The sequence below is a fragment of the Salmo trutta genome, chromosome 39, assembly GCF_901001165.1.
Source record: "Salmo trutta chromosome 39, fSalTru1.1, whole genome shotgun sequence".
Taxonomy (NCBI): domain Eukaryota; kingdom Metazoa; phylum Chordata; class Actinopteri; order Salmoniformes; family Salmonidae; genus Salmo; species Salmo trutta.
The window spans coordinates 7,371,942-7,493,645 of record NC_042995.1 but is presented as its reverse complement, the minus strand read 5'-3'; the positions used below and the strand labels follow the sequence as shown (position 1 = coordinate 7,493,645).

General features: G+C 44.0%; 1 protein-coding gene and 1 long non-coding RNA gene across 3 annotated transcripts; both read left to right on the top strand.

The window, feature by feature from the left end:
- Nucleotides 1-1,768: 1,768 nt before the first annotated feature.
- Nucleotides 1,769-31,178, top strand: LOC115179423 (rho guanine nucleotide exchange factor 7). 2 transcript variants are annotated; one of them, XM_029740935.1, is made up of 21 exons: nt 1,769-2,286; nt 4,688-4,771; nt 9,553-9,637; nt 10,499-10,632; nt 10,869-11,070; nt 12,685-12,773; nt 14,198-14,292; nt 14,450-14,545; nt 14,926-15,048; nt 18,102-18,240; nt 20,071-20,130; nt 21,869-22,015; nt 22,078-22,164; nt 23,306-23,384; nt 23,613-23,767; nt 25,072-25,293; nt 25,447-25,630; nt 26,403-26,588; nt 29,222-29,321; nt 29,475-29,529; nt 29,756-31,178. In XM_029740935.1, the coding sequence occupies exons 1-21, from the start codon at nt 2,122-2,124 to the stop codon at nt 29,876-29,878; spliced, it is 2,610 nt and encodes an 869-aa protein (XP_029596795.1). In that variant the 5' UTR covers nt 1,769-2,121; the 3' UTR covers nt 29,879-31,178. The 2 variants fall into 2 exon arrangements, with proteins under 2 accessions (XP_029596795.1, XP_029596793.1); XM_029740933.1 differs by lacking the exon at nt 26,403-26,588 and having other exon boundaries at nt 2,122-2,286.
- Nucleotides 31,179-40,097: 8,919 nt separating this feature from the next.
- LOC115179425 (uncharacterized) lies at nt 40,098-120,473 on the top strand. The gene is made up of 2 exons (XR_003872893.1): nt 40,098-40,428; nt 120,187-120,473. It is a non-coding gene; the product is annotated as an uncharacterized LOC115179425 (long non-coding RNA).
- Nucleotides 120,474-121,704: the final 1,231 nt, after the last annotated feature.

Sequence of the window (121,704 nt, the reverse complement as noted above, 5' to 3'; positions counted from 1 at the left end):
TCCCCTGGTTTCATATGCTGTTATTAGTGAGGTCGAGTTCCCCTGGTTTCATATCCTGTTATTAGTGAGGTCGAGTTCCCCTGGTTTCATATCCTGTTATTAGTGAGGTCGAGTTCCCCTGGTTTCATATGCTGTTATTAGTGAGGTCGAGTTCCCCTGGTTTCATATGCTGTTATTAGTGAGGTCGAGTTCCCCTGGTTTCACATGCTGTTATTAGTGAGGTCGAGTTCCCCTGGTTTCACATGCTGTTATTAGTGAGGTCGAGTTCCCCTGGTTTCACATGCTGTTATTAGTGAGGTCGAGTTCCCCTGGTTTCACATGCTGTTATTAGTGAGGTCGAGTTCCCCTGGTTTCACATGCTGTTATTAGTGAGGTCGAGTTCCCCTGGTTTCACATGCTGTTATTAGTGAGGTCGAGTTCCCCTGGTTTCACATGCTGTTATTAGTGAGGTCGAGTTCCCCTGGTTTCATATGCTGTTATTAGTGAGGTCGAGTTCCCCTGGTTTCACATGCTGTTATTAGTGAGGTCGAGTTCCCCTGGTTTCACATGCTGTTATTAGTGAGGTCGAGTTCCCCTGGTTTCACATGCTGTTATTAGTGAGGTCGAGTTCCCCTGGTTTCACGTGCTGTTATTAGTGAGGTCGAGTTCCCCTGGTTTCACATGCTGTTATTAGTGAGGTCGAGTTCCCCTGGTTTCACATGCTGTTATTAGTGAGGTCGAGTTCCCCTGGTTTCACATGCTGTTATTAGTGAGGTCGAGTTCCCCTGGTTTCACATGCTGTTATTAGTGAGGTCGAGTTCCCCTGGTTTCACATGCTGTTATTAGTGAGGTCGAGTTCCCCTGGTTTCACATGCTGTTATTAGTGAGGTCGAGTTCCCCTGGTTTCACATGCTGTTATTAGTGAGGTCGAGTTCCCCTGGTTTCACATGCTGTTATTAGTGAGCTCGAGTTCCCCTGGTTTCACATGCTGTTATTAGTGAGGTCGAGTTCCCCTGGTTTCACGTGCTGTTATTAGTGAGCTCGAGTTCCCCTGGTTTCACGTGCTGTTATTAGTGAGGTCGAGTTCCCCTGGTTTCACGTGCTGTTATTAGTGAGCTCGAGTTCCCCTGGTTTCACGTGCTGTTATTAGTGAGGTCGAGTTCCCCTGGTTTCACGTGCTGTTATTAGTGAGGTCGAGTTCCCCTGGTTTCACATGCTGTTATTAGTGAGCTCGAGTTCCCCTGTTCCCTGATTTATTTTTTCAATAATTGTTAAATCATGAAATTTCATGAATTTCTACAGAATGGGTGGATGGCTGTATTTTGTTACCCTGTTAAGTTGTTTTTCTTTAATGTGACTCTATACAGTTATAGTGCACAGCAAATGTAGGTTGTGTTGTACAAATGGCAATAATTGCTATTTGAATAGAAAGAATTAATTGAATCACCCTCAAGGTCGTGGGAGATTTTATATTTCTGCCGGCAGGGGGCGCTACAGTTCATTCTGACGTGGGATTCGGGAGTCCTATAAATTAAATATTCTAGTCCTTGTAATAAACGGTGTATTATGCAAAGCTTTATATTTCTACACATTAACACACAGTTTAATACCGATTGAATAAGTAAATAAAATCATTTGAGCGTTAAAATGCAGTAGCCCACTCTGAAATCTAATATCCTGGATTGTATTATAAGGAGCTTTTATTACAGTAACCTGTAATAGTTGATGTAGGCCCAGCTACCTCATTCAAACGTATGCAAATAATGAAGAGTAAAATATTAAACCGCCAACAGGGGGACAGTCTCTAAAAGCAGTTATAGTTTTACATCTTTGTGATGTCATTCTCTGTTGGAGCGTTTCGCGGCAGCAGCAGGCGACACAGGTTGGGGGAATAACGAGAGAGAGAGGGGGGCAGTGACAGTTTACCAGGCGTACAAGACTGGGAAACGAAGCCAATAGACTAGCTACAACTTAAAGGACGAAAGCAGCTGTCCGTCAACCTCTCCAAAACGCAGTCATGTTATCTTTATCCGTTAGGATATGTTTTTATTCTGAATAGGCTATTTATTCTCCAATCACATCGTTCTCTTCTCCCAAAACATCCCAGGGCAGGATAGAGTGGATGTTATTGTAATAATAGCCATGAATTCGGCGGAACAGACGGTAACGTGGCTGATAACGTTGGGGGTCTTGGAGTCACCGAAAAAGACAATTTCTGACCCTGAAGGATTCCTGCAGTCTTCTCTCAAAGATGGGGTTGTCCTGTGCAAGCTGGTGGAGCGATTGCGCCCTGGTTCTGTTGAGAAAGTAAGGTCATCTCTTATTGCCTGGATGTCCCACGTCTGCCTCAGACAACTAGTATGTGGAACTTGAAGAATTAAACGTTGTATTAGTATGTCTGTTGTAGATCTCAAACCGATCCTAGTATAGATCATTAACAGAGGGGTTATTGTACGGAGTAGAGTGGAATTTCCGGACAGATGTCCGTGTGTCTCACTTCAGCACTAGTTTGTATTGACAATGAGATACCTATTCCCTTTATTCCCAATATAACCTATTCTTAAGTGAGTAATAACGCAATTGTATCCACATTGGCTACACATGGCATTAAAGTCCCATGATTTTTTTCTAGATTGAAAACAGACGCTTTTAAAAAAAGAACATGTTTGGTTTTCGGAGTAAGTATGCACATTTGGCCACTTTATTTTTATTCCACCCAAAAATGTTGCTATAATAAACGGGTGTTTTTGGTTTGGATCAACTGCTATAATGGAGTACACTACAAATAGGTTCACATGAGTGGTCCGCCATTGACTTCAATTTCACTCAGAGGAAGCCCCCCCCCCCTCTCTCTGTCTCTCTCTCTGTCTCTCTCTGTCTCTCTCTCTCTGTCTCTCTCTCTCTGTCTCTCGCTCTCTGTCGCTCGCTCTCTGTCTCTCTCTCTCGCTCGCTCTCTCTGTCTCTCTCTCTCTCTGTCTCTCTCTCTCTCTCTGTCTCTCTCTCTCTCTCTTTTAAAGGAACAGTGTTGTTTTAACATTATTTAGCCATCAGAGTAGACCTTTTATATAGGCTTACATTGTAACATTGGGGAAAGCATTAGCCTACTGATGGGACTCCCAATTATTCAGTGAAACACTCATTTAAGGGTTATGGAAACACCATTGTATTAGGGATAGTTTAAAAAAAAAAAGTTTTTTTAATTTAACTAGTCAAGTCAGTTAAGAACAAATTCTTATTTACAATGACGGCCTACCCCGGCCAAACCCTAATCCGGACGACGCTGGGCCAATTGTGCACCGCCCTGTGGGACTCCCAATCACGGCCGGATGTGATACAGCCTGGGTCTGTTGTGATGCCTCTAGCACTGAGATGCAGTGCATTAGTCTCGGGAGACCCTATGAGCTTTACTTTTATGCATTTTTGTTGTTGTAAAGCATTTCAAAATATACAATATAGAACAACAGAGTATATAACGGAGTATACAAACATTACAAACAACAGTCGGGGATACAGACAATACATTATATAAAGACAGTGGTGGGAAATGTACCAAATTTTCATACTTGAGTAAAAGTAAAGTTACATTAATAGAAAATTACTCAATTAAAAGTGAAAGTCACCCAGTAAAATACAACTTGAGTAAAAGTAAAAAAGTATGGTTTTAAATATACTTAATTATCCAAAGTAAATGTAATTGCTAAAATATACATAAGTATCAAAAGTAAAAGTATAAATGATTTCAAATTCCTTATATTAAGCAAACAAGACAGCACGATTTTTTATTTTTTAAAGATATCCAGGGTCACACTCCAACACTCATAGATCATTTACAAATGAAGCATTTGTGTTTAGTGAGTCCGCCAGATCAGATGCAGTAGGGATGACCAGGGATTTTCTCTTGATAAATTTGTGAATTTGACCAGTTTCCTGTCCTGCTAAGCATTCAAAATGTAACGAGTACTTTTGGGTGTCAGGGAAAATGAATGGAGTAAAAAGTACATTCTTTTCTTTAGGAATATAGAGGGGTAAAAGTAAAAGTTGTCCAAAATATAAATAGTAAAGTGCAGATACCCCCCAAAATGACTTGAGAACTATACACCACTGTATAAAGACTAATTAATTACAAACATTAAACGTTTTGATAGCTCTTTTGTTATAAGAATAAATCGTGTTTATTTGTTGCCTTGACATTTTTAACTGGGGGGGGGGGGGGGAACGTCATTTCTGTCACACACCCACAGAGCAAGAATGAACCTGCCCTTGTGCACTTGCAATTTATGCACAGTTGGGAAAAGTTAACAGCATAACAACAACAACAACAGGGTCGGGGACTTCTAAATAATTGCCAATTGACAATAGGCCTAATAAGGAGAGAAATGGTTAGGTTATTAAAGGCCACTACTGATAAAGTCGAGGAGGGTTCTGTTTGCACAGGTAGGCACCAAAAGGTGTAGCCGCTGGGTTCTGCTTTTCACCGTGGAATATACATACCACGTCATTTCCTCTCCTACTAATCCAATTTCCCGATGGGAGATTGAGAGGTCTTTCAGAAACCCCGATTGGAGATTTTAGTTTCACACTGAAATCGTGGATCTGTACGGTCTTTAGCAAAACCGAGAACGAAACAGGTTACCGACGGACGGCCGTGTGCGTGCACGTACGGCTCGGGGATTTACTTCATAAAACGTTTAACTCCCTTTTCACACAGATCTTCCAAGAACCAAGGAACGATAGTGAGTTCCAGAGCAATATAAAGGAGTTTCTGAAAGGCTGCGGGTCCTTCCGAGTGGAGGTGAGTCATTTAACCTGTCTGCTGCTCTGTAACTTTGTTGTAAATATCGACAATACAACGCGCTCTAAACATGACTGAAAACACTGGATCAACATTTCATATGATCAACACATGAGCCTGCCCCATGGGGCGTTAGCACAGCCCAGTTTTACTAGCCTACCAACAGAAATACTACAGTTGCAGCCCGTCGCCATTTGGACACTAGTCTGGGCTTTCATTTGTATTTCTAAGATAGTGTAACAATATTCCAAACGAATACTACTCCACTCAATGTGTAGGGTTAGGGTAGAATGATTTGGTCACCATGATTTGGCCGTTTAACTGAGAAGTTCACCATTTTACAACTTGTTAGATGGTTCCTCATCCTGAAAATAATCTATGGTCCGGGAGAAACTGCAATCCATGGTTCAGTTCTTTACACAGCCATTACAAACTTCAGCTGACATTAGTCACTGTTACCTAAAAAGCGATGGGGGCAAACCAACTCCATATTTGGTTTGATGTTACTTAAAGGCGATTTGGCCATAACAATCTAATAAAAACATGCTCACAAATTATCACAAGTTTGTAATGGCTGTGTAAAGAACTGAACCATGGATTCTAGTTTCTCCTGGCCCATAGACTATTTTCAGGGTGAGGAACCATCTAACATCAAGTTGTAAATTAGTGATCTTGTCCTTTAATTCGACAACAAATTGTTATTCTGCATATTGAGCTGTCCTGGTCAATATGCAGAACAAGGGAATTTAACTGTGGGCACATCTACTGTCATGAGTAACCAAGGCCGAGAGCCATATTTCACTCAGTCAATACCATGAAGCCTATTTCAACATTACTAAACACTTTCAAATGAATCATTATTATATTTCTACTGTGTGAAACCTGAGTTGTTGGAAATCTGTTTTAAAACACAAATGTCATCTCTTGGAATACTGTGCATCTGTCACACAATTTTCTATTTGTCATGGAAACAAGATTTGCCTCAAACTTCTCAGAGATTGTGCGATATGGCAGGTGCATGTAAACAAAGGTAAACATGTAAACAAAGGTGTGAAATGAACAGCCTCCTGATTTCAAATCCGTCTGGGAAATTAGACAGTCCACTACTCCCGAAAATATAAATGTGTACACCTTGTAGTGAACTACTTGCCTTACCATGGCCTAGTTCTTGTGAATGTCTCGTCTTGACAGTGTGACTGACTGCTTGAAGACCAGGCCTTATGGAAAGACTGTGACGGCTCTGTTCCAGTGTTCACACGATACCACTGAGAATGAAGCAGTGTATTGGCATGCATCCAAGTGTTATGCTAGTGTGGATATTGGCCTGTGACTCATACCTACCAGGAGTGAGAGCTGCTGGACAGTTCTATCTCATGGCTGCTCACTGCAGTATAGAGGCTGGCTGCAGCAATAGTAACTAGCATGGCCTTTAGCACCTAACTCAGGTCTTGTCTGTCCCGTCCTGTCCTGTCCTGTCCTGTCATCAGTCATGCCTAACTGAATCAATACAGTTTATGCAAGAGGTGGTGCTGGGGGGAGGTTCATGAGAATGTCAACCCAACCAATGGATTTTCCAACGAGGTCGATTAGGTCGCAAGGTTAAATTCCAAAATGACCAGACATGGATATACACTGTAGTGTGAAGGAGCAGTAAACTGTCATGATGGCCATGGTAGATTATTGTCCCAAAACAACCCCTACCTTCTAGACATTCATTCCTAATAGATCTCTTCACTCTAGACACCACATTGAGTCCATCCACCATATTGCTTAATACGTCCATGTAGTTCTGTGTCAGATCAAGAAGATGTCATGCAGAAGTGTGTAGGATTAGGGAGTAAGGGGCGGTTGGGGCGTGTGTGTGTGTGTGTGTGTGTGTGTGTGTGTGTGTGTGTGTGTGTGTGTTAGAGAACATGATGAGGCAGAGATTAGAGAGACGGCTCAGACTGCTGCTAATCCCCCAGACTGGCCCTGGGTGGTTAAAGGGTAGGAGTGAGGGTGTGTGTGTGTGTCCAGACTAAGAGGCTAGGGGTGGTTAAAGGGTAGGGGTGAGGGTGTGTGTGTCCAGACTAAGAGGCTAGGGGTGGTTAAAGGGTAGGGGGGAGGGTGTGTGTGTGTCCAGACTAAGGGGCTAGGGGTGGTTAAAGGGTAGGGGTGAGGGTGTGTGTGTGTCCAGACTAAGGGGCTAGGGGTGGTTAAAGGGTAGGGGTGAGGGTGTGTGTGTGTCCAGACTAAGAGGCTAGGGGTGGTTAAAGGGTAGGGGTGAGGGTGTGTGTGTCCAGACTAAGAGGCTAGGGGTGGTTAAAGGGTAGGGGGGAGGGTGTGTGTGTCCAGACTAAGGGGCTAGGGGTGGTTAAAGGGTAGGGGTGAGGGTGTGTGTGTCCAGACTAAGAGGCTAGGGGTGGTTAAAGGGTAGGGGTGAGGGTGTGTGTGTCCAGACTAAGGGGCTAGGGGTGGTTAAAGGGTAGGGGTGAGGGTGTGTGTGTCCAGACTAAGGGGCTAGGGGTGGTTAAAGGGTAGGGGTGAGGGTGTGTGTGTCCAGACTAAGGGGCTAGGGGTGGTTAAAGGGTAGGGGTGAGGGTGTGTGTGTGTCCAGACTAAGGGGCTAGGGGTGGTTAAAGGGTAGGGGTGAGGGTGTGTGTGTGTCCAGACTAAGAGGCTAGGGGTGGTTAAAGGGTAGGGGTGAGGGTGTGTGTGTGTCCAGACTAAGGGGCTAGGGGTGGTTAAAGGGTAGGGGTGAGGGTGTGTGTGTGTCCAGACTAAGAGGCTAGGGGTGGTTAAAGGGTAGGGGTGAGGGTGTGTGTGTGTCCAGACTAAGAGGCTAGGGGTGGTTAAAGGGTAGGGGTGAGGGTGTGTGTGTGTCCAGACTAAGGGGCTAGGGGTGGTTAAAGGGTAGGGGTGAGGGTGTGTGTGTGTCCAGACTAAGAGGCTAGGGGTGGTTAAAGGGTAGGGGTGAGGGTGTGTGTGTGTCCAGACTAAGAGGCTAGGGGTGGTTAAAGGGTAGGGGTGAGGGTGTGTGTGTGTCCAGACTAAGAGGCTAGGGGTGGTTAAAGGGTAGGGGTGAGGGTGTGTGTGTGTGTCCAGACTAAGGGGCTAGGGGTGGTTAAAGGGTAGGGGTGAGGGTGTGTGTGTGTGTCCAGACTAAGAGGCTAGGGGTGGTTAAAGGGTAGGGGTGAGGGTGTGTGTGTGTGTGTCCAGACTAAGAGGCTAGGGGTGGTTAAAGGGTAGGGGTGAGGGTGTGTGTGTGTGTCTAGACTAAGAGGCTAGGGGTGGTTAAAGGGTAGGGGTGAGGGTGTGTGTGTGTCCAGACTAAGAGGCTAGGGGTGGTTAAAGGGTAGGGGTGAGGGTGTGTGTGTGTCCAGACTAAGAGGCTAGGGGTGGTTAAAGGGTAGGGGTGAGGGTGTGTGTGTGTGTCCAGACTAAGAGGCTAGGGGTGGTTAAAGGGTAGGGGTGAGGGTGTGTGTGTGTGTGTCCAGACTAAGAGGCTAGGGGTGGTTAAAGGGTAGGGGTGAGGGTGTGTGTGTGTGTCCAGACTAAGAGGCTAGGGGTGGTTAAAGGGTAGGGGTGAGGGTGTGTGTGTCTAGACTAAGAGGCTAGGGGTGGGTAGAGGAGAGGGTGGGACTGTGTGGGTGCTTAGCCATAAGTGTGCCACAGTGAGAGCTGGACCAGACTGGGTGAAAACTGCCCTCGGAGCAGAAGCAGCATGTAGGACTGAGGAAACCAATGACACGACTGAATTACCACTCAGCTATGAAAATGACCTAATACTCTGACAGGGAAGTAGACCTCGTAGAGCTACTACACTTACTGCCATGCCAAGTGATGCTGAGTACAATAGAACAGCAGTAAGTAAACTGGGGTGTTGGCCTGGCTGTGCAACAGAGTTAATGCATCTCCCGCTGTAGCCCAGTCACCTTAGGAAGCCTGATGAAATCCTGTATTTGTACTACAGAATTAGGTAGTTATCTGATAAATCCAGTCACACCATATCCTGCCAGGCCAGGGCTCTCATAGTGTTTCATGTTGGCTGTGTGTCTAATAGTCGTTTAATGAACTCTGACAACATACCGTTTAAAGAGACACCCAGGCCAAATGAGACGTAAGACTTGAAGGAGGAATACAGTGCAGGAGGAATACAGTGCAGGAGGAATACAGTGCAGGAGGAATACAGTGAATCGGGTCAGATGTGTGCTGCCAGACTTAGGTGTTGGCCCTCCTGTCCTAAAGTTCCATTACTAAACAGCCAACATCTCAGGTAGCAATTATTTAGAGAATAATACAGCAAGAAGTGGTTGATCCACAGCTAGACAGAGGGTGGATCTCAACATGACAGTCACATTCCTGACCCGTCTGGACTGAGAACAGAGAGGGAGAGTAGGATGTCCCTAGCCCCGGGGCTTCCTTCCTGTGGGTGTCTGTGGTATGATGCACTGTGCTGTCTAAATCCCAGCGTCTGTACAACGTCTCCGTAATGCTTGGGTAGATTATGGCTGAGTTCTGCTGCCTGTGTCAATCAGTAGTTGTTGTAACTCTGATATTCTCCAGGCCTCAAACCTAGTCCTCCTTACTGTGAGAAATACCTTTACAGACATTACACATCACTGTACTATGGGAATGTCTGGAAGTTCCTGTCGGGTTTTCATCACCAGAACCAGAGGAAATATGACAAGACCTTTACGCCGTTGCAATGTTATGAAACAGTTTTGTTTGTCTTCAGTCACTTATCTACATGTTTTATTTTAAACAAGTATTGAAAAGCTAAAGGATATCTCTCCTCTCAGCCATTTGAGGTCAATGACCTTCTCCAGGGACTGAACTTCACCAAGGTGCTCAACTCGCTGGTGGCACTGGCCAAAGCCACCGAGGGTAAGTGGACTGACAGAAGTGTTTCTGGGGTGATTCATGGAAGGTTTCCTGTTTTCTATTCAAATCCATACCTGTGAAGTCCCACATGTAACCTGTAGTGTAGATATCAGAGTGGGCGTTGTGTGTTGTTAGGCCTGTGTGTGTCAGTGTAGAATGATGGCTGCATGTTGCAGCATGTTGACTTGTTCTTCACTCACATTAATGTGTGTTGAACCTAAAGTAGCAGGAGTAAAATAAACTCCTGAAACTGGATCCCCACATTCTGTTACGGGGAGGGTCTCTTCTGCGCTCTTCAACCAATCCAGTAAATGTGGGGGAGGAGTTAAGATGGAGTGATGCCTTGTTAACGTCCGAAAGCGAAAGTCACGTCACAGGCTCTCTTCCATTTCCCCTGAAAACCGGATCATCGGTTGTTGACGGCCCCGCCGAGGCTGTCCCCCCCCCATCCCTCTCTCTCTCATCCACAGACATAGGAGTGGGCAGTGACTCGGTGTGTGTCCTCATCCCTCTCTCTCTCCTCCACAGACATAGGAGTGGGCAGTGACTCTGTGTCCTCATCCCTCTCTCTCTCCTCCACAGACATAGGAGTGGGCAGTGACTCTGTGTGTGTCCTCATCCCTCTCTCTCTCCTCCACAGACATAGGAGTGGGCAGTGACTCTGTGTGTGTCCTCATCCCTCTCTCTCTCCTCCACAGACATAGGAGTGGGCAGTGACTCTGTGTGTGTGTCCTCATCCCCCTCTCTCTCCTCCACAGACATAGGAGTGGGCAGTGACTCTGTGTCCTCATCCCTCTCTCTCATCCACAGACATAGGAGTGGGCAGTGACTCTGTGTCCTCATCCCTCTCTCTCTCCTCCACAGACATAGGAGTGGGCAGTGACTCTGTGTGTGCGCATCACTCGTCCTCGTTACGGATCAAGTCGTTTGACTCTCTGAACACTCAGTCTCCCCGCGGACGCTCCTCCAAACTCCTCCACAACCAGTACCGCAGCCTGGTGAGTCACAGAACCCAACAGAACCACAGAAACCAACAGAACTAGAAGGAACCATTTGAGGTGGTTCTCACCTGCAACGTGGGGTTGTTTTCGCTCTCTATTGTTTTATCTTCCTCCATACTTTCTCAATGTCTTCTTTTTTCTTTCCCTCTTCATTTCTCTCCTTCTCTCCTGTTCCTCTGTTCTTTCCCTTCCTCCATCGCTCCCTCCATCGCTCCCTCTTTCCTCCCCACTAGGACATGTCGGAGAGCGGTGGGCAGCGGGTACTGGTGAAGGCCAAGTTCACCTTCCAGCAGACCAATGAAGACGAGCTGTCCTTCAACAAGGGGGACATGATCAGCGTGTCGCGCCAGGAAGACGGCGGCTGGTGGGAGGGCTCGTTCAACGGCAACAAGGGCTGGTTCCCTAGCAACTATGTCAAGGAGGTCAAAGGCAGCGGTGGGTGTCAGTGATTGGGCGGCTTGGATTGAATATTAAGTAGGGATCATAGTTTGTATTGGCGAGTATCAACATTAGGCTTATGCATCTCTATAACAACTTTATAATCATCTATAGCTGCTCTATTACAACTGTATAACACTCAGAGAAGTATCTCCTGTGTTGACGATATCTGATAGTGGTCCCCCTATAGCTGACTGTACCTCTGAATCATGCAGCTAAAGCAGGCTGTTGATAGCTGGTGTGATTTACACACTGTATTTAATGTGGGTCTCTAGGGAATATCCTCTGCTGTTTTTAATGGAGATACATCAAATACTCGTTTCATGCAGTCAGCATTTCCCCCGGCTGCTAGAGCTGTAATAACGTGATTTATTTATTTTACCAGGTGAGTTGACTGAGAACACATTCATATTCACAGCAATACAGGGCGGTATGCTGCTGTCCAAAGAGAATGATTTAAAGCTGCAATATGTAACCTTTTGGGTGTCCAAACCAAATTCACATAGAAATGTTATTTATAGATCAGTCATTCTCACTGAAATCAAGTCTAAGTGGTAGATATGTTCTATGTGCGCTATTTCTATGCTTCTTGTTCTTAAGTTTAGTTTTTGCGTCTTCTACTTTCGTTTTTGTACACCAGCTTCAAAGAGCCGGAAATACAGTATTGATTCTCTACACTATACGTGCTTGTTTTGTCGCATAAACTGAAATTAGAACTATTAGAATTTGAGAAACCAGGAAATAGCAGAACAATTCATTCGTAGTGCATCTTTTAAAAGAGGAATTACAGAGTGAAGGAGCGTGTTGCCAATACTACACCAAGACATGGCTCTACTCCAGCTTATTCAATGGACTGCAATGTGCAAAGCAATACAGATAGAAATGTAATGCGGAGTAGAGCTCTGAGTTTGTTCTATACACGATATTTCTATCTGCAACACTAAGTGTTCTATCAGATCATATACAGAAATGTGTAGTAGATGTATAAACTGTCTTTGCACAGCTGTTGTGCACAGTGATTGTGCACTATTAATGTAGCTATTGTGCATTATAACGGAGTGGAAGGAAACTGCATGCTTAAACAAAGACAGGACATTCCTTAGCTTAGCCTGTGGGTGGGACTTCCCCCAAACACACCAAACAGCTCCCAGTGCTTCCCTCTGTTGGCCTACTACCTACCTACACATGATGAACTAAGTGGCGTTTCTCTATAAGCTCACAGTGGTAACCCACCCCCTTTCTGTATCCAATCAGTCACACATGAACATGCCCTCTGTCTCTGGCTGCAGAGAGCGAGCTACAGTTCTTCTTTCTTTGCTATGTGTCATGTTGTTCTCTCTCCATTCTGTATGCTATCTCTGCCCCAAGGGTTAGCTACTAAAACACAGCAACATGAATACGTCCCCATTTCTCTGTAGTGCATAGAAAGCCTCTGGTCTGGTCGTTAGCTAAATGAAGCCAGCGTCTTTCCCCGGCGGATAACGTTGCTTTAAACTCTATTATAAAATGAATGACTTCATGTTTCTGTCCTACTCTCTGTCCTACTTCTCCTCTCTCTCTTCTCCTCTCTCTTCTCCTCTCTCTCTTCTCCTCTCTCTCTCTACCACACAGACAAACCAGTGTCTCCTAAGTCTGGCCCCCTCAAAAACCCTGTGAAAGGCTTTGACACACCAGCTGTCAGCAAGACCTACTATAACCTGGTAAGAACCTACACCACCTACTGCACTGAGATCTGAAATACCACGAGGGTTTTAGAATTAAGGCTTTTTCCTGCCGTGTGTTCGTGTGCAGTAATGTAGGTTGTTTCTTCCGTCTGACTGGCTGCTGGGCCAGCTGTGCCTCAAGGCCCTGTGACTGGCTGCTCTGTTTCTATCTAGTGGTAGCACACTGTCACTATGGTGTGTGTGTGTGTGTGTGTGTGTGTGTGTGTGTCTGGGTCAGTGATAGTTCACAGGGACTGTGTCCTGCTGCCGTGACGGTGATATGAGCACATTGCAAAGCATCCTGGAGGCCCTCTGTTTATTTTGGTGCTGAGAGAAGAGAAGCAGAGGGAGGGAGAGATCAACTATTCAAGACACAGAAACTGTCAGGAGAGGAGAGTATAGCTGAGGAGTGGAGAGTATAGCTGAGGAGTGGAGAGTATAGCTGAGGAGTGGAGAGTATAGCTGAGGAGTGGCGAGTATAGCTGAGGAGTGGCGAGTATAGCTGAGGAGTGGCGAGTATAGCTGAGGAGTGGCGAGTATAGCTGAGGAGTGGCGAGTATAGCTGAGGAGTGGAGAGTATAGCTGAGGAGTGGCGAGTATAGCTGAGGAGTGGCGAGTATAGCTGAGGAGTGGCGAGTATAGCTGAGGAGTGGCGAGTATAGCTGAGGAGTGGCGAGTATAGCTGAGGAGAGTATAGCTGAGGAGAGGAGAGTATAGAGGAGAGGAGAGTATAGCTGAGGAGAGTATCTGTATTGTCCCAATGGACAAGAATACATTAAGATCCACATGGAGCAATCTGACACACATCAATACATTATGATATGGGGAAAGAAGTGAATAGTCCAGTACCAGTCTTTATGAAGACTTGAAGGTAACCTCATCACAGTGTTAAGTTGTCCTGTGTTACAAGATCCAAATGAGTTTGAGAGTTGAAATATGAGCCCTACAACATCGGTAGTTAAAAGCTACCTGGCTGTCCGCCATTAGTGGACGTTAGATGGGTTAAAGCCAACTTAAACCCTCCACCTTCATCCATCCATCCATCCATCCTTCCTAAAGCCTGCTCTGAACCTAGCCAGTAATGACATGCACTGAAGAGGTCAGTATTTGATGAGAAAAGGATAGCAGTTTATTTCTGTCCTCTGGTTTCTCCGTATAATGGGCGCCTCATATGAAACTTAAAGACAAAAGAAAATAAAGTACTTCAAAAAATGACGTGAAGAGGACAGGCTTCAGGAAGCAGAATGGACGGTCTCCCTGGCCCCATTCTGTCAACGAGGGGGAGGTTAGGAGGAGAGAGGGTGGGTCTCTTCAGTGGGGGTGTCTGAGTTCAGTGTCTGTCTGTCCGCCTGCCTGCCTGTCTGTCCATCCGTCAACATCCTCTCCTAACCCCCCTGTTCCGTCTCTCTCTCTCCATCCAGGTGCTCCAGAACATTCTAGAGACCGAGACCGAGTATTCCAAGGAGCTCCAAAACCTACTGACCTCATACCTGCACTCACTGCAACCCACAGACATGTGAGTGTGTTTGTGTTCACATGGCTGTGTGTGTATTTGTCAGGGGTGTTGTGTGTCTGATTTGAGCAGACTATGAACCTTACTGTACCCCCCCCCCCTGTCTTTTAGTAAACCATATCGCTCCAGCTTTCCCCACACTGTCTCCCTCTGTCTCCAGGTTGAGCAGTGCAGACGTCAGTCACATCCTGGGGAATCTGGAGGACATCTCTACCTTCCAGCTGATGTTGGTTCAGTCCTACGAGGAATGTACCAAGTGAGTCCCCGAACCCACCCACCCACAAACACACACACACACACACCATATGATCAGTCCAGCATTGACCAAATGTATCTTATCAATACATGGATCTACCAAATGAGTGCCGGTAATCTTCATGCAAGCTTAAAGTATGAATCAACTCTGAAATAGACCACGTCCTGTCTGCCAATAGGATCTAAAGCCACACCTTAAAACCTGTTGTGTGGGAGGGAGCACTATTCCTGTCATATATATATATATATTAGTACATCAACATGCTGTTTATACAGGTCACACTGACACCTACTGGTAGACTCTGGTAGTGCTGTGGTGGTGAGCGTGTGTGTGTGTGTGTGTGTGTGTGTGTGTGTGTGTGTGTGTGTGTGTGTGTGTAGGCTTCCAGAGAGCCAGCAGAGAGTAGGGGGCTTCTTCCTCAACCTGCTGCCCCAGATGAAGGCTCTCTACATGGCCTACTGCTCCAACCACCCCTCGGCTGTCAACGTCCTCACAGAACACAGGTAAGTGTGTGTGCACGTCAGGTAAATGTGTGTGTAACCAAATCCATCGTGTGATTTAAAAAAAATTAAAAATTTGCATTGTAATTTAAAATAAAAAAATATGACACCTTGTTGACTGTCAAAATGATAGCGGACTATTTTCAGTTACAAAATCTGAAGTATTCTGTGTGTTTCAGTGAGGAACTGGGGGAGATTAGTATGTTCCTGTGTGTTTCAGTGAGGAACTGGGGGAGATTAGTATGTTGCTGTGTGTTTCAGTGAGGAACTGGGGGAGATTAGTATGTTGCTGTGTGTTTCAGTGAGGAGCTGGGGGTGATTAGTATGTTGCTGTGTGTTTCAGTGAGGAGCTGGGGGTGATTAGTATGTTGCTGTGTGTTTCAGTGAGGAACTGGGGGAGATTAGTATGTCGCTGTGTGTTTCAGTGAGGAACTGGGGGAGATTAGTATGTTACTGTGTGTTTCAGTGAGGAACTGGGGGTGATTAAGTATGTTACTGTGTGTTTCAGTGAGGAACTGGGGGTGATTAGTATGTTACTGTGTGTTTCAGTGAGGAACTGGGGGAGATTAGTATGTTACTGTTAGAGGTCGACCGATTTATGATTTTTCAACGCCGATACCGATTTATTGGAGGACCCAAAAAAAACGCTACCTATTAATCGGCCGATTTTTTTATATATTTTTTTTACATTATTTATTTATAATAATGCTAATTACAACAATACTGAATGAACACTTATTTTAACTTAATATAATACATCAATAAAATCAATTTAGCCTCAAATAAATAATGAAACATGTTCAATTTGGTTTAAATAATGCAAAACAAAGTGTTGGAGAAGAAAGTAAAAGTGCATTATGTGCCATGTAAAAAAGCTAATGTTTAAGTTCCTTGCTCAGAACATGAGAACATATGAAAGCTGGTGGTTCCTTTTAACATGAGTCTTCAATATTCCCAGGTAAGTTTTAGGTTGTCGTTATTATAGGAATTATAGGACTATTACTCTCTATACAATTTGTATTTCATATACCTTTGACTATTGGATGTTCTTATAGGCACTTTAGTGTTGCCAGTGTAACAGTATAGCTTCCATCCCTCTCCTCGCTCGTACCTCGGCTCGAACCAGGAACACATCGACAACAGCCACCCTCGAAGCAGCGTTACCCATGCAGAGCAAGGGGAACAACCACTCCCAAGTCTCAGAGCGAGTGACGTTTGAAATGCTATTAGCCCGCACCCCGCTAACTAGCTAGCCATTTCACATCGGTTACACCAGCCTAATCTGGGGAGTTGATAGGCTTGAAGGGGTGGGTATAATTTGTGGAACGTTCCAACAGGAATCTGTTCCAAAAAACGTAAAGTAAAAGGTTGCCAACCAACAACGCATACAAAGTAGCAACGCATACAAACCTAGCTAACTAGCTGCCGAATAGGCATCAACTCACCACGTAGCTTATTCTTAATGTTTCTCTATAGGCAACCAGAGTGAGGACAGACATTTTTCGGAATAAACGTGATGAGTGAAAAACGCAATGAAATAGACCACTCCCTACCCGGTATCTTATTCTGCCACTATACAACTTTGTATGCGTTGTTTTTTGGCATCCTTGTTATTTACGAAGTTTTTGGAATAGATTCCTGTTGGAACGTTCCACAAATTATACCCACCCGGTTTGAAGTCATAAACAGCGCAATGCTTGAAGCACAGTGAAGAGCTGCTGGCAAAATGCACGAAAGTGCTGTCTGAATGAATGCTTACGAGTTATGTCAATGTTATGTCATAATTACGTACAATTCTGGCAAATTAGTTCGCAACGAGCCAGGCGGCCCAAACTGTTGCATATACCCTGACTCTGCATGCAATGAACGCTACAGATGTGACACAATTTCATGTTAGCAGGCAATATTAACTAAATATGCAGGTTTAAAAATATATACTTGTTTATTGATTTTAAAGAAAGGCATTGATGTTTATGGTTAGGTACATTGGTGCAACGACAGTGCTTTTTTCGCAAATGCGCTTGTTAAATCAACACCCGTTTGGCGAAATAGGCTATGATTCAATGATAAATTAACAGGCACCGCATCGATTATATGCAATGCAGGACACGTTAGATAAACTAGTAATATCATCAACCATGTGTAGTTAACTAGTGATTATGTTAAGATTGATAGTTTTTTTATAAGATAAGTTTAATGCTAGCTAGCAGCTTACCTTGGCTTCTTGCTGCCCTCGCGTAATAGGTAGTCAGCCTGCCATGCAGGCTCCTTGTGCGTTGGATTGGATTAGTAACCGGAAGGTTGCAAAAACGAATCCCCCCTGAACAAGGCAGTTAACACCGTTCCTAGGCCGTCATTGAAAATAAGAATGTGTTCTTACTCTGACTTGCCTAATTAAATAAAGGTAAAAAATAATAATCGGCAAATCAGTGGCCAAAAATACCGATTACCGATTGTATGAAAACTTGAAATCGGCCCTAATTAATCGGCCATTCCGATTAATCGGTCGACCTCTAGTTACTGTGTGTTTCAGTGAGGAACTGGGGGAGATTAGTATGTTGCTGTGTGTTTCAGTGAGGAGCTGGGGGAGATTAGTATGTCGCTGTGTGTTTCAGTGAGGAGCTGGGGGAGATTAGTATGTCGCTGTGTGTTTCAGTGAGGAGCTGGGGGAGATTAGTATGTTGCTGTGTGTTTCAGTGAGGAACTGGGGGAGTTTAGTATGTTACTGTGTGTTTCACTGAGGAGCTGGGGGAGTTTAGTATGTTACTGTGTGTTTCAGTGAGGAGCTGGGGGAGATTAGTATGTTACTGTGTGTTTCAGTGAGGAACTGGGGGAGATTAGTATGTTGCTGTGTGTTTCAGTGAGGAGCTGGGGGAGATTAGTATGTCGCTGTGTGTTTCAGTGAGGAGCTGGGGGAGATTAGTATGTTACTGTGTGTTTCAGTGAGGAACTGGGGGAGTTTAGTATGTTTCAGTGAGGAACTGGGGGAGATTAGTATGTTGCTGTGTGTTTCAGTGAGGAGCTGGGGGAGATTAGTATGTCGCTGTGTGTTTCAGTGAGGAGCTGGGGGAGTTTATGGAGGGGAAGGGAGCCAGTAGTCCAGGTATCCTGACCCTCACCACTGGCCTCAGTAAACCCTTCATGAGAATGGACAAATACCCTACACTGCTGAAGGAACTGGAGAGACACATGGAGGTGAGAGGGAGACAGTCTGTTTATTTTGTATTTATTTTTTTAGGTGGTAGAGCAGCTTTAGTGTTACAGACAGATTGTAGCTTCCGTCAATGGAATTGTCTGCAGCATTTCCAATCTCCCATATATATTTTTTGTAAATGTACAGTACCAGTCAAATTTGGACACACTCATTCAAGGGTTTTTCTTTTTTTTTTAACCATTTTCTACAATGTAGAATAAACTATTAAATATCCCATATGGAATCATGTAGTAACCAAAAAAGTGTTAAACAAATGTAAATGTATTTTATATTTGAGGTTCTTCAAAGGAGCCACCCTTTGCCTTAATGACAGCTTTGCACACTGTTGGCGTTCTTTCAACCAGCTTCGAGAGAGTCACCTGGAATGCTTTTCCCACGACTTGAAAAAGTTCCCACATATGCTGAGCATTTGTTGGCTGCTTTTCCTTTACTCAGCGGTCGTACTCATCCCAAACAATCTCAATTGTGTTGAGGTCAGGAGTTATGGAGGCCAGGTAATCTGATGCAGCACTCCATCACTCTCCGTCTTGGTCAAATAGCCCTTACACGGCCTGGAGGTGTGTTGGGTCATTGTTGAAACACACATGAGAGTCCCACTAAGCACGGACCAGATGGGATGGCGTATCGCTGCAGAATCCTGTGGTAGCCATGCTGGTTAAGTGTGCCTTGAATTCTAAATAAATCACAGACAGTGTCACCAGCAAAGCACCATCACACCACCTCCATGCTTCACGGTGGGAACCACACGTGCGTAGATCATCAGTTCACCTACTCTGCATCTCACAAAGACACGGCGGTTGCAACCAGAATTTGGACTCATCAGACCAAAGCACAGATTTCCACCAAACTAATGTCCATTGCTCGTGTTTCTTGTCTCAAGCAAGTCTCCTTTTTATTGGTGTCCTGTAGTAGTGGTTTCTTTGCAGCAATTCGACCATGGCCTGATTAACGCAGTCTCTGAACAGTTGATGTTGAGATGTGTCTGTTACTTGAACTCTGAAGCATTTATTTGGTCTGCAATTTTGGAGGCTGGTAACTCTAATTAACATCCTCTGCAGCAGAGGTAAGTCAGGGTCTTCCTTTCCTGTGGCGGTCCTCATGAGAGCCAGTTCCATCATAGCGCTTGATGGTTTTTGCGACTGCACTTGAAGAAACTTTCAAAGTTCTTGAAATGTTCCGTATTGACTGACCTTCATGTCTGCAAGTAATGATGGACTGTCATTTCTCTTTGCTTATTTGAGCTGTTCTTGCCATAATATGGACTTGCCATAATATGGACTCAAACGCATTAAGGAGGAAATAAATTACACAAATTAACTTTTAAGAAGACACACCTGTTAATTGAAATGCATTCCAGGTGACTACCTCATGAAGGTGGTTGAAAGAATACCAAGAGTGTGCAAAGCTGTCATCAAGGGAAAGGGTGTCTACTTTGAAGAATCTCAAATATGCCCCTTAACACTTTTTTTGCTAAATACAGGATTCCATATGTGTTATTTCATACTTTTGAGGTCTTCATTATTATTCTACATTGTAGAAAATAGTAAAAATAAAGAAACCCTGGAATAAGTTGGTGTGTCCAAACGTTTGACTGGTACTGCCACCCCTCCCCTAATTGGGGTAAACTAATGAACAACACCACTTAGGCTTCTACTTCCAACTTATACATACATTTCAGGAACAGTATGTTTTAGGTTAGTTATCTGTGTGTGTCTCTATGTAGTATGGATAAAGGTCATTTGCCTGTGAATGGTTGCTTTTTGTTGTGTGATCTTCTGATGAATCAAACGTCCCCCTCTTCTTCATATCAGGAGCATCATCCTGATCGACCAGACATCCAGAAGTGTTTGACCTCCTTCAAAAGCCTCTCTGTGAGTCGGACATATACCGTCCCTGTCTCCGTTTAATGACTTGTGCAGTGTTGAAGGGTTACATTTACATGCCTCTTGTTGATGATGTACACTACCGTTCAAAAGTTTGGGGTCACTTAGAAATGGCCTTGTTTTGAAGGAAATAACGTCAAATTGATCAGAAATACAGTGTAGACATTGTTAATGTTGTAAATGACTATTGTACCTGGAAACAGTAGATTTTTTTTACATTTATTTTTATCAATACATACATTTTAATGGAATATCTACATAGGCGTACAGAGGCCCATTATCAGCAACCATCACTCCTGTGTTCCAATGACATGTTGTGTTAGCTAATCCTCGTTTATTATTTTAAAAGGCTAATTGATCATTAGAAAACCCTTTTGCAATTATGTTAGCACAGCTGAGAACTGTTGTTCTGATTATTATATTATTTTTTTTTAAAGCAATAAAACTGTCCTTTAGACTATTTGAGTATCTGGAGCATCAGCATTTGTGGGTTCAATTACAGGCTCAAAATGGCTTGAAACAAAGAACTTTCTTCTGAAACTCGTCAGTCTATTCTTGTTCTGTGAAATGAAGGCTATTCCATGCGAGAAATTGCCAAGAAACTGAAGATCTCGTGCAACGCTGTGTACTCCCTTCACAGAACAGCGCAAACTGGCTCTAGCCAGAATAGAAAGAGTGGGAGGCCCCGGTGCACAACTGAGCAAGAGGACAAGTACATTAGAGTATCTAGTTTGAGAAACCGATGCCTCACAAGTCCTCAACTGGCAGCTTCATTAAATAGTACCTGCAAAACACCAGTCTCAACGTCAACAGTGAAGAGGCGACTCAGGGATGCTGGCCTTCTAGGCAGAGTTCCTCAGTCCAGTGTCTGTTCTTTTGCCCATCTTTTGCTTTTATTAGCCAGTCTGAAATATGGCTTTTTCTTTGCAACTCTGCCTAGAAGGCCAGCATCCCGGAGTCACCTCTTCACTGTTGACATTGAGAATGGTGTTTTGCGGGTACTATTTAATGAAGCTGCCAGGATAGACTGACAAGTTTCAGAAGAAAGTTATTTGTTTTTGGCCATTTTGAGCCTGTAATCGAACCCACAAATGCTGATGCTCCAGATACTCAACTAGTCTAAAGAAGACCAGTTTTATTGCTTCTTTAATCAGGACAACAGTTTTCAGCTGTGCTAACATAATTGCAAAAGGGTTTTCTAATGATCAATTAGCCTTTTTAAAAGTATAAACTTGGATTAGCTAACACAACGTGCCATTGGAACACTGGAGTGATGGTTGCTGATAATGGGCCTCTGTATTAATTTTGTTATTTTAATGGACAAAAAATGTGCTTTTCTTTCAAAAACAAGGGCATTTCTAAGTGACCCCAAACTTTTGAGCACTAGTGTATATGGAATCCAGTGTTATTCAGGGTGAAATTGACATGTTAAATAGTCTCTGTCTTGTTGATGTGTGCAGGCAGTGCAGTGTTGCTAATCCTGAGCTGAGGGAAAAGCTTTAGCCTGGCTCTGAGCTCCACGGTTTGGCTCTGCTGTTCTGCGGCTTGGTGCCCTGGCTTGGGCTTCTATGCAGCCTGGATCTTCCGTGTGTGTGTGTGTGTGTGCGCATGCATACATTTGTCTGTTTCTCTCTCTGTGTCTCGCTGTCTCTCACATTGACTGGGATTCAATTCTTCAAAACAGCTTCCTTTTTATTTGTGTGTGTTTGTGTCTCCATGGCTTCAGGCTCAGTGTCAGGAGGTGAGGAAACGTAAGGAGCTGGAGCTGCAGATTCTAACTGAGACGATCAGGCGCTGGGAGGGAGATGACATCAGAACCCTGGGCCCTGTCCTGTACATGTCACACACACACTGCCACACACACGGATCAGAGGTAAGACGCGCATCTAAAATCTACACCCAGGAACGTCTTAACAGTGTGTTTGTCTTCTTTAGGAGAAGAGTGAACGCTACCTTCTGCTGTTCCCAAATGTTCTCCTTCTGCTGTCTGCCAGCTCCAGAATGAGTGGATTCATCTACCAGGTCAGGATCTCTCGCTCTGTCCTGTATTTAGGTCCCTATAGAATCCGCTTTGTGGCGAACATGACGGAATCCTGGAATTTAGACCTTAAAACGTAATTCAGCAATATTCAAAAATGTATTGAACTTAGTAGGAAATCAACTAAATGTTTTGAACTTATTAGAAAAGTCATTAATTCGCCCAAGATTATCATGACTTGAATAAAATGCATCAGTGATTAATATTTTCCTTCAACTGTCTGAAGAGGCAACAGCACAGGAATGACTGTCTGTGTGTGCGCGTTTGTCTACCACTAATTGTAGTCGTTAGCGATTATGCTAATGTGTTGCCAACTGTCTTGTGGTAGATTGTAGGCTTTCCCAAAAACCTTCTCAGTTAAATGTTAAACCTGCAATATGGGACTTTTTAAGTGACCCAACCAAATTCACATAGAAATGATGAGTTATAGATCTGTCCATCTCATTGAAAGCGTGTCTGAGGCGGTATATCTGTTCTATGTGCGCTATTTCTATTCTTCCCGTTCTTAAGTTTAGTTTTTTTCTTTTACTTTCAGTTTTGTACACCAGCTTCAAACAGCTGAAAATACAATATTTTTGGTTATGTAAAATATAGTTCACAGCGGTTTAGATGGTACAATGATTCTCTACACATTGCTTGTTTTGTCACAAACTGAAATTAGGCGAACTATTGGAATTTTTGCAACCAGAAAAAATTGTGGAGGGATTTTTGCCTATTGTACCATTTTAACTACAAAGTAGCATATGCCTACCTGGCAGAATGATATCTTGACTATTTGCATCAATCCAGTGGCCATTTGTTTTGCAAACTTTGCAACCACATGAGTGCTACAGAAACATCCTAACCAAACAACTGTCTCTGATTGGTGAGCAGTTAAAGGGTAATTACACCCAAAAATCTACATTTCTTAGATTTTTTTCCCAGACGTCAAGTGTGGTTTAAGCATTGTTATGGACTTAGAACATCAAATGTTTGTTTTTTTTCCCAACAAAAAAAAAGTTTAATTTTGAGTGGGAAAAACAGGGAAGAAACGGAATCAGGCAACAATCTAACGGATTTTATAGTGCCCTTAAGTATGTAACACTAAAGGTTTCTGTAACTCTTTGCCGTTGATTTGCTTTAAAGGGTAAGCTGCCATTGACAGGAATGCTTATCTCAAGGATAGAAGATTGTGAGATGGTCAAAAACGCGTTTGAAATATCAGGTACGTTTACAGTCTGTTTACTAGCGGAGTGTAGTAGTGTAATGTCTGTGTAGTTACGTGTGTGTGTGGACATGTTTAACTATACTTGTGGGGACCCGAAGGAAAAATGCTATTTCTAGGGGGTTAAGGTTAGGTTTAAGGTTGATGTTAGGCAAAATACGATTTTGAATGGGAATAAATTGTGTCCCCACAAGGTTAGTTAAACAAGACTTTGTGTGTGTATTACAGGCAGTACGTGTGAGCGCATGCAGGTGGTGTGTAACAACCAGCAGGATCTGCAGGAGTGGGTGGAGCATCTGTCAAGACACACTCAGATCAGAAACGCCCCCTCCGGGATCATGACCACACCCACCGCCAAGCCCCAGTCTGTCCCCTGCCACACGGTAACACCCCCAACCTCTCCAGTCTGTCAGTTAAAGGGACAGGTATCGACGTTTGTCTGACATTTTTCTTGTGTAGATCCAGGTACATGGATTAGGATATTTGTAGGTTTAAATCCCAAATGAATGGGAAAGATAATGCTGCGTTCATGACAACTTGTACATTCGTAAATATGACCATACCACTGGGAAAGATCCTTTTGAATGCCCCTGCAAATGGTAATTACTAGTGGGAAACTCGTCTATCATCACGGACTTCTCCCGCATGTTGAACTTTGATGTCACATACTGAGGAAATTACCTTTAACAGCATTTTCGGCAGTTAAATGCAACAATAAAACATTATTTATAAAAAGCAATCTAATTAATATAGTTTTTGAACACTATCATTTGTTTACAAGCTAGCTAGCTGTTCTTTTAATTTATGGTTGAAGAAGATTGTTTGCCCGTTAGCCAAGCAGCGATTCTCAACGAGTTCAAAGCACTCGAATGCATCCAACTCGTTATTACTAGAGGTCGACTGATTATGATTTTTCAACGCCGAAACCGATTGTTGGAGGACCAAAAACAGCCGATAGCGATTAATCGGCAGATTTTTTAAATCTTTTTTGTTCTTCAAATATATATTTGTAAAATGACAATTACAACAATACTGAATGAACAATGAACCCTTTTTTATTTTAACTTAATATAGTACATAAATAAAATCTATTTAGTCTCAAATAATTAATGAAATGTTCAATTTGGTTTAAATAATGCAAAAACAGTGTTGGGGAAGAAAGTAAAAGTGCAATATATGCCTAAAAAAGCTACCGTTTATTTCCTTGCTCAGAACATGAGAACATATGAAAGCTGGTGGTTCAATATTCCCAATTAAGAAGTTTTAGGTTGTAGTTATAGGAATTATGACGCGTCAACTATTTCTCTAAGATTTGTATTTCATATACCTTTGACTATTGGATGTTCTTATAGGCACTTTAGTATTGCCAGCCTAATCTCGGGAGTTGATAGACTTGAAGTCATAAACGGCGCTGTGCATCAACAATTGCTAAGAGCTGCTCGCAAACGCAGTTTGAATGAATGCTTACGAGCCTGCTGCTGCCTACCACTGCTCAATCAGACTGCTCTTTTAAAATTGGCCCTAATTAATCGGCCATGCCGATTAATCGGTTACCACCTTCCCACTGGGTTATGAACGCAGCAAGCATCATTTCATTCCAAGAAATGCTGCTGTGTATATATGATATAATTTTTTTGTACCAGTCTTAAACTTCTTCCCTCTGTTCTCTCTCCCCCTTCTCCTCCAGCTCCCGTCCCATCCCCTGACCCCCTCCAGACACTCAGAGAGTAGGGGTGTATCTGGGGGCCCTGCCTACCACACCCTACCCCATCCCTCCTCCCACGGGGTCCCTCAAACCCCCCCCATGTGGGGTCCCCTGGAGCCCCCCAGCACCCCCAAACCCTGGAGCCTCAGCTGCCTCCGCCCCGCGCCCCCACTCAAGCCCTCGGCAGCACTTTGCTATAAAGAGGTATGGTCCTGGGCCTTTGGTTTAGGAGGGAATAGGTTCCAAACAGTAATAGCCAGCACAGTTTCTAGAGATGATGCCTTTATCAATAAAATAGCCCACCTCTAGGGTTCTACGTGAGCCTCTCTCTTCCTCTTTTTATCTCCCTCTCTCTAGGATCTGAGTAAAAGTCCTAAGAGTATGAAGAAGCTGCTGCCTAAGCGTAAGCCTGAGAGGAAACCTTCAGATGAGGACTTTGCTACCAGGAAGAGCACTGCAGCTCTGGAGGAGGATGCCCAGATCCTGAAAGTGATCGAGGCCTACTGCACCAGCGCCAAAACACGACAGACACTCAACTCAAGTAAGACTACGTCGCAAACACACAACCTGTCAGAGACTCAATACTTCAACCAATACCAACTAGTCTTTGGTGTCATTTGACTTCTCCTCTGAAGCCTGTCTTTTATTTCTGTACTAACATGAACCATGTCCAGACTAGTTCTAAGACTTCACAGGTTCTGGATAAATGCTCTTTAGAGTATAGCTGTTTAGATTAAACTGTCACAGTGTCTAGTCTATTGCTACTCATAGTTCAGTGTTGTCTCCTCTCTCTTTAACTATGTTCTCTCCTGTTTCTTTTCTCTCCCCTCATCCCCTTTGCATTCTGTTATTCTCCGCTCTGTTCCTCCTCCTTTTGTTTTGTCTATTTTATGTCCTCTCACTTTAAAAAATAAAATATATATATATTTATTTTTTTGTCCTCATCCATAACCCCACCATCCCTCCATGTTTTAAATATACCTGTATATTATTTATCCTGTTATTATGGATCCCTCTCTCCACAACCCACCTCAACAATTATTTGCCCCCCCCACGCCGCTTTATTATGGTTTGATCCACTCCCCCCTCCTCGTTCCGTATGGTTTGATCCACTCCCCCCTCCTCGTTCCGTATGGTTTGATCCACTCCCCCCTCCTCGTTCCGTATGGTTTGATCCACTCCCCCCTCCTCGTTCCGTATGGTTTGATCCACTCCCCCCTCCTCGTTCCGTATGGTTTGATCCACTCCCTCGTTCCGTATGGTTTGATCCATTCCCCCCTCCTCGTTCCGTATGGTTTGATCCACTCCCCCAGCATGGCAGGGTACTGATTTGATGCATAACCACGTGCTGGCTGAGCCTGTTGACCGGTCCAGTGTGGACACTATAGGTTGCCGTAGCAGCCTGTCCAGAGGGACCGAGCCCTGGTCTGACCTATCAGAGGACTCGGATTATGACAGTATTTGGACCGCCAGTAGTTACAGGACCTCCTCCGTTTCTCGTAAGAGCTACAGTCGCTCCTCCCATATATCCCGCTCCCCCACACCTTTTTTTAATCAACTATTTTATTTTGAAAGAGATGATTTTCTTTCATCGTAGTTTTGGCATCCCATTGCTGGCTACTCCACATTCAGTATGCAAACGTTGCAGATAGAAATGCAGTGAATAGAGCGGACATGATTCCTTATTCTACATGTTTGTTCAACATAATACATTTCTATCTGAATGTTGGCCAACGTTGTGTCCTGCTGAATGCGGCCCTGGCTTTCTTTCAGCCACTATTTGTAGTTTCTCCCCCTCCCTTAGTCATGGTTAGTTGTGTGTGGTTTACAGTAGCTGTGTCTGCTGTTTCTGAAATGTCTGTCAAGCCAACCTCTCAGAAACTGAAGATAGGAGGAACCTAACATGAACTCTGTGTGTGCCTTGCAAAAGTGTTCACCCCTTAGCGTTTTTCCTATTTTGTTTCATTACAACCTGTAATTTAAATGGATTTTTATTTGGATTTCATGTAATGGACATACACAAAATAGTCCAAATTAGTGAAGTGAAATGAAAAAATAGCTTGTTAAAAAAAATTCTAAAAAAGACAACGGAAAACTGGTGCGTGCATATGTATTCACCCCCTTTTGCTATGAAGCCCCTAAATAAGATCTGGTGCCACCAATTACCTTCAAGTCACATAATTAGTTCAATAAAGTCTACCTGTGTGCAATCTAAGGGTCACATGATCTGTCACATGATCTCAGTGTATATATACACCTGTTCTGAAAGGCCCCAGAGTCTGCAACACCACTAAGCAAGTGGAACTATGAAGACCAAGGAGCTCTCCAAACAGGTCAGGGACAAAGTTGTGGAGAAGTACAGATCAGGGATGGGTTTTGAACATCCCATGGAGCACCATTTAAATCCATTATTAAATAATGGAAAGAATATGGCACCACAACAAACCTGCCAAGAGAGGGCCACCCACCAAAACTCACCGACCAGGCAAGGAGGGCATTAATCAGAGGGGCAACTTTTATCTTTGGTCTCCAAAGATAACCCTGAAGGAGCTGCACAACTCCAATCTCCGCTGTGGAGCATCTGTCCATTGGACCACTTTAAGCCATACACTCCACAGAGTTGGGCTTTACGAAAAAGTGGCCAGAAAAAAGTCATTGCTTAAAGAAAAATATAATATGTTTGCCAAAAGGCATGTGGGAGACTCCCCAAACATATGGAAGAAGGTACTCTGGTCAGATGACACTAAAATTGAGTTTTTTGGCTATCAAGGAAAACGCAATCTCTGGCGCAAACCCAACACCTCATCACCTTGACAACACCATCCCCACAGTGAAGCATGGTGGCGGCAGCATCATGCTGTGGGGATGTTTTTCATCGGCAGGGACTGGGAAACAAAAGTCTATTTTAATTCCATGTTGTAAGGCAACAAAATACTTTTGCAAGCCACTGTATGTATTCATGCATGTATGCACTACTGGTTAGAACCAGTTTGCACTGTTCTGTGAAGGGAGTAGTACACAGCGTTGTACGAGATCTTCAGTTTCTTGGCAATTTCTCGCATGGAATAGCCTTCATTTCTCAGAACAAGAATAGACTGACGAGTTTCAGAAGAAAGTTCTTTGTTTCTGGCAATTTTGAGCCTGTAATCGAACTCACAAGTGCTGATGCTCCAGATACTCAACTAGTCTAAAGAAGGCCAGTTTTATTGCTTCTTTAATCAGAACAGTTTTCGGCTGTGCTAACATAATTGCAAAAGGGCTTTCTAATGATCAATTTGCCTTTTTAAAATGATAAACTTGGATTAGCTAACACAACGTGCCATTGGAACACAGGAGTGATGGTTGCTGATCACGGGCCTCTGTACAACTATGTAGATATTCCATACAATCCGCTGTTTCCTGCTACAGTAGTCATTTACAACATTAACAATGTCTACACTGTATTTCTGATACATTTTATGTTATTTTAATGGACAAAAAGTAGCTTTTCATTCAAAAACAAGGACATTTCAAAGTGTCCCCAAACTTTTGAACAGTAGTACACACACACCCTTCTCCCCTCAAAAGACCTCGGTGGACAAAGGGAATAACTGCTCCTCAGCCTCCCTTCTGTTCTCAACTATTAACGGCTTCAAAGGACCTGGTGTCACGTTACAATCATTAAAATGATGAGTTAATATGCTGCTGTCATAGCTAAGCTTCTCCCTTGGAGAACAGAGAGATTGAATCTCAATGGGATCTCCTGTATGAATAAAGGATAAATGGTAGATGAGAGGGAGACTTGTTTGCCAGGTCAAGTTTTCCTCCTCTACCACACCTGTCCTGATCCTTCCACAGGCCCCCTTTGACAGGCCGCTTATCTGAATCTGGTTTGGGCTGTGTCCTAATACTCTAAAATGGCCTCCTTGTCGTCTTTCCTTCATTGCCGCTGATAAATGAAAGGGCTACTATAAAGGACTGTGATCAGAGGGGACAGGACACAAGGAGAAGAGGCTAGTTTAAACTATTGAGCTACAGCCTTAGTGTGTCAAACCTCTACGGAAAGGTCACCCACCCTGTCAGCCAATCAGTCAATGAGTCATCCCGTCCATCGACCAATGTGCTCTGCTGACGGTCTTGTTTTACCAATCAGGATCCAGGGAGAAGTCAGGTCTGCACATGCTCTTCCCCGAGGAGGAGAAGATCATTGTGGAGGAGACCAAGAGCAACGGCCAGACTGTCATCGAGGAGAAGTAAGCACTTCATTCCTCCCTGAACTCTCAGTGCGTTAGATTGGGAGAACTCTTCACTTCACACGTTCAGAAGTTGATATGTTCCCTAATGGGGTTTATTGATAATGGTGTGCTGTGGTTGGGTTGGTTAACTAACATGTCTGTCTGCCTTAGGACTCTAGTAGACACGGTGTATGGGCTGAAGGATGAAGTACAGGAGCTGAAACAGGTGAGCGTTCAGCAGAGTTAGCACGTTTTAGCATTCTCTAAACCATCACATCAAATAGCATGTCAGTCATACAGCGTCGGAATCATAAGGAATAAGAGGATCTTTAAGACAAGGATACACAAAGCATACACATCCCAGAACCAGAGTTCTGTTCATTCCAGGCATGTGCGTTTTAGAGCCTTTTCTAAAATCCAGCGGCCATCTTTGTCCCCCCCCCCCCAAACAGGACAACAAGAAGATGAGGAGGACCCTGGATGAAGAGCAGAAAGCCAGGAAGGAGCTGGAGAAGATCCTGAGGAGAGTCCTGAAGAACATGAACGACCCCACCTGGGATGAGACCAACCTGTGAGTACTCAGGTGACATCGCATCACAACATGGTTGAGTTCAGGCTCCACCGTGACTGGACCAAAATTGTTAACCACAAAGCCATCTGACGTAACACTGTGGAACACTGATCTGTCACTGTTGTAAGAGACTGGGTGTGGTCCAAAGTCAAAACAGCCAATGAAAATGCAACATAGCGTCCCTGAATCACTCTGGAGACTATTGGCTGCGGCATGGACCTCAAACCTCTGTTGATCTGGGATCGGAAAGAGGCTGGACCAATCACACTAGTGAAGATACGTCTGACGTCACTGACTCTGTCTCCTTCTGGTTGCTTCTCAAAGGGTGATTCCTCTCTACCTCTCCCCTTCTGCACTGATCTGATAGCAGGTGATAACAACATGGGAATTTTCTGTCACATGTACAGTACTTTAACATCTGTGATGAGGAAAGGAAGTAAGTTCACTTCAGACTATTGAGATCCATCCTCTGCATAAATACTAGAGACAGTGGCTGCATCTCAATAATCTTTGCTCTTCTCGTCTTTGCTGATCTGCACTGTGCAGTAGGTCCCTAGTGCCTACAAAGGATTTCCTTTCACCTGTCCAGTTTTATGCAGATGAAAGACAATGAAAAGTAGCCACGGTAGACTATTGAGATGCAACCCAGACGATTTTCACAGATGATGATGATGATTTTGTCACTGCCTGCGATACCCTGCTGCCAAGCTCCTCAACACCCCTCTGGAGCATCTCCCTGCCCAGTCCTCTGAGCCTTGAGGAACCTATGGCCAACACACAGAACAGCATAACCTCTAGCTCATTCTGCATGTTTCCATGGAAACCTTAGCAATCCAATACTGGAACGTTTTCAGGTTATTTTTTCCGGATAATGGACTTTCTATTTTAATTCTTTCTGGAAACACTATTTCTACTTTTGCTTTTCTACTTCTTTGTCACCTATGATTTGTACAGAAACGAACCGTAGCATCTCAAATTAATATCATGAAATGTGCCTTGGGGAAATTATTCCATGATATTAGCTTACATTTCTGGCAGGCTTAAAGTTTAAAATACTTCAAATATTCCAATGCAATATTGATTCCAATGATGAACACTAATGTAAACTACTTATCTAACTATTTCAGATTCTATATTATGTCTGTAATTTATGTATTTAAATGAAATTGTCTGATGGGAAATGTATTATGCACTCCTTAAGTCTATTGTTCAGTGAATCTCCCTCCCATATCCCTCTATTTATTACCTCTTCCTCTCTCTATCACTCTTCTCAACTTGTCTCTGAATTAAACCAGTAAACTGAATCTCTTGTGTATCTGAATACTTGCGATGACTGACATGTTGTTTTACCCATCTTAGTTGAAACACTGGCTGTAAGTTGCCTCTGAATAACAGCGTCTGCTAAATTGCCTAAATGTGATGTAGCCTTTGTCCTGCAAAGTACTTTCACTTCAACTTCAAATGAATCAGACAGTTATCATTGGACATCTGTCAGTGGTAGATTCAGGTGGAAATATACTATAAACAGTCCAGGAATGGTGACAGTGACCATGTTTCCATGCACACAGTAGCTCATATCCCGCTTCAGGTCTTATTCAGGATAAGCTGTTTACATGCACACAGTAGCTCATATCCCGCTTCAGGTCTTATTCAGGATAAGCTGTTTACATGCACACAGTAGCTCATATCCCGCTTAAGGTGTTATTCAGGATAAGCTGTTTACATGCACACAGTAGCTCATATCCCGCTTCAGGTCTTATTCAGGATAAGCTGTTTACATGCACACAGTAGCTCATATCCCGCTTCAGGTCTTATTCAGGATAAGCTGTTTCCATGCACACAGTAGCTCATATCCCGCTTAAGGTCTTATTCAGGATAAGCTGTTTACATGCACACAGTAGCTCATATCCCGCTTCAGGTCTTATTCAGGATAAGCTGTTTCCATGCACACAGTAGCTCATATCCCGCTTAAGGTCTTATTCAGGATAAGCTGTTTACATGCACACAGTAGCTCATATCCCGCTTAAGGTCTTATTCAGGATAAGCTGTTTACATGCACACAGTAGCTCATATCCCGCTTAAGGTCTTATTCAGGATAAGCTGTTTACATGCACACAGTAGCTCATATCCCGCTTCAGGTCTTATTCAGGATAAGCTGTTTACATGCACCTTTTGACATCTTGCTCACGAGTATCCCTGTAACCATGAATACACACAATAGTTATAATGTAAGTTATATGGGTAAAATGGAATAGTAACTGAACTCTGGACACTGACTGTAGGTCTATACCCTCTCACATGTAGAGTAATATAATAACTTCGGAATTATACATTTCTTGCAGTGAAATAATACAACTTAGTTTTGTCTCGGGAACAGAAGTGGAGAAATATGAATTCTTTCTTTCAGCATCTCTTGAGAAAATGTGAGTGTAACATGTTATCTTTGACACTGTTATGCCAGCAGACAGTATTTCAACCATAAAATATGCACCCAAGGTCAACTGAAGTCTTGTCAGAAACGTGTTTCATTGTTTTCTCAGCTTTTCATGTTCTTAAAACCGGTCAAACTGATGACATTTCGTACGGGAACAAACTTTCTGTTATTTTGGAGTTATTGTGCATTTTTCTCCCGATCCCTAAACGAATCAGACAACTTTACCGACGTTAACTACATTACTAATGCATTCATTCTATCAGTGTAAGACATTATTATTCTGGTGAGCACTACTTTATTTGGTCTTCTGGGGCAACAAGTTAGGACAGAAGAGAAGCTGTGCCTTTGGAAATTGTTCAGACCCCTTTTTGTTACGTTACAGCCTTATTATAAAAAGTATTCAATTGTTTTTATTCCCCTCATCAATCTACACACAGTACCCCATAATGACAAACCAAAAACAGTTTTTTTTAAATAATTGTTGCTAATATATTGAAGATAAAAAATAAAAAAAACGCAGGAGTGGCTTTGGGACAAGTCTCTGAATGTCCTTGTGGCCCAGCCAGAGCCTGGACTGTAACCCAATCAAACATCTCTGGAAAGACCTGAAAATAGCTGTGCAGTGACGCTCTACATCGAAACTGACATAGCTTGAATCTGCAGAGAAGAATGGGAAAAACTCCCCAAATACAGGTGTGCCAAGCTTGTAGAGTCATACCCAAGAAGATTCAAGGCTGTAATTGCTGCCAAAGGTGCTTCGACAAAGTACTGAGTAAAGAGTCTGAATACTTAAGTAAATGTGATATTTAAGGTTGTGTCTGTGTAGATTGAAAAAATATATATTTTTTTTACAATAAGGCTGTAATGTAACGTGGAAAAAGTCAAGAGGTCTGAGTACTATCCGAATGCACTGTATATGAAAATGGCCATTATTTGGATCTGTGCCATTTCACTTTGAACTGGACTGTTTATACATCATGAGCAGTCATGAGTAGATGCATTTTTGTAAAAAAAAATGTATCAAAGCGAGAGCTGCATGTAGGCACCTGTGCACATTTTGTTAAAATTATTTGCTAGTTAGTGAGTTATTGGCCCAGTTATAGCTAATTTCTTGTCAACAATGGGGGAGTGGTTGCTTCCAACAAGAACACAACGTTTTACATTTCTTGCCATCTTCACAGCAAGTCAGGTAGAGCTTATTTTCTGTGGTAAATCAAATTTAAATCAAATGTATTTATATAGCCTTACATCAGTTGATATCTCAAAGTGCTGTACAGAAACCCAGCCTAAAATCCCAAACAGCAAGCAATGCAGGTGAAGAAGCACGGTGGCTAGGAAAAACTCCCTAGAAAGGCCAAAACCTAGGAAGAAGCCTAGAGAGGAACCAGGCTGAGGGGTGGCCAGTCCTCTAAAGGGGCATTGTTGTTTTGAGACTGTCTTGAATAAGCTAAGTAGCCAAAAGGCTACCATAATTCTCTGTAATAATGGTATGGGAATAATAATGACAAGTGAATAAACAATGTCAAGCCCTGCATGTTTTTTTTTTTCTTCAAATGTCTCATGGAATGTAGGTCTACATTGAACACCACACATTGGCTGCTTACTGTTGGTTGAATAATAGAACAGCCAATTCCATGTTAAAATGTTATGGGATTCATTTCTCTTTTTGTTTTTGATGGTAGGCCTACAGTTGTGGCCAAAAGTTTTGAGAATGACACATTAATTTTCACAAAGTCTGCTGCCTCAGTTTGTATGATGGCAATTTGCATATACTCCAGAATGTTATGAAGAGTGATCAGATTAATTGCAAAATCCCTCTTTGCCATGCAAATTAACTGAATCCCCAAAAAACATTTCAACTGCATTTCAGCCCTGCCACAAAAGGACCAGCTGACATCATGTCAGTGATTCTCTCGTTAACACAGGTGTGAGTGTTAACAAGGATAAGGCTGGAGATCACTCGGTCATGCTGATTGAGTTCGAATAACAGACTGGAAGCTTCAAAAGGAGGGTGGTGCTTGGAATCATTGTTCTTCCTCTGTCAACCATGGTTACCTGGAAGGAAACACGTGCCGTCATCATTGCGTTGCACAAAAAGGGCTTCACAGGCAAGGATATTGCTGCCTGTAAGATTGCACCTAAATCAACCATTTATCGGATCATCAAGAACTTCAAGTAGAGCGGTACAATTGTTGTGAAGAAGGCTTCAGGGCGCACAAGAAAGTCCAGCAAGCACCAGGACCGTCTCCTAAAGTTGATTCAGCTGCGGGATCAGGGCACCACCAGCTTGCTCAGTTTGCTCAGCTTGCTCAGGAATGGCAGCAGGCAGGTGTGAGTGCATCTGCACGCACAGTGAGGCGAAGACTTTTGGAGGATGACCTGGTGTCAAAGAAGGGCAGCAAAGAAGACACTTCTCTTCAGGAAAAACATCAGGGACAGACTGATATTCTGCAAAAGGTACAGGGATTGGTCTGCTGAGGACTGGGGTAAAGTCATTTTCTCTGATGAATCCCCTTTCCGATTGTTTGGCGCATCTGGGGAAAAAGCTTGTCCGGAGAAGACCATCAGTCCTGTGTCATGCCAACAGTAAAGCATCCTGAGACCATTCATGTGTGGGGTTGCTTCTCAGCCAAGGGAGTGGGCTCACTCACATTTTTGCCTAAGAACACAGCCATGAATAAAGAGTGGTACCAACACATCCTCCGAGAGCAACTTCTCCCAACCACCCAGGAACAGTTTGGTGATGAACAATGCCTTTTCCAGCATGATGGAGCACCTTGCCATAAGGCAAAAGTGATAACTAAGTCGTTCGGCGAATAAAACATCGATATTTTGGTTCCATGGCCAGGAAACTCCCCAGACCTTAATCCAATTGAGAACTTGTGGTCAATCCTCAAGAGGTGGGTGGACAAACAAAACCCCACAAATTCTGACAAACTCCAAGCATTAATTATGCAAGAATAGGCTGACATCAGTCAGGATGTGGCCCAGAAGTTAATTGACAGCATGCCAGGGCGGATTGCAGAGGTCTTGAAAAAGAAGGGTCAACACTGCAAATATTGACTCTTTACATCAACTTCATGTAATTGTCAATAAAAGCCTTTGACACATGAAATGCTTGTAATTATACTTCAGTATTCCATAGTAACATCTGACAAAAATATCTAAAGACACTGAAGCACGCCACGACTGTACATTATGATCATTCAAACGGCTGGAAACCTTTGACGGCTGTGCCCACCTTTTGTCTTGGCATAAGCCGGCGGTAAGTCCCCCCACGTTAATTCCACCATTGTGACTGTCCTCCTGCCCACAGCCTCATTGTTAAACAGTAATCCAGGTTTGGGCTGAAGGGAGAGAGTGAAGGGAGAATAAAGGTTTTGACTGTGATTGAAGCTATCGTGGAGGAGTACTGTATGTGTCGATGTAGAATGGGAGCATCATTTAACCCTTTGATGGTTTGATACTCAGTTGGGATAGTTTTGTTCCAACCATGCACTGACTGGCACACTTGACTCAAATATATCATCATCTCATGGTTGCCAGTTTAGACCAGGTTTGGTCAGGTGCATTAGAGCTGGGCTGGAATAAAAACCTGCACACACTACGTCCATCCAAGACTGGAGTTGCCTATCCCTGTAAGTGAAATCTATTCAATCATCTCTCTGTATCATAAAGTAAAGAAAAGAGAAGATGCCATTTTAAGAGCAGTGAAAACAGTAAAACGGATACAACTCGGGTGTAACAATGAATCTATTCAGCTCACGGAGAGGCTAGTCCCACTGTTCCCCCAACAACACAACACCACAGCAGCCTCCACTCCAACACCATTATAACAAACAAAGCGGTCTGAATCATAAAGCCTCACAGGTCCACAGAGACAACGGAATTGTGGGAGATTTAATCGCCGGGCGGACACCCAGTCAGAGCAGAGCGCGGGGATGCGTAGTTGGACGGATGGGGCTGAACGCTTCTTCCTTCCTTCCTTTTGTTTGTGCAGAAGCGAGGGATGACATTTGGAGAGAGAATGACACCTAGTAGACATTTACATGAGGACAAAGCTCGGGAGCAGCCAGTGGTGGTGGCCTGCCCACTAGACAGAGACAGCAGAGGCTAAATGTTACCTGTCTGCCCCTGATTAGAATAGCACTGGATCTCCAGACTGAGGGCTTGGAACACATTTTGTTGATGTCTGTGGTGCTGTTCTATTCTGTTCTGCATAAATAACTGATGAGGATCTTAACTAGTAGTCTGTCTCTACGGTTTCACTGAAGCAGAGACTGTGGCCGGGGTTCAATGGTGGTTGTTTCTGCATGACAGTTTCTCACAGTGGTGTTGTGCTATTCTCCTGGCTATGCTCCAGACAGGCTCTGTTTTCAATTCATGGGAGGTGAATAATGCCCCATGTCTTGAACTGACAGATTATACTGATTTCCAGACATGTTTTCACCTCCGCAAGAAGTGATAGCAGAGTTGTCTGGGAATTAGACAAAGTTTCAGTTCTTCAGAAAGTAGCCAAATGAAACTCCCAATGCTGTCTCCCATATCTAGACTGCTTCCTGGTTTCTCTGTCTAGTCCTTATTTCTATCATTCTAAAAGACATGCATATGCAAGCCATAGAAAGACAAAAGCAGTGAATTGAAAAGCGATAATGCTGCATATTCAGTCCCTTCATAACAGCAGCAGCAGGCAGTGGAGAGAGTGAAGGTTGTATAAAGATGGCCTTATTAAAGTGACAAGGCAATTTACTGCCTTTATGGGGGCGATGACTCTACTTCATTGACTTACAATGGAAAGGATATAATTTTGCAGATGTTGGTGGAAAGTCTGAAATGTCAGCTCCTTTCAGAATGCCAGCCTGGGCCTTGATGGTGAATGAATAATTGATAAGTCACCTTTGTCTACCGTTAAATATTCTTACACAAACACAAAAGCGCTGCAGAAAAATGGAAAAGAGCATCTAATGTATCTTTTTAGAGTGCTGATCAAACGCGGCGATAGCTTGGATGTGCCAGGAGGGGTTTATAATGAGTATGGGAACAAGGGGATTGAGTGTAGACTAGCCTACTGTACCTGGTACCTTTAGAGTTAGGAAACAACTGGATGATCTTAAGTAGGCTGAAGCCTGTTTTTGTTTAAGCCTTGGGCGAAGATTATGACAAAGATCACAGAAAGCCAAGATCTCTGACCTAATAGTCTAAAGTGGCTGCCTCTCCTTGTCTCCTTTCATATTTTATGTGAAAACAAAGAATGGGTGAACGCACTATCCTGGAAGATTACCAGGAAGTAGCTTTCACCTGTCATCCAGTTTGTTTCATCTCAGTGCAGAGGGAGAGGATGAGACATTAGGGAGCTATTATAGACTGTTGTATTTGGGACACACTCCTACACTCGACTGAATGGCAGGGGGTGAAGCAGGTGATGTAGCTGGCAAAAAGGGAAAGTGTATTTCTCACATGCATTCAACACTCGTATGGCAAAGATCAGTAATTGTTCCTGCTGCGATCCGTCCCTTTCAGCCCTGTCTGAGTTCTGCCCATCACAGAGCTGATGTAACGTCCAATACATGTGAACAATAAAGATAGTCAATGAACTGTTATTATACAGGCATTATGGAAACTGCTAGGTGAGGTAGTTACATGTTCTAAACAGCTGTTATATCATCCTCATGATAGCTTAGGCCTTTGGGTGAAGTCAAGTGTTCAAGTCTTCCAGTATGTCCATAGTGTAATGGTAGTCTTGCCAGCTCCCTCCACCTATACAGCCCTATAGTCCTAAGGCAATAGGGGGTATTGTCAAGGTTGAGAGCAGCAGATTGTCTGCCATCAATAGTTCTGTACAGAATGAAAGTGACAGCAAGTCACTGCAGCCATCTTACAATGGGTTTCAGCCAATTGTACAGCTCTGAAACCATCAAGGTGTCTTTATTTTTAGAGGCCTGAATCAATCAGCTGGGTACACCCTCCATGTACACACACACACACACACACACACACACACACCTCGCCTTGTTCCTGGCTTCTTTACACTGGCTCTGTTCAATGGCTAGTGATCATTTAGATTTGACATGTATTGTAGAAGCCATAGCTAGTCTCTCTCTCTCTCTCTCTCTCTCTCCACAGCCCTGCCATTAATTTCCAGCCTTTGCAATTTTCAACAAAAAAAAGAGAGAAAAGGAGGAAAAACGACAAAGGACGGACGAAGACTGGATGCTCTTCTCTTAGGCTCTGTTATTGTACAAAATAGCAGAGCAATAATTTTTAGTCAATGGTTTACTCTAAAAGCTTTCCACGTCAGCTCTGTAAAGAAAAGCAATAAAGCCCAATTCAATGGGCATGAATAAAAAAGAAAAATCCTTTGGGGTTTCGACCAAAGGGCCCATTTTCTTTCACTGGTAATCAAATTGGAGCTGAAATGAAATGGAGGTTTCTTATGAAAATAGCCTTTGTTGCCAGGAAGGCTGGTAATTCATAAACAATAAGCAGGCCTTTGTGTTGATAATAATATATTCATGCTGGTGCTCCCGGGGAAGGGAAGGGTAAAAGCCAGAGCGTCAGGACTAGACTGTATGAGGAACAGGATATAAAAGGCAACACAGGCTTGAGGAGACACACCAGTCCTGCTGCCACAACTCTCAGAGATGGTTGCTGCTGCTGCTACTGGGCTCGCTCTCTCTCTCTCTCTCTCTCTCTCTCTCTCGCTCTCTTTCTATCTCTATGCTCTGATCTGCTTTCTTTCTGCTCTACCTCTCTCTCTGTGATCTCTGATCTGCTCTCTCTTTCTCTCTACCTCCCCTCACTCACCATCTCTCTTTTCTGCTCTCTCTCCACTCTCCTGTCTGTCGCTCTTATTCACTCTCCTGTCTGTCGCTCTCTCCACTCTCCTGTCTCTCTCTCCACTCTCCTGTCTGTGTCTCTCTCTCTCCACTCTCCTGTCTGTCTCTCTCTCTCCACTCTCTTGTCTGTCTCTCTCTCTCCACTCTCTTGTCTGTCTCTCTCTCCACTCTCCTGTCTATCTCTTATTCACTCTCCTGTCTGTATCTCTTATTCACTCTCCTGTCTGTATCTCTCTCTCCACTCTCCTGTCTGTCTCTCTATCTCCACTCTCCTGTCTGTCTCTCTCTCTCCACTCTCCTGTCTGTCTCTCTCTCTCCACTCTCCTGTCTGTCTCTCTCTCTCCACTCTCTTGTCTGTCTCTCTCTCTCCACTCTCTTGTCTGTCTCTCTCTCTCCACTCTCTTGTCTGTCTCTCTCTCTCTCCACTCTCTTGTCTGTCTCTCTCTCTCCACTCTCTTGTCTGTCTCTCTCTCTCCACTCTCTTGTCTGTCTCTCTCTCTCCACTCTCTTGTCTGTCTCTCTCTCTCCACTCTCTTGTCTGTCTCTCTCTCTCTCCACTCTCCTGTCTGTATCTCTTATTCACTCTCTTGTCTCTCTCGCCACTCTCCTGTCTCTCTCTCCACTCTCCTGTCTGTATCTCTCTCCACTCTCCTGTTTGTCTCTCTCTCCACTCTCCTGTCTTTCTCTTTCTTTGTCCTCTCTTCTCTCCCCTGGCACTTGTCTATCTTGTTCCTTCTTCACCAGCTGCAGCAGAAGAAGATATTTACTCCAACAGAACTTCCCTTCTGCTCAGAAGCTTGGACCTGTTCAGAGAGAGAGGTGTGTGTGTGTGTGTGTGTGTGTGTGGGGGGGGGGGGGGGGGGGGGTGGGGGGGGTTATAGATAACAACAGGTGTGTCTGGATTACCTGTGGAGCGACCGAACAGACGTGGAACACTTGTGTGGATGGTGGGAGGGGCCCCACCAGAGTGTGTGTGTGTGTGTGTGTGTGTGTGTGTGTGTGTGTGTGTGTGTTCCTGGAAGCTGCAGGTATATGTTACTGGAAGACTGAGAAGCACCTGCTGACAATTCTTGGAATTGTGGACACTTGCTGCGTACACACGTGTGGACACACACGTTTTACTGCTGACAGGTCTGTGGCTACCAGAGTAAAGAAAAGATGGTCTGGGTTGGAAGGGACATGCTGTTACAGCATCAGGACCATGAGGAGTCTAGAAGACGTGGTGGAGGAACTAGTGGATTTAAACACACCTTCCTGGGAGAAAGGAGATAGGGCTGACAGGACGTGAGTGTTCATTTTAACCTTTGCTTCATCATGTTGCTGGTTTGACATATTTGTTATCAGAAAGTTTTCTTGTGGTGCTTTTACGAGGGAGATTTGTAACCTAATGTTCCAGATTCCATGAGGAATGTGTGTGTGGTGTGTGTGTGTGTGTGTGTGTGTGGTGTGTGTGTTGAGGGATGCTGTAGAGTTCAGGTGCGTTCAAAGTTCCGCACCTTTTTGGATTCATCATTTGTGATGCATTGAATATAATCACTTCAGGATGGACAAAGCTAAAGCTGATTTGAAAGCTTGTGTTTCTAAATTGCATCTGTTTTCTATGTGGACTTGAGTCTTATTATGATCTAAAGCAGTGATTCTCAACTGGGGGGTCAAATTTGGGTCGCGGTAGGATTCCATTTAAAACATACTCCAGTCTGAACCTAAACTACTAGCTACAGACAGGTAGAAAGTGTGTAGAAATAATAATGAACCTACATTTTTTAAATAATTTAGTGTCTGAAATATTAAATGAATATTTTGAATATAGAGCTATTTGCAGCACTATTTAACAGATTGGGTTGATTCTGTGGTCTCAAACCAGTGAGCTTACTAACATTCTTCATCAAAATAGCATTAAAAATAGCTTTCCGGATGGTATTTTGGAGATTGTTTTTCGCAGTTTCAATATTGGCTCGCGAATGAGACAACCTGGTCCAATTTGGGTCCAGAGGCAAAACCGGTTGAGAAGCACCGATCTAGAGGACATGTCATATAGACGGTAGTGGTGATGAATGGTGATGACAGTATAGGATCAAATAGCAGAGGAGTACAGGGACAATCTGTTCCTTTGAAGATTGTTTCTGATCAAATCAGACACTTTTAAAGATTGTTGTCTTGACAACCAAACAGCCTTTCAGGAAGTTGATGTGAAGCTCTATGATACAGTCCTTTAGTTTGGTATGTTATACAATTGATATGAAGTTTAATCATACAGTACTTTAGTTTGGTATGTTATACAATTGATATGAAGTTTAATCATACAGTACTTTAGTTTGGTATGTTATACAATTGATATGAAGTTTAATCATACAGTCCTTTCGTCCTGTATATTAATACTATTGATGTGAACAGGTGAAGCTTCCATCATACAGTACTTTCGTCCTGTATATTATACTATTGTTTACAATATCATAAAAGACTGTCAACCAGGAAGTGTTTAACATCAAAGACAGTTTCCTAAACCTCAGTGTGTTGTCAATGGCAAATGATACACCTGGTCTTGGCTGTGTAACTCTATGAGGTGTCTTTAACTCACTCTGGGGTGTCCGTGTGTGACTAAACTAAGTTGAGCAGTTCAGAAATCTCTTGCTGCTGCGGCTAATTTGTCAAACAGCACAATAAATAAAAACAGGCAGATCAGCACTGCCGTAGCTACAGTTAGTAGCTAATTAGAAACACAAATATATTTTCACAGATATACGCTAACAGACTTGCACGTGAATTGTCAGTTTGTGTGTTCCCTTCCATAAACGTCTACTAACCTGTGCCCAGTTGTTTCTCTATACCAAAGCGTTTCTGATATCCTGCAGGACTATGTCTCAAAGTGAATCATGGAGTGCTTGCGACCATAAACTCTTGGTTGCCATCAGCTGGCGAGACAGGGAGAGTACTGCCTGCCTGTCAGTACGGGGAAGCCTACTGTCAACTCATGCAATGGCTTCAGAAATTCCCAGTGGATGTCCACCATATTGTTTTCACACCCTGATCCATTAGCCTACATCTTCCTATTCAACTAGGCTCTTTGATTTGTCTGACTTGGTATTTTTCGAGTTGAAATCTGAGTTGAGGGTGATGTCACACAGCTTCTCGTCAGTAGATGGCAGTGTTGCCTAAGGAATTTCAGCTTCCTTTGCATCCTGCTGAACGCTACACATCCAGCAGTTCTTAAATCCAAAGATTCCAGGATTGTCGAATGTAAAGGTGCACCTGTGACTAGTGGCCTCTAGATGTCACCTGAGCTCTATGAGAAAACAGCACATATCATCCTTCCATTGGTGGACAAGCAGAGGCTTCACTGTTGTACACAGATGAAGGCCCAATGTTGACGAAAATACACTGTTAGTAGCCTAGACCGTAGTTCAGTGTTTTTAAAAAGAGGTATATTTGAAGGAAAATCGTAACATTCTGGCTACACCATAATTAACTATTAAATATATGTTATAACAAAGGATTTGTAAACAAATGATCTATTTGAAATGTAGCAAACAGGCCAGAGTTGGGTTCAATTCCAATTCAATACCAGCCAATTCAGAAAGTAACCTAAATTTCAATTCCAAATGTTCATCATTGAATAGCATTGAAGAGAATTGGAATTGGACTTTCTGAATTGAAATGGAATTGACCCCAACTCTGAAACAAGCCTTAAATCAAATCAAAATGTATTTGTCACATGCACCGAATTCAACTGGTGTAGACCTTACAGTGAAATGCTTACTTAGAAGCCCTTAACCAACAATGCAGTTCAACAAAGAGTTAAGAATATATTACTAAATAAACTAAAGTAAAAAAAGAATAAAAAGTAACACAATAAAATAACAATAACGAGGCTATATACAAGGGGTACCGGTATATTAGCAAATACCTTTGTAAAAAGGTACTATGTGTTTAAAATTCTTAGGGCTACTTCCTTTTAGCCTTGCCAATAACTTCAGAAATACTTTTACTTCTCTCTCTGGAATGAATAAGATGGCTATTAACTGATTACCCCTTCCTCTCTGTCTCTAAAGATTTAACTGATTGGACCATTAAAGAGCTTCAGCGCTTGTTCTAAATACAGAGAAACAATGTTTCCTTGTCAGATATGGCAGGGTCAACGCTTCAGCCATACAGCAGCCTACAATGTTTTACATGTTATCATTAAATTCCCTTCAATGACCTGAGTATTAAGTTCAGAGTAGGTTTGAGTTTTTCTTCAGAATTAAATACATTGATTTTCCGATGTGACAACTGGGGGGGAAAATCCTTCAATATCAGCCGCAACTTAAAAAACACAAGCAACATGGTGCCTTTAGTAGCGAAGTGCTTCTCATGCGAACAGTGTGAACAAAAATCTCTTCTCAGAATTCACCCGGAATTGCGTGCTGTCAATGCAGGTTAGCAATGTTTGTGGCCATCGAGTGCGACATTCATTCATTGTGCATAATTGTATGACCGGGCTTGGTGATTACAGAAAACAAGGTTCACAGCAGGTTTTGGGTGCTTTTTGCAGCCACAAGCTGTTCACAAAGATCCAGCATTTTTCTCCACTTCCATTTAACCCGGACCACAAGACACGAGGGGTGCTCGGAGTCCGCCGTTGTATTTTTGAACAGCCATTCTGTGACGCATTCACCAAACCACTGGCTCTCTAATGGTGGACCCCAGCGGGAATAAATAGTGCATTTCTTTTAGTGCAATTTTCCCTGTGGATTTACCTCCTACTCCTCTCCTCTCCTCCGGGGCCACGCAGGCGTGTTCTCCACTCCTCTCCTCCACTCCTCTTCACACAATCAGCCGGTCCTGTGGCCTGCAGGCAGCCTGGGATTTTTATGTACAGTCCCTACTGTTGAGCCCTGCTTCCTCTAGGTCTGTCAAAAAGTCACCAAAACAATGATGTACTGTCTTGAAGCTTGAGTGCAGTTCCTCTGCCGCTTGGGAGCTTTCTGTCTTGGCCTGGTTGTTGAGTGCCCTGGCTAAACCTGGCAGCTACAAAGAGAAGGGGAGAAACACAGAAAGTTGTAGAAGTCAAAAAGTTGTGTCCAACCGCTGGGCAGCTCTGACTTCCTGTCACTCAGGGAGACGGACGGCGACTCAGCAGGGTTAGAGCTCAACGCCTGTTGTCATGGCAGCCATGGTCATTAATGAACTGAGGGGCAGGCAGGTGCCCAATGTCAATGACTTACGTACTCTAGAAGACTGGCAAAGCAGGGAGTATTAGATTGTTTGCATTTTGGGAAGACATTGCGTAATCTTGTACACAGTCTTGTGTACACTTAAGTCATTTTAAACTACAGAATTTAATTTCTGTAATTCTATGCTCTTTAAAAATAAATCTGATAATCCTTATACTTTTATACAGGTGAAGTATAGCGAGAATGTCCATCACAAATATTGACTGTAATTCCAAACCATCAACATTAATTTGGATATTTAGTCTTTCTTAAGCTCCTCTGTATGAGGAAACTAAGTAGCTAGGTCTTGGGATGTAAGTGCATTACAGTAGATATTTAATCAGGGTAATGGTCAGCCCTATTATATTGATTTGGAGGAAACGTATATTGTTTGCATTAGCGAAGGAAAATTGAGTGCCATTTCCTAGTCGCCACAATCTATTTGACATTGAGAATTGAGCCGTGCAGGTAATGGACAGAATGTAAATGACGTATGGGAATAGTAGCAGCGATTACCACTGACATGAATCCATATGCTTGTCTGTCTTGCACTTAATATGAATGAAGTCAGATTGGGGCTGGTTTGGGGCAAAGTTTAGCTGTTGGGGTTGTTTATGGGAAACCTCTGCACTTGACTTAATATGTTGCTATTTGTAACTTCTAAATTATTACTTCTGGACCTAGCAATATGAACATTTTAATGTTTTTTTTAAAAACATTTTATTATTAACTTAACTATTAACTGTTGCCTAAATGTCATATATACACAAGTAACAATTTTGCTATTCAGCAAGTACAATTTTGACAATCTACTCCACGCTGTGGTCTCTCTCTCGCACACGCATGCACACACGCACGCACGCACGCACGCACACACACGCGCACACACAGCAAAGGCTGGGAAAAAACCCAGAAATGAAGAAGGAATTGACTGTTTACTGGCCCTACTGTAGTTATTATTATCAACATGTCAACAGAGAGCTTTCTTACCATTTCTCTCCTCACTGTGATTAGACATTGTGACAGGGAATTTGTTAATCCATTAATTGGGATGTAAAAGCATTTTCAACATCTAAGTTGTGCACCATATATATTCTAAAAGATGCATGTAAATCGTATAAAGTAAACCCTTTTGTTTGCCATTGATGGTAGGGCTTTCACTATACACCCGCTAAAGCCTGTCTGGAGCAGCCGATGGCGTACAGCTGTATCATTATCCTTGAAGAGTGTTATTTCCCTGTCATGCCCTGATGGCAACTTGCCAACAAATGTGACAGAATAAGATCGTCCTCCAGCACTGGGTTGTCTGAGAGGGAGCTGGGAGAAGCCTGTGTTCTACAATCAACAATCAACTGATTTTCTATCGACATCCACTCCCGGAGACACAACCAAAAACCCTCTGAAATGTTACTGTATAATACCACAGTATTTTATCCAGATTTAGTTTTATATATGATGTATTATGTATGTGTGACTTGTGTGACTTGTGTCCAGATTTAAAGTGTTTATACCAATGCAACGTTTGTCCAGAACCAATGAAACATGGTACGAGAGTCATATATAGGATGAGACAACTAAATGAGATATTATGATTATGAGTAGGCCTGTGTTTAATCTTTTGTCTTTGGATCAAATGAACACTTGTATGAATGGCATGGTTAGGGAATCTGTCCCTTCTGGTGTTAAATTGAGTCCTTTTCCCACCTAATGGAATATCTTAAATGACTCGTAGCACAAAGAAACCAAAGTAAAACCAGCCACTGTGTGCTTGGTTTTGAAGCAGTACAATCCTCCAATGACTTCTTCCTTCAAATTTGAGATGTTGGAAATGATGAAAGTGCAGCATTGAGATGCAAGTTTAATTAACATAATCATCTAACAAATTAAACACAAAGTCCTAAATGACCTGTCCTTTAACTTGGTGCCACACAACAAGAAAGAAAGCCAACACTTCTTTGTGGAATTCATGGCGCTATAAATTCTTTGTGTCCACAGAAAGGCCTGATAACCAGTTCACAACAGCCACTAAGGCATTTGATAGGCTAATGGGGAATACTGTTCGCTGTACACCTTTGTAATTGGACGTCATAAATCCTGAGAAGGTGATGGGACAAAACAAAAGCCTGTCTTTGTCTGTGTGTCTCAGCCACTGCACTCCTCGTATATCCTGGTGCCTTTGAATAGGAGCTATCTGAATGGGCCATATATATGTTACAATGTAAGATGCATGGTCATTGGCCCCTGGGCATTGATCGTCGCCTTCCTCGCTGCCCTGGCTCTTGACCAGGAAATAGGCAAAGCAATCGCCGTGGCGATAACATAAGGCTCTGGTCTTATCAAGATCCTTCATGTAGGTTATGCTGTCAGCAACCATTAACCTTGCCTTTGTTATCTGCACACTGGTGATTAGCTCAAAGCTCTTAAAGATCCATTGATGGGGTGGGGCCCATAGAAATATAATGGCTAGAGAGGACAATAGCTAGAATATCCATGTGATTTTTCACAATGTAACTCAATGTGGAGGCACGATAGAATTTGTCACTGGAGTCTCATTCTGCAAAATGCCAATTGGGTAAAAAAATAATTGAGAATCGCACTCTTTTGTTTTGCTTGTCTTCCGCCAGTCTTATTGCTATGAACAATGTTAGCAGATGGCCAGACCCTTTAATAATAGCATATTGCGTTGAATTGGACTGTCTTTTCTAGGGTTACACAATTCTGATAACGTTCCCAGGTTTTCCAGAAATTCTGGTTGGAGGATTCCGGATATCCTGATTATTCCCTTCTGATTCCGGGAATGTTCCAAACGGGATCTCTGGGAAACCTGGGAATTTGGGGAAAGTTACCAGAATTTTGCAACCCTAGACTGTGAAGTCTATTTCTATGGTGTGACGCTCCCCCTTTCAAAGCCAGATGGGGTCTGCTGTACGTTATTGGACAGGAGCAGGGAGATCTGCTGAGGTGAAGATGTAGGGAGATAGTGTTATAAAACTACCCGTTTGTCATTTCTTTCAGAGGGATGTCAATGAGCTGACAGTAATTCATGTAGAACCCCAGCTTTACTCTACAGTAACACTACGTTGACTGGGCCTTTAAACAGCTTGGAAAATTCCAGAATATTATGTCATGGCTTTAGAAGCTTCTGATAGGCGAATTGACATAATTTGAGTCAATTGTAGGTGTACCTGTGCATGTATTTCAAGGCGTACCTTCAAACTCAGTGCCTCTTTGCTTGACATCATGAGAAAATCAAAAGAAATCAGCCAAGACCTCAGAAAACAAATTGTGGACCTCCACATTGCTCCTTGGGAGCAATTTCCACATTCCTGAAGGTACCACGTTCATCTGTACAAACAATAGTACGCAAGTATAAACACCATGGGACCATGCAGCCGTATCTATATAAAGTATCTATATCCACAGTAAAACGAGTCCTATATCGACATAACCTGAAAGGCCTCTCAGCAAGGAAGAAGCCACTGCTCCAAAACCGCCACAAAAAAAGCCAGACTACGGTAGGCAACTGCACATGGGGACAAAGATCGTACTTTTTGGTGAAACGTCCTCTGGTCTGATGAAACAAAATAGAACTGTTTGGCCATAATGACCATCATTATGTTTGGAGGAAAAAGGGGGAGGCTTGCAAGCCGAAGAACACCATCACAACCATGAAGCATGGGGGTGGCAGCATCATGTTGTGAGGGTGCTTTGCTGCAGGAAGGACTGGTGCACTTCACAAAATAGATGGCATCATGAGGCAGGAAAATTATGTGGATATATTGAAGCAACATCTCAAGACATCAGTCAGGAAGTAAAAGCTTGGTCGTAAATGGGTCTTCCAAATGGACAATGACCTCAAGCATACTTCCAAAGTTGTGGCAAAATGGCTTAAGGACAACAAAGTCAAGGTATTGGAGATGGCATCACAAAGCCCTGACCTCAATCCTGTAGATAATTTGTGGGCAGAACTGAAAAAGCGTGTGCGAGCAAGGAGGCCTAAAAACCTGACTCAGTTACACCAGCTCTGTCAAGAGGAATGGGCAAAAATTCACCCAACTTATTGTGGGAAGCTTGTGGAAGGCTACCCAAAACATTTAACCCAAGATAAACAATTTAAAGGCAATGCTACCAAATACTAATTGAGTGTATGTAAACTTCTGACCCACTGGGAATGTGATGAAAGAAATAAAAGCTGAAATAAATCATTCTCTCTTCTGTTATTCTGACATTTCACATTCTTAAGATAAAGTGGTGATCCTAACTGACCTAAGACAGGGCATTTTTACAATGATTAAATGTTAGGAATTGTGAAAAACTGAGTTTAAATGTATTTGGCTAAGGTGTATGTAAACTTCCGACTTCAACTGTACACTCTTAGAAAAAAGGGTTCCAAAAGGGTTCTTTGGCGGTCCCCATAGCAGAACCATTTTTGGTTCCAGGTAGAAGCCTTTTTGGTTCAACCTGGAACCAAAAAGGGTTTATTCAAAGGGTTATTCTATGGGGACCGCCAAAGAACCCTTTTTGGTTCTAGATAGCACTTTTTTTTCTTTCTAAGAGTGTAGACACACACACACACACACACACACACTCCCACTCGATCGCCAGGCCAGGCAGAAAAAGTCATCCACAGCAACCTCATACACTCTCACTCTAACTCTAACTCTGTACCAATATTTGCGTAGCGCTCATCAGGTATTTGAGCAAGTCCTTCTGGTCCCCTCCACAGATGGATAAGCACTCACGGTGAATAGCTCTCGTAGTAAGTGGGAAATGCCCTGTTATCACCTGACCTGAGAGGGGATCAATAGTAGTTAGTGTGGGTTTGATAATTGCAGCTGTTAGACACAAGTGCTAGTCCACCTCTCCATCGAGTGACTCCTATCACCTTGTGGCTAGTCATTAGTGAATGGACCATGCCTGGGGCTTTGGGAGAGGGTTGTGGTTTGGGCAGTGGTGGAAAAAGCGCCCAATTTTCATACTTTAGTAAAAGTAAAGATACCTTGATAGAAAATGACTCAAGTGAAAGTCACTCAGTAAAATAATACTTGAGTAAAAGTCTAAAAGTATTTGGTTTTCAAAATACTTAAGTATCAAAAGTAAATGTAATTGCAAAAATATACATAAGTATCAAAAGTATAAGTATAAATAATTTGAAATTGCTTATATTAAGCAAGCCGGACGGCACCATTTTACTGTTTTTAATTTATTTACGGCTAGCCAGGGTCACAATCCAACAGTCAAAAATCATTTACAAACGAAGCACTTGTGTTTAATGAGTCTTCCAGATCAGAGGCAGTAGGGATGACTAGGGATGTTCTCTTGATAAGTTTGTGAATTGGACCATTTTCCTGTATTGCTAAGCATTCCAAATTTAATGAGTACTTTTGGATGTCAGGGAAGATGTATGGAGTAAAAAGTACATTTTCTTTAGGAATGTAGTTAAGTAAAAGTTGTCCGAAATATAAATAGAAAGTAACTACTTAAGAAGTACTTTAAAGTATTTTTACTAAAGTACTTTACAACATTGGGTTTGGGATTTGAAAACTCACTCTGTATTAAACTGATGAACTCGATATACCTGTCCTCAATGGACAAATTTATATCTGGGGTTCCAGAAGTGATACAGTCTAACCAAGGTAGGGAGTTTGTCTCCCCCAGAATCTCATGCTTCAAGATACTTTAACACATCCAGCTCAGGGAGTCGAGAAAATTAGAAACAGCTAGCTGAAAAGTGTGTGTGTGTGTGTGTGTGTGTGTGTGTGTGTGTGTCTGTGTGTGTGTGTGTATAGTTGGGGTGATTTGGTGAAGATTGTGAGAGGAGTTGTCAGACAGAAGAAGATCACAGTGTTTGACGGAGGGATTACACATCTGAAAACACCTGTTTTAATAGTATTTCACCCATGGCAGGTTTTCTTTTAACGTTGATGGATTTGTATTAACGTTGGATGAGGAAGAGATTGTGCGTGTGTGTGTGGCCTGAGGCCTGGGAGAAGCTTTATAATGAAACAGTTCATCTGAATGCTTATAGGTAGTGCTTCAGTTATGCCCTCAATAATTTGTCAAATGTTTCCTACTGGTCTATAATTCATATTTATTCATTGTTGTACTATCCTACACAGTATATGGAAGTAGCCATGTGTTTTACTTCATAGGAATCACTGCTTGTCACTACTCAGTCTCCTTGCTGGTGTACTGATGTGAGTGTGTGTGCACACATGGACGTGTGCAGTATGTGCGTATTTGTTTTGTGTGTGTGTGCAAGTTGTCGCACGTGCAGACGTAGAGGAAGACAAATTTGCGTTAAAATCGGTATTGGCAAATTAGGCTTCCTTGTGTGTTTTCTTCAAATCAGGAAACAGGATGAATATGGCTTTGATTGGCAGGATCTGGTAAGGCAACATATCCCACACCATAGAGTCAGCTGTCTTTCCCAGATCACGGCAGGGGGCAGAGTGTGTGTGTGTGCGTGTGTGTGTTAGATTAATCACAACCCTGTGATGGTTCTTCCGTCCTCTGAAAGGCTTTTGGGTTCACTCTGTAAATGATTCTGAAGAGTGACATTACCAACGTATCATGTCCCATGATAATCAGACAGGATATCACAAACGCTGAAATGTTCCCACGTCTTCCCCAGTAGCTCTCTCAGGTGAAATGCCAAATCTCTCTCTCACACACACACACCAGATTTTGTCTTGTTTTCTCACTGAAAAACTCCCCGTCTCTCTCTCCTCTCTCTTCCCCTCTCCTCCTCTCCTCTGCTACCTCCATTCACACTCAGCAATTAAAAAGGGAGAGAAAAACAACTCTGCCTGCCTTGCAAGTGTTACTTATCATATTCATTCAAATCTGGTGACACAATAACGCGAGCAGCTGTGGAGGAAAGCGAGGGAAATTAACAAACGTTTGATATGTTGTGTTGCTAATGTGACACGCATTATACAGGTCAGGGAAAAACAAAGAGCAAGCCCCAATATGCTAATGCTGCTGAGGGGACCCAGGCAGTTGGAGAGAGGGGACGAGGAGGAGAGAAGTGGAGAGAGAGAGGGGGGAGAGGAGGAGGAGACAGACAGACAGACAGACAGACAGACAGAGGGGAAGAGAGGCTTCCTGCTCGATAGCAAGGAGAGATCCCTCAAATCGCCCTGCGTCATGTGACCTCTAATGGCAGACTGGGTTGGATGAAGTCAAGCGTTGGTTTGACAGACTGACAGGCAGGCCATTAATGTAGATATCCTGACCTAGCGAGACTTCAGGATTTAGGATTGAGAGGAACGGGGTCAGGGTAAACGGTGAATGCACGACTCTCACCCTGACACGAGAGGTAAAGGTCAGAAGACAAAGAGAGGAGGAGAGAGAGGAGAGAGGAGAGAGGAGAGGGACTTGGATATGAGGCTTGGCTCAGAGGTCAGAACAGAGGTGATTCAATTCCATTATTTCCCTTCAGGAAGATTGTGTTCCAGGCCTTGTTTTGCCACATCAACCCTGAAGTCAGGGAGACGCAGGAGGAAATAGCACAATGTACACACTAGTGGATATGAGCAGTGTATGAGTGAGTGCACACCTTTGTTTGTCTGTTGTGAAAGGTTTGTTTTTGTGTATACGTATAAACTGCACATAGCAATAAATAGTTATCTTTGTGGATATTAAACTTATTTTTTATGTAAGGCTTTCTTATTTGTGATTTCTCTCCTCACACATGTATTTCATATTCTTTTTTAGATGTGTTTATATCAATAAACCATCTCAGCTGGGACATGCCTGAGTAGCTTAACAGACACAAATGGGCTTGTTATGTGTTCACCATACCAGGAAGTCTCAACTGATCACATGTGATGTCAGATCCTGTACCCCAGCCTGAAGAAGTTGAGTTGAAATGTTTTAGGTGCTGCTTTCCAAATGCAAGTGTAGGATTATTTTATGAAAGATACCATTATTTCTTAAGTCTCGGCTGTGTGGCTCTAAAATACGATGAATCATTTGAATTGTAATGCTAATTGATTATCTACCTAGCAACTACCTTGCTCCATTCGGATTGGCCAGATGTTTGTTAATTGTTGGAAGAGAACAGGAGTTAGTTGTGTTGATGTATGTAGTCAGTTAAATCAGTTAAATCTGCTATAGAATAATCTGTCTCCATCCAGTGTTGGTCTGCATAGAGAGTATTCCATCCATCAGCTAAACAACCCTCAAACTACACAAGTAAAGCCAATCTGTTTTTCTGATGTTTGAGGTGAGTACACTACATCATTCCGGTAAATGTATACTTTTAACGGCAAGGTTTCTCCACAGTTGATGCTGCGTTGATGTCAGACCTGAACCGTGATAGGCTAACAGCTTCTCTGAGTGAGTTGGCTGGCCAACCTCAGACCCCCTCCAAGGGTTTGATAAGTCTCTGTGATGTAATCATGACTAATGATGATGGAAGGAGGTGGAGGAGTGAGAGAAGAGGGGGGTGAGAGGGAGGAGGAGAGGGAGAAGGGGGGGAGAGGAGGAGGAGAGGGGGATGACAGGACAGAGAGCAGGGGTGAGTGGCAGTGAGTGACACAGACTATGATTATAGGTCTATTAGGAGCAGGGTGTGTGTGAGTGCGTGTGCATGCGGGTGTATGTGAGAGAGATGTGTGTGTTTTGTGTTGAACTCTGTATGGATAAATGCATGAATAAAAGGAGGATACAAAATGACTGTAATAATGAATCTGAATCCTGTTAGATAAATGTTAAATGTCTTCCTGGTATTTAAACTATTTAAACTGGAGAGAAGCTCTTCTACACAGAACGCATCATGTTGCTGTCAAAACCCAGCACTTGTTGTTGTTGTTTGTCTTCTGTTGTGGAGGTGTTATTATGTATGGTAAATAAATCCACAGAGAGAGACTACTGTAGACCTGCTCGCTGATTCAAGGCCTCCAAGAGCTCCAGGTTTGCATTCATCTGGTTTCTCCTTCTTCATGCCTGAGACACAGTAGTCACTGGAAGGCTTGTATAATACAGACAGTGATATATCATCTGGACTGTTTGTTGTTGTCAGTATGTATGAAGCTGAGTCTGTTCTAGGAAGGCCTATGCATGTGTAAAGGAAGTCACGCTGCTTGCTCAGCGAGTACCGTTTCCTCCTGATTCGGCTCACCCAGGACCCAGGACCTCTGCTTTGCTTGCACACATTACCGCCCTCCTGAAACGTCTTACCAGTCGTGCCATGTGAAAAGCTGGCTATTTGATGGTGAAAGTTCAGGCTGAGGAGTAAGTTTCACACATCCCCATGCTACACATGCAGGGAAAGCCACAAAGTGGCCATTTTGTGGGTGGGGATGGGTTTTTGGCAATACCTACTACTATCAGTCATGTCCAAACCCAAAACTTTTTAAAATATGGTGGCCACCCGAAACATTTTGTCTTTTCACCTAATAAAGTGAAAAAAGGTTTGAAGCCACACAGCCCCAACCTAACTCAGTGGCCGGGCCTGGGGCTGCTTAGCAACGACAGCCTGAGACTGAGGAGATGATAAATGACTTTAGGATGGATCATATTCATTAAGCTCTAAGTGAGTCACATTTAACCTGCCTTACAGGAATCAATTATCCTGCTATCAGCAGGCCAAGAGCCTGGGGGAGACAGAGGAAGGCTGGGGGGAGACAGAGGAAGGCTGGGGGGAGACAGAGGAAGGCTGGGGGGAGTCAGAGGAAGGCTGGAGGGAGACAGAGGAAGGCTGGGGGGAGACAGAGGAAGGCTGGAGGGAGTCAGAGGAAGGCTGGGGGGAGACAGAGGAAGGCTGGAGGGAGACAGAGGAAGGCTGGGGGGAGACAGAGGAAGGCTGGGGGGAGACAGAGGAAGGCTGGGGGGAGTCAGAGGAAGGCTGGGGGGAGAAAGAGGAAGGCTGGGGGGAGACAGAGGAAGGCTGGAGGGAGACAGAGGAAGGCTGGGGGGAGACAGAGGAAGGCTGGGGACGAGACGGTTTGAGGGGGACGAGACAGGGGTAGGGGGAGAAGACAGGGGGAGACAGAGGAAGGCTGGGGGGAGACAGAGGAAGGCTGGGGGGGAGACAGAGGAAGGCTGGGGACGAGACGGTTTGAGGGGGACGAGACAGGGGTAGGGGGAGAAGACGGGGAGACAGAGGAAGGCTGGGGGGAGACAGAGGAAGGCTGGGGGGGAGACAGAGGAAGGCTGGGGGGGAGACGGTTTGAGGGGGACGAGACAGGGGTAGGGGGAGAAGACAGGGGGAGACAGAGGAAGGCTGGGGAGGAGACAGGGGGAGGCTGGGAGACACAGGTGGGGAGAACACCCCACCCTCCTCCATCAGGGAACCAGGGAACAAGGGAAGAAGGCTTTTCAATTAGGAGGTAAATAACTAGAGAGGAGGAGAGGAGCAATCCATCCCCCAGGGCCTCCTCTTTCTCTCTCTCTCCCTCTCACTCTCAATCTCTCGTTCTGTCTCTGCTATTCGTTTGGCTGAAGGCAGTGTCAGTGGAGCAGTCCCAGGCCATCTGGTGCCAGCACCTTGTTTACTCGATCCCCGCTCAATATTTACCCAGGCTCCCAGCATCCCCCTGGGGCCAGTCACAGTGGTGGCACTGTGCCAGGGCATGGGGGTTTGGGTGATTGGAGGAGGAGTCTGGCAGGAGGGGGAAGGGAGGACGTTGGGGGAGTCATTCATTTTAAAGGTGCATTTCATCAGGCTAATTAATTTACAAGCACCTGTTTAATCACTGGAGGCAGTGTGTGTGTGTGTGTGTGTGTGTGTGTGTGTGTGTGTGTGTGTGTGTGTGTGTGTGTGTGTGTGTGTGTGTGTGTGTGTGTGTGTGTGTGTGTGTGTGTGTGTGTGTGTGTGTGTGTGTTTGTTTACCCCCTTTCCTGCCACTCACACACATGCACACTCTAGGAGGGGATTTGAACACTGTCACTGGCCCTGGTAGTAGGGAATGACAGTGTTTCATCCTCTTCCTTCTCCTCCACTCTCTCTCCATTCCTCAAACCTCTCTCCCCCTCGTTCCCCACCTCTCTCCCTCTCTTCCCCTCCTATCTGTCTCTTCACCTCTAACATTCTTCAATCCCTCATGTAGTTTCCACAGTGGGGGGGATTTGCTGGACTGCCAATTGTCTCGGGAGGGAGGGAGGGAGGGAGGGAGGGGAGGGGAGGGGGTGATGTGCCATAGCAGCTTTCTAGCCAGCGCACTCTGTAATTTTCCATTTGGCTGATGCCCTGTTGGCCAGCCCTGCTCCTCTGATTAATGCATAAACACACACGCGCACACACACACACACACACACACACACACACACACACACACACACACACACACACACACACACACACACACACACACACACACACACACACACACACACACACAGTGCCAGCCAGAGTGGAGGCCAATGCTATCAGACTGAGCGGTGTGTGTGTGTGCTTGTTTATGTGTCTGTGAGGAAGGGTCTTACCAGAGATGCTGAGAGTGGATCCTGGTGTAAAGTGTGTGTGTGTGCGCGTGTGTATTCACTGTGACATTTAGAGCCATGAAACTGAGCACATCACAGCTATCAAAACAAACATTGTCAAAGCCAGCAGGACATCCTTACATCAAGCTGGAGAGGATTAGGTAGGCAGTAACTGGCTAGCAGGCACTTAAGACAGTTATTCCACTAGAATGACTGGTCAACTAAAGCAAAATAACTGTTTTCTATAGTATCTTATGACAGGGCTTAAACAGGTTAGTTACAGCTTTGTAGTTACATAGCCACTGTACTACAAGGTCCATGAAGCACGACAATAAATGGTTGCGTTGCATAAACCTTGAAGGCTATTGCTCCAAAACTACTATAAATGTACTTGCAGGCTAAATGTATTGCCAGCCAAGCTAAATGTAACCGTGGTAGTCTACAATGCTACTCTTCAGATCTCCAGTAATAACACTAGGTGTGTGTCTCAAATGGCACCCTATTCCCTATATAGTGCACTACTTTTGACCAGAGCCCTATGGGCATTATAAAGGGAATAGGGTGCCATTTGGGAGGTACATTAGAAGACCGGCACGGTGATGTACCTTTGGCTCCCTCTCCGTTGCTCTCTGATCTCCTGCTAGCATTGAAAATGAAAGGTGATGAAGAGGCCTTTAAGAAGCCATCTATCTGTGGCCCTGCAAGCCCTTCATCTTCAAACATTGATACCTACACAGACTAATGCAGCCTGGGCTGACATGCTTTTCTAAGCCTCTTGTTGTTCTCCCTTCTTTCTCCTCGCCGCTCTCTCTGTCGTGGCTTTCCTATTGGCTAAATGCCTGCGGGGAGAAATCTCTCTCAGGGCAACACCTCTTTGAGAAATAGCCTTTATTTTACTGAGGATTACACAGACAGACTGCTTTGCGATCCTGCAAAGAAAGCAGGTGTTGCTGTGTGTGTGTGTGTGTGTGTGTGCATGTGTGTGTGCGTGTGCGTGTGCGTGTGCGCGTGCGTGCGTGCGTGTCTGTGCCTGCTTGCTTACGTTGCTGAACTCTGTGTAGAATATCAATGGGTGTGAAGGCGACTGGCCTGCAGCCGTGCCTTGTGTGCCACGCTCTGCCCAGCTTCCTCGGCAGCTGCAGATCACTGTTTGTTCAGAGCCGACTGGAGCTCTCTCCATCTCTCTGTTTGTTCAGAGGCGACTGGAGCTCTCCCCATCTCTCTGTTTGTTCAGAGGCGACTGGAGCTCTCTTCGTCTCTCTGTTTGTTTACTTCTTCTACTGTATGAACACCTGGAGAGAGACAGAGAGAGAGAGCATGTTTTCCTCTTCTACTGTATCAGCCGTGAAAAGAAGAGAGGGAGTGGTATACAATGCATGCGGAAAGTATTCAGACCCCTTGACTTTTTCTAAATTTTGTTACTTTACAGCCTTATTCTAAAATGGATTAAATTGCTTTTTTCCCTCATCAATCTACACACAATACCCCATAAGGACAAAGCAAAAACAGATTTTTAGATATCACATTTACATAAGTATTCAGACACTTGACTCAGTACTTTGTTGAAGCACCTTTGGCAGTGATTATAGCCTCGAGTCTTCTTGGGTATGACGCTACAAGCTCGGCACACCTGTATTTGGGGAGTTTCTCTCATTCTTCTCTGCAGATCCTCTCAAGCTCTGTCAGGTTGGATGGGGAGTGTCGCTGCACAGCTATTTTCAGGTCTCTCCAGAGATGTTCGATCGGGTTCAAGTCCGGGCTTTGGCTGGGCAACTCAAGGACATTCAGAGACTTGTCTTAAAGCCACTCCTGCGTTGTTTTGGGTGTGTGCTTAGGACTGTTGTCCTGTTGGAAGGGGAACCTTCGCCCCAGTCTGAGGTCCTGAGCGTTCTGGAGCAGGTTTTCATCAAGGATCTCTCTGTACTTTGCTCCATTCATCTTTCCCTCGATCCTGACTAGTCTCCCAGTCCCTGCTGCTGAAAAACATCCCCACAGCATGATGCTGCCACCGCCATGCTTCACCGTAGGGATGGTGCCAGGTTTCCTCCAGACGTGATGCTTGGCATTCAGGCCAAAGAGTTCAATCTTGATTTCATCAGATCAGAGAATCTTCTTTCTCATGGTCTGAGAGTCCTTTAGGTGCCAAGCGGGCTATCATGTGCCATTTACTGAGGAGTGGCTTTGTCTGGCCACTCTACCATAATGGCCCGATTGGTGGAGTGCTGCAGTGATGGTTATCCTTCTGGAAGGTTCTCCCATCCCCACAGAAGAATAGAGCTCTGTCAGAGTGAGCATCGGGTTCTTGGTCACCTCCCTGACCAAGGCCCTTCTTCCCCGATTGCTTAGTTTGGCTGGGCAGCCAGCTCTAGGAAGAGTCTTGGTGCTTCCAAACTTCTTCCATTTAAGAATGATGGAAGCCACTGTGTTCTTGGGGACCTTCAATGCTGCAGAAATGTTTTGGTACCCTTCCCCTGATCTCTGCCTCGACTCAATCCTGTCTCGGAGCTGTACGGACAATTCCTTCGACCTCATGGCTTGGTTTTTGCTCTGACATGCACTGTCAACTATGGGACCTTATATAGACAGGTGTGTACCTTTCCAAATCATGTCCAATCAATTGAATTTACCACAGGTAGACTCCAATCAAGTTGTAGAAACATCTCAAGATTGATCAATGGAAACAGAATGCACCTGAGCTTATTTTCAAGTCTCAAAGCATACTTATGAATGCTTTGAATAATTATGTAAATAAGGTATTTTTTTATTATTTTGTTTATACATTTGCACACATTTCTAAAAAACTGTTTTTGCTTTGTCATTATTATTATGTATTATATAACCTTTATTTAACAAGGCAAGTCAGTTAATTAAGAACAATTTCTTACAATGACGGCCTACCCCGGCCAAACCCTCCCCTAACCCTGACGACGCTGGGCCAAATGTGTGCCGCCCTATGGGACTCCTGATCACGGGCAGTTGTGATACAGCCTGGGATCAAACCAGGGTCTGTAGTGATGCCTCTAGCACTGAGATGCAGTGCCTTAGACCGCTGCGCCACTCGAGAGCCAGTCATTATGGAGTATTGTGTGTAAATTGATTAGGGGGGGAAAAAACTATTTAAACATTTTATAAAAAGGCTGTAACGTAACAAAATGTGGAAAAAGTCAAAGGGTCTAAATACATTTCCCGAATGCACTGTATGTGTTTAAAGAGAGAGAGATGAAGAGAGAGAGGAGAGATGGGGTGGGAGAGAGAGAGACGGAGAGACGGAGAGAGAGAGGAAAGATGGGGTGGGAGAGAGAGAGAGACGGAGAGAGAGAGGAGAGATGGGGTGGGAGAGAGAGAGAGAGATGAAGAGAGAGAGGAGAGATGGGGTGGGAGAGAGAGAGAGACGGAGAGAGAGAGGAAAGATGGGTGAGAGAGAGAGTATGTGAAATTGTTTCTCTATCTCTCTCTGTCAATATCAACTCACAGTTTAGCAGCATGATCATAGACAGTCTACATCCCCATGAACTCTGCCTCTCGTCATATCTCCCCCAGATCCCTCTCTCATATCTGTGCCAGGGAATAATGCCAGACAGGGGGTGGTGTGGGACATCTGTTGGTGACGGACAGGAGGTCCGCTGTGAAGTCCCCCCTGACAGCAACAGCTGTCTTAGACTAGATTTAATCCCAGACGTGTCAGAACCTGTCTGGGACGTAATTCAGACATCAGTGACACATAGGAATTATCACAGATGGATTTTTCAGACTACCGCTGATCCTCTGCTCATGTGATTGAGGTTGAAAAGCTGCTGTTTACTGATGGCCTATGCAGTGGCGGATTTAGGTGTAGGCGACATGGGCAGCCGCCCAGGGCGGCATCTTGCCGGGAACGGCCCGGGGCTTCCGCACCAAAACATTTGGAATGGTGACATTTGCCAGATCGGTTTTCTATCGCTCATTTGCACGTCATGTCAATGATATCATGTCACCGTGTGGGACTGTGGGTCAATTAACCTTGTCGGAGTGGGAACCCTGATTCTAGTTTGTGAGCTAGGCAGGCTACTGCCTGGGAAGGTCTCCCACTCAGAAGTACGAGATGGGGAGGGGGGCGGGGGTAGGTTGACCTCAGGTCTCCCCACTGGAAGCCCGAGGTAGTGGGAGCGGGGGTAGGTTGACCTCAGGTCTCCCCACTGGAAGCCCGAGGTAGGGGGAGCGGGGATAGGTTGACCTCAGGTCTCCCCACTGGAAGCCCGAGGCAGGGGGAGCGGGGGTAGGTTGATCTCAGGTCTCCCCACTGGAAGCCCGAGGCAGGGGGAGCGGGGGTAGGTTGATCTCAGGTCTCCCCACTGGAAGCCCGAGGCAGGGGGAGCGGGGGTAGGTTGATCTCAGGTCTCCCCACTGGAAGCCCGAGGCAGGGGGAGCGGGGGTAGGTTGATCTCAGGTCTCCCCACTGGAAGCCCGAGGCAGGGGGAGCGGGGGTAGGTTGATCTCAGGTCTCCCCACTGGAAGCCCGAGGTAGTGGGAGCGGGGGTAGGTTGATCTCAGGTCTCCCCACTGGAAGCCCGAGGCAGGGGGAGCGGGGGTAGGTTGATCTCAGGTCTCCCCACTGGAAGCCCGAGGTAGTGGGAGCGGGGGTAGGTTGATCTCAGGTCTCCCCACTGGAAGCCCGAGGCAGGGGGAGCAGGCGAATCTATCAAACAGCACAACTCTAACTTTGATTTTACTAAATGCATTAGTACTGTACAATCACACTACAAAATGCTCCCAAATAAACCACAATTCATTCATAGTACTGTGAATATATAGTTTTGCAGACACATTGCTGCATTTTCTTCTGTTTTGTTCAAAATGGTTAAGAATAATATAAAACCAGTCTGCACACCACCAAGGTGAATTGGTTTAGTCTTGACTCTTGGTTAACAGTGTTGGGGGATGGGTAATGTAGTCTTGACTCTTGGTTAACAGTGTTGGGGGATGGGTAATGTAGTCTTGACTCTTGGTTAACAGTGTTGGGGGATGGATAATGTATTGATGCTTGAGTGCCAAATCAACACAAATGTGTTTCTATTTGTCTTGTTACTTCTTTTTGATATTTATGAGTGTTATTTTTGGATATATATATTTGTATATATTTTGTTGGCTGGGGGAGGGGGTTGAAGGGGGGGGGTTCGCCCAGGGAGCCATACAAGCTAGAACCGCCATCGGGCCTATGTGTGATGGTCTGTTTACTGATGGTCTGTTTACTGATGGTCTGTTTACTGATGGTCTATGTGTGATGGTCTGTTTACTGATGGTCTGTTTACTGATGGTCTGTTTACTGATGGTCTATGTGTGATGGTCTGTTTACTGATGGTATATGTGTGATGGTCTGTTTACTGATGGTCTGTTTACTGATGGTCTATGTGTGATGGTCTGTTTACTGATGGTCTATGTGTGATGGACTGTTTACTGATGGTCTATGTGTGATGGATGGTCGGTTTACTGATGGTCTATGTGTGATGGATGGTCTGTTTACTGATGGTCTATGTGTGATGGATGGTCTGTTTACTGATGTTCTATGTGTGATGGATGGTCTGTTTACTGATGGTCTATGTGTGATGGTCTGTTTACTGATGGTCTATGTGTGATGGTCTGTTTACTGATGGTCTGTTTACTGATGGTCTGTTTATTGATGGTCTATGTGTGATGGTCTGTTTACTGATGGTCTATGTGTGATGGTCTGTTTACTGATGGTCTATGTGTGATGGTCTGTTTACTGATGGTCTATGTGTGATGGTCTGTTTACTGATGGTCTATGTGTGATAGTCTGTTTACTGATGGTCTATGTGTGATGGTCTATTTACTGATGGTCTATGTATGATGTGGTGTTTTTGTTTCATCTCTATTTATTTTTGTATTGTGCAGGTGAATTTGGTAACTTGAATCCTCCAGCACTCTGGGCTTTTATTCATAATCCAGGAAGGATTTCATATTTTTCATCCATATTTTGAGTACAATAGCTGATTTTCACACACAAAAAATAACCCCCAAAAGTAAAGAATAAAACGTAAAGACCACTTTCCCGATGCTGGCTTGGCACGCTCCCTCGCCAGAGGCCAACTTGGGAGTGGAGGGGCTGTTTGTCGCTAGCTAGCCTGGAACACATGGCCAGATGACAATTACATCTAGTCCTGAACAATCCACATAGCCTAACAGCACAGAGCCTCACAAAGCCTAACAGCACAGAGCCTCACAAAGCCTAACAGCACAGAGCCTCACAGAGCCTAACAGCACAGAGCCTCACAGAGCCTAACAGCACAGAGCCTCACAGAGCCTAACAGCACAGAGCCTCACAGAGCCTAACAGCTCAGTCTAACAGCTCAGAGTCTAACAGCTTAGAGTCTAACAGCTTAGAGTCTAACAGCTCAGAGTCTAACAGCTCAGAGTCTAACAGCTCAGAGTCTAACAGCTCAGAGTCTAACAGCTCAGAGTCTAACAGCTCAGAGTCTAACAGCTCAGAGTCCAATAGCTCAGAGCCTAACAGAGATTAACAGCTCAGAGTCTAACAGCTCAGAGCCTAACAGAGTTTAACTGCTCAGAGTCTAACAGCTCCGAGTCTAACAGCTCCGAGTCTAACAGCTCCGAGTCTAACAGCTCCGAGTCTAACAGCTCCGAGTCTAACAGCTCCGAGTCTAACAGCTCCGAGTCTAACAGCTCCGAGTCTAACAGCTCCGAGTCTAACAGCTCGGTGTCTAACAGCTCGGTGTCTAACAGCTCGGTGTCTAACAGCTCAGAGTCTAACAGCTCAGAGTCTAACAGCTCAGAGTCTAACAGCTCAGAGTCTAACAACTCAGAGCCTAACAGAGCCTAACAGAGTATAACAGCTCAGAGCCTAACAGCTCCGAGTCTAACAGCTCCGAGTCTAACAGCTCCATGTCTAACAGCTCCGAGTCTGACAGCTCCGAGTCTCACAGCTCAGAGTCTGACAGCTCAGAGCCTAACAGAGCCTAACAGAGTATAACAGCTCGGAGTCTAACAGCTCCGAGTCTGACAGCTCAGAGTCTGACAGCTCGGTGTCGAACAGCTCGGAGTCTAACAGCTCAGAGTCTAACAGCTTAGAGTCTAACAGCTCAGAGTCTAACAGCTCAGAGTCTAACAGCTCAGAGTCTAACAGCTCAGAGTCTAACAGCTCAGAGTCTAACAGCTCAGGCAGAGTCTAACAGCTCAGAGTCTAACAGCTCAGAGTCTAACAGCTCAGAGTCTAACAGCTCAGAGTCTAACAGCTCAGAGTCTAACAGCTCAGAGTCTAACAGCTCAGAGTCTAACAGCTCCGAGTCTAACAGCTCGGTGTCTAACAGCTCGGTGTCTAACAGCTCGGTGTCTAACAGCTCGGTGTCTAACAGCTCGGTGTCTAACAGCTCGGTGTCTAACAGCTCGGTGTCTAACAGCTCGGTGTCTAACAGCTCGGTGTCTAACAGCTCAGAGTCTAACAGCTCAGAGTCTAACATCTCAGTCTAACAGCTCAGAGTCTAACAACTCAGAGCCTAACAGAGCCTAACAGAGTCTAACAGCTCAGAGTATAACAGCTCAGAGCCTAACAGCTCAGAGTCTAACAGAGCCTAACAGCTCAGAGTATAACAGCTCAGAGCCTAACAGCTTAGAGTTTAACAGCTCAGAGTCTAACAGAGCCTAACAGCACAGAGCCCAACAGCTCATCAGAGCCCAACAGCTCAGAGCCTAACAGCTCAGAGTCTAACAGCTCAGAGCCTAACAGAGTTTAACAGCTCGGAGTCTAACAGCTCGGAGTCTAACAGCTCGGAGTCTAACAGCTCGGAGTCTAACAGCTCAGAGTCTAACAGCTCAGAGTCTAACAGCTCAGAGTCTAACAGCTCAGAGTCTAACAGCTCAGAGTCTAACAGCTCAGAGTCTAACAGCTCAGAGTCTAACAGCTCAGCTCCCTCCATACTGCCTGGGTATATTTATCCCTCCAGTTGCTCTTGCCAAGGGATTTTGGATCACTCCGGAGCGAGCATATAACTAAAACCCTGAAAATCCCCCAGAATGTTCTAGTCACCCCAATTACAAATCTCCTCACCATCGTCGTCATCAAAGGCCTAAGATGTTGAAGTATTTGGGTTTTAAGTTGGGAAGAAGAGATGATCTCCCTGCAAACAGTGGCATGTCACATACAGATGTATCGGGAAATACATTCTGTACATTCTATAGAACCACAACACTGTCACCCAGTATTATCATGTTCATTCTAGGTGTTTTTAAAACACCATTGAAAAGCACTTCATACCTGTAGTGCTTACATTCATTTTACATATACAGATGTAGGGTTTCAATTTGACCAGTTTCTCACAGCAGGAATATACATTAGAATTAATAGATGTTTTTGTAGGGGTTAATAAAACATTTTGTGGGCAAATCAAGTCTGAAATGTTAAATTGGTAATGACAAACTTTTTAAACAAAGTTGTGCATGTCCTGCTGTGCTTTTGACCAGTAAAGAGTTAGCTAAGTAGACTAACAGCTCAGAGCTGTTCTCTCTCTGGTCAAAAACATTTTTCCATGTAATATAGGGTTAGGATACTTTTCTTAGTGACATGGGAGAGTAAATGTGACAATTTTACCAGTGCCCTTTTTTATAATAAATGGCATAAATAAATACATTAATTGGGCATGTCAACTTTGATGGCAGAAAAAAATCCCCCCCACCCTAATGTTTGTAAAAGCTGTTTGTCACCTGTCCTCTGTCTGAATGGCCCTGCTAACTGTTCTTTAATCGACTGGTGTCAGCCTGAACTGCTGTGGTGGGGTGAGGTCTCGTGGGAGAAAGAGAGAGGGAAGTGGGGGGGTATGAGGGGCGGACACTGCTCCCAGGGGGGTTCCCCATAAAGATAACTTGGGTGGCCATTTTGGGGGGGGACGGGGGGTTTGTGGGGGACGAAGGGCAGTTGGAATTCTGTGAGTCTCCGGTCGGCAGGCAAGTCCACGAATACCAGTGCCACTACATTGTTGCGACTTGTATTGACTTAAAGAGAGCCAAACAATTCCCTTTTCAGAGTACACCTCATTGTCCTCCCACAGCGCTGGCTATGAATATTATCAATCCCTTAAATATTACCCTCTTTGTATCCGACGGCAATGGAGAGGTAGATGTCCATAAGAAAGTATAAATTAAATCTCTGTGGGCCTTTGTGAAGCAATAGAGAGAAGGGTGAGAGTGGGACTGGGCGACTATTGAATGGGAGTGAATGATAGGGGCGTTTTGGGAAAATTACCCATCAGGCAACACAGTATCATCAACACAATTCCACTGGGGCCGGGTTGCCAGGTTTGGAAGATTGACACCGTATGGCAGCGGCGGCGAACAGGGGCCGAGTGACTACGTCTCCTCTCACACGCAGGCAGCATGCAGCTTGGGAAAATGAAGATGTTCATTAAAACAGGAAGGATTAGTCTTGGCTTAAATCATTATTATGGTAATACACGGGCTGGGAGGACAGATAAATGGAGACTCACCTTATCAAAACAAACAGCTTTAAGTGCAGGTCCTTCTGTGGGAAGGAAGGAACCTCCAGACTGCAGCCTTGTTGTTTTCTAGTCTTCTCCTCCCCAACACAACACGGCTGGCTCAGGGAGGAAGGGAGAATGATGGATGTTGTTTTCTTTCTATCTAGAATGGCTTTTTCTCTCCTCTCTGTCTGTTTTAAAACAGTGTGTTGTATTCTAGGGAAGCTCCTCTTCATCTCAATGGGATTTTCTTGTTACGTAAAGGTTAAATGAAATAAAACGGTATTGCGTAACAATTATTTAGTAATTACTTTTTGGTTTCTTGGTGATCACTATGTGGTACAAGGTAGTTACCAAACATATTGAATTTCTTGCAAGATATACCAGGTTAACTCCAGCTGAAATAAGATTTACAAAATATATCCTTCCAGGTAAATTGTATTTAATCTGTGTTTAGTTATCCCTCGCTAAATTCAGGCATCTAAAGTTTGTAATTTCCACTTTAAAATGTCAGACTTGATTTGCCCTTATGAAAAATGTATCAACCCCTACAAAAAAATGGCAATTAATTATAATCCACATAATAATTCACATTTCCTGTTGCTGCAGGATTATTTTCCCGCTGTAGCAAAGTGGCTCAAAATAAGATCCTACATCCGTAGTTATACTGGAATGGTCACTCAATGCAGTTGTCACTCCGATTCACTTAGGGAAGATTATCAAGAGGATGGAAGAAGTGTACTGGAGCAGAGTGAAAACCATGTGTCTGAACATTGTGTAGGTGTTGTATCCATCCAAGGCCTCTGGCATAAAGACGCACCCCCTCTCACATCAGCCTCCATAAAGCCTGCTGTTAGCGGAGGAGAGTATGTGCACTCAGCTTTTGTGTTCCCTGATGTTTTCTGTTCTTTCTCCGGCGAGGTAGATGCATGGACTGTTGGGCTACTGCTGCAATGTTGTCTCCTACCTTAGAGTCTTAGACCATGTCTTAGACACACACACACACACACACAAACACACACATTTCGTGTGCCTGGGCAGTGACAGAGAGATTAACTTCCAACTTTGTTTTGACAATTTTGATTAAGCAGCGGAAAGGAACACCTGTACAGCAGTGGGAACAATACGCCGGGCCTTTAGAGAGATTGATTTGCTACATTAAAAAGGGCCCTTTGTCTAAAACCCAGGGCTGCTTTGTTATGCTAAAGAGAGATGGAAGATTTCCAATTCAATTTCACCTGAGCGCTGGTCAGCTATACGCTCCTCTTTTGTCCCGTCCCTCGAGCACGGTTCCTGTCTTTTAAACCGCAATTTAGCTGCCGTGGTGGACAGAGGGGAAATTGACAGGCGGAAGAGGGGTACTATCCCTCTCTCTTTCTCTCTCTGTCTGTCTGTCTCTCTCCCATCATGATGGAAACATTATGGCTGCCATTCAGCCTAAGTAGAGAGAGAGAGAGAGACGTGACATAGTCAGATTCAACACCCCCACCCCCAACAGCCAGATTACTGAACTAATAACATTTACTACAGGGAGAAAACAAATTCTGTTAACTCTGTGATGAGTGAACCCCTTTTCAGGTGTGACAGTGTCACCCAGCCGTAGAGTCCTGATATTCCTCATAGCCTCAGCCTCACAATGGCAATTAAATAGCAATCTCACAGAGTGGGCATATCTGACTGGACTTTCCAATCAAAAAGCGCAGCGCTACGTCTACCTGACAATCTACGTTAATGAGGTTTGAGAGTGAAGATAAAAAAAGACATCTGCGTATGAACTTTTTCAAGCTGCTTTGCCGTGAATGGTGGGTTACGGTGGGTATTGTTTGTTGGCTGTAGTGGCAGTGCTTGCTGGGGATGCTATTGAGCATGGCAGATCATGTATGGCTTGACCTTAGACTGGACACGCATAACCTACAAGACGCACGCTCACACTCACACACACGCACACAAATATGATTCAACATATCCCAGCCTCTTGCTAGACCGTCATTGTAAGTAAGAATTTGTTCTTAATTGACTTGCCTGGTTAAATAAAGATATACACTACATGACCAAAAGTATGTGGACACTCGTCGAACATCTCATTCCAAAATCATGGGCATTAATAACAGCCTCCACTCTCCTGGGAAGGCTTTACACTAGATGATGGAACATTGCAGCAGGGACTTGATTCCATTCAGCCACAAGAACAATGAGGTCGGGCACTGATGTTGGGCTATTAGGCCTGGCTCGCAGTCGGCGAGTCTGTATGTTGGCAGCAGCCTCTCTATGTTAGTGATGGCTGTTTAACAGTCTGATGGCCTTGAGATAGAAGCTGTTTTTCAGTCTCTCGGTTCCAGCTTTGATGAACCTGTACTGACGTTGCCTTCTGGATGATAGCGGGGTGAACAGTCAGTGGCTCGTTGTGGCTCGTTAAGCAGACTGCACTACCCTCTGGAGAGCCTTGCGGTTGAGGGCGGTGCAATTGCCGTACCAGGCGGTGATACAGCCTGACAGGATGCTCTCGATTGTGCATCTGTAAAAGTTTGTGAGTGTTTAATATGACAAGCCAAATTTCTTCAGCCTCCTGAGGCTGAAGAGGCGCTGTTGCGCCTTCTTCACCACGCTGTCTGTGTGGGTGGACCATTTCAGTTTGTCCGCGATGTATCGCTGTTGGTAATCAGGCCTACCACTGTAGTGTTGTCTGCAAACTTGACGACTGAGTTGGAGGCGTGCTTGGCCACGCAGTCATGGGTGAACAGGGAGTACAGAGGGGCTGAGCACGCACCCTTGTGGGGCCCCAGTGTTGAGGATCAGCGGGGTAGAGATGTTGTTTCCTACCTTCACCCCCTGGGGGCGGCCCGACAGGAAGTCCAGGACCCAGTTGCACAGGGCAGGGTCGAGACCCATGGTCTCGAGCTTAATGACGAGTTTGGAGGGTTCTATGGTGTTAAATGCTGAGCTGTAGTCAATGAACAGCATTCTTACATAGGTATTCCTGTTAACACAACGTGCCATTGGAACACAGGAGTGATGGTTGCTGATAATGGGCCTCTGTATGCCTATGTAGGTATTCCGTTCAAAATCAGCCGTTTCCAGCTACAATAGTCATTTACAACATTAACAATGTCCACACTGTATTTCTGATCTATTTGATGTCATTTTAATGGACAAAAAATTTGCTTTTCTTTCAAAAACAAGGACAACGTCTAAGTGACCCCAAACTTTTGAACGGTAGTGTAGGGACCATACAGGTACCCTACTGCCTTTTCCTTATACAAAATGAAGACTATGTAGAGTGAGAGAGAATCTCAAGGACCTTAGCCAGTCTTTCTAGCTATCACTTCAAAACAGAGCTGTGTGGTTGTAATGCACGTAGTTTCTCCCCATCATTTCACTGTTTCTCTCTCTCTCTCTCTCTCTCTCTCTCTCTCTCTCATCAGCATGATCCCTCACTCTCTCTGTCTGCCAAGTATTAGTATTCTGCTTGTCTCTGCGCCCAGAGAGAATTAAGGAACAGCAAGAGGAGAATTTGAACGGCTTCCATAAAGTCTTCAAACTCTTTCGGAATCAGGAGAAAAAAGAGAGGAGGAATTAAAAGGAGGGAGGCGGAGGATGAAAAAGAAATAGTCATATCATCAGAAATGTTTATAAAAGTGTTGGATGAGAGGAAGGAGGAGAGGTTTCTGTGATTATGGTTTTAAGGGGGGGGGGTTGATCATCCTAATCGTTGCCTAGGGTGACAGCGTTGTTGGATTCACACTAAGGGAAGACTGGGAACCGGACCAGGGAAAGCTTGCTTCGGAGTGGAGAGGAGACAGACAGACAGACAGTCAGATAGGGAATCAGACAGACAGTCAGATAGGGAATCAGACAGACAGACAGACAGACAGACAGGAAATCAGAGTCAATGTTGGAAAATAGACAGTGACTCCTTGGCCTCCCAGCGATGAATTATGGAGGAGCAGAGAGGATGAGTATAGAGTAGGAATGGGAAGGAGAAGAACAGAGGAGAATTGGGGAGTGGAAGAAGAGTTGACAGTAGGGTTGGGGTTAATTCCACAAATGTAGTTCTCATTCATTTCCATTTCCCTGTAAATTCTATTTAATTCCATTCAAATTTCAGGTCATTCTTTGAATTCAGGGATAATTAAATTCCTCTAAATTCCAATGTTAGGTAAATTCCAAGAATTGAATTCCCAATTCAATTGTATCCCCAATATTTCCACAAATTAAAATTAAATTCCCTCAGGCTTTCAGGCTGATCATGCCAATGTTCAAACACCCTACAGATGTAGGATCATAATTTGATCAGTCTTTTGTTGCTGAGGATTTTCCTGCATAGCAGGAAATGCAAACTTGTGGTGTATTCTAGCTTTAAAAAGGCTTCTAAAGTTTGTCATTTCCACTTTAAAATGTTAGACTTGATTTTCCCTAATGGAAAATGCATCAATCCAAAAAATTTCCATTAATTATAATCCACATAATCATTCACATAACCTGTTGCTGCTGGATTATTTTCCTGCTGTAGCAAACTGTCAAATGAAGATCCTACATCTGTAGTTATACTGGAAATGTAAAAAGTTCAAATGATTTAAAACAAATCCTGCAGTACATTTTATACTAATTGCATTCATTCCAAATGTACAAATATTGAATTCCAATTCCATTTTTTTTTTACAATTCCAATTAATTTCCAATTCAAACAGTCCAAACAGTCTAATTGCAATTCCATAACTTGAAAACTTTTCAAATTCAATTTTAATTCAGTGTAAATTCTCCATTTCATGAGTGAATCCTTTTTTTACATTTCAAATGAAATTGGAATTGACCTGAACCCTGGTTGAGATACAAATCAGTGCACACCTATAAGTGCTGTAAACACACATTTGCATAATGTCCATAAAAACATTAAGAATATCCATATTGATATCCCCATACCTGTTAAAAAAATGTAATAAATGAGACCATTATTTAGAGAGCAACGCTACAAGTTAGTGAGTCATTGGGATCCTGTGTGTCCATGGCTACAGCCCAGAGGGAGTGGTGACCAGAGCAGCCTGGCTGCAGAACTGTTCTTTTCAGACGTTGGTGACAATGGGGACAAAAGCCTGGCCCTGGGTGACACCAGGGAAACCCCATTCACTCTTTGGGAGCTCTGTGTTTGTGTGTGGCTTCGATATCACACATGTTATGGACCTGTTATGGACAAAATAGCAGATCACTTTATACAGTAGTAGGCCTAAATACTGCCCCAGTCTCATGAACATATTGAGTACTATTTTCCTGCAATTAATAGAACGGAACAAATCCAATAACTGGTCCAGGTAATTTAAAGGTTGTGGAACTGACATTCTGCTGGGGGAAGAAACAACCACAACGACTCATTATTCTCCATGCAAGGGTTAGCGTTCACGGTATTTCTCCAACGGAGCTTTTCTCAGTTACCATTTAGCAACAAATTGACTGACAAATCCAGCAACAATGTGGATGACGAACCCTGGAATCCTTCCCTGGATTTGTCGGTCCCCAACATGATCTGGGTGCTGTTTACCTCAGAGATGGGCTGCTTTATCCCTCTACAGTTACAGTATCTAATCTGGATAGAAACAAAACTAGCGCTAACGATAACTAGCACAACGCTAATACTAGCCCGGTTCTTCTGCATGTGACAGGCCCACTAATAGGATTTAATGGGGTCCATTTGCATGTCAGGGTTTTTGATTTTCTGAAGGAAAGAATGAAAGAAAAAGAACGGAGGGAGGGGACAAGGGGAGGAGGGGGAATTAAACGCTAAATGCACACTGCAGCACCAATTGGTTTCAAGAAGACAGTTTTCTGACAATCGTTGAAGCCCAATTATATTGGACTGGCTGTGTTTTTACTGAGTGGTATGCTACACCGAGCCTCCATTTTGAACAACAAACGTCTCTCATGCCAACCTTGTCAACTCTCGTATCCTACACATCTGCCTCCTTCAGAGAAGTGGAGCTTCTTCCTTTTGTGCTCCAGCTCTCGTTCGGTACAAAAGTTCTGAAATCCATACTCACGTACTGTCTCACTTTGACAGTAACAGGTAGGCTATTAATCAGATGAAAGCACGGCTCAGCAGCGCAGTAAAGATACTGCCACTTTAATGTGCCTTATTCTAATAACTACTCTGGGACACATACCTGAATCAATCATCTCTACTTTGAGAGTCTACTGAGTCTACTGAGCTTTTGAATGGTTTTCTACTGTCTGTATTAACTGTTCAAACAGAGTAGGGCGTCTGTGTGTGTTTGTAGAGCGAGGATGACGTGACAGTCAGTCAGTGTAGCTGGATCTCATATTACTGTGTACAGTGAGATTCCCTATATAGCACACTACTTTTGACCAGGACCCATAGTGACGCAATGTTCAATTCATATGCCTTGGTAGTTAATTGTCTGGTTGACAAGGCCAGTCTGGAGAGCCTGGCAAAGTGTTTTTTACGGCACATTGACATTACTAGATACAGAGTACTCATTGTTAGGCAGCATCTAAGATCTTGGTCAACATATGCACTTGATTTATCCTCAGCTCAGCAATTTTGGGCCTGTTCCATTTATTTAATTGCGGAAAAAGAAACCAATTACAGTAGTTGAAAGTATTTGACATGTATGTGTTTGACTCAGATCTGCAAAGTCCCAGTTGACTTAGTGTCCAGTCAACCAACAGTCGCCTAGTGAGGTATGTATCAGATTCCTTTTGGTCCTTTTTAAGAAGTTAAGAAGCTAGAAAGAGTGGTTTCCTAGAAGCTATATATTTACACACAGAGTTTTTATCGTGACAGTAATATCTAGCACTCTTCTTCACTATTCACTGTAGGACTGTCTTTGTAATGCGCCTCCCAAGCTTATCTGAACTCACAACTAGGAGGAGAAAAAGTACTATTGTCTCCACATTCGTTTGAAGACCATTTCTCAGACAACCATGAATTATTTCCAATACAACACTATAAGAAATGCCTAATTAATTAATACGTGTGCAGAGAAATGCTATTCACTCTGATATCAAAATGTAGCATAAAGCTATCGTATGTTTTGTTTTATAGTTTGCGTTATTAATTTCATATTCTGATTTTAATTGGTTTTAATTTTCAATTAATAATCATATTCAAAAAATAATCAGTTCACTGTGTGTGGGGGCTAACTGAACCGGAGTAGCTCAAATCAAGAAGTTGATGAAAGTTGAACAAACAAATCTATATGCTATTGTCATCTTTGTGTGTGCGTGCGCATTCGTTCGTGCGTTTGTGTGTGTGTGTGTGTGTGTGTGTGTGTGTGTGTGTGTGTGTGTGTGTGTGTGTGTGTGTGTAGGCCCTCTCAGGTCAGGGCAGTGGGTAGGCAGTCATGCTTTGAGGCGGTGGTGGGCAGCCTCTCTCCTCGGGGTTCTATCTCTGTGTGGATGATTAGATGGCTTGGGTCGGATTCCTGATTCCTGAGCCAGAGCCAAGCTCTCCTACAACCCAGAGGGATGGAGAGAGCCTGGAAGAGAGAGAGAGAGAGGGAGCGATAGTGAGAGGGACAGAGAGAGAAGCTATAGCTCTATAGCTGTACCAGTAATCCCCCTGCTCTCTCAGGCTCAGTCCCCGGCCTGGGAGCCACTGTTTATTGGCGTGTAATGGGATCAGGACGTGGCGTAGTCAATATCAGAGCAAACATCGGCGAGTAAAGTGGCTGATCCGGGGGGAGATGAGAGGACTAATCCCTCTATAGCCCTGAGGAGATGCTCTCCTCCTCTCTCCTCTCTCCTCTTCTCCATGGCTTTATTATCCCCCCGATTGACTTACTCTGCAGGCAAACACGAGAAGCCGTGGCCGAGTGGGATGAGGAGAGGGGGGCACAGGCTGCTAAATATACTGTGTGTGTGTGTGTGTGTGTGTGTGTGTGTGTGTGTGTGTGTGTGTGTGTGTGTGTGTGTGTGTGTGTGCCGTGGAAGATGCTTTAGATTTATCTGTTTAGTTGCTGAGAGATTAAACCTGATAATCCCCTTCCTAACCCCCCCCCCCTTACTGGTGTCTCCTTTGGAATGACTTGAAGTGGCTGGGTGTTTGAAATATAAGAAGCTCCACTCATTTTTGCCTTCTGCCGTTGTGCTTCGGTGATCAGAAAGAGAATTGACGCCCTTCTTATTGTCATCAATCTCAAATCTCAAATCTTTTCTTATCGTTCTGCTGTCATGCCCCCAAGGAGTGAGGTAATTGATTGGTGGGATTACTGTGGTAACATTTAATTTATTGTGTTTTTAATGCATGTATCTTTTCCTATCATCTTGTTGGCGGTAGGCGATGATAAGATGAATATACTGTAGGAGTTGACTTGGATAGGAGAGCTCTTAGAGTTTGTCCTTCAGTTGATTGACTGTCAGTGCCTTTCAGTACTCAGAAAACAATTTCAATGTTGTCTGTAAGAAAAGGTGTGAACTATAATTGAAGGTCATTGAAAGCTAGATACCTAGAAACTCAGACAGCCATCTGAAAATTGCTGTTGATACTATGAGAAGGAAGTATATCACTCTGACTTTAAGTCAGAAATGCGTGGGTTGTGCATATTGTGTATTTTCTTTTGAAAAGTTCAGTTTAGCTGATTCGAAGAAAGCCTAGGATACTGTTTAAAAAACTGTCCATTCTACTTAATAACTTTTTGTTTGAGGTCAACAGTGCTCTCTGTATGAAGGCCTACAGCAGGGATCATCAACTAGGTTCAGCCTCAGGCTGATTTCTTTCTTGAGCGGATGGTCAGGGGGCCAGAACATCATTACAAATCATTTGTAGACTACAAATTGACAGCGAGAAACCCAAACCGATCAGTGGCGGTCAAATGTAAACATTGCTTACATTCACGTTTCTCTCTACTATGTGAGGGAATACTTTGGAACAGATCCCCCCCCCCCAATTTTTTTTTTTAACTAGGCCTACCGGGGAACAGTGGATTTGATTTTTACCTTGTCAGCTCAGGGATTCGATCCAGCAACCTTTCGGTTACTGGCCCAGCGCTCTAACCACTAAGCTACCATTAGGCTACCTGCTGGTTACTGGCCCAACGCTCTAACCACTAAGCTACCACTAGGCTACCTGGAACTGATTTGCCTTTTTATGTCCAACAATAAAAAAAATATGTATCAAAAAATGGGGGTCAAATAAAATCACCCACGGCCGCAAGTTGAGGGACCCTGGCCTACAGTATGAGACTGAAGGTTACATTAAGATGTTTCAGGAAGAGTCCTTGTTACAGGAATGTCTGATGGACAACAGTCCTTAAGCATCACAATTCAACACAGGATGACTTTACTATCCCCCTTAGTGGGCAATTTACCATCGAATACATTATTCGGGAACACAAGAACAATTACTGTACATCTAAATACATCCTTAGTACATGTAGAACAAATAAAGGAAGGGAAGCAGTGTAAGGTACACTCTAGTAGGTCTCTGTAGATAGAAGGTGCTCTTTGGTTAAAGGGGTTAATTAGTCTTTAAAAAGCAAGGAGGACCAAGGCACTCGTCACAGAATTAAAATACCTTTTATTTGTGAGGCATGTTCAATGGAACAAAGACTTTAAAACTCTGACGCGTTTCGGCAGCATGGCCTTCGTCAGGGAGTACAATACATTTTAATTATGTGAAAAGTGACTTGTTCATCCTTACTACATGGTGCACTTATGTGCTTTACCTGGTAACTTACCTTACCTGCAGTTACTATCAACAGAGTCATTCCATTTTAGTTACCAGATGACATATAGAGTTGTACTGTTTGGGCTGGAAGTAATGGCAGGTGTTGCAGATGTTACCAGCAACCTTTCCAACCATAATGTACACAGTATGTTATACACAGTATGTTATACACAGTATGTTATACACAGTATGTTATGCACTGTATTCACACCCACTGCATGTGGTACTCCCGAGCTCTGAGAGTCTTTGTATTGGTGTAATTTGTTTACCTACTCCTGTGGGTTTGTTTACCGAGCGTTTGCATGTGAAGACCTTGAATTACAAGCCACCCTACACATCGCCCGGGCGCCAAACATGCCATCTTCTCCCCACCCCGCTGCTCACAATTTCATGTCTTTTTTAAACTCGCCTCAGCATGGTAATTTCTTTCATCCCTTTTTCTCTCTCCCTCCTCCTCCCTTCTTTCTTCCTCTTTTTCTCCAGTTTGATGAATACTAAGTGTTTACCTTTGGTGGTGACATACTAAACAAATCATGAAGGTGATTGTCCTTCTCTTGATAGTTTATTAGAGAATGGTCCTGTATTTTATCACATGATAATCATACAGACATTTTACAATTTCAAATGATCCAGTAGGTATACAATACTTTTTGGTTTCTTTGGAATTCATTGAAACAAGCACCGCTGTGTACCATTTGGTGCTAGGTAGCAATTTGATGCTTTGTACAATTGTGGAATTGTGGAAATCTTTGAATAGGAACAAAAATCAGACACTCTTTACCACAGTTTCTCTGTGTGTACCAGGGGAAATAGGTCTGTAAAGCAAAGTGTTCAGTGGGTTTTCACCAACAACCAATTCGTCAGGAAAAGTTCCGCCTCCATTCATTTTCAACGAGGGCACACAGAGAAATGTGCGGGGGATTGTGGGAAGGCGAGCGGCGAGAACCCTGCTAGCGGATTGGTAGAACAAGTTGAAGCTCTGCTCTACTTTATGAAAGTTTAAAGTGGAGAGATGCATTGGAGAGGAATGTTGTCAAAGAGGAGGCACCGCCTCTGGTCAAAACCCACTGTAACTGTTCCCTACAGTAGCCTTCTCTCTCCCTTCAGTAGCCTACTGAAAATCAAAGCATTCCCTACCGTAGTTGCTCCCTACAGTAGTGTAAACCAAAGTGTTCCCTACAGTAGTGTAAACCAAAGTGCTCCCTACAGTAGTGTAAACCAAGGTGTTCCCTACAGTAGTGTAAACCAAAGTGCTCCCTACAGTAGTGTAAACCAAGGTGTTCCCTACAGTAGTGTAAACCAAAGTGCTCCCTACAGTAGTGTAAACCAAGGTGTTCCCTACAGTAGTGTAAACCAAAGTGTTCCCTACAGTAGTGTAAACCAAGGTGTTCCCTACAATAGTGTAAACCAAAGTGCTCCCTACAGTAGTGTAAACCAAAGTGTTCCCTACAGTAGTGTAAACCAAAGTGTTCCCTACAGTAGTGTAAACCAAAGTGTTCCCTACAGTAGTGTAAACCAAAGTGTTCCCTACAGTACTGTAAACCCAAGCGTTCCCTACAGTAGTGTAAACCAAGGTGTTCCCTACAGTAGTGTAAACCAAAGTGCTCCCTACAGTAGTGTAAACCAAGGTGTTCCCTACAGTAGTGTAAACCAAAGTGCTCCCTACAGTAGTGTAAACCAAGGTGTTCCCTACAGTAGTGTAAACCAAAGTGTTCCCTACAGTAGTGTAAACCAAGGTGTTCCCTACAATAGTGTAAACCAAAGTGCTCCCTACAGTAGTGTAAACCAAAGTGTTCCCTACAGTAGTGTAAACCAAAGTGTTCCCTACAGTAGTGTAAACCAAAGTGTTCCCTACAGTAGTGTAAACCAAAGTGTTCCCTACAGTACTGTAAACCCAAGCGTTCCCTACAGTAGTGTAAACCAAGGTGTTCCCTACAGTAGTGTAAACCAAAGTGTTCCCTACAGTAGTGTAAACCAAGGTGTTCCCTACAGTAGTGTAAACCAAAGTGCTCCCTACAGTAGTGTAAACCAAAGTGCTCCCTACAGTAGTGTAAACCAAGGTGTTCCCTACAGTAGTGTAAACCAAAGTGTTCCCTACAGTAGTGTAAACCAAAGTGTTCCCTACAGTAGTGTAAACCAAAGTGTTCCCTACAGTAGTGTAAACCAAAGTGTTCCCTACAGTAGTGTAAACCAAAGTGCTCCCTACAGTAGTGTAAACCAAAGTGCTCCCTACAGTAGTGTAAACCAAAGTGCTCCCTACAGTAGTGTAAACCAAAGTGTTCCCTACAGTAGTGTAAGCCAAAGTGTTCCCTACAGTAGTGTAAACCAAAGTGTTCCCTACAGTAGTGTAAACCCAAGACAGTACTCCTGTCTCTAGCTCAGTGTCTCAGCAGGGTCTTCAACGGAGACATCAGTGTTTAATGCACCCCCTGATTAGTTTACCTTCCTATGATTGGAAATTAATTAAACTGATTAAAACGGATCCCGCCAGAGGGGCCACACTCTGAGGCACAGCTCAGTCCCCCGAGAGAATGAGAGAGAGAACAAGGGAAACAGTTTAGAGAGTGAGAGTAAAACGAGAGGGACAGAGAGAAAAATTGAGGGTGGAAGAGAAAGAGAGATCGAGAGAGAGAGCTTGAAGAGGAGAGAGGCTCATTTGAGTCCCGACAGAATGCAATCAGCTCTCCTGCGGCATCCTAATGAAATCAATAAGAGATGGGAGATGTTTGCGTTAACAAGGCAGCTCCCTGGTCTCACCCTCCTATCTGTTTAGACAATAGACTGAGTCTTGTTAGATCCATCAGCATCATTCAGGACTGCTCATCTAGGTGACCATTAATACAGGACAACAGATGAGTTTGGCAAAACATTGTTAGCGAGTTCAGTATGGACACTATTTCCCCCCAATTTGCAGCAGAGGCCCTCTGTCCTTCCGTCAAGCCCGTTCCCACTGACGACATCTCATTTAGACACAGGGGAACTATGTGCTGGCTACAATTTTTTGCTTTGGGTAACCCGGTAACACATTTACATTTCAGTCATTAAGCATGTCAGCGCCAGGTTTCTAAAACTTCCCCCCACTGCCCTCTCTTCTCGTCCAGGTGAATATATATATATGAGAGAGAGAGAGAGAGAGAGAGAGGTGTCCGACTATGAGATGAAGCTGATGGATCTTGATGTAGAACAGAGAGAGAGAATGGAGGTTTAGGGGGCAGAGAGATTATTAGGGAGGGGTTTCCATAGTGATGAGGCCCTAGCTCTCTGAGTGCTTCTTCCCAGAAGGCTAATTGGTATGCGTCTCTCGGCCGGCCTTCTCCCTCTTCCTAACCACAACCCCCTGCCTCTAACAACGTAAACTTTGTTTCTACCCCACAGTGGCAAGGTGGAGATTGTAGTAAAGGAGTTGTGCCTGTCTATGGATGGAGGCTGGCTGGCTGCTTGACTGGAAGATGCCTGGGTAGAGGGTACCACAGCAGTTAGACACGTGGGGTCTCTGCCATCAGCTGCACAGAGCTATAGGACAGAAAGTGGACACCTCATGGGACAAACAACAGAAAACTACCAACGTCCAAATATGTTACAACATGTGACATTTCTTCAATTAGACAACCAGGAAACTGAAATGGAACCTGTGAAGGTTTAGCCACACCATCTTCCACCCATGCATGTTACTGTATAATAATCTCCCCATGCGGAGTCGTTTCACACTCTCCCAGGCAGACACAAAATTCTTAACAGGTCGCCTCACACCCGCGTTTTCTCTGCTTGTAACCAGTTGATTTAATGTGCCTCCCACATCCATCCAGGCGAGCATGTAAAAGACTAATTGACAAATGCTTTAAATCATTTCTAATTAGCACAAGTGCAATAATAATTGGCCGGGTAATGGGAGTGCTAATTAGCGGTAGCAGTGTGTGTGGGAGTTGTGTGTGGTTGAGTGAGCCCTGCAGGGGTGCAGATGGAACAGGGACACTCGAGAAGAGGGGGCTCTTGTAGGGCCAAGGGGCCAGACAGAGAGGCCCTTTGTTCCCATGGATGTCTTGCGGGTGGCCCCCCAGCTCCGCCTGGGAGGAGAAGGACCAGCGGTTTTTGTCTCGCTGCTGCTAATTGAATCTGTAGCTAGCCTCTGGACGCGGCTGGGCTGTGTTTTTGGAGGAGAATTGTCGACTGACTGGTCTCGCCATTTCTTTTTCAAATATCACCTGCTGGAGAACATACGAGAAAAAGCTCTCACTGTGGCAACAGGAAACTGTAGTCTGTCTGTTGCCACTGCTTTCTCTGCTGAAATAGTACATCTCAGTGGACAGTGGATTTGGAGGCATACTTAGATACTGTACATTATGGAAACCCAAACTACTCATTCCTTCATTGCTTTGTGTTGACATTTGATACCATGAAGGCGAATCCTGACTAGCTTGTGTAACTTGAAATTGTTCTTATCTGCCATTGATTCAGCTCAGGGTTTGATCATTTGGGACTATTCCATTGGTTCCATTGTACTGGGCAAGCATAATGCATCTCATAATGTGATACCAGTGAGTCTTGTAGAAATGCATATTTCATTTTTAGAATATCCGTGTCGAAGGGCCACTTTTGGAATATGTGTTTGACCCAGGTGTGAAGCTGACTGTGATTGACATGTCTGTACTCTGTTACGTACTCCCATCATTGATCACATGCAGTCTAACGGTAGGCTCTAATAGCTGTCTGATCATAATCTACATAGTGGATTGGAGACTAATTCCCTGCGAATAAGCACTTCATTAAGGTATTTTACCACCTTGTCCCAGTCTTCAAATTATCCTGGAAATTAGCTGCTAACTGCTATGAGTATTTCAGTACTGATTTACTTTACAGTTTTGTTTCAGATGGTATTAACATAGACTTTAACGGTGGCTACCTGGTACAAAATTATATTTAGCTATATTTTTCCAAGAATCCCAAACTAAAAGTATTACTAAGTAGTAATGATGTCATTATTCTAATTAGATCTGCTCTATGTGCTCATACTATTGATAACATGTTAATGTACCTTTCAGCAGTCCACAGAGATGGAATACAGTATAATAGCACTCCAGTTTTTGCTACCTAAAACATTGACATTTCCTCGCTGTCTATGCTCTTCATTTGGTTGCTAATGTTGCATATTGCATCTTGTGCTAATTGGCTAATTGCAAATCCTTAAAGGGAAACTTCACCGCTAGACACTATGTGGGGTGTTTTCCCAGTCCCCCTACATACTTATGAGGGATGAGGTGTTTCAGACATAATTATGAACCATAACAATATTTTAGAATTTTTGCACCGGGAGAGTTCAGCCAATGACGCCATTGATTGAGCCTGCTGTCTGATCTTAAATGAAGTGAGTCATGTTTTGTAGCAATTATTGTTGCCTTTGTGTTTCGCCGATTGCACGATCACGCTAGTAGCGAGTAGATATTGTTGTCCTTGTTCAGTAGAGCCATTGGACTATCTGCCACGACATTGCAGGATATCTTGGGTTTGTGGGCTACTTCTAAATTTCACTGTGGCCGCCATGGCATTTCTCTTAAAAATATATATATACAGTACCAGTCAAATGTTTGGATGCACCTACTCATTCAAGGGTTTTTCTTTATTTTTAGTATTTTCTACAATGTAGAATAATAGTGAAGACATCAAACTATGAAATAACACATATGGGATCATGTAGTAACCATTTTTTTTTCATAATCAAGATATATTTTATATTTGAGATTCTTCAAAGTAGCCACCATTTGCTTGATGACAGCTTTGCACACTCTTGGCATTCTCTCAACCAGCTTCACCTGGAATGCTTTTCCAACAGTCTTGAAGGAGTTCCCACATATGCTGAGCACTTGTTGGCTGCTTTTCCTTCACTCTGCGGACCAACTCATCCCAAACCATCTCAATTGGGTTGAGGTCGGGGGATTGTGGAGGCCAGGTCATCTGATGCAGCACTCCATCACTCTCCTTCTTGGTCAAATAGCCCTTACACAGCCTGGAGGTGTGTTTTGGGTCATTGTCTTGTTGAAAAACAAAGGACAGTCCCACTAAGCGCAAACCAGATGGGATGGCGTATCGCTGGAACCTCCCAGATCAACTGGCAGCGGCACCCTAGACCAGCGAGACCAGGAGGGCAAATGACAAACGAGTCATTTGTTTTGCTGTTGGTAACTAGCTAGCAATATAAGCTCTCTTTTCACACGAGGCAGTGTTGTTCAGTACAGTATAGTTTTGTGATTGATTCGGCCATAGCGGCGCCTACTAGCCAAGCTAGCCAAGTTGAGCTAGCTAGCTTTGTTTGCTATACCCAAAATGTACTGTAGCCTAATGCTATAGCTAGCTAGCTAACATTAGCTAGCTAGCCTAGCTAGCTTAAGTGCATCTCATTAGGAGCAAAACTGGAGAAATGTTTTGATGATGATTAGGAAGAGTAAAGGAATGACTTTGGCTTTATAACTCATATTTTGAATAACTATAACTTGTAGTTAGCTAGCTAACATGTGACTGTGAGATATTCTGCATTGTGCTGCTACAGTTGGAATACAGACAGTACACAACGATTGCTCATGAAAGTCATAGCGTTTTTGTCAATCTCTTACAGACAATACTGTTTGGTGGCCTACAGATTATTTTTGGAGTTTGTTCTACGTGGGGAGAAGCTAGGCACCGAATCTCCTTGCCTGCGTGTGTTGTTGGGGCCATTTGAGCAATTCATCCCTCACACGATGGACATTACGTTGGCTACAAATAAGTTGATGACTTTAGAAGATGTGAAAGGACCATAACAACAATCTCCCCTTTATCAAAGTGATTGCAAACACCTAATTTCACCCACCAAACACATCATGTGCAAGTATTCCCTTTGTAGAATTGCAGTATTTATTATAGGCGTAGTAGTACATTTTTCTTCTACTGTATATAAACACACCTCGATCTCCAGAGCAAATAAACGTTGTCTTAATACAGTCTATGACTACTTGTTTGCTACATTGGCAGACTAATCTACTGTTTTATTGAAACGTTTACTTATTTGCTACACTGACAAACTAATCTACTGTTTTATTGAAACATGTTTACTTGTTTGCTACATTGACAGACTAATCTACTGTTTTATTGAAACGTTTACTTGCCAAGTTGAAATGATACACCAACTCCCTGCATCATTTGTTTTAGCAGTAAGATTGTAGCTAGTTATTTACAAATACATTTCATCAATATCACAATGAATTGATACAGAAGTTGAAGTCAACAATTTATTGGTTTCTGATGCAGCTGGGACCATTAGTCACTTGTCAGTACACTTTTGAAAAATATAAAACATTTGATAAAAAACTCCATTATATACATACACTGAGTACACCAAACATTATGAACACCTTCCGAATATTGATTTATGCCCCCACCTTTTGCCCTCAGAACAGCCTCAATTCATTGGGTCATGGACTCTACAAGGTGTTGAAAGGGTTTTTCAGGGACGCTGGCCCATGTTGACTCATTGTAGTTCTTGAGACAAACTGGTGTGCCTGGCACCTACTACCATACCCCGTTCAAAGGCACTTAAATCTTTTGTCTTGCCCATTCAGCGTCTGAATGGCACACATACACAATCCATCTCTCAATTGTCTCAAGGCTTAACAATCCTTCTTTAACCTTTAACCTTTAACCTGTGAACCTCCCCTTCATTTACACTGATTGAAGTGGATTTACCTGGATTCACCTGATCAATCTATGTTATGGAAAAAGCAGGTGTTCTTAATGTTTTGTATTCTCGGTGTATGTAACAGCTAGCAATATCTAGACCACAATGCAGTTGTGAGCATACTAGGCATTCTATATTATACTACAACATCATAACTAAATATGGATCTTGTGTTTGCTGAATGTTCCAGGCAGGGTCCTGAATGTTCTTCAGCTGGTGAACCTCGTCTTGTGTTGGGCAATGGCAACTGGTCTCGCAGAACTTCATGAGCTCCATGACCTTGGACTCATAGACTATACACTTTGGCTCTTGCCAGCCCTGTGCAGTCGTTTCCTCTTCCGAGTCAGATGATGTTAAGCTGGTGTCAAGGTAATCGTCAGAAGCAGGATTAGTCTGTACGACATACACTAGTGAGTGATTAGCCAACATTTTACTACTTTGTCCCCATCAATACACACTCAAACAAGGTACTACATCCACCCATCCCCCTTGTGTCAATAGATCATGCATACTAACCTTCACACACAATACCCACCCCAACAGACACCAGTCAGTCACCCACACCATCCCCTCCTTACTAATAACTCTGCTTTTCTTCAATTTAGATTTCAAGCTTTGCATAAACAATCAACTAAGCCTCCATAATACAGAGAAAACTACAGTAGAAGTTATAGCCTACTTATTAACACACCAACTATGACAACAAGACACGGACCATGTTAATGCCTAGCTCCAGTATATTTATTTGCTCATCATGGAGTCATGAAAATGATTTAGAAAAGGTGACTCACACTAGTTCCTGGTGCTGAGCTTGATGTCGATGCTGCTGCAGATGTTGATGGGATCGGACTCTGTAAATAGAACACGTAAGCCAGTCAAGTTAGCCTCTGCAGTAATTAGTTAGCTAGCTAACGGTTGGATAAGGTCCTGTAGGCTTAAGCTAATGTAACCTAACGTAGCTGACGTTAGCTTGCAAAGTTGCAAATCACATCGGCAGATAGCTTTTAACTAATTACATTTATTTGCTTTGGAATGTCTAGCTAGCGTATTATAAAAGCCAGCTATGGTTCACTAGCTAGTTAGCTAGCTAAGTTAACTACGTTACCGCTGCTCGACTTCTTAGTAAGGTAAGCAATGAAATGTTACCAAAGCAGCCTATACTTGCTTGTAATTTGCACATCCAGGTACTGAGCACCCTACCATGATTAAACTTTATAGTTGTTATGGACACATAAAAAAAATAAGAATTGTTATTCGCAAGCTGATGTACTATGAAAGAGTGACTGGTCCAGTGAGTAACGTTAGCTAGCTACCTGTTGACACCCATTCAGTGCCATCCGTTTTGTCACCAAAGCCCCATGATGGGCTATGTACAGGTGCAGTGATCTGTGAGCTGCTCTGACAGCTGGTGCTTAAAGCTAGTGAGGGAGATATGAGTCTCCAGCTTCAGTGATTTTTGCAGTTCGTTCCAGTCATTGGCAGCAGAGAACTTGAAGGAAAGGCGGCCAAAGGAGGAATTGGCTGCACCTGTACATAGCCCATCTGTAAACAGCCCATCCAACTACCTCATCCCCATTCTGTATTTATTTATTTATTTATCTTGCTCCTTTGCACCCCAGTATCTCTACTTGCACATTCATCTTCTGCACATCTACCATTCCAGTATTTAATTGCTATATTGTAATTACTTCGCCACCATGGCCTATTTATTGCCTTAACTCCCTTATCTTACCTCTCATTTTCACTCACTGTATATCAACATTTTCTTTTCTTTTTTTCTACTGTATTATTGACTGTCTGTTTTGTTTATTCCATGTGTAACTCTGTGTTGTTATATGTGTCGAACTGCTATGATTTATCTTGGCCAGGTCGCAGTTGCAAATGAGAACTTGTTCTCAACTAGCCTACCTGGTTATATAAAGGTGAAATAAAAAAATAAACATTCTTAACTGGATCCACCTCGACAGTTGTCGTACTACGTCCTGAAATCGCTATGAATTCTGGATAATGTGGTTCGCTTACAACCAGGAAATGTAGTTGGCCCATTTCTACCGGGGAGATGCAGAAACGCTCGTATTGTCGTGTAGTGAGGAAATTCTCTATGTTAATTACATATTAATGGACATATACAGTGAAAGAGCAGCGGTGGAATTTCCCTTTAAAGAACGCTAGTAATCTAAGAGCTTTTACCCTGTCTCTGTCGCTCTGTCTCTTTGTCTCTGTCTCTCTGTCTCTCTGTCTCTCTGTCTCTTTGTCTCTTTGTCTCTGTCTCTCTCTGTCTCTGTCTCTGTTTCTGTTTCTGTCTCACTCACTCTCATTCACTCTCTCTCTCTCTGTCTCACTCCGTCTTTCTCTTGCTCTCTCTCACACACTATCTCTCTCGGTTTCTCTCTGTTTATCTGTCTCTCTGTCTCTTTGTCTCTGTCTCTCTCTGTTTCTGTCTCACTCACTCTTATTCACTCTCTCTCTCTGTCTCACTCCATCTTTCTCTTGCTCTCTCTCGGTTTCTCTCTGTTTATCTCTCTCTTTGTCTCTCTCTGTCTCCCTCCTTCACCCCTCCCTCATCAATCACCACAGATATTTGGCATGTCATTCAATTAGTCCCCCCCCCCAAAAAATAAAATAAAATCTATTATGTCATTATTTTGCTTCAGCTCCCAATTTGATCTATACCTGAGAGATCTTGAGATATTTTAGTTCCACCACTGTAAGCTGTAGTCACAGCTAATCGCCCATCTCTCTCTGAGCTGACTCACCCATAATGGTCGGCATTGATTTTCAGACAAACTCTTGATAACACACGTATGTAACTTAAATCACAATCTGAAATACACTGTCTATTGCTTAAAATTCAAGTTACATACTAGTGTCACGATGAGAACTTGTACATTCTCTTAACAAACAGCATGTTTAAGAGATTGTGTAATCCTTGAAACCATGGTGGACAAGTTACATTTATCTCTTCTGCTGAATGTAATGTATTGGTGCTTGGACTATCTGTGATCATTGGTTTTTAATCGGAGGTGATGTCATGATGTCTGTCTCTGCCGATCGATGAGCTTGACAAGGCATCTGTCTACCTGCGTGGTGGCCAGGCAAATCACAGAGAGAGATGAGAGAATTGTCCTGTCGCAGCCTGTCTGGTAAATATGCCAACATATATAAAGATACGGTTTGGTCCCGTGGCCTTTCACTGACATTTAGAGCGCCTGGGCAAGGACATGCCCTTTTCTCTTTCTCCCTGTTTCTCTGGGATAATCAGGTGGTTTGAAAGGAAGACCGATAAGGGCTTTGTTTGCGTTGACAATGTCCTGATGATATGGCCTGGGAAGATCACAGGCAAGACTCCCCTCTTTCTAAAGGAGGGAGCCACCGGAGAGAACTCATTACTTTAGTGCATCTGGGTTAATTAGCTCAGTCCCTCCTCAAGATTGAATGGAAGAATCACACCAGGATTTCTCCAAGAGGGATATTTAGACTTACGGCCAAATAGAAAATGTCGCAGAATTTCCTTAAGCACAGAAATGTTTTGAAAGCAACAGTACCAGTGGAAATAATTTGAATCAAACCTGCGACAAAATATTGATAGTCAATATGTCAATGTCAATATGTAAAATGTCAATATGGTTTAATAAAAAATGTACTGTAACTTGACCACATTTGGAATTAAGATATCGATTGTGACATAAACGTACCTGGCCTAACATCATCCTGTCTCCTGTTCTCAGCACAATCTCTCTCATTTCTCTGTCTCTGTCTCATTTCTCTCACCATGGCCTTATTTGCCTTTACCTCCCTTATCTCACATCATTTGCTCACATTGTATATAGTCTTATTTTTTTTTGTACTGTATCATTGATTGTATCTTGTTTTACTCCATGTGTAACTCTGTGTTTTTGTATGTTGTCGAACTGCTTTGCTTTATCTTGGCCAGGTCGCAATTGTAAATGAGAATTTGTTCTCAACTTGCCTACCTGGTTAAATAAAGGTGAAATAAATAAACATTGATTTCCCCCCTTCTCTCCGTTTGGGTTTTCATGACAGTCTTTTTGATCCTATTCTGTTTTAGAATCTGGAGCTTCAACCATGTGCTCTCCCTCACCTCCATTTTACACTATAAATTACATTTATGTCAAGTTGTCTCTCTAAGTGCAGTAAGAAAAGATAAAAGCTTTTTTTAATGCTCTCTGTGTTATTTCTAAGTGTGGAACTACAGTCCTACCACACTTAATAGCCTTTCAACCTGGTGTTTCTGCCACTCTTTGAATGAGGCATGTTGTTGTGTGGGGAAGTCTGTGAGCAGATGAAGTACATGGTGATGTGGTACTGAGGGCTTCAGCTCTGGTTCTGCCTGTGATATCTGGAAGCACTAGGTGGTCTGAAGGATATATCCTGAACAAAAACTATACAAAGTTTGGGGACACTTAGTTTGGGGACACTTAGAAATGTCCTTGTTTTTTTCTTCTCTCTTACTCTCATTTCTCTCTCTCTGTCTTTTTCTCTCTTGCTGTATCTATCACTTTATCTCTATCCCCCTATCCCCAGCTCTTCCATTATTCTCTTTATTTTCTCTCATCATTTGAAGTATAGTATTTGAATGATATCGGCATTGACTGAAACAGCATTACACATGTAATTGTCAGTTGTGTTGAACTCTTCCCAACAGTAAGTCCCTAAAGGTGCCGATTGTTGCCACATCCTTCCTCAGTAAATAGCAAGTTAAAAAGTGGGAGTCAGAAATAGGACTGTAAAAGATAAAGCGTTGTGCATTGTGATCAGATTTCCATCACACTGTACTGTAGGCCATATGTAATGTGTGGGATGGGATAGAGCCTAGACAACAGAGGCAGCAGCAGCAGAAGCAGGTTCATCTGTGTGGTGTGTTGTCTTTGTTCAGAGGCTACGTCATAAAAACTTCATCCCAGGGTAATGTAGGTGGCTACACAGCCATCTAGCCTAGAGGGGAAAACAAGACTAATCTTTTCTTCAGTCAGGCCTTTCTGTTCAGACTGTCAGTCAGTGTCTCAGCGAGTGGGGGAATTCGTTAAAGGACGAACAACAGAGTGTGATCTGAGTAGCAGCAGTGTGTCAGTGTTTGAACTGAAGCTCAGCTCGCTGTAATCTGTCTTTTTACTCCGGGTGAATATGCTCCTGCCATGGGATCAGTCATCTGGTAATCTGTAATCTCCTCTGTTGAGGGAATGTAGGACTCACTTTAGGAGGGTTTACTTTAGAGGAAACCCCAACATATTCCCTCCCTCCTAGACACGAAAATAATAAAATAAGATTATCAACGTGAGAAATACTCCAGGAGAAATGTGAAGTTTTCAATCTCTTACATTCTTCCTAATTCTGCTCATAAGTGATATTTGAATGCTTCTGAGTACATGGCAAAGCCATATTTAAATGACGGTATATTCAGTTGTTAAGACGCCGTTAGAGACCAAAATTTGCCACATTTTAGGGATAATGCCATTGCTTTACAAAAGGAACAGCGGCAAAATGCTATGGTATTTCATTTCCTGTCTTGAGAAATTAGAAGCAGAACACCATTTGGGAATGTGTTTCTCTGCCTTCGATGCATTACATTCCAAAAAGCAAAGCGATATGTTAACCCCGATCTATAACGTATTAAAATGAGTGAGGATGTCACTTAAAGTAGTGGGCGCAGTAATTGTGGCTCCAAATTTGTATCATATTTCCGTTCTCGGTTGCTTTTAAAGGCTCCATCACACCGATGTATAATGCATTTTGAAATATATCCATTTCGTCTAGGAATCCCCCAATGTATTGGCAACACACATAATGATTCACTTTAAAGGGCTTGGTCGGACTTCTAACCTATGTAAATAGTACACTCTGAGATGACTCTAATACCTGATAAGAGGGTGAAATTGCCATCACATTACAACCCTCCATCAGAGAGAGAGAGAGAGGGACTGGAGCTGGACCCGCATATTAGAACCACTTTGGATGATTACCAGGACTCTGATTGGTCAGAGGAGTCAGGAGGCGGGGTCAGGAAGAGGTGTGGGGGAGGGCGTGGTTCTGTTAGAACTGCTGATGATGGCTGTGTAGCTGTAACATTCTCTGTCCCAGCTCGCTAATATCTGTTGAACTGACGCGTTTTTAGACATGTGGTGCAGGTTTGAAAGTGTGTTGCTAGATCCAGATAGATGGGTTACAGACATTCACATGAGCTGGACATAATATATCAAGCTACACATTTTATTCTTATTTTACCTCTTCTGTTTTTTTTACACCTAGCAAATGTCTTGTTCATTTCAGTTCGAATATTTTTTTGTCTTTGTCTTTTCCACGTATTCTCAAGTGGTTAGAACATTTCACATCAATAGATTGCCCCTTGATTCTTGTCTTATTCACATCAGATCTTTGTGTCAGTGTTCCTGAGTATTTTTAAAAGATGTCATGATTGTAATAAGCCATATCAATGATATGGAACCATATCTCTAGGACTTCTACTACATCACAACTCGATCCTTCAGAATATTATCTTGAATATTACTATCCTTAAACATCTACCATTTTATGTTGTTTTTTATATATATGTAGATAATATATTATATATATTTGGCACTTCTGCCTACCGCTTTCTGTATTTATTGTGTAAGGATTTTGCCTCAGAGCATATTTGAAGTGTTTTATTCTCACATAGAATCTAGTTGTCATGCTTGCTCAAGAAATTACTAAAAAAGCAAGGGATTGCCAGTTGTGATATTGTGCTGTATTCTTCATACGACTGTGAAAATTGGCAAACATTCATATCCCTGTGAATACACTGTTTAGATTATATTTACAAACAATATTTGTTTAGTCCTTATTATTTTCATTTAGGGAAATATGATACTTTTTTTGCTGGCTCATTTATTTGAAATAGCAGACTGTTATGATAGCAGAAACCCATTAACGTCACAAAGCTTTTTATCTTCACATGAGCCATTTAAATGTCATTAAATAGACACACACTAACTGTTCAAATCCGTTTCTCCATTGTTACTTCTTTAGAAAAAGAATTACTAGCATTTTTGCTGTCAGAATAATAGCAAATATCCCATTTAAAATATTGTTAGGACACACAAATGCTGGATGGTCTTTTCATGTAATTCAGTTTTATTCATCCAGTGTAAACAGGCCAGATGATAATTAGGCTCCAGTCTGTTTAGCTGAATATCAAAATATCAGCCATTTATACCCTCCATTGACTAGCATTTCTTATTTTATATTGAAAGTAATTTCATGATTTGAAAACTATAAATGATAGCTCAACATTGTTTGCTGGTTTGTGCTATTAACTATTAAATCAATGAATTGATTAACCATTCCAAGTTATAATTATTTATTGGAGGTGATTGATTGGGAATTGGAAAATTGATGCTATACATTTACAGTATCCATGTCTCTTTGGTTATGGCTCCCGAGGCAGGGAGAAAAGCTAAAGGGAGAAATAGCATTGAAAGGAAAGCCATTATGTCAGTAGAGCAGAAACAGAGAGAGAGGAGAGAGTCTGGGAGCAGAGCAAGGCATTAAAGTGGAAGCCTCTCTCTCTCCTCTTCAGTGTCAGTGACTTGGCTAGATGAGCAAGGAGCAGCACTTACAGTATAACGTCAGTAATTTAGGAATGCTTTATTGCTGGGTTTGTCTCTCCTGAAATGACAACGCTACTGTCATTGTGTAGTCGTGTGTAATTGTGTTGTTTCCTACTCTGTGATTGAGCTGAAATAGAGGCAGCCTTTCTTTCTCCTCTCTCCCCCCTCTCTCTCTCTTTCTCCTATTTCTGTCTCTCTCTCTCCTCTGTCTCACTCTCTCTCGCTCCTCTCTCTGTATCTCTCTGTCTCTGTCGCTCTCTCTCTCGCCTCTCTGTCTCTCTCTCCTCTCTCTCCTCTGAATTCAATTTCAATTTTCAATTTAATACGGGCTTTATTGGCATGGGAAACATATGTTTACATTGCCAAAGCAAGTGAAATAGATAATAAACAAAAGTGAAATAAACAATACAAAATTCAACTCTCTCTCTATCTCTCTCCTCTCTCTCTCTCTCCTCTCTCCTCTCTCCTCTCTCTCTCTCCTCTCCTCACTCTCTCCTCTGTCTCCTCTCTCTCCCTCTCCTCTCTGTCTCTCTCCTCTCTCTCTACAGTATCTTAGAGGTAATTGCAGCTGCTTCTGCACTGCTTTTTATTTCATCTTTCCTTTCATAAGGAAGGAGTGGATGAAAGAACAGCTGACAGACACATGCTTGTTAATATACTAGAGAGCTGTTTCATTCCCTCGGCCAGGGTGATAATAGTGCACCAAAACTTTGTTTTTGTTATAATATTATAGAATAATTAAATATGAAGATAAAACAGAGTAAAACACGTGGTAATATTCATTGAATGATAATTGATGATTCATTGATACAATTAAAAAATGCTTCTATGCATAATTTATCTCGAATAAATGCTCCGTTTTTTCCTGGAAACAAACAGATGCTGACATCAGACTGTTACGGCCCTGGCTCAAGGTTTTTAACAGGCTAAAACAAATAGCTTTCCTTTGTACCATGGAGACCACGGGGCCTGTGTTCTTGGTTTCTCTGGTAACCAAAGTCTTTCTCTATTGGTTTAGGTACTCAACTCCCTGCTAGAGCCAAAATAAGGTCTCTATTTGTTTAGGTATGGAACTCCCTGCTAGAGACAAAATGAGGTCTCTATTGGTTTAGGTACTCAACTCCCTGCTAGAGACAAAATGAGGTCTCTATTGGTTTAGGTATTGAACTCCCTGCTAGAGACAAAATTAAGTCTCTATTGGTTTAGGTACTCAACTCCCTGCTAGAGACAAAATAAGGTCTCTATTTGTTTAGGTATGGAACTCCCTGCTAGAGACAAAATGAGGTCTCTATTGGTTTAGGTACTCAACTCCCTGCTAGAGACAAAATGAGGTCTCTATTTGTTTAGGTATTGAACTCCCTGCTAGAGACAAAATTAAGTCTCTATTGGTTTAGGTACTCAACTCCCTGCTAGAGACAAAATGAGGTCTCTATTGGTTTAGGTACTCAACTCCCTGCTAGAGACAAAATGAGATCTCTATTGGTTTAGGTACTCAACTCCTTGCTAGAGACAAAATTAGGTCTCTATTGGTTTAGGTATTGAACTCCCTGCTGGAGACAAAATGAGGTCTCTATTTGTTTAGATATTGAACTCCCTGCTAGAGACAAAATGAGGTCTCTATTTGTTTAGATATTGAACTCTCTGCTAGAGACAAAATTAGGTCTCTATTTGTTTAGATATTGAACTCCCTGCTAGAGACAGGGTCCTGCGCTAGTGATTTCTTATCAGAAAATCTGATTAAGACCAGGAGTTTTACTGCAGCCCACACAAAATAAATCATTCACATTCAGCCTCCAACCCGTCAGAGTAGAGGAGAGTAGATAAGATTAGGGGGAGGAGTTAGAGGGAAGGACAGAAGAGTAGGGGGAGGAGTTAGAGGGGAGGAGAGAAGAGTAGGGGGAGGAGTAGAGGGGAAGAGAGAAGAGTAGGGGGAGGTGTTAGAGGGGAGGAGAGAGGAGCAGAGGGGAGGAGAGATGAGTAAGGGGGGATGGTAGTAGAGAGGAGGAGGGGAGAGTAGAGGAAAGTATAGGAGAGGAGAGGAAAGGGGAGGAGAGTAGGGGGAGGCGTAGAGAGTATGGGGGAGGAGAAGAGGAGAGTATGGGGTAGGAGTAGAGGAGAGGAGAGGAGAGGGGAGCAGAGGAGAGCATGGGGGAGGAATAGAGGGGAGGAAAGGAGAGCAGGGGAGGGGAGAGTATAGGAGGAGAGTAGAGTAGAGGAGAGGGGAGGAGAGTAGAGGAAAGGGGAGGAGAGTAGGGGAGGGGAGGGGTGTAGAGGAGAGGGGAGGAGAGTAGGGGAGAAGAGAGGGGAGGGGTGTAGGGGAGAGGGTAGGAGAGTAGGGGAGGGGAGGAGAGAGTAATGGATGGGAGTAGAGGAGAGGAGAGGAGAGGAGAGGAGAGGAGAGGAGAGGGGAGGAGAGTAGAGGCAAGGTGAGGAGAGGAGAGGAGAGGAGAGGAGAGGGGTGTAGAGGAGAGGGGAGGAGAGTAGGGGAGGAGAGAGTAATGGAGAGGAGAGGGGAGGGAGTAGAGGAGAGGAGAGGAGAGGGGAGGAGAGTAGAGGCAAGGGGAGGAGAGTACGGGAGAAGAGAGGGGAGGGGTGTAGAGGAGAGGAGAGGGGAGAAGAGGAGAGTAGGGTAGGGGAGGAGAGAGTAATGGAGAGGAGAGGGGATGGGAGTAGAGGAGAGGAGAGGAGAGGGGAGGAGAGTAGAGGCAAGGGGATGAGAGTACGGGAGAGGAGAAGGGAGGGGTGTAGAGGAGAGGAGAGGGGAGGGGAGGAGAATATGGGGGAGGAGGAGTAGGGCAGGGGAGCGTAGTGGAGAGGGGAGGGGAGTAGAGTAGATGAGAGGACAGGGGAATAGGGCCTCTCAATAGGGTCTGGAAGTGTGTGGGTCTGAGGAGAGGAGGGACCCCCTTCTTACTTTCTTCTCTGAAATAATCTTTGTTAAAATGGCAACTAGAATAATTGAAGGAAATCCAGTATTTAGAGATTTTACAATAGTAACAATTGTGGCATAGTGTCTGGAAGGACAGGTATTATATCATCCAGGAACATCCACCCAACAGAAACACAATGTTGGCTTAACGGGTAAACCAATCTCCTGATTAAATAAAATAAATGTTACTGGGTAACGAACGACAAATCCTTATTAAAAACTGATTTTTCATTTTGTTTTACATATGCCTTGGGGAAAATGTGTTTGTGTAAAATTCATTCTTGCACATGCAGTATGTGAAATACTCAAAATAAATCTACCAGTAAATTGATCTGTGAAGAATTAAATCTGCCAAATCACCAATGCTGTTCCTGGAGAGCTACAGGATGTGCAGGCTTTTATTCCATCCCAGCACTAACGCATCGGATTTAACTAATCAACTACTTACTCATCAAGACCTTGTTCAGTTGAATCGGCTCTCCAGGGTCGGGTTTAGTGACTACTGATCTACTGCCGTGGGTTTGGTCAGTTCCACTTTAAGACGTTGCTTTTATCTCAAAGCTAAACCACTGGGTGTCACTGTGCTCTCTGGGCCTGGTTGGAAACTCAATGCTTACTGATACTGTGTTACATCAAGTAAATTAGGGGGGGACGAACTCAATATACTTTAAAATGACTAAAACCATTTGAAACTGTGTAGAAATGATAATGGCCCTTCCAGTTCGTTGATTATGTCCAGCTTGCCAATAATCAGCTAAATTAAAACTAAACACTCTGGGAGTGTCGTAAATTCCCCAAAACAATGGACTATCTTTTACAAATTTTGATGCCGAGGAAATATAACCAATTTTCATTGCGGTCTTCCTGACCTCATTGATGACCGAATGTGGCTCCTTGGAGGAAATGATTTTACACCCCTGATATAGACAAACACAGTTTCCATCTGTAACAAAATAGAAAATAAAATAATACTTCCAATGTCCTCCAGGAACAAATGCTTTTCACACAGATCTCTCTCATACATCACACACACACAGTTACTGTTGACCTTGGTAAGACTGAATGTTCTGAATTCAAATGTGATAATGCCTGAATCAATGTTGAAAATGTGTCAATGGCAACACCTACAGTAAATGCTGGAATCTGAAAGATGTTTTGGGTCTTTATATGATTGGTATGTTTTGTGTCCTCACAATGTCTCTCCACAAAGAGGAGGACTTTCAATGAAGTGGTACAGATGTAGGATCTTATTTTGATCACCCTGTTGCAGGAAATGTTTAACTTTTAGTGTACTTGAGGTTTAAAGAGGCTTCTGAAGTTTGTAATTTCCCGTATAAAATGTATCAACCCCTACAAAAATGACCATTAATTATAATAATTCCCATTTCCTGTTGCTGCTGTATTGTTTTCCTGATGTAGCAGAACTGTCTCAAGTTAACACTTTTCACTACTTGAGACTGATTTCAGGAGAGGAACAAGAAATAAAAACATGGGGCTGTGCAACGTAATACAATTATTTCGGATGTCTAGGGAAAAATATGAACTGTAGTGTTCTGTAGTGGTAATATAAGTGTCCCATAACTGTAAGTACTAGCCTGTTACTGACTGACTACACAGCAGTCGGTTTTTCCAGGCTTGTTATTTGGCCAATAAGATATTATTTACATTGGACCCAGGTGTTGTAGTCTCGTTCCACCATCCTGATCTCACCAGTCTACAGGAAACAACAGCGCAGCGGTCAGGATGGTGGATCAGGCTAAGGTTGATGTGAAGTTGACTGAAAAACAGTTCCTCATGTGACCATGGAGATTTTGAATGCCCTCCTTATTCCACATGAACACACCCTGCCTGCCTGCCTGCCTGCCTGCCTGCCTGCCTGCCTGCCTGCCTGCCTGCCCCAAACCAAACCCAGCCCAACCCAGCAGCTACTGAATTAATGAGGCATTTACGGTATTGCCATAAGTATCTCAGTTTCCTCCTGGGGTTTCTGGGAGCTACCCTTTTAGGTGAATAGATGCCACCCACAGCACTCACGCCACACCTCAGTCACACACACGCAAACACACACACACACACACACACACACACACACACACACACACACACACACACACACACACACACACACACACACACACACACACACACACACACACACACACACACACACACACCTCTGCCATAAGTGCACAACGATTATGCACACCAACAAGGGCTGCATTTACCTCATATCGCAAATCAGCTTTTCCAGGCAGATTGAGACATATAGGAGTCCCCCCGTTGAAAGTGACTTGAGGAGAATGACGGAGGCCGTGCTAGGCTGTAAATCAAGCCTGACAGCCCGGCAGAGGGAATCGACAGAGAAGCATAATCACTCAGGGCTAACATCCAACAGGAATTATTGATCCAGAACCACCGTAATCCCCTTCACATAACACAGGCAATTTCATGTAATACCTGTAATAAAGCTGCATTCAAACTCAAGTAGCCATCAAGGGGCTTTGTGTCTGATTCAGGAGGTGAGGGCCTAGGCGCATCAGAAGGAGTGCATCAGGGCCAATAAAAACATAGCCAGTTATTTTCTGACTTTTTTTCCCCTGAGGGTTTTGATAAAGCTTGGTTTAGACAACCAACAGAAAACCTGTGTTTTGTGGTGAGTGGGTATTTTATCACTTTGAGAATTATAGGGCTCTGAAGTTTATGTTCAGTAGAAGATAGAAAAAAGATATGTTTATGAATGAAAAAGCTGCATTGTAGATGGATGTTTTGCATTAGGGTAAAAAGAAAACTAGAAAGAAAAAACCAGTGTCCACAAATGGGATCGAACACCCGACCTGGGATCGAACACCCGACCTGGGATCGAACACGCGACCTGGGATCGAACACCCGGCCTGGGATCGAACACCCGACCTGGGATCGAACACCCGACCTGGGATCGAACACGTGAACACCCAACCTGGGATCGAACACCCGACCTGGGATCGAACACCCGACCTGGGATCGAACACGTGAACACCCAACCTGGGATCGAACACCCGACCTGGGATCGAACACGTGAACACCCAACCTGGGATCGAACACCCGACCTGGGTTCGAACACCCGACCTGGGATCGAACACGTGAACACCCAACCTGGGATCGAACACCCGACCTGGGATCGAACACGTGAACACCCAACCTGGGATCGAACACCCGACCTGGGATCGAACACCCGACCTGGGATCGAACACGTGAACACCCGACCTGGGATCGAACACCCGACCTGGGATCGAACACCCGACCTGGGATCGAACACATGAACACCCAACCTGGGATCGAACACCCGACCTGGGATCGAACACGTGAACACCTGACCTGGGATTGAACACGCGACCTGGGATTGAACATGCGACCTGGGATCGAACACGTGAACACCCAACCTGGGATCGAACACACAACCTGGGATCGAACACCCAACCTGGGATCGAACACACAACCTGGGATCGAACACACAACCTGGGATCGAACACACAACCTGGGATGGAACAGGAAACCTGGGATCAAACAGGAAACCTGGGATGGAACAGGAAACCTGGGATCAAACAGGAAACCTGGGATCGAACACCCAACCTGGGATGGAACAGGAAACCTAGGATCAAACAGGAAACCTGGGATCGAACAGGAAACCTGGGATGGAACAGGAAACCTGGGATCGAACACCCAACCTGGGATGGAACAGGAAACCTGGGATCGAACACCCAACCTGGGATTAAACAGGAAACCTGGGATGGAACAGGAAACCTGGGATCGAACACCCAACCTGGGATGGAACAGGAAACCTGGGATCGAACACCCAACCCGGGATCAAACAGGAAACCTGGGATGGAACAGGAAACCTGGGATGGAACAGGAAACCTGGGATCGAACACCCAACCTGGGATGGAACAGGAAACCTGAGATCAAACAGGAAACCTGGGATCGAACACCCAACCTGGGATGGAACACCCAACCTGGGATGGAACACCCAACCCGGGATCGAACAGGAAACCTGGGATCGAACACCCAACCTGGATGGAACACCCAACCTGGGATGGAACACCCAACCCGGGATCGAACAGGAAACCTGGGATCGAACACCCAACCTGGGATGGAACATGAAACCTGGGATCGAACAGGAAACCTGGGATCAAACAGGAAACCTGGGATCAAACACCCAACCAGTGATTGAACACGCAACCTGGGATGGAACAGGAAACCTGGGATGGAACAGGAAACCTGGGATCAAACAGGAAACCTGGGATCAAACACCCAACCAGTGATTGAACACGCAACCTGGGATGGAACAGGAAACCAGTGATTGAACACACAACCTGGGATCGAACACACAACCTGGGATCAAACACGAAACCTGGGATCGAACAGGAAACCTGGGATCGAACAGGAAACCTGGGATGGAACAGGAAACCTGGGATCGAACACCCAACCCGGGATCGAACAGGAAACCTGGGATCGAACAGGAAACCTGGGATCGAACAGGAAACCTGGGATCGAACACCCAACCCGGGATCAAACAGGAAACCTGGGATCGAACACCCAACCTGGGATGGAACAGGAAACCTGGGATGGAACAGGAAACCTGGGATCGAACACCCAACCTGGGATGGAACAGGAAACCTGGGATGAAACAGGAAACCTGGGATCGAACACCCAACCTGGGATGGAACAGGAAACCTGGGATGAAACAGGAAACCTGGGATCGAACAGGAAACCTTCTAATCCAGAGTCATTGGATTAAGCCCATCCACCTGTTGCCCCTAGTGGCCGGTTTTGAAGGCATTTCCCGGCGTCCTCAGGACATGGATAGATGTCCAATCTCGATTACCTAGCTGGTGTGTGTGTGTGTGTTTGCGTGTGGCATGTGGCGTGCGTGTGTGTGCGGGGTTGCCCACAGTGGTAATTACTGCTGAGTAGACGTTGGCCCTGGACCTCTCCCTCCTCCTCTCCCCCCTTCTCCCCCCTGTGTATCACTGCACAGGCCTTATCAAAGCCTCACCACCCTGCTCATTAATACATGGTCCAGACTGCTGCCGTCTATATATCATTGTCTTTCACTGGAGGCGTCCTAATCACTCTGGTATTATCAGGCAGGGAGCAGCAGGCAGGCAACCACACTGACAGGCAGCCGGGAATCATGGGAGATGTGGGACAGGGTTAAACGAGGCTGACAGTGGCGATAATGCTGACTCGGCTATAAATTAAGATGGGTGGATGATAACAGACAGAAAGAGAGGTGGAGGGGGGGGGGCTACAGAATGACAGACCCCGGGGTTCAGGCTTGGTTAACTTTAACGTACATACTCATCACTGTAAATGTGAGGAATGTGGGGAGAAAACAGTTCTGGTATGGCAGCAGTTGAGAGATGAGTGATGCAGGGAGGCATTCATTCAATCTCTTCTCTCTCTCTGTCTCTCTGTTGGACTGTGAGTTGCTGTCAAATCGGAAGCAGGAATCTGATGGAGCAGAGCAGCCTGGGAAGTTGTGATAGTTGTCTGTGACAGGGAATGGGTTTGAGTGGGCCAATAAGTTGTCTCTGACAGCAGTCGGAGGGGGAGAGAGCTGTAATGTGTGGGTTATAATCAGACAGACGTTTTGACTAGCAGCCATACAGGCCCAGCAGTGGTGTGAATCTTGCCTGGACATTTCCCCATCTCCCCCTCATTGTCACTATCTCAGAGAGGGGGGAGGAGGGGAGAGAAAGAGAGAAAGGGGTGGGGGGGATATAGACAGACAGTTCCTTATCAGATCCAGTCATGAAGTTTTCATTCCTAGACAGAGAAAAAATATCAGACAGACTATCTATCTATCATCTATCTATCTATCTATCTATCTATCTATCTATCTATCTATCTATCTATCTATCTATCTATCTATCTATCTATCTATAATAATATAGATAAATGTAGTTGATTTGTAGAATGTGTGCTAGATTGATAGTGTGTTTCTGAGTGTACGTGTGGCTCAGTGTCTGTGCATTTGTGTGTGATCTTGAAGCTCATCAGCCTGTAGTGTAAGTTGGAAACACAACAGAGATCGCTGTAGACAAACAGAGAATACCTTGGGTCCTGTCGTCCGCACCAGTTTATGTGGATGGCAGCTCTGAAGCCACTCCCGGACACATGGCCCTGCCTCTGTTGTCTCTGTAAGATCCACTAGTTCCAGCTTCATTGCAACACTGAACGTAACCACAGTATAGGTATGTCATTAGAAAACATATTTTTCATTCAGTCTTAAATTAGGCCAGGTTAGTGTTGCGTACTGTGAGGTTGATTTGAAAAGTAAGCAGATACAAACGCCTAATAAGACAGGGACATAAGCTAAAGTTATTTTAGGGTTTTCTTTTTCCCGAAATAGAAACATGTCTTTCAGAGAAGGTGATTTTATTCATCTCTTATATTTGTGTAGTAAGTAACATAGACAGACAGTCTATGAAGTAACACTTCAGGTATAAAATACTACTAGAAAACCCTTTACGTTTCCCATAAATATATCATGTGAATCACAGTGTTTTAGAATGAGGTCAGTCCAGCTCTCCTCACTGTTCACCAAACCAACAACACCTAGCACCATCTTACTGTACCACGTACAACCTGCCTGTTACCGCTCTTCCCCTCCTCCTTTCTCCTCTTTCATCCCTCCTTTTCTCTTAGAGAGGGAGGAGGCTCTTTCCCTGGGCCCTGTTTGTCCCTGTAGAGCTGAGCCATGCGTTTGGCAGTGGCATAATCATGCCTTCACAGGTTGCTCCTCAGGGAGCGAGGGAAGGAGAGGATCCTGATAATCACCCCCCTCCACCACCACTGGGAAACAAGAAAAATAGCACAATTCAATGTAAAACTAATGTGCTTCATACAATTACTGGATGAATCATTTTATTCTATTACTGGACGCCGGGAGAGAAAGGAGAGAGAGAGGAGAGAGAGAGAAAGGAGAGAGAGAGGAGAGAGAGAGAGGAGAGAGAGAGGAGAGAGAGAGAGGAGAGAGAGAGGAGAGAGAGAGAGGAGAGAGAGCGTAGAGAGAGAGCGTAGAGAGAGAGCGTAGAGAGAAAGCGTAGAGAGAGAGGAGAGAGAGAGAGAAAGGAGAGAGAGCGTAGAGAGAGAGAGGAGAGAGAGAGGAGAGAGAGAGGAGAGAGAGAAAGGAGAGAGAGAGGAGAGAGAGAGGAGAGAGAGAGGAGAGAGAGAGAGGAGAGAGAGAGGAGAGAGAGAGAGGAGAGAGAGAGAGGAGAGAGAGAAAGGAGAGAGAGCGTAGAGAGAGAGCGTAGAGAGAGAGCGTAGAGAGAGAGGAGAGAGAGAGAGGAGAGAGAGAGGAGAGAGAGAGAAAGGAGAGAGAGCGTAGAGAGAGAGAGCGTAGAGAGAGAGGAGAGAGAGAAAGGAGAGAGAGCGTAGAGAGAGAGAGGAGAGAGCGTAGAGAGAGAGGAGAGAGAGGGGAGAGAAAGGGGAGAGAAAGGGGAGAGGGGAGAGAGAGAGGAGAGAGAGAGAAAGGAGAGAGCGTAGAGAGAGGAGAGAGAGAGGGGGAGGGAGAGAAAGGAGAGAGAGCGTAGAGAGAGAGAGGAGAGAGCGTAGAGAGAGAGGAGAGAGAGGGGAGAGAAAGGGGAGAGCGTAGAGAGAGAGCGTAGAGAGAGGGGAGAGAGAGAGCATCATCAGGCAAAGATCTGCATTCGGGGAGCATCTCTAAATGCCTTGTTAAAGCAGCAGGTCAAAGGTCACCAGACTTAATTATACCGTAACTGCAGAGAAACGGCCAAATTATCAAATAGGCAGAGAGAGGAATATCCTGATAGAAATAGCAGGAAATTACAACCTTTAATAATATTGCAGAATGCTCATTTCAGCAGACAATGCTTGTCGAGAACCACAATCACAAACGACCATCCTAAATCCTCCTCACCCCACACACCCCTACACCCAAAGGCCTCTGCTTGGGTCCTCGAAAATAACATACGTAAAAGAGGAAGAAAAAAATATTACATTCAAAATGCATGTTGCTGAAAATGAATGGTATTAGTAAAGATATTAGAACAAGTTCATGGTTAACTCTTTTTAACCTCTACCATGTTCTGTACCCCTTTAACCCCAACCCAGTCTCTACCATGTTCTGCTATCCCTTTAACCCCAACCCAGTCTCTACCATGTTCTGTATCCCTTTAACCTCAACCCAGTCTCTACCATGTTCTGCTATCCCTTTAACCCCAACCCAGTCTCTACCATGTTCTGTATCCCTTTAACCTCAACCCAGTCTCTACCATGTTCTGCTATCCCTTTAACCCCAACCCAGTCTCTACCATGTTCTGCTATCCCTTTAACCCCAACCCCAGTCTCTACCATGTTCTGTATCCCTTTAACCCCAACCCAGTCTCTACCATGTTCTGTACCCCTTTAACCCCAACCCAGTCTCTACCATGTTCTGCTATCCCTTTAACCCCAACCCAGTCTCTACCATGTTCTGTATCCCTTTAACCCCAACCCAGTCACTACCATGTTCTGCTATCCCTTTAACCCCAACCCAGTCTCTACCATGTTCTGTACCCCTTTAACCCCAACCCAGTCTCTACCATGTTCTGCTATCCCTTTAACCCCAACCCAGTCTCTACCATGTTCTGTATCCCTTTAACCCCAACCCAGACTCTACCATGTTCTGCTATCCCTTTAACCTCAACCCAGTCTCTACCATGTTCTGCTATCCCTTTAACCCCAACCCAGACTCTACCATGTTCTGTATCCCTTTAACCCCAACTCAGTCTCTACCATGTTCTGCTATCCCTTTAACCCCAACCCAGTCTCTACCATGTTCTGTATCCCTTTAACCCCAACTCAGTCTCTACCATGTTCTGCTATCCCTTTAACCCCAACCCAGTCTCTACCATGTCCTGCTATCCCTTTAACCCCAACCCAGTCTCTACCATGTTCAGCTATCCCTTTAACCCCAACCCAGTCTCTACCATGTTCTGTATCCCTTTAACCTCAACCCAGTCTCTACCATGTTCTGCTATCCCTTTAACCCCAACCCAGTCTCTACCATGTTCTGTACCCCTTTAACCCCAACCCAGTCTCTACCATGTTCTGCTATCCCTTTAACCCCAACCCAGACTCTACCATGTTCTGTATCCCTTTAACCCCAACTCAGTCTCTACCATGTTCTGCTATCCCTTTAACCCCAACCCAGTCTCTACCATGTTCTGTATCCCTTTAACCCCCAACTCAGTCTCTACCATGTTCTGCTATCCCTTTAACCCCAACCCAGTCTCTACCATGTTCTGCTATCCCTTTAACCCCAACCCAGTCTCTACCATGTTCTGCTATCCCTTTAACCCCAACCCAGTCTCTACCATGTTCTGTATCCCTTTAACCTCAACCCAGTCTCTACCATGTTCTGCTATCCCTTTAACCCCAACCCAGTCTCTACCATGTTCTGTATCCCTTTAAACCCCAACCCAGTCTCTACCATGTTCTGCTATCCCTTTAACCCCAACCCAGTCTCTACCATGTTCTGTATCCCTTTAACCCCAACTCAGTCTCTACCATGTTCTGCTATCCCTTTAACCTCAACCCAGTCTCTACCATGTTCTGCTATCCCTTTAACCCCAACCCAGTCTCTACCATGTTCTGTATCCCTTTAACCCCAACCCAGTCTCTACCATGTTCTGCTATCCCTTTAACCCCAACTCAGTCTCTACCATGTTCTGCTATCCCTTTAACCCCAACCCAGTCTCTACCATGTTCTGCTATCCCTTTAACCCAACCCAGTCTCTACCATGTTCTGCTATCCCTTTAACCTCAACCCAGTCTCTACCATGTTCTGCTATCCCTTTAACCTCAACCCAGTCTCTACCATGTTCTGCTATCCCTTTAACCCAACCCAGTCTCTACCATGTTCTGCTATCCCTTTAACCCCAACCCAGTCTCTACCATGTTCTGCTATCCCTTTAACCCCAACCCAGTCTCTACCATGTTCTGCTATCCCATTAACCCCAACCCAGTCTCTACCATGTTCTGTATCCCTTTAACCCCAACCCAGTCTCTACCATGTTCTGCTATCCCTTTAACCCCAACCCAGTCTCTACCATGTTCTGTATCCCTTTAACCCCAACCCAGTCTCTACCATGTTCTGCTATCCCTTTAACCTCAACCCAGTCTCTACCATGTTCTGCTATCCCTTTAACCCCAACCCAGTCTCTACCATGTTCTGTATCCCTTTAACCCCAACCCAGTCTCTACCATGTTCTGCTATCCCTTTAACCCCAACCCAGTCTCTACCATGTTCTGCTATCCCTTTAACCCCAACCCAGTCTCTACCATGTTCTGTATCCCTTAACCCCAACCCAGTCTCTACCATGTTCTGTATCCCTTTAACCCCCAACCCAGTCTCTACCATGTTCTGCTATCCCTTTAACCCCAACCCAGTCTCTACCATGTTCTGCTATCCCTTTAACCCCAACCCAGTCTCTACCATGTTCTGCTATCCCTTTAACCCAACTCAGTCTCTACCATGTTCTGCTATCCCTTTAAACCCCAACCCAGTCTCTACCATGTTCTGCTATCCCTTTAACCCCAACCCAGTCTCTACCATGTTCTGCTATCCCTTTAACCCCAACCCAGTCTCTACCATGTTCTGCTATCCCTTTAACCCCAACTCAGTCTCTACCATGTTCTGCTATCCCTTTAACCCCAACCCAGTCTCTACCATGTTCTGTATCCCTTTAACCCCAACCCAGTCTCTACCATGTTCTGCTATCCCTTTAACCTCAACCCAGTCTCTACCATGTTCTGTATCCCTTTAACCCCAACCCAGTCTCTACCATGTTCTGCTATCCCTTTAACCCCAACTCAGTCTCTACCATGTTCTGTATCCCTTTAACCCCAACCCAGTCTCTACCATGTTCTGTATCCCTTTAACCCCAACCCAGTCTCTACCATGTTCTGTATCCCTTTAACCCCAACCCAGTCTCTACCATGTTCTGTATCCCTTTAACCCCAACTCAGTCTCTACCATGTTCTGCTATCCCTTTAACCCCAACCCAGTCTCTACCATGTTCTGTATCCCTTTAACCTCAACCCAGTCTCTACCATGTTCTGCTATCCCTTTAACCCCAACTCAGTCTCTACCATGTTCTGCTATCCCTTTAACCCCAACCCAGTCTCTACCATGTTCTGTATCCCTTTAACCCCAACCCAGTCTCTACCATGTTCTGTATCCCTTTAACCTCAACCCAGTCTCTACCATGTTCTGTATCCCTTTAACCCCAACCCAGTCTCTACCATGTTCTGTATCCCTTTAACCCCAACCCAGTCTCTACCATGTTCTGCTATCCCTTTAACCCCAACTCAGTCTCTACCATGTTCTGCTATCCCTTTAACCCCAACTCAGTCTCTACCATGTTCTGTATCCCTTTAACCCCAACCCAGTCTCTACCATGTTCTGTATCCCTTTAACCCCAACCCAGTCTCTACCATGTTCTGCTATCCATTTAACCCCAACCCAGTCTCTACCATGTTCTGTATCCCTTTAACCCCAACCCAGTCTCTACCATGTTCTGCTATCCCTTTAACCCCAACCCAGTCTCTACCATGTTCTGCTATCCCTTTAACCCCAACCCAGTCTCTACCATGTTCTGCTATCCCTTTAACCCCAACCCAGTCTCTACCATGTTCTGCTATCCCTTTAACCTCAACCCAGTCTCTACCATGTTCTGTATCCCTTTAACCCCAACCCAGTCTCTACCATGTTCTGTATCCCTTTAACCCCAACCCAGTCTCTACCATGTTCTGCTATCCCTTTAACCCCAACCCAGTCTCTACCATGTTCTGTATTCCTTTAACCCCAACTCAGTCTCTACCATGTTCTGTATCCCTTTAACCCCAACCCAGTCTCTACCATGTTCTGTATCCCTTTAACCCCAACCCAGTCTCTACCATGTTCTGCTATCCCTTTAACCCCAACCCAGTCTCTACCATGTTCTGCTATCCCTTTAACCCCAACTCAGTCTCTACCATGTTCTGTATCCCTTTAACCCCAACCCAGTCTCTACCATGTTCTGCTATCCCTTTAACCCCAACCCAGTCTCTACCATGTTCTGCTATCCCTTTAACCCCAACCCAGTCTCTACCATGTTCTGTATCCCTTTAACCCCAACCCAGTCTCTACCATGTTCTGCTATCCCTTTAACCCCAACCCAGTCTCTACCATGTTCTGTATTCCTTTAACCCCAACCCAGTCTCTACCATGTTCTGCTATCCCTTTAACCCCAACTCAGTCTCTACCATGTTCTGCTATCCCTTTAACCCCAACTCAGTCTCTACCATGTTCTGTATCCCTTTAACCCCAACCCAGTCTCTACCATGTTCTGTATCCCTTTAACCTCAACCCAGTCTCTACCATGTTCTGCTATCCCTTTAACCCCAACCCAGTCTCTACCATGTTCTGCTATCCCTTTAACCCCAACCCAGTCTCTACCATGTTCTGCTATCCCTTTAACCCCAACCCAGTCTCTACCATGTTCTGCTATCCCTTTAACCCCAACCCAGTCTCTACCATGTTCTGCTATCCCTTTAACCCCAACCCAGTCTCTACCATGTTCTGCTATCCCTTTAAACCCAACCCAGTCTCTACCATGTTCTGTATCCCTTTAACCTCAACCCAGTCTCTACCATGTTCTGCTATCCCTTTAACCCCAACCCAGTCTCTACCATGTTCTGTATCCCTTTAACCCAACCCAGTCTCTACCATGTTCTGCTATCCCTTTAACCTCAACCCAGTCTCTACCATGTTCTGTATCCCTTTAACCCCAACCCAGTCTCTACCATGTTCTGCTATCCCTTTAACCCCAACCCAGTCTCTACCATGTTCTGTATCCCTTTAACCCCAACCCAGTCTCTACCATGTTCTGCTATCCCTTTAACCCCAACCCAGTCTCTACCATGTTCTGCTATCCCTTTAACCCAACTCAGTCTCTACCATGTTCTGCTATCCCTTTAACCTCAACCCAGTCTCTACCATGTTCTGTATCCCTTTAACCTCAACCCAGTCTCTACCATGTTCTGTATCCCTTTAACCCCAACCCAGTCTCTACCATGTTCTGCTATCCCTTTAACCCCAACCCAGTCTCTACCATGTTCTGTATCCCTTTAACCCAACCCAGTCTCTACCATGTTCTGCTATCCCTTTAACCTCAACCCAGTCTCTACCATGTTCTGTATCCCTTTAACCCCAACCCAGTCTCTACCATGTTCTGCTATCCCTTTAACCCCAACCCAGTCTCTACCATGTTCTGTATCCCTTTAACCCCAACCCAGTCTCTACCATGTTCTGCTATCCCTTTAACCCCAACCCAGTCTCTACATGTTCTGCTATCCCTTTAACCCCAACCCAGTCTCTACCATGTTCTGTATCCCTTTAACCCCAACCCAGTCTCTACCATGTTCTGCTATCCCTTTAACCCCAACCCAGTCTCTACCATGTTCTGTATCCCTTTAACCCCAACCCAGTCTCTACCATGTTCTGCTATCCCTTTAACCCCAACCCAGTCTCTACCATGTTCTGCTATCCCTTTAACCCCCAACCCAGTCTCTACCATGTTCTGTATCCCTTTAACCCCAACCCAGTCTCTACCATGTTCTGCTATCCCTTTAACCCCAACCCAGTCTCTACCATGTTCTGTATCCCTTTAACCTCAACCCAGTCTCTACCATGTTCTGCTATCCCTTTAACCCCAACTCAGTCTCTACCATGTTCTGTATCCCTTTAACCTCAACCCAGTCTCTACCATGTTCTGCCATCCCTTTAACCCCAACCCAGTCTCTACCATGTTCTGCTATCCCTTTAACCCCAACCCAGTCTCTACCATGTTCTGCTATCCCTTTAACCTCAACCCAGTCTCTACCATGTTCTGCTATCCCTTTAACCCCAACCCAGTCTCTACCATGTTCTGCTATCCCTTTAACCTCAACCCAGTCTCTACCATGTTCTGCTATCCCTTTAACCCCAACCCAGTCTCTACCATGTTCTGCTATCCCTTTAACCTCCTCTACTTGGGGTTGTCACTGGTTACCAAAGCCACAAAGTCAAAATTGTCTACATTGTAAAAATGTATTTACGTTTTGGATTAGGCATAAGGTTGGCAGTGTGGTTAATGTTAGGTTTAAAAATCACATTTGAAACACTTTGTTGCTTTTATGGATTTTGTATTGTTGCTTTTTGATCTATGTTGCTCTGTCTGTATGCTATGTCTTGCTTGTCCTATGTTACTCTGCGTGTGCTCACTGTTCAATGATTGTCTATATTGTAATTGTTTTTAATAACCTGCCCAGGGACTGCGGTTGAAAATTAGCCGGCTGGCTAAAACCGGCACCTTTACTGAAACGTTGATTAATGTGCACTGTCCCTGTAAAAATAAAATAAAATAAACTCAACTAAGCAGAGAAATTGTAGACCTCTAGTAGACCCCCATCTATCTTCCTCCATGTCAATTACAGGACTTATTAAGTCATGCCTCAAAAGTTAAATAGGAACAACGCTCGGTCAATGACCTACAAGACCAAGAGGTGGTGAGGCTGTGGGACTATGGGATAACAGCTAATGTGATGATCTGTGAGGTTAGACTCTAGACACGGCAGAGTGGCCGCCAAGGCACCATGCTGACTGTCGTCCCCAAACAAAGCAACCCCGACCCCCTGGAACAGAGGAGGGTTTTAAAACAAGTAGATGGGGGTATGTTCATAATGGCTTCTTCTGAAACCCTCTTCGTAAAGTGATCTCTGCTTCTCCTCAGGATGAAAAAAAATGATGCGTTAAGAATGGAGTAAGAAAAGTGACATTTTAATGCGTCCCCCCCATACCCACCCCCTCGCCGACCCCCTCCTGAGACGCTGCTAGTTGATTTGGTATTCATGCTGTGCAGATTAATCAAGTGGCGGTGCCTTAGCCCTGGACGGCCTGCCATTCTCTCTCCCCCTGCCAATCTGCATATCTGCATATTACCGCCGCGCGGCCTTTAATTTCCTACAGGAGCAGATAATGATCACCTTGTTCAGACAGAAGGGAGCCTTTGTCAGGGGAGAGGGGCCTGATATTTGATATGGGGAGCTGAGGCAAGGAATCACTGATTAATGCCATGTTGAGCAGATTCGCCGCCCGAGAACCTTTTCATTACCGTACGGGACGCAGCGGATGGGGTGAGGAGGGAAGGCAAGAAGCCCCCCTCACCCGCTCGCCCGGCTGGCAAAGACTTCTGCTCGCTAGATTTATTGATTTTGGTTTCTATTTAATATGGCTGAAACCATCTGAAATATAATAACTGCCGTAAGACGGGGCAAGGAGAGGAGGGGGCTTTCAGAGGAGGAGGATGAATAGGAGAGGGATGAGAGAAACGAAATGATATGAGAAGCATTCACACCCCTTGACTTATTCCACATTTTGTTGTTACAGCCTGAATTTAAAATTGATTAAATAGATTTGTTTACTCACCCATCTACACACAATACCCCATAATGACAAAGTGAAAACATGTTTTTAGAAATGTTGGCAAATTTGTCCTTTTAGGGCTAGGCGTCCCGCTAGCGGGACAACTTCCGTTGAAACTAGAGGGCGCGCAATTCAAATAAATAATCATAACAATTATGGATTTTAAACATTTAGGTACATATAAGTGTCTTATATTGGTTGAAAGCTTACATTTTTGTTAATCTAACTGCACTGTATGATTTACAGTAGCTATTACAGCGAAAACATGCCATGCGATTGTTTGAGGACGGCGCCCCACATCAAAATATCTTTCCACCGGCACAGGTTTCATACATTCACAAATAGCGATTAAATATTCACTTACTTTTATAAAATCTTCTTCTGATTTGTCATCCAAAGGGTCCCAGCTATAACATGTAGTGTTGTTTTGTTAGATAAAATCCTTCTTTATATCCCAAAAAGTCTGTTTAGTTGGCGCCATCAATTTGAGTAATCCACTCGTTCAACTTGCAGAGAAAGGAATCCGAAAATGTACCCCTAAACTTTGTTTCAACAAAAAATACATTTCTATTTACTCCTCAGATACCCTAAAATGTAATCAAACTATAATATTTCTTACGGAAAGAAGTATGTTCAATAGGAAACCGATTTTGAAAACACGTCCTGTTTTCATGGCGCTCGTAAACACGAATTTCCAAGACTGTGTCCCTGTACTAAAACTGATATTTCTTATTCGTTTTTGAAGTTACAAGCCTGAAACCTTGAACATAGACTGCTGACACCCTGTGGAAGCCATAATAATTGCATCCAGGGAGCTAATTTTCAGTATGAAAAGAGGATGGTCTCTCAAAAAAATAAAGATTACAGTTGGTTTTTCTTTGGATTTTCTCCTACCATATCCATTGTGTTATATTCTCCTACATTATTGTAAGATTTCTACAAACTTCAAAGTGTTTTCTTTCCAATGGTACCAATTATATGCATATCCTGGCTTCAGAGCCTGAGCAACAGGCAGTTTACTTTGGGCACGTCATTCAGACAGGAAGTGGAGAAAAAAGGGGCCTAGCCCTAAGAAGGGTAAAGTCCCCGCAATGTTTTTGTGCGGCTCTTGGTTGGTTGGACCGCTCTATAAAGAGAGTTTGGGAACCGCTGACCTGCAGTCATCTGATCAGTTAACCTCTCCTATTGAGAGACGTGAACAAATAAAATTGAGAAAACTCACGGCCTTGTCAGGGAATGAGAATCTGCCAACACTGCCTTTACATCTGATACATCAGCCACCATCTGACAATATAACAATACAATAACGGAACAATGTAGGAGGGAACAAAATAACATGAACATAAGCAGGCAATTTTCCACATATGATGGAATTGAATAGAAGCAAATTCTATTGCATTATATTTCAGCATCAACGTGTAAGCTGTGTGAGTGGAGGAGAGAGCAGAGGGCGTCAGGAGCAGAGTACTTCAGCTCATGCAGACAGTACAGCAACACAAACACGAGGGAGCTTTGAATAGAACCCTCAGTGACCTTGATTTATAATAGGAACGCAATGCAGCCTCAAATCTCTATTTGGAAAGCTCAGTCTCCACCTCAGTTTATGGGCAGTGTGCACATAGCCTGTCTTCTCTTGAGAGCCAAGTCTGCCTTCGGCGGCCTTTCTCAATAGCAATTGATTTTGGGTCACTCACAGTGGTCAGGTATTCTGCCACTGTGTACTCTCTGTTTTAATAGCATTCTAGTTTGCTCTGTTTTTTGTCAATTCTTTCCAATGTGTCAAGTAATTATCTTTTTGCTTTCTCATGATTTGGTTGGGTCTAATTGTGTTGCTGTCCTGGGGCTCTGTGGGGTCTGTTTGTGTTTGTGAACAGAGCCCCAGGACCAGCTTGCTTAGGGGGCTCTTCTCCAGGTTCATCTCTCTGTAGGTGATGGCTTTGTTATGGAAGGTTTGGGAATCTATTTGGCAGTATTTCAAACAAATTCCACAATTCTTTTCCATTTTTTTATATATTTCTTTTTGGGGGGGGGGCAATGTTATATAGAGTTAATTATCAACAAAGGAAGTCAACAGTTGTCAATATAAACATTGCTGGGAAGGAACCTAGCATCTGTTTGCCAGGAGGGTTCCACCATCACAACCACTGTTATTCTTTACACATTTTTCTTTCATGCCTTAACTGTGTTGTTCTTCGATTTGGCATTGAAGGGGTGAATACCTTGGGGTCTGTAATCTGATCAGATCCGCCGTCCCATACGGTAATCAGGTCAACAGTTGGGTGGATTAAGCCCATAATCTAATGACATGGAAGGAGTAAATTCTGTGGTGTGCTGATCCCTCCTAACCATATTGAATGGCTTCCATTGGCGTGTGTTCTACACACTGTGTCCACAAGCAGATGTCAAACAAAAGCCAATAAGAGATGCTCTAACAATGATTGATGTTGTTTTCATAGATGTATAAAAGCAATATAGGCTCTAAAGAGCTCATTCAGTGTGTATATGCAGAGAGAGAAAGAATTAAGAGTTGAAGTGACACAAATAGGCTATTGTACAATATTGTCTGAGTGCTGACAGACACAGACAGGTAGACAGATGGCTAGACTCTCCTAGATGACGATTCAATATTGCTTTGTTCATCCTGATCCAATTCCACAACCAGGTCCTTCAAAAATAACAACGTCTCAACGATTCAAAACATCCTGAAATCGATAAAGAGGTCTAGCGTCATCATCCCAATCCTTCCATATCCAATGTTCACAAACAACTGCTGTTTACTTCTGTTGTGGGTGGGTCCTCGAGACCATGCAGGTGTCTGAAAACCTGCCTGCACCAAACCTCGATAGATTTTTCAGCACAGAGCCCCCCCATGTCATCTCCTACAACGTGAGGAAGGAAGAAGCCCCCAGTGATCCAGGCGGCAGACAAACAACTTTGTTCCTTTCAGCTGCGTTTAATTAGTCAAGAGACTTCTGCTATGTAAAGAAGGGCTTACATAAATCTTGCAGGATTACGACCGCTGCTACAAATCAATTACATTTGCCTCCCATCTTCATAACCAGGGCTCTGGCCCCTGGAGACAGACAGACAGAGAGACAGACATATAGACACTGTGAGATGTTGCTTTGAATATAACACAATACCACTCATCTGTCAGGTTTCAAGGCCTCCTGGGATAATGTGTACCGGAATTAATCAGAAAGAAGCTTTTTCTTGTTCAACAAATCCACTGTAATGTTATACAAATGATGTTGATGTGTCTGATTTTAACATTCTACTGGGCATGCAGGGCAGTCAATCCATTAACATGATTTCGGTCCAGTTGTCAGGCTGCTATAGAAGTGCAGGAGGGGTGAAGTCAGGCGCAGGAGACCAAAGGTACGTGTAGCACGTTTAATAGATGCCAAGTCAAAAAATGCCGAACACTAGGCAGGGAACAAGGAATCCAAATAAGGCAAAAAACACCAGAACTGAGTCGGGACACAGCCCAGGGAAAACCGTCCTTGCCACTAAATACAGCAGAGAAAAACAATTCCCAAACCCCACGACAGAAAACACAAACAATCCTAAACCTAGAACTAACGAACTAACGAACTAACTCAAAACAGGTGCTCACACAAAACAGACATCACCAAAAGGGGGATCGGTGGCAGCTAGTAGGCAGGCGACGACGACCGCCGAGCGCCGCCCGAACGGGGAGAGGAGCCACCTTCCGTAGACGTTGTGACAGTACCCGCCCCCCCCCGACGCGTGGCTCCCGCAGCCGGAGGACGAGGACGACCCGGAGGGCGAGGCGCAGGGTGATCCGGATGGAGGCTGTGGAACTCCCGCAACAGTGATGGATCCAGGATGTCCTCCACCGGTACCCAGCACCTCTCCTCCGGACCGTACCCCTCCCAGTCCACAAGGTACTGCAGGCCCCCTACCCGGCGCCTGGAGTCCAAGATGGAACGGACTGTGTACGCCGGGGGCCCCCCGATGTCCAGGGGGGGAGGAGGGACCTCCTGCACCTCAACGTCCTGCAGTGGACCAGCTACCACCCGCCTGAGGAGAGACACATGAAACGAGGGGTTAATACGGTAATAAGAGGGGAGCTGTAACCTATAACACACCTCGTTTATTCTCCTCAGGACTTTAAATGGCCCCACAAATTGCGGACCCAACTTCCGGCAGGGCAGGCGGAGAGGCAGGTTCCGGGTCGAGAGCCAGACCCTGTCCCCCGGTGTGAACACGGCGGCCTCACTGCGGTGGCGGTCAGTGCTCTCCTTTTGCCGTCCACCAGCCCGTTTAAGGGATTCCTGGACGGCGCTCCAGGTCTCCTTTGAGCGCTGCACCCAGTCTTCCACCGCAGGAGCCTCAGTCTGGCTCTGATGCCAGGGTACAAGGACCGGCTGGTAACAGGTTAGTAGAGGAGTGGCAGAGAGAGTTCTGCGCCATCTCGGCCCATGGCACGAACCTTGCCCACTCTCCCGGCCGGTCCTGGTAATAGGACCGCAGAAACCTGCCCACATCCTGATTAATTCTCTCCACATGCCCATTACTCTCGGGGTGAAATACCTGAGGTCAAACTGACTGAAACCCCCAGTTGCTCCATAAACGCCCTCCACACCCGGGACGTAAACTGGGGACCCCGATCAGAGACGATGTCCTCAGGCACCCCGTAGTGCCGGAAGACGTGAGTAAACAGGGCCTCCGCGGTATGTAGGGCCGTAGGAAGACCGGGCAAAGGGAGTAGACGGCAGGACTTAGAGAACCGATCCACAACGACCAGGATTGTGGTGTTCCCCTGAGACGGCGGGAGATCGGTAAGGAAATCCAACGACAGGTGGGACCACGGCCGCTGTGGAACAGGGAGGGGCTGTAATTTCCCTCTAGGCAGGTGTCTAGGAGCCTTACACTGGGCGCACACCGAACAGGAGGAGACATAGAACCTCACGTCCTTCGCCAATGTGGGCCACCAGTACTTCCCTCTAAGACCCCACACCGTCCGCTCAATCCCTGGATGACCCAAGGAGGGTAGCGTGTGCGACCACCTGATCAATCGATCGCGGACGCCGAGCAGGACGTACTTCCGACCCGCGGGACACTGAGGTGGAGTAGGTTCTGACTGTAACGCCCGCTCGATGTCTGCGTCCACCTCCCAGATCACCGGTGCCACCAGACAGGAGGCCGGAAGTATGGGAGTGGGGTCGATGGACCGTTCCTCGGTATTGTAGAGACGAGATAGTGCGTCGGCCTTAGTGTTACGGGAACCTGTAACACAAAAAACACCAGTCGAGACACAGCCCAGGGAAAACCCGTCCTTGCCACTAAATACAGAAGAGAAAAACAATCCCCAAACCCCACGACAGAAAACACAAGCAATCCCGCACAAACCTAAACCTAGAACGACAGACTAAATACCCCCACTAACGAACTAACTCAAAACAGGTGCTTACACAAAACAGACATCACCAAATGAAAATGAAAAGGGGATTGGTGGCAGCTAGTAGGCCGGCGACGATGACCGCCGAGCGCCGCCCGAACGGGGAGAGGAGCCACCTTCCGTAGACGTTGTGACACCAGTATTCTGTAGGGTTGGAGTTAATTCCCCCCAAAACAAAAGTGGTATTCTGCAGGGTTGGAGTCAATTCAAATTCAAGGCAGTCAATTCTGGAACTAAACTGAAATTCCAATTAAATAATTGATAAAAGGCCATCTAATTTCAATGACTTCTCAATTAGCTATTTATGTGAAAAGTGTTTACGTTTTCTGATTTTAAATTCAAATCACTTCCTGAATTGATTGACTTCAATTAGAATTGGCCCCAACCCTGGTATACTGCATAATAATCACTAACCTGTGGAAAGGGAACATTCATTGGTTATGGACAGTAGTTACTCTGCTACAGAGACTAAGTAATAGAAAGTATGGCCTACTTTCCTTCTATTGTAGTTCTTGGTAATGACCTCTTCCTCTGTAGTTCTCGGTAATTACCTCTTCTACTGTAGTTCTTGGTAATTACCTCTTCTACTGTAGTTCTTGGTAACTACCTCTTCTACTGTAGTTCTTGGCAATACCTCTTCTACTGTAGTTCTTGGTAAGTACCTCTTGTACGTTACAACACAGAGTCACATTTCCAGCAGCCCATCTTCACACTTTTTAAGTGGAATCATTGAGAAATACGGGCAAGAGTAACACTAGGCTCTAAAACCATCTACAGTGTCTTCACAAAGTATTTATAACCCTTGACCATCTACAGTGCCTTCAGAAAGTATTCATAACCCTTGACCATCTACAGTGTCTTCAGAAAGTATTCATAACCCTTGACCATCTACAGTGTCTTCAGAAAGTATTCATAACCCTTGACCATCTACAGTGTCTTCAGAAATTATTCAGAACCCTAGACCATCTACAGTGTCTTCAGAAAGTATTCATAACCCTTGACCATCTACAGTGCCTTCAGAAAGTATTCATAACCCTTGACCATCTACAGTGTCTTCAGAAAGTATTCATAACCCTTGACCATCTACAGTGCCTTCAGAAAGTATTCATAACCCTTGACCATCTACAGTGTCTTCAGAAAGTATTCATAACCCTTGACCATCTACAGTGTCTTCAGAAAGTATTCATAACCCTTGACCATCTACAGTGCCTTCAGAAAGTATTCATAACCCTTGACCATCTACAGTGTCTTCAGAAAGTATTCATAACCCTTGACCATCTACAGTGCCTTCAGAAAGTATTTATAACCCTTGACCATCTACTGTGTCTTCAGAAAGTATTCATAACCCTTGGCCATCTACAGTGCCTTCAGAAAGTATTCATAACCCTTGGCCGTCTACAGTGCCTTCAGAAAGTATTCATAACCCTTGACCATCTACAGTGTCTTCAGAAAGTATTCATAACCCTTGACCATCTACAGTGTCTTCAGAAAGTATTCATAACCCTTGACCATCTACAGTGTCTTCAGAAAGTATTCATAACCCTTGACCATCTACAGTGCCTTCAGAAAGTATTCATAACCCTTGACCATCTACAGTGTCTTCAGAAAGTATTCATAACCCTTGACCATCTACAGTGCCTTCAGAAAGTATTCATAACCCTTGACCATCTACAGTGTCTTCAGAAAGTATTCATAACCCTTGACCATCTACAGTGCCTTCAGAAAGTATTCATAACCCTTGACCATCTACAGTGTCTTCAGAAGTATTCATAACCCTTGACCATCTACAGTGTCTTCAGAAAGTATTCATAACCCTTGACCATCTACAGTGTCTTCAGAAAGTATTCATAACCCTTGACCATCTACAGTGTCTTCAGAAAGTATTCATAACCCTTCACTTATTCCACATTTTGTTGTGTTACAGCTTGAAATCAAAATAGATTAAATATATTTTTCTCCGCGCCAATCTACACACAATATCCCATCATTACAAAGTGAAAATGTGTTTTGAGAAATGTTAGCAAATGTTTTGAAAATTCTATACAGAAATATCTAATTTACATAAGTATTCATACCCCTTTGGTCTGACACTCCAAATTGAGCTCAAGTGCATCCAATTTCCTTTGATCATCCTTGAGATGTCACTACAACTTGATTGGAGTCCACCTGTGGCCAATTCAATTATTTGAACATGATTTAGAAGGAAATAAACCTGTCTATATAAGTTGCCACAGTTGACAGTGCATGTCAGAGCAGAAACTATACAATGAAGTCCAATGAACTGTCCGTAGATGTCGAAGATATAATTGTGATGAGACATATATCTGTGGAAGGGTATAAAACAATTTCTAGTGTTGAAAGTTTCCAAGAGCACAGTGATCTCCATTATTGGGAAATGGAAAAATATGGAACTACCCAGACTCTGCCTAGAGCTGGCTCTCTAACCAAACTGAGCAACTGGGCAAGAAGGACCTTGGTCGGGGAGGTGACCAAGAACCCAATGACCACTCTGACATAACTACAGAGTTCTTTGCCTGAGATAGGAGAACCTGACAGAAGGACAAGAGTCTCTACAGTACTTCACCAATCTGGGCTTTATGGGAGAGTGGCCAGACGGAAGCCTCTCCTGAGAAAGAGACACATGACAGCACGCCTGGGGCTTGCAAAAACGCACGTGAAAGACTCTGAGATCTTAAGGCAAAATATTCTGTGGTCTGATGAGAAAAATGTAACTCTTTGGCCTTAATGCAAAGCACTATGTCTGGAGAAAATCAGGCACAGCTGATCACCTGTCTAACACCATCCCTACCATGAAGAACGGTGGTGGCAGCATCATGCAATGGGGGTGCTTTTCAGCGGCAGGGACGTTGAGACTGGTAAGGATAGAGGGAACAATGAATGGAGCCAGAGTGCAAACAACCTTAGACTGTGGCAAAGATTTATGTTCCAATGGGACAATGACCCCCAGCATACAGACTTTGCTGTTCACCGCCTCTCCCCATCTAATGTAACAGAGCTTCAGAAAATCTGCAAGGAAGATGCTTCTACAAAGTATTGTCTCAGGGGTGTGAATACTTATGTAAATACAATATTTCTGTATTTAATTTTTAATTAGGGCTAGGCCCCTTTTTTTCTCAATTTCCGCCTGAATGACGTGCCCAAAGTAAACTGCCTGTTGCTCAGGCTCTGAAGCCAGGATATGAATATAATGGGTACCATTGGAAAGAAAACACTTTGAAGTTTGTAGAAATGTTAAAATAATGTAGGAGAATATAACACAATAGATATGGTAGGAAAAAATCCAAAGAAAAACCAACCAGATTTTTGTTTTTGAGAGACCATCCTCTTAGAAATGCAAGAGAAAGGTCATATTGAAAATTAGCTCCCTGGATTCAATTTCTAAGGCTTCCACAGGGTGTCAGCAGTCTATGTTCAAGATTTCAGGCTTGTAACTTCAAAAACAAATAAGAAATATCAGTTTTAGTACAGGGACATAGTCTTGGAAATTTGTGTTATGAGCGCCATGAAGACATTACGTACCTGCTAAAATTGGTTTCCTATTGAACATACTTCTTTCTGTAAGAAATATTATAGTTTGATTACATTTTAGGGTATCTGAGGAGTAAATAGAAACGTATTATGACTTGTTGAAACAAAGTTTAGGGGTAGATTTTCGGATTCCTTTCTCTGCAAGTTGAACGAGTGGATTATTCGAATCGATGGTGCCAACTAAACAGACTTTTTGGGATATAAAGAACGATTTTATCTAACAAAACAACACTACATGTTATAGCTGGGACCCTTTGAATGACAAATCAGAGGAAGATTTTAGAAAAGTAAGTGAATATTTAATCGTTATATGTGAATGTATGAAACCTGTGCCGGTGGAAAGATATTTTGATGTGGGACCCCATCCTCAAACAATCGCATGGTATGTTTTCACTGTAATAGCTACTGTAAATCGGACAGTGCAGTTAGATTAACAAGAATTTAAGCTTTCAGCCGATATAAGAAACTTATATGTACCTAAATGTTTAAAATCCATAATATTTATGATTATTTATTTGCGCCCTGCAGTTTCACCGGAAGTTGTCCTGCTAGTGGGACACCAATCCTTAATGGCAGTGATGGGGGAGGACTCTGAGAGTGTACAGGAATGTCCACATTGTTCTTGAGTGGAAAGTTTCTTACTACACTAACAATTATCAAAATAGTGTCAAATCAAATCAAACTTTATTTGTCACATGTGCCGAATACAACAAGTGTAGACCTTACCATGAAAAGCTTACAAACCCTTAACCAACAGTGCAGTTCAAGAAGAGTTAAGAAAATATTTACCAAAAAAACTCAAGTAAAAAATAAAATAAATAATAAAAAGTTACACAATAACATAACAATAACGAGGTTATATACAGGGGTACCGGTACCGAGTCAGTATTCCGGGGGTACAGTTTAGTTGAGGTCACTTGTACATGAAGGTAGGGGTGAAGTGACCATGCATAGATACTAAACAGCGAGTAGCAGCAGTGTACAAAACTAAGGGTGGGGGGGGGGGGCAATGTAAATAGTCCGGGTGGCCATTTGATTAATTGTTCAGCAGTCTTATGGCTTGGGGCTAGAAGCTGTTAGGGAGCCTTTTGGTCCTAGACTTGGCACTCCGGTACCGCTTGCCGTGCGGTAGCAGAGAAAACAGTCTATGACCTGTGTGACTGGAGTCTCTGACAATGTTATGGGCTTTCCTCTGACACTGCTGTTAGGAGTTGATGTTATTCTTCAATTACACAAACTCCAAAGCAAATCAGGGGGAGAAAAATAGTTTTTTTGAGAAGGACAAATCATAGATGTTATGCTGGGAGGTAGATGTTCAGTCTCCCCTGTCCTCAGCTTTTCTCCACAGAACAAAGGAACAGGATGCCATTCATAACCCCCCACCCTAGCCTGGGGTTGACCAATCAGAAGTCCTTGCAGTACAACTGGGCCAATGGCCAAATAACAAGTATCCTGCTCCAGACTCAATGTACAGACCGTAGCACACGTAGCTCTGAGTTCAGGAGTGACATTCCACAGATTCTAAACAGCTGTTGAACTGAAGCCCAACTATTTACATTGACAATTCCCTATTGATTGTTAATTCTAGTACTCTCGTCCTCTCATCCTCTGCGTTGTGTATTTATCTTCAAAATATTCTTATACCGCCTATTATATAGGTCCTGGATAGCAGGAAGCTTGGCCCCAGTGATGTACTGGGCCGTAAGCACTACACTCTGTAGCGCCTTACGGACAGATGCCGAACAGTTGCCATACCAGGTGGTGATGCAACCTGTCAGGATGCTCTCAATGTAGAACTTTTTGACGACCCATGCCTGGGGACTCACACCAAATCTTTTCAGTCTCTTGAGGGGGAAAAAGTTTTGTCGTGCCCTCTTCACGACTGTCTTGGTGTGTTTGGACCATGATAGTTCGTTGGTGATGTGGACACCAAGGAACTTGAAACTCTCGACCCGCTCCTCTGCAGCCCCGTCCATGTTAATGGGGGCCTGTTCGGCCCGCCTTTTCCTGTAGTCCACAATCAGCTCCTTTGTCTTGCTCATTTGAAGTTTGGCCTGTGTCGACTGCGTGTGCTGTGTGTGAGTGTTTGTGCTGTGTGTGAGTTTGTGTGCTGTGTGTGAGTTTGTGTGCTGTGTGTGAGTGTGTGTGCTGTGTGTGAGTGTGTGTGCTGTGTGTGAGTTTGTGTGCTGTGTGTGAGTGTGTGTGCTGTGTGTGAGTGTGTGTGCTGTGTGAGAGTTTGTGTGAGTGTGTGTGCTGTGTGTGAGTGTGTGTGCTGTGTGTGAGTGTGTGTGCTGTGCGTGAGTTTGTGTGCTGTGTGTGAGTGTGTGTGCTGTGTGTGAGTTTGTGTGCTGTGTGTGAGTGTGTGTGCTGTGTGTGAGTTTGTGTGCTGTGTGTGAGTGCTGTGTGTGAGTTTGTGTGCTGTGTGTGAGTGTGTGTGCTGTGTGTGAGTTTGTGTGCTGTGTGTGAGTGTGCATGGATGTGTATGTGCATGAGTGTATTTCAGTTAAACCTATACATTAGTCTAAACTCATGTCTTTTTCTCTCTGTGTTCTTGTAGGCAGAAAAATGCTGCTGGGATTGACACTCACCAAGGAGCTGTACCGTACCTATCACCAAGTAAGATGCCTGGGAATCATCTGTTCTAGAGCCATCCAAGATGCAGAGATAGCTGACACTCACATGTCATTGGCAGCCCCATTGCATTAGATACCCTATAGAGAAATGGTGCAGTGATCTGTGTTGCTGATCACCTGTCGTCTTTGTATTGACTCTACTGACGTGAATAAGACTTGAAATGTGAATGTGAATCAACTGAATTAAATCCCAATCAAATCTGGATCTGGATCCAGGGAAGTTGTATGAGTCATTGTTTCAGTGGATTGTGTGGAATTTCCTTTCCACTGGAGACTGACATGTAATCTTTCACTATTTACTGGGAGGATACAAATTGTATTTGCAGTGCTGCTGTACATGGATTATTGGGTCTGTTGCTGCATACTGTACTGAGGCATGGTCGTCAGCTTTCACACCTTTCACCCCTCACTCTTTGCCCCCTTACACAACACACCCACACGCACACACACACACACACACACACACACACACACACACACACACACACACACACACACACACACACACACACACACACACACACACACACACACACACACACACACACACACACACACACACACACACACACACACACACACACACCCAGGCAGAACGACACAGAGCTCAAGCCTTTCCCCAGCCTTTGATTGTGGAATTTCCTGCCCAAGGACATCCGCCATTCAAATGTCTTTTCACAATTCACTTCCCAACTCGAAATTTCAAATGCCAGGGCTTTCAATTAACATTGAGCTCATGTGAAGCACCTACAGCCCCTTGTCTGTGAAAAGCAGCACAGAATGGGTTTTGTATGGCGCTCAAGCACATAATAAACCGATGGGAGGATTTGCAAGATTATGAGGCGTCCTTCAAAGTTTTTTCGTCTTCTCATTTTCCCTTTTAAAACGATTACATTTGTCATTCTTATTTGTGAGCCTTTCACCCTTCTCATTGTGAAATTGCCCCATGGTCTTGTTACAATACTGTAATTGTGAGACACATAAATAAATAATCATTGTCCTTGGGGCATAACTGAGTTGAAGCAAATGAAGCAGTCTCCTATTCATTTTCTGTTCATGTCAATACCATGTTGTATTGGATTTCCTATGCTGGAATCTAATTTCAATTACTTTTTGGAAAATATTTAAACATACAGGCTATCTTTATGAATTGTGATTCTTTAGACTGTATAGAACTAACGTAAAATGATTCATTTTCTAACACCATGGTCAGAACATTTATTTTCTTTAAGGAGGCATTATACTTTTTCATGCAGCGTAAATTAAAGGTGTGGGAATAAGCCAGTTGTCTTTTATCTGTGGGTTCATTCTTAAAGGGATACCTGCCACCAAACCCACAGTTCAGAAGAAATAGAATGGACATTCCCATTCACTGTAACGGACCAGTAGCCATATTGAATGTGCCATTTAACTACAATGTTTTCAAGCTCACCATATCATCT

Excerpts from the sequence above, each read along its gene's own strand:
- LOC115179423 (XM_029740935.1), top strand. The coding sequence starts at position 2,122 with ATGAATTCGGCGGAACAGACGGTAACGTGGCTGATAACGTTGGGGGTC. Across the intron at positions 10,633-10,868 it reads ACAACCAGTACCGCAGCCTG|GACATGTCGGAGAGCGGTGG; the intron begins GTGAGTCACAGA and ends CCTCCCCACTAG. Across the intron at positions 15,049-18,101 it reads AACGTCCTCACAGAACACAG|TGAGGAGCTGGGGGAGTTTA; the intron begins GTAAGTGTGTGT and ends TGTGTGTTTCAG.